General features: G+C 37.1%; 1 protein-coding gene across 2 annotated transcripts; it reads left to right on the top strand.

The window, feature by feature from the left end:
* Positions 1-42,877: 42,877 nt before the first annotated feature.
* EMCN (endomucin) lies at positions 42,878-135,557 on the top strand. 2 transcript variants are annotated; one of them, XM_082653842.1, is made up of 12 exons: positions 42,878-43,083; positions 78,831-78,953; positions 80,545-80,616; positions 92,076-92,186; positions 104,564-104,602; positions 116,456-116,548; positions 116,980-117,033; positions 118,898-118,993; positions 122,488-122,512; positions 123,965-124,026; positions 128,541-128,614; positions 134,704-135,557. In XM_082653842.1, exons 1-11 carry the CDS (start codon positions 43,014-43,016, stop codon positions 128,573-128,575), a joined length of 780 nt encoding a protein of 259 aa, XP_082509968.1. In that variant the 5' UTR covers positions 42,878-43,013; the 3' UTR covers positions 128,576-128,614; positions 134,704-135,557. The 2 variants fall into 2 exon arrangements, with proteins under 2 accessions (XP_082509968.1, XP_082509969.1); XM_082653843.1 differs by lacking the exon at positions 134,704-135,557 and adding an exon at positions 130,828-131,163.
* The last annotated feature ends 8,622 nt before the right edge of the window (positions 135,558-144,179 follow it).

The raw sequence follows: 144,179 nt of genomic DNA, 5'->3' as shown, positions 1-144,179 counted from the left end.
GTACCCTGTGGTACCCTGGGTGGGGCAAGTCTGAAATCATTGCTCCTTGCTTTGCCCCAAAGAGGAACCCTGTCAGCTTACTTCTTTTCACAACAGTTAGCCTGTTGACTTAAAGAACAAGAGAGTCTCTGTGCCATGGTTAGCATAATTAGATCCTCTTACATTAAACAAAATAATAAAAAGGGAATATTTCTATTTCTGAGATTCAGACACTAAACAGAATTGATAATACTTACGGAAGACTTTCTAGGCCCCAGGCATTGAAAAAAATGTGTCGCGATCTCATTAATGATATCACAATTCACCCAGCTGCTCAAACTTGGCAATAATATTCCCAACACAGTACCTTGTAATTGCTCTTTTCTCTGCCTGGAAAGTTCTCTTCCCTGGTATTTGCATGACTTGTTTTCTCACTTCATTCAGATCTCTGCTCAAATAAAACCTTCCTGGAGCAGCTTTGTCTGACCTCTGTATCTAAAGCAGCATCCTGTCATTCTCTATCCCCTTAGCTTGTATCCTTTTTCACCATAGCACTTATCATAGGAGGTGCCCAATAAATATTTTTAAATATATGAATGAATTTTATCCTCATCACAACCCTATGAGGTGAATACTGACATGATCCCTATTTTCAAGGCTTCAAGAGAGTTGAGTAAATTGCCCATTTGAACCAAGTTGTCTGACATCCAAGTATACATTCTTAATCAGCACATATTGGAATGTTCTTTTATTAACTGGATGAAGTCTATTGTCTTAATGTTAAAAACAGGCACTTGAAAGAGCAGAGATGGATAGATAGTAAAATATCATTGACAATGAAATGTCCAGACACATGACAAAATACTAGGGGTATGAGTATGAAGAATGATGTGTACTTCCAAGCTATCAGCGAGCAATTGAAAATACCTTCTTTTATGATAGAGACAAGATGGTTTTATTTTAAGATCTTTACTTACCGACAAAACTGATTGCAGTATGTGCAGGGAGAAATATTTCATTCTTCTCTATCTCTGATAGAAAGTGGAAAGAGGAAACACTGAAAACAGGAAAATACGTGTGATATCTATAGAATAGCAGATACGTAACTCACTGAGCAGCTGAAGAATTAAATCAGAGGTATGTTTTGGCACCTTTTACAGGCGCTACTCACTTCCCTTAGATACTTTTTCTTTTCTTTTCTTTTCTTTTTATCATGCAGGCCTTGGATCTGGATAGAGCCCCTTTTTTGTCCCTATGCCTGACAGTTACAAACTGTCACTAGCAAGGCTCTTTCTGGTTATAGCAGGAAATCATCTGGACATTCAAAGAGCCAAAGAAAAGGGATTCTGGGAATCTAGCACAGGGCTGAGACTGCTGCCCCTGCAGTAGTTCTGAACCTGGTCTGAACCGGGAACATTAGGGACTTACTTGCCAACATGATTATTTCTTTGGTGTAAAACCTACACCTCTGGATAATAAATCAGTTGCACTGAGACCTGAAATTCTTATGCCCTTCCCTTCAGGGACAGTCTGGTCCACTCTCTTTGTCACTGCCTGGGCCAGGTATCTGCCACAAGGAATTGCCCTTTTGTCTGTCATCTATACTCTTATAGGATCTGATTCTATTCTTGTAGAGACTGTCTCTTAAAATAACATTAAGCATCTTCAGATTTTTCAGAAAGTTTTAGAAGGAGATGGAGTAGCCTATAAGTAAAGTTTTAAAAAATTACATTTCAAAGTCTACAGAGTAAATATCCCTGTGTTTTGGGTGGATGACATAATTTGGGGGGGGCTTCAGGTTTCGCTCTAATCATACAGCCACTCAGTATACTAGACCAAGACTCTGTTCCAAGCTCCAACAGAAAAAAGACCTATAATGCTCTCAGTAATCTGGGACCACCCACTTTGCATATCCTAGTATAACTTCAGATAAGACCCGGAGAAGGTCATTGGTTAAATTACATGCTGATGTCTGACCAAAATCAAGGCAAGAGTATTGAAAAGATTTATTTGCTTCTCATGGCCAGACTTCCTTTTTAGTTTCTTTTCTTCACAAAGAGAAAAAGAAAAAAATACTAAAGCAAGCAAACAAAAACAACTCATGGTATTATATTACCTCTTCATAGATATGGAAGATAAGCTAATGAGACCCAAGATACCATATAGGGAACTATAGAATAAATTGAAATAAAAGAAAAAAAACACAAGTATTTAAAAATGTAATTTATTAAGGCTTTCCTGAAATAAAAGACTATTTCAGCCTATATATTTAAGAGGGATACCAAATGCAAGAATTCAAGGGAATTGCTCCCACCTGTTCTTGAGGACTCTAACTGTAAGCGAGATTTAGCCAACCGAGAAATGACTAGAAAAGCCACAGCAAAGAAGTTTGTGGTGATTACTGAATATATTTAACCATAAAACAAAGACTGAAATAAACAGTAAGCTTATGAGGTCAGGTCAAAATGTAAATAATATAATCTGCAGTAATTAGAAAATTAACCAAAGTTAGAAGAGTAAATGTCCTGATCTCTTTAACAAAGAGTGAAGATGCTGAGTATATCTAACAGCACCAAGGTAGGTATACCCATATACCATCATGGGATTCCTGGTGAGCCTATAAAGTATTTTTAAAGCTATAAAAATAAAAAATCTAAAATAATAAAACAGAATAAAATCAGTCATATCAATAAATGTAATTAGACTAAGCTTACACAGTAGCACACACAAAAAAGAGAAAAGACTATTTGGATTACAAAGCAAAATGCTATGCTAAAACAAAAGAGGAAAGTTATGCCAGGTGAATGCTAACAAAAGGAAAGCAAGGTTCCACCCCCCCCTCCAGTATGAGACAAGATGTCATTATGAAAGAAATAGAGAAAGATGTTAAAGACCTTCCTTCTTGTCCAACTCTCCTATGAGCATTGTACCCAGACATTTCACCAGAAAAATCTAACAAATTGTAATATGAATAACAGAATAAATGAAACTATTCTAGTACATTAAAAAAGAATGGAGGAGCTTAACAACACACACGTATTTGTTTATATTTGCAAAATACATTTCTGTAATGCTATCCAAAAAACAATAACATTGAGGGGGAGAATTGCATAACAGGAGGAGACAGGTGTTGAGGTTGAGAGAACTCTTCGTTGTACATCCTTTACTACCAATAGGAGATAAAAATACAATTGGATAAAATTAACGTGGTCCATGGTAGTAGATCTGCTCATTTTGTCAAAGGGCACCTTCACTAGGTTAAAACTAAAGGAAGTTGTATCCTCTTTCAAATCTCAAAAAACCACTGTAGCCTGGGCTTAACTGGTAGGATCAGTCCTGGCAAGGAAGTGAGGAAGAGGAGATGGTGGTCTAAATAGACCAATTCTCTGAGTGCTACTGAGGCTCCAACAGGTGGAGACAACCTCAGTGATGGCTATGCACAAAGCATCCAGACTGTCAGGGTCAAGTGGTCCTGGCAAAGCCCCAGGTAATCAGCAGTGCACTCAGAGTTGACACCATCTAAGTAGGAAGGGGTGAATTTATCATGAAGCTAATAGAGTTTCCGTTTCAGGGACTCTTCCTTATCCAGACTGTACTCAGGGACGATTTCTATGAAGCATTTCTGGCAAATTGCCTGAAGTAAATCTTAAAAGAAAGGGACCTGAATCTCTAATGATTCTGCAACATATTATGATGTGTTTCCTCGTTCAAAATAAGTATTTTCCTCTGTACCTAATTATGTATCTAAAATGTATGATTTTTTATTAAAAAGGACTCAAATTATATAAGATTTAGTCCCACACAAACCTATTATTGCCCCCGCATATAGGCCTGCACTTCACTGATGCCAGAGACCTAGTTTAGGGATCCTCTTTCCTACTACCCTTTTAGACGAGCATAACAGAAAGAGCTCTGGGATCATAGAAAATGTCAAGGTGCAGTGGAGGACAATGTGAGTCCATCTACTGCGGGCTCAGTGATTTCCTGCCCTTGGGACAAGAGGCTCGTCTGTACGCTGACGGCTTTGGGAATGACCACCAGGTGGCCCCAGTGAGGACTCCATAGGCCTCTTGGGTGAGATGGAATTTATGACCCATTAGCAAGCAGCTAAGACAGTAGCGACCCATGGGAGTTTTTGACATATCAAACTGGGCTTCCGGCTGAATCAAACAGGTGGGAGCATTGAGTTTGGGTACTCTGTAATATCAGTTAAAGAATGACATGGGGCCCTGGGCAGGTGGGAATTGGCCATCCTAGTTATATAACTGAAATTCCATTAAGCATGTTAAATTGAATCAAGGTGCCCCCATGATACCTTTCAGCTTACCAAACATATGGAAGGGAAAGTGGGTTTAATGGGATTCCGAACATCCCAGAAATCACTTTTTTATACCAATTTCCTGCCTTTTAAAAATTTCTCATACTGTTTCTCTTTCTTTAAATTCATTATATTTTTCCAACCAGGGCAAACAGTCGCTCTTGTGTAATGATTATTCCAGCCCTCGTCTACGTTTCAGGCCTAAGGATACAAAAAAATGAACCACCTATTCTCATTTCACAGCTGCTATACAATAGCAGAAAGGGTCCTGAACGTGTCATTATTTCAGGGAAAGGAAAATTAATTGAATGAAGAAAGAAAACCATGCACAGTTCAAGTTCGATCAGTGTTTTATGACAGTGTATTCAAGTAGTAGCATAATCATGGCAAGGCTTCCCGCTATTGACTAGTTAATGATAAAGAAGATATGTATCATTTCTACCTACACTTAGCCTTCAAGCAGGAAATATTTTAAAATAATGGAAAGCTTTAGCAAAATAAATATTTAGTCAGTTATTTTTATTGACTGATGGCAGGGCAGGGGGTTAAGAGAAATAGAAAAAGTAATGCCAATTTTATTGTATTTTAAAAATGATTTTTGAGGGATTTGTGAGAAAGGATCATTTTCTCCAAGCTTCTTTTTCAACCCCTGTCTCTCACATTACAGTTGGAGAACTCATAATTCTACCAGGCGGTGAGTATCTGAGGAGGTGGTCAGTCCCTTCTCTGGCCACAGGAAGGGTACCTCTCAGGTTACATCACATGAAGCACAGGCCTCCCTGTCCTGTCACTCCTTTCCCCAATTACTTGGAGAGAAAAGAGTACCACAGGTGGATTCACCAGGTCCCTCCCCTGAATGGATACCCTGAAAGGCCTAGGAAGAGGTTCTAACAGTGTGTCACTTGGTTATATGTTGTTGCCAAACTTGAATATTTTTCCAGATTTCCCAAATAAATTCCCAAACAATCCTATGCATTTACATAGAATTATTATTAATAAGTTATGAATCTGAAACTTTTCTAAACTATCCATAATTAAAAATTGATCAGTTTTAATCATAAAAGCACAACTAATTTATCTTTCAATTTTTTTCTATAGAAAATGGCATTATGAAAACTTTGTCATAGGAAGATATAATCAAAGACTTTTTTGCAGACAAAAAATGTAGGAAAAATATTATAGAAATGTGTTCACTTGTTAACCTTTAAGAATCACGTTAATTTTCCAGATTTCGTGGTGCTTACGGTACTGCACAGCTTTTAAAGCATACAATTTGTTGTAGATTCTTTTCTCATTTTAAATATTTAATTCCATATCTAATTTTGTAGCTGTGAATTTACTTTTTTTTTTTTTTTTTTTTTTTTTTTTTTGCGGTATGCGGGCCTCTCACTGTTGTGGCCTCTCCCGTTGCGGAGCACAGGCTCCGGACACACAGGCTCAGCGGCCATGGCTCACAGGCCCAGCCGCTCCGTGGCATGTGGGATCTTCCTGAACCGGGGCACAAACCCGTGTCCCCTGCATCGGCAGGCAGACTCTCAACCACTGTGCCACCAGGGAAGCCCGAATTTACGTTCTTTTTCTTACAGAGGACTCCCCAAATTGCATATTCTTTATTTTTTTAAAAAAATATCATGCTAATGGTATGATTCTTTTTATTTATTTGTTTATTTATTTATTTATTTTTGGCTGCGTTGGGTCTTTGCTGCTGTGCGTGGGCTTTCTTTAGTTGCAGCGAGCAGGGGCTACTCTTCATTGCGGGGCGCAGGCTTCTCATTGCGGTGGCTTCTCTTGTTATGTAGCATGGGCTCTAGACACACGGGTTTCAGTAGTTGTGGCATGCGGGCTCAGTAGTTGTGGCACACAGGCTTAGTTGCTCTGTGGCATGTGGGAATCTTCCCAGACCAGGGATCGAACCCGTATTCTGTGCATTGGCAAGCGGATTCTTAACTACTGAGCCACAAGGGAAGTCCTGCATATTCTTTAGGTACAACAAAACCTGGATCCACTTGATCAGGAGTGGTTTTGGTTGTGTGGATGGTGATTGCAAGTTAGTGCTCTCTAGTCAGTCTTGGTTCAAATCTTGCCCTTGAAGCTTTCTAGTTATATGACTTTGACATTATTCCTCTACTTCTCTAAGTCTCACCTAAGTTAGAATAATTTTAATGTCTATCTCATTGGATCAATAAGACAATATTAACACATGACACAGTGCATATGAAAGCAGTTGACAGTTGCCAGCACTCCTGTGAATGTTTGAATAGCTGTCATGTAAGTTTCTTAAACTTATAAAGCCCAAACAAAACTCTTCTTTTCTCCCTCAAACTGACTTCTCCCTTTGCCTTGCCCACCTAGTGTTAACAATCATCCAGTTTTTGAGACCAAATACCAAGGAGCTTCATGCTGTACCTCTAGTTCCATCAGTCAACTCTGTTGACTTTACCTTCAAGAAATGACCCTCAATGATCATTTCTCACCACTTCCACCTCCACTGCCCTAATCCAAACCACTAATGTCTCTCTCTGTACTACTGCAGTAGGCTGAAACTGGTCATCGTGCTTCCTGATTTGACTCGTCCCTCCCATCCCAACTCCATTCTCTTAGCTCACTAATGTCACTTCTGTGCCATTAACTGGACACTCTTTTCTTCTTCTGAAGCTATAGCTGCCTCTCTATACTACCCCTAATCAACTCCTTCTACCTACTTCTATCACTCCTTCTATTTACTTCTATAGTATAACACCTATAGATTTCTCGGTCACTTTCACCTTTGTGGGGCATACTGGACATGACTCAGAGTCCACATCTCCAACCCAGTTCTTGAAAACTCAACCTAGAACCTAGTTCTCTATTCCTAGGCCTTTTCCATCCATCCCCCATGCTACACAAACCTCAAACAAAATCATTCTACTTCATGATGACGTTTTACCTTGACTGAATTATCACCTAGAAATGGAAATACTTTTAAGTAATAAATTCCAGTATCATGTTCTGTGACAAAATTGACCATATTTTGTCTCTCACTCCTCCCACTCTTCCTTCTCTCTGACTCCACTGGGTCTTCTAATCCCCACACTCTTGCCTTTTGTCCCAGTCTCTCCATCCCCTGTGAAGTCGCTTTTCTTCCTAATCAGTCTACGTTCCATGACACATCACAGCAACTTTTACTAGAGAGGAGATCGATTATTTTAGAGGGTGGAGGTGTTAGGGCAGTAAAACCATCAGTTTCCTTGTCCTTGCTAGTGAACATTGTTGGAAGAAATCGTATAATCAGGTAGACTGTGGTCACAACAGACTTTCCTCAGTTGGGAAATCATTTTGTGGGTCTCTGATTGTCTACTTTTATAATTCCCCGCAATAATTATTACAAATCTTCAGCATTTCTTTTGGACCGCCTTAACTCCTGCATTCTTTTACTAGTCAATAGTTAACCTTGTCTCGTTCACAAAGAAGGATTAAACAATGGATATCTTTAATTCATTCAACAAATGGTTATTAAGAATCTACTATTTGCTGGGCACTGTTTTAGCCACTCAGATATGTCACTAAATAAATCAGGCAAAGTCCATATTCTCATCTTTAACTTTCCTTTGTTTATCCAAACAAATTCAGAAAATATCCAACAAGTATTTTGAAGTATCTATTTCACGCCAGGATTTTTTCTTGGTGAAAAGAATACAACAGTGAAGAGAATAAGTCAAATAGTCTTTCTTCATAAAGTTTCCATTTAAGTAAGGGGATGGAGAGAAAAAGACGGCAAGAAATAAATAAATTTTAAAATGTATGCACATAAAATGTCAGATGAGACAGGTAAGGGGGGGTAGGAAATGGTAAGACATAGAATGTAAAGTTAATACAATTATTCATTAAGTTCAATAACTTTCAAAATTCACGTGCAGTTTGTAAAGAATGAAAATGGGAGAGCCAAACCTCAGATTCTGTACCCATAAGGAGAGTTGACCTAACCTAATACACAGCTGAAAAATGGGAAGGTTGACTGACCCATCTCTCTTCCCTTCTTTGTCCTTTCTATAAAGCCAACATTGAATAACAACAGTAATGTTCAAAGGTTCTAGACCATCAGTTGTCAGGTTAACAAATATTCCAAAAGTTTTAGATTTGTGTAAATTCTGTGGTCCCTAAAGTTAGCATTGGTCTCACGCACATTACTAAAGCCTCCCCCACCTGGCCATCTGCACCTCCTTCTCCAGCTTTCTAGGCTACCAAGCAAGAGAACACAACCATCTGCCTTCAGCAAGTACACTCAGTTGCCTTACAGACAGAGTTCCATGAATTTCAAACAAAAAAAGAAAGAAATGGAAAGCAATGGACTTAATATGTTTTTCCCAACACCTACTCATCAGTTTCTTCACTAAATGTCCTGAGCATATGTTTATTAGTTGCTGTGTTTCATTGCACTATTATTCCACCTAAAAATAAAATTTTTCTTTAATTGTACATTTCTAAGTTTAAAAACCTGTTATTTCTAGCAGAGTTTTCTATACCTAAAATTATATAGTAGAATTATGTTGATCTTTGGCCTCCTGGAATCCATTCAGCCTTCCCTAACAGTGCCACAGTTTCCCTCTGGGGAACCACTTGCTCCCAACCCTCAGCATATGGCTTATAGTGGAGTTAACTCAAATTCCAGCCTCAGCAGGGACCTGTGGTGCAGACCTGGGCAAATAGAAGCCCAGTAATGGTTTTGGGAAAGTTGCGTGATCCAGGCAGCTCTAGTAAGATCTGTGAGACTTTTACTTTGGCTGCCGAGACAGAATGAACTACTCCATCCAACCAAGTGTTGATAAGATTGAGGTGCAACTAAAGATCTCCTAAACTGCTGAGTGGAATGCAAAATGGTACAACCACTTTAAAGAACTGTCCATTTTTAAGAGAGTCAAACATAAACATATCATAAAACCCAGACATTCCGCTACTAATAATTTACCAAAAAGAAATGAAAATATATATCTTGGCAAGGGCCTCAAAACTAAAAATAATCTAGATGTCTATCAATATGTGAATGGATATCCAAAGTATGATACATGCATTCAGTGGAAAACTACTTGGCAATGAAAAGAACTGACCTACTGATAAATGTAACACACTGAATGTTCAGTGAATAAAAACCAGACAAAAAAGCATACATAGGGTATGACTCAATTTATTTAAAATTCTAGAAAATACAGATTAATCTACAGTGACAAAAACCGTATCAGTTGTTGTCTACAGCGGGGTTTGATGGGAGATATCCATGGCAGAGGGGCAAGTAGAATATTTTGGGGGTTATGAGAATATTTTTTTAATTGATGGTGGTGGTAAGTCACAGCATATGCAACTGCTAGCATTTACTGGATTGTGCACTTTGAATATTTGCAAGTGAGTTTTATGTCAATCAAGTTGGGTTTTTTTAATTTATTTATTTTTGGCTGCATTGGGTCTTCGTTGCCGTGTGTGGGCTTTCTCTAGTTGTGGTGAGCAGGGGCTACTCTTCTTTGCAGTGCACAGGCTTCTCATTGTGGTGGCTTCCCTTGTTGCAGAGCAAGGGCTCCAGGCGCGTGGGCTTCAGTAGTTGCGGCTCGCAGGCTCAGTAGTTGTGGCTCACGGGCTCCAGAGCGCAGGCTCAGTGGTTGTGGCGACAGGCCTAGTTGCTCCGCGGCATGTGGGATCTTCCCGGACCAGTGCTCGAACCCATGCCCCCTGCATTGGCAGGCGGATTCTTAACCACTGTGCCACCAGGGAAGTCCCATGTCAATCAAGTTGGTTTTAAAAATAAAAATTAAATAAATAATAAAGACATTTGAACTCAGTCTGTTTTTTAATCACCATGTGCCAACAATTCTAAATCATTTTTTGTCCATCTAAGTTTTAAACAGTTCCTCCAGTTATGTCATCATCTATGTGAAAGTTAATTCAAAGAGCTCCCAGTTCTACAATTGGCTCCCAACTTTAGGGACTTATTACAGACAATTATTTTGAGAGTAACTTCTCAAACTTTTGAAATAGTTTGGGCTCACTTTGACTACATTTTGATCTGTGATGTACTGGTAAATGCTTAACAAGTGGATCCTTGAAGAAATAACCTCGATTTGATGTACTTCCTTATTTCTTTGGTATTTACTACACCTTCCATGACTAATTTCAACCTGCCAGTGTCATGTCACTGAGCAAGAAATTGGGAAGAGATGCTCACAATAGCCTCTGTGCCAATGTAAGCCTCCACCAGGACAGCACTAGGTTGGATTATCCAGTGTCTGTGGTACTGCCGATCACTACGTTTAAGCATTATACCTGATAAACATGATCACACTGATTATATAATCAAGGATACAGAACTTTAGTTACTTCAGTTCATCATTCCATTTGCAACTTATTAGCTGAATCTTGCAGAGTTTTCTTTTTGGAAATGCTTATTTTTATGTTTTACTTTTCTATCTTTAAATAATACATTAATGTAATTAAAAGTATTAATTAGTTTCCTTTTTATATTATAACATTTAATTAATGTTTCCATTTACATAGTTACATATACAAAGTTCAATTAAAGAACATTTTTACATCTATGATTCTTTTTTTGCATTATTAGAATTTATCTCATTTCATGAAAGTTACTGAAAATAATTTTGTTGTATAGTGGAGCGTGTTAAAAAATCATCCATTCCAAGAGCCCAATATAAGAAATACAACACAGAGTAGATTGATTATATAAGTCTGGAAATGTCAGATATAAGCCAAATATCATTTTAAATGAAGATTCCAAATGTGGACAGAGTTTTCTATAAAAATAAAAACCAGACTTGGTACTAGATGTACTATTTCTAATTTATGCATAATTATTCTTCCACCAAAAAAAATAAACTGGAATGACATTTATTGCTAGTTTCTAATTCATACTGCCATAAAAACTTATTTCGTTTCTATTTTTCAGTTTCTTTTTCAATAAAATAAATACCTTGCAATTGATAATAGCTATCATCTGTTCTGTATTTAAAATTCTAAGCTACAAATGGATGTTATCATTTCTTTTTTAGCCTTGACAAATTTTTGCAAAAAAGGTAAAATGATCTAAGGAACCAAACTAGAAGAGGCGAATTCAGGCTGTGTATCTCAGTCTCTAATGAAGCCATAGACAATTATTTAATCCACAGAATTATCTGAATCTTCCAACATTTTTACAAACTTAAAATGAAGCTGATTCTTAAGTTTTGAAAACTGTTTTTCTGGAATCCAATAACAATAGATAATATAATGTCAGTCACTGTGCTAATCATTTTATCAAAATCACCTCACCTGTTTTATGTAACTCCAAAATTTTTTTGATGTCTCCATTTGTAGATGACGAAAGTGAGTTATGGAAATTTTAAATAACTTGTTCATAGTCAAAATGTTAACTTGTGGAAGCAGAAAGCTAAAACTACTGTCTGTCTAACTTTAAAGCTCAAGTTGACACCAATGATAATAATTCTGGCATTAAATGTTAAAGTGCATAGATAATTTCTATTTCATTTTGACTTGTGTTTATAAACCCAAAAACTTCCTGATAAGAGATTCAAATTTCAGAAATGAAAATTATAATATGAAAAGAAGGTTTGGAGTTTGCTATGATTCTAGCCAAAATTTCCATCCTCCTACAAATATTCTTCTGAATTCAGAAGCAAAAATATTTATAATTACTGTTACTGTTCTTTTCATCTCTGTCCAGGTAATCAGTACATGACAAAAACTTACCTTGAAAGTGTCATTATTTTTTAGGGTAAAGAACAGATCTGTGATGGCCATCAATTCAGAATACCATCACAATGATGAAAAGAATCTAAACCATTCATCTACTCAGTCCATTTTTTTTTTTTTAAGAAAGAAAGAGACATTGAAGATATGTTTTCTTGCTCATGCTAGCAAAGGCTGTGTGCTTCCAATTTGAGTAATGCTCCTAAGTCATTTTTGCAGGTAGATAAGGAAAAGGATGGGGAAGGCAGAGGACCGTGCTTCTGTATAGAATTAATGTGTTTATGTAAAATTTGTGTCACATTTAGGTAGTATTTTTATGCATAAAATCCTTGAACTCAAAGTAATTTTACAGAAAAAGAGTTATATGCATAGAATATCCATTTCAGTGAGTTAAGCACTTCTGAAGACCCTTTCTTCATACAAGAGTGAAAAATACTAGGTATGAGTTGGTGGGCTGCAGTTCTAGTTTATCATTCACTAGCTAGGAGATCTGGGCTAATCCCTTCGCTTCTCTTAGCTTCAGATTTTCATCTGAAAAATGGTGATAATATAGAGTTTTGTGAGCTTAGTGGTCAGCAGAGCACTCCCTAAAGGGCAATAATAATTATAGCGCTTATTCATCATTTCATTGCATGCTATTCTCTGCTCTCCCTCCTCCTAGTATGCTCAATAGTCTACCTCCATGGTTTTGAGATACATGATGAAAATTCCCTATGCTCCCCCCCTCTTCAACTACTATTTAAATCAATTAGTTTCTCCTTATATTAACTCATTTATTTAATATATCCTGATATATCTGCCTTGCCTTATCTATTTTAGATATGCCCTTCAAGCGCACCAGTTTTGTTCATACACTGTTATCATGGTATTGCTATCTATTTACATATTTGTCTCTCCAACTTCACAAAAACTTCTAACAGCAGGTACCGTGCCCTGTTCCATTTTTCCATCTTCATCATTTTAGCACAGCATCTGTTAGCAAATGTTTGATGAATGAGCGTTTCTTTTGCTTCACAGATTGATCACTACTGTATGCTAAGAAGTATTCAAGCACTTCTTTTGATGATCACAGTGAAATGAAGACTAAAAATAATAAGTTTGAACAGTAGGTATATAATAGTATAGTAATAGAGAATATTCTAGTTATCAGAAAATAAATATAAGTTTTAAAATCAGATCAGATCTTTAAATGGCTTCACTGCCAGTGAAGTATATATTTTTCAGCATCCTTCTGTAAAGTCCTCACCAATCCACTCTAAAAATAAAAAAATGCTACATGTCAAATATGATACTGGATTTTAACAGTGAGGATTCTACACTTTACTCATGCATTTTAGTCAACAAATATTTATTGAACTTGCTATGATGAGCGCTTTGTTAGGTGCTGGGGAGCTTATGGTGGGTCAGAAGGAAAGAGTCTCTGCCTGTACAGAGCTCACAGCCCCCTAGGGAAGTGGGGCATATGGACAAGTTACTGATGATTACAACCTGCGGTGAGGGCTATGATGGGCAAGCAGAGGGAGCTGGTACAGCATCAGGAAGGCCACTCCCACCTTCTAGAAGCTCTAGCAGTCACCTCAGTTCACTGTGACACTTGACTCCTCTCCCATTGGGATCTCATTGCTTTTGTAAGTTCCACTTTCAGTCAAATGATCCATTCACTCTGAATTATTTTTTATGAAATTGAAGGCATCTTGGGGGGTTCTCATTTATTTAGATTACTGGTTACTCAGTTATCAACTGAAAAAGTAATGTTCTTTGAACTGAAGATCATCTAACCACTAAATCCAATGTTCATTAGATGAAGCATTTTAAAGCTAACCCTGAATCACTTTTAGGACTAGTGAACTACAAAAATAAGAAACTTCACAAGACAATAAGGAAAAAAAATCCAACCACACTTTTACATAGAATCAGAGAGATTTCCCATTAGAAGTGTTTGCAGCAGACACCCGTCCACCATCTTCCTTTAATTTGATGAGACTTTATCTTCTTAAAGTCTCCTTTGGCATAGAGAGCTCACTCTCGGAAAGGTTAGCATTCCATTTTTGGTTACCTCTACTCATTTTAAAGATTTCATTTTATCACAGAAAAAACATGTTTAACTTCCTCTGAAACTACTAGATAAACAATCTCACCCATCTTTTACATGATAGGCCCTCCTTTACTTACAGGCAGCTGTTATCACTCTGTTAAACCTTTTCTTTAGATGAAAATTTTCAGTTCTTTTTTTCTATGCCCCATGTTACACAGTGTCCCTGATTTATTAATTCAATGCATATTTACTGAGTGCCAGTTTTATTCCAGACCCACAGCTAAGCAGTAGAGATATGGGAGCAGTTAAAATATTCATTGATCTTTCCACTCTTTGTATCTGTCTCTTTTGGGTGAACTTTATTATGGCAATGTATCACTTAAAATATGCTTTGTGTGGTCGTGCCAATGAAAAGAAACGAGGCTGAGATGGATCTATCTACATGAAAAGCCATTTTATACTGTTGCCTACAATTGAATTTGTAATAATTAAAATCTTCTGGGACTTTTTTTTTAATCATACGATGAAATTTTAAGCCACAAATCTTCCCTTTGTTAACACTGAATTTTTTAAACTCAGTGTAAAACTTTTTATTTCTCTGTTAAATTTCATGTGGTCTATTGACGTATCAAAATTGGGTTGCATTTTTATTTAGAACGCAATATGTTAGCTGTTCTTCATAATTTTCAGCATCTAGAATTTTTTAAAATATGCCTCATGCCTTCATTTGTGATGTAGATTAAAATGTATTAAAAGAGGGTCAACAACAGAGCCCTATGGCAAGTCACTAAAGACTTTTTTCCAATAAGCTTTTGAGATAATTTTCAACCAGCAGCACACACATCTACATGTATCATTAAACATTAAGACATCAGAAATACGTGTGTTGAAATATTTGAGATGTGTTGTCAAATACTTTTCTGAAATGATAATCATTTGCAAATTAAATATGATACGTACTTCTGGGAATCACACAGCCTCCTCATGATTACTACTTATTTTTAAGTGTTCATATATCATTGGTGAAAAACCTGTTCTTAAATCGACATTGGATTTGCCTATTTATAGTTTCTGAAATATATATACATATATATTCCCCCTTTGAATACTCAAGTATTTGTACTTTTGTAGTATCCTAGGAATTGCTATATTTCCAATTTTGTAGAATGACAACTGATATTCTACAACTACACCTGCAATTACCTTTGCACCTAGGTTGTGACTCATATGAACTTTTACTCTCTAATTAAGAGAGAGTCACAGAATAGAAAGGAGAAAATTACATGGCTTCTAATGTCAGACAGGGTTAGATCCCCGTTTCAGTGTTTCCTTTAAATATGCGTTATATCTGTGGGTGGCTTAATGACCTTCTCTTAGCCTCGATTTCCTCTTCTGTAAAGGTAATGATACCTCTTAAATTCCTAGGAATGCATGAGATGTGTGTATAAAATTTCACTGGTGATCAAAGCTTTTGAACTCATGTATTTAAGTTACTCATCCCTATACTCCCAGAGTCTGTAAGAGAACATGTAGCACATTTCCCAAAAAGTAATTTTTGAATAAATGTATGGCACTGAGTAGTTACCAATTAACATAGGTTTAATTTCTTCTTCCTCGCCTACTTTGGGCCTAACTAACTTCTTCTTAGCAAAGTTCTACCCTGTACACTTTGAAGATCATTGGCTTTCATGTGGAAAGTAGAGGTACAATAAACTCATGGCCAAGACTAATCCTTCCTTTATGGTCTTTTTTCATATAAAATAGAAAAACAGACATTTTTGTTGTCCTCAGTATATTTCACAAACCCTAACTTATTCGGGATTTTAATATTTTTGTGATGAATTTTCTAGCTGGAATACTTTATATTCTTCCATTGAAATTGTGCTTCTTTCTCCATGATGTTGCATTCTTAGATAACTCCCTCTAGAGCTACACTGATTTCTTTAGAAGTCACCTCCTTTCCCTTATTTAGAGGTTTATTATTTTTTTTTTTCCGGTATGCGGGCCTCTCACTGTGTGGCCTCACCCGTTGCGGAGCACAGGCTCCGGACGGGCAGGCTCAGCGGCCATGGCTCACAGCCGCTCCGCGGCATGTGGGATCCTCCCGGACCGGGGCACGAACCCGCGTCCCCTGCATCGGCAGGCGGACTCTCAACCACTGCACCACCAGGGAAGCCCTGAATAGTCAGAATTTATTTTCTTAGCGATTCCTACCCTTTTTGAATTACCCTCTTCTTTTAAGTTCCTGAACACAGACTCTTGTTTTTTATGAATATTTTGAAGCTGCTTTTCTAAAGGCCAGTGCACACATCAGACCATACCCTGTATGCACCCTTCCTTTGATTGTATGCCAATGTTTATACACCAAAAATCAGCTCTTCTTTTTTTTTTTTTTGCAATGATTTTCAAAGTAGCAATCCCCATAGTTGCTTCCATCACCTTCTAGAAAATGAATCTATTAGTGAGAAGAGTCAATAATGTATCAGGTTTTCTATTTTAAATGGAATGAAGCTTCTAAGACATCTTTATATATAAGGGCTGCAGTATACTTCTGTACCTTTTATATGTTAGTTACACCTCGGTATCCCTGTATTTTAATTGCATTATACAACTTAACCAACTCATCTAATATGTTAGCTTCTAAAATAGCAGTTGCTAGTACTTTTCTGTCCTTTATTTTTCTTTCAAATGCCTTCCAAATGCAAACCACCGCAATAACCTCATGATTTCCCCTACAGTTGAATGCTACAATAACTTGAATGAGACTTGGTTGTGAGCTCTGTGAGATTCTTATCCAAAAATGTCAGCACGAAGATGCTGGGTCAGGCTGAAGTGACACTGACATAGTATGATCCACCCAAATTTCAGGGCTGGCCCTTAGGTGGGGATGAGATGAGCAGCTGAAATTCATTATCTAGTTTTGCTTGTAACAAACCAAGCTAGAGTTCATCTGGTGGGGAAAATACAGCAGCATTATTTCAGACTATAGGTTGAAACTGGAAGTCAGATAGACAGAGAAGAGCCCTCAAGTCTACGACAACAGTAACTACTGCTGAGTAAGGATGGGAAAAGCAGGGGTAAGTACACCTTCTTACACATGCAAGTATGCCACCCTTTCTAATCAGCTCAGCTCCATAAATAAAGCTTTCTTTTCTGGGAACACTTGTGCGCTGTTGGTGGGATTGTAAACTGATGCAGCCACTATGGAAAATAGTGTGGAGGTTTCTCAAAAAATTAAAAATAAAACTACCATATAATCCAGCAATTCTATGTCTGGGAATATATCCAAAGGAAATTAAAACACTAACTTGAAAAGATATCTGCACCCCTATGTTTATAACAGCATTATTTACAGTAGCCAAAACATGGAAACAACCTAAGTGTCCATCAGTAGATGAATGGATAAAGAAGATGTGGCATATATATATATGAATACTATTCACTTTTTTATTTTATTTATTTATTTATTTATTTTTGGCTGCATTGGTTTTTCATTGCTGTTTGCAGGCTTATCTAATCGTGAAGAGCAGGGGCTACTCTTCATTGGGGTGCATGGGCTTCTCATTGCAGTGGTTTCTGTTGTTGCAGAGCACAGGCTCTAGGCACGCGGGCTCCAGTAGCTGTGGCAGGCAGGCTCAGTAGTTGTGGCTCACAGGCTGTAGAGCACAGGCTCAGTAGTTGTGGCACATGGGCTTAGTTCCTCTGCGGCATGTGGGATCTTCCCAGACCGGGGCTCAAACTCATGTCCCTTGCATTGGCAGGTGGATTCTTAACCTCGGTATCCCTGTACCACCAGGGAAGTTGTGGTACATATATACAATGGAATATTACTCAGCCATAAAAAGGAACGAAATTGAGTCATTTGTTGAGACGTGCATGGATCTAGAGACTGTCATACAGAGTGAAGTAAGTCAGAAAGAGAAAAACAAATACCGTATATTAACACATGTATGTGGAACCTAGAAAAATGGTACAGATGAACTGGTTTGCAGGGCAGAATTTGAGACACAGATGTAGAGAACAAATGTATGGACACCAAGTGGGGAAAGCCGCAGTGGGGGTTGGGGATGGGGGTGTGCTGAACTGGGCGATTGGGATTGACATGTATACACTGATATGTATAAAACTGATGACTAATAAGAACCTGCTGTATAAAAAAATTAAATTAAATTAAAAAAAGAATTCTAAACTTTCTTTGGGTTATTTATATGGAAATATGTTAATATAAATGTTTCAGACATTACATGAAATTCCTAAATATCTTATATGTTCTTGTATAATGTTATAAGGCATAATTCTAGTTGTTACTTTAAAATATATATCTCAGAAATAACTAAATTTCCTTGTCAATTGCATTATTATGAACTTTTCATCAAATCTTTAACCGTGGTCATTTTTAAGTCTTTTGTCATTTACAGACAGTTCTGGGTGTACTCTGATGCTTTTGCAAAAATGCTCCTATAAAAGGGTTTCATCTTCAAGGAATTCATGGAAAAGGCTCTGACAAGTACAGGTTTCTGGTAACTGACTATACTGCTGAACTGAATGAATAAACATTTTCAGAACTCTAATGGAAAACTGATGAACTCATAAAAGTGGTAAGAAAAGATCAAGATAAAAAAATTAATTACATGAGACTGAGTGAACTGATGAGGATGATTATAATTTTTATGACTTTCTGTTTGAATAAAAAAAAATGTTAAAAAAATGCATTCCAATATGCATCAGGTGCAGACAAATACTGGTTGATTCCACTTATATGAGGTACCTAGAATAGTCAGTTATAGGTCAAAAAGTACAGTGGTAGATGCCAAGGGGGGGTGGGGTGGAATGGGGAGTTAGTGTTTAAAGGGGACAGAGTTTCACTCTGGGAAGGTGAAAAAGTCAGGTGATGAATGATGGTGAGAGTTGCACAACAATGTGAATGTACCTAATGCCGCTGAACTGTACAGTTAAATATGGTTAAATAGTATGTTTTATATTATGTGACTTTTACCATAATACAAAAATTTAAAAAGAAACCACGTTTTCCTTGTGATGAGAACTGATGATTTACTCTCAACAACTTTCATATATAACATACAGCAGTGTTAATTATATTTATCATGTTGCACATTACATCCCTAGTACTTACTTATAACTGGAAGTTTGTACCTTTTGACTACCTTCATCCAATCCCCCCTCCCCCAGTCCTTCGCCTCTGGCAACCACAAATCTGGTCTCTTTTTCTATAAATTCGTTTGTTTGTTTTTGAAGTATAATTGACCTACAACACTATGTTAGTTTTTGGTACACAACATAGTGATTCAATATTTCTATACATTTCAAAAAGGTCACCACAATATGTCTAGTTATCATCTGTTACCATACAATATTACATTATTATTGACTATACCCCCCACACTCTACATTTCATACCTGTGACTCATTTATTTTGTAACTGAAAATTTATACCTCTTAATCTCCCTCACCTATTTCTTTCTTAGAAATATCTCTCATAGGAAATATCTGTTTACTTATTGAGAAATAGCCATTGGCTCTAAATTCCAATTTATAATGTTTACTTCTTTGAACATAATCTTAATTGAAACATTAAAACATATTTTGCTTTTCTCTTCATTTTTATTCTTGAAGAGAAAATGATGAAAACCTGTGGGCATCATCTTATAGTCAACTTTTAAAACACTTTTCAAAGGCCTGACTCTGTTGCTAATTGTTCTTTAGCATTTATGTCACATGTTGACTTTTGAAATCTTGGTTATGCTATCAAAAATTTGTTCAATAAATCATTTTAGTTATGTGAATACTAATTTTAAATAGGACCACTTTTTTACATTTAAATACTATAGCTTTAATATTATAATAATATTTATTTTACCTTGACATTCATTTGTCCAGGTTTCTGGAGTAAGTCCTCTGTGCTAATTAGATTTTTCCATTTTCTATAGTCCGAAATTGAAGAATTTAAAGAATTTGCATGTGGAGTCACAGGCACTATATTTTTATAATCTTAGTTAACATTTCATTATTCCTACTCACTATTAATAAAGAAGGAAAACAAGCCAGTGAAATTTACACAGTGATCTCCACCGTGAATTAAAGCAGAAGAGAGAATAAATGTGGAGTGAATGCTGAAATACACTTGGGATATCACCTTCCTACGCTGCCCATTAAAGGTGACATAGGCCCAGAAGAATGAGCTCCTCCTGATCAGAGGAAAAAGGAGACAAGATTAGTGTCTGGGTAGATAGTGATTGAATTTTTCAGTCTTCTGGAAAATTAAAGCCTGACCCAAACATACACTTCTGTTTTGTTTCCTTTGAGACAGCCAAGAGTATGAGATAATAATTCCAAGCATTTCAACTACCAAGAGATGCCAAGACTGATGCACTGTTTCCTATTTCATGAGCTCAGGACAGGATGCTCAGCTCATAAACACATTTAGGGAGCTTCATGGGACACAAAATCACTTACACAGCACTATGAGTCGCCATGTTTAATTCCCCTCCAAATTAATTTTTATGACTTCTCAGGGAGTCTTTTCAATTCCCTACACAGGTCATGAAATTTTGATTAAACATTTAATGAGATTCTTTGCATAGATCTTATTTCCCAAGCTTCTTCATTCTACCATGTCTATTCAATTCAGTGGCCCATCCCTAAAATAAACTATTAAAAGAAACTCATTATCCCTTCATAGTTTTAGAGCATACAATTTTGCAGTCTCGGCCTCCATAGTTGTAAGTTTTTTAAAAATATGTTTTTATCTAACGTTCGTTGGGAGCCTACTATGTGCTAGTCACTGTGCTGGAGGGTAAAAAAGAGATAAATAAAAATGGTGCTTTTTTTTTTCTCTCAAATAATTCACAATATATTTGGAGATGTCAAGAAAGGTATTTGCAGTGTGAAGGTGAGATGAACACAAATTGCTATGAAATATCTGGTGCACTGGTACTTTCTGGCACATAATTTTTTTTCAGTATGGTGTGGATACAAATTCACTCAGAAATTAATCTAGATTTAGCTGTTCAAGGCAAACAATAAAATTAGTCACTGCATCTTGACTCTTCTACCAATAAACATGCAGCATATCACATATACAAATATTAAAAAAAACCTTTATATTATTATTATGGTGATAGTTATTAATGTGTGTCTGGTGTCCAATATTTCAAGCGTATACTATAGATTTTGATGTTAAAATAAGGTAAAATAATGATAGAAGAAGAAATTAAAGCATTGTTGATGTAAGAATAGTAAGAACAGAGAACAGAGAATAATGAGGAAGAAGCTACTAACTCTGCCTGAGGCTGAGGAATTAGGCAAGGCTTGACGAGAGAATCACATTTATATTGAGATTCAAAGAGTAGACATATAGATAGACACATAGCTAGCTCGTTAGCTAGATGATTAGATGGATAGATAGATCGATTGATCGATAGATAAAGAGTTTGTGGTCAGGAAGAGATGGGAGAGAGAACACCTTAGTCAGTAAGAAAAGTAAATGTATGAATTTGTTATTAAATATCTTACCATAAAGAAATTCAGATCCAGATGATTTAATTGGTATTTCATACCACACATTTAACGAAGAAATAAAGCAATGTTATCCAAACTCTTTTGGAAAATATAGACGGGAACATATCCAAACTTGTTTAATGAGGCATGCTTAGCTCTATTACCAAAACTTGACAAATACACTAGAAAAACTAGAGTCCATTAAACCTCCATGAACATAGTGACAAAAATCCTTAACAGTAGCAAAAAAAATTCAGCAATATACAAAATAAATAATTCACTATTGAGGGATGCAAGTCAAAAGCAGTCAATGTAATTCACCATATTAAAGAGAATAAAGGGGAAAATACCTAAAAAATGCAGAAAAAGCATTGGACACAATTTAAAACATACTCATCAAAGCTGGAATCAAAGAGAATCTCCTCAATCTGATATAGAGCATCTACAAAAAATACCTGTAACACATATTTAATAGTAAAAAAAAAAAGAACGTTTTCCCATGAAGATTGAAAAAAAAGAGAAAAGTGTCTGCTCTCATCGTTTCATTCAACTTTCTATCGGAGGTCCTAATCAATGCAATAAGTTAAGATAAAGAAACAATAGCCATAACGTTTAAAAGAAAGAGTTAAAACTCTCTTTAACAGGTGCCAAAATTGTTACATACAAAATGTTTAAAACTTAAAAAAAATAAGCTTATAGAACTCAGAAATAATTTTAACAAAGTCACAGGATATAAAGTCAATATACAAAATCAACTGTATTTTTTAAAGCTAGAGGCAATAAATTGGAAAGGAAATTTTAAAAACCCATTTACAGTAACGTAAAAAATATAAAATACTTAGGATTAAATTTAATGAAAGATGATAAACCACTGCACATTGAAAACTATCAAACGTTTATGAGGAAAAGTGGAGAGATGAACCATGGTCAGGAGTTGAAAAACGGTTGTTAAGATAGTAATTCTCTCCATTGATCTACAGATGCAACTCAATCCCAATCAACTCTTTTGTAGAAATTTAACAACTGATTTTAAATTTATGAAAACACAAAGGATCTGGGATAACCAAAATAATTTTTAATAAGAACCAAATCTGGCTTCAAGACTTTCTATCAGGCCACTTTAATCATGCTAGCATGAAAACAAAGTCACCAGTGGAACAGAGTCATTTGTTTTTTTAAAAAGGTGCCCAGGTAATTCAATTGGGATAGAAAAAATCTTTTTAGCAAATTTTGCTGAAACAGCTAGCTAATATATAGAAACACAAACTTAAACACTTGTCTCACACCACACACATACATGCAAATGCAATTCAGATGGATCTTAGACTTAAATGTAAAAGTTAAAACTACTAAGCTTCTTGAAAACAATAAAACGTTATGAACCTGGAGTACGCACAGTTTCTTTCAAGGTGACAAAGAAAGCACTACTGGTAAAAGAAAAAAAATAAATCGTACTACGTTAAAATTAAAACCTTCTGCTTCACCAACCAGCATTAAGAGAAAGAAAAGGGAAGTCCTAGACGGGGAAAAGATATTTTTAGTACATATATCTGATAAAGTCTTGTATCCTGAGTATATAAAAACTTCTATAAACCAACTTGTAAAACAAGTAATTCAATTAAAAAATGAGCAAAATACTTTGTTCCAGTTTTCTATCACTGAGTAATGAGCCACCCCAAGATTAATGACTTGAAACAAAAACTATCATTTATTTTGCTCACAAATCTGCAATTGGAGCACGACTCAGAAGGGATAGCGTATGACTGCTTTATACGGTGAGAGCTCAAATGGCATGAAGACCGAGGGTAACTCAGTGCCTGGCGGTTGGAATGAATTATCTGAAGGCTTACTTATTTGCATATCTGGAAGTTGTTTTTGGATGAAGATTGGTACCTCATCAGGGACTGTTGTGCGTAACACACTGCACGTGTCCTGCCCATGTGGCTGCTTGGCTTCCTCGTAGTGGAGCAGTTGGGTTCCAAGAGTAAGCATCCCAAGAGAATGTGGAAGCTTCAGGTTATTAAGGTCTACTCAGAAACTGGCACTGTTGAGTAAGTGGCATCTGTTGCCTATTATCAGGAGTAGAAGTCTGAACACTTCTGCCCATCGCATCTTGGTATTGAAGTTGCCAAGGAAAATACAAGACAGTCAAACACGTGTATAGAGAAGAGACAGAGCTTGCTTCAGTAGTGGGTGTCTGTTTCCCATAGCCTGTGGGTTCCTCCTTGCATCCCATGCAGGGCAGTGAGCCTGCACACATCCTTCCTGTGCTGCAGCAGAAGGATCCTATACCCTTCTTACAGGTGACAGATATTGCAATGGGGCTGGTCAGGTGCTGTGTGACATGTTTAAGCAGAACAGAGGAGTACACATTGAGTGTCAAACAGGAAAAGATATTTTCACACAAGTTGAAAAGTCCAGCACTGGCTATGAGGAAGAAAGTGTTTGGTGAGGAAGTGTTTTGGTCGCAAGGCCCATTCTTATGTGACTAAGTAGGGGTTGGAAGACTGCAGGCACAAGACTCTTTCCCAAATGTCCCAATGCTTTTTCTGCCATATAAGATTAGTCAAACTGTCACAGAGCCTAGAACAATGAAAGGAGCTATAGAACCTAATGAAAGAAGTGTCAGTGAACCTTGGGACCATGTTTTAAAACTGCCACAGTCTACCTTCTAGCCACAAATTACTAGTATTCCTTTCACAATGGAAATACACTCACCCCCTTCAAAAAACCCTTAAGTACATATCTCATCCATTACTTCATCAGCCTCAATTTTAAAGTCCAGGATTTTGTCATCTAAATGAGATATTGGTGAAGATAAGGTGAATTTGTTTTAACTTCTAAATGTGGTTCATTTCAATATGAAGATCTGTGAACTAAAGAAACAAGTTATCCATCCTGTCCCCCCATTCCCCCGCCATCCAACATATACTGGTGAAAGAGGCAAAGAGTAACTGAGTAACTGCTACAGACACATTCAAAAGGAGGGAAAATTGGAGACACATATCAGTTACCAGTCAGTAGCAAGTTAGAGATCCAGCCGGGCATACGTCATCACTTTCTTGATTAGGGTCAAGTACTGCTCCCTGAAAATGATTTTCTGTAGCTCATGGCTTCATACTTTTTTTTCTACTTAAAAGATTTTATGAAGCATCGCCTTAGATCTTCCTGAGCTCTTAACAATGGATCTTAAGGTATCCCCCTAGATTGAATTTTTTTCTCTGAAATTTTTTCTTACTTTGAGAATTTTCTGCCATCTGGAAAGGCTGGGAATGAGGAACAGTTTTATTTTCAAATCCAGAAAGTACGGGCTTCTTTATATTTAACCAGTCATCCTTAAACTCATCTCTCTCCTCTTGCATTTTATCACAAACAAGAATACATAAGGTGGACCTTTCAATATTCTACCTGGGTATCTCTTTAACTGTATGAGGGCAGACTATGTCCTGCGATATGATGTCTATTTCTGTAAACAAAGTTTTACTATAATACAGACGTGCACATTCATTTATGTATTTTCCATGCTTGTTTTCACACAACAATGGCATAGTTCAGTAGTTTTGACAGAGATTGTACAGCCAGATAGCCTGAAATATTTACTTTCTGGCCCTTTAAGAAAAAGTTTGCTGACCCCTGATAAACTTATCATGGAGTTCGTTTGATAAATTTGGCAAATTTCCTATTTTGCATGTAACCTCAGATGCCAGTATCACCACATATCTCACCAATAAACTACGAGGGTCCCCTTTCCTCCTGCTTCCAGTATTTTCTTCACATAACTTTAAACCTTCACTGCCAGCCTTCTCTTAAGCTTCTGCTTGATGTCTTTAGGATTTTACTAACATCCTTTGGTTTTCTCTCACCATTTAATCACAAAGCCATTGTCACATGCTTTAGTTGTTGTTATAAAGCAACCGAAGTATATTCTAACGTTGCATAGCAAACCATTCTACAGCTAAGTCTCAAAACAAAAACAATCATTTGTTTTGCTCATCAGTCTGCAATCTGAGTAAATCTCAGTGGAGACAGTTTGACTCTGTTCCACTTGGTATCAGCTAAGGCAATTCAAATGGGGCTAGAGGACCCACTTGCAAGATGGTGCACTCACATGATACAAGATGGTGCACTCACATGATACAAGTTGGTGCTGGCTGTCTCTTCTTATCCACGGGGATCTCTCCACAAGGCGGCATGGGTTTTCAAACTGTGTGATGGCTGGGTTTCAAGAGAGAGCATCCCCAGAAAACCAGGTAAGGTAGGCACTGTCTCACTTGTTTTTAAGATGCAGTGACATACACCCCTAGTGGCAGGAATGTCAAGAAAGCGTTGTATGAGAAACATACGTTATGGGCAATATTATTGTGGCTATTTTTATTATTATTATTTTGGAAAATGTATCTGCAACAGATTTCAACAGATCCTTCACAAAAGAAGATAAGATAGATGAGGGGTGAGCACACACAAAAAGAAGTGCTCAACGTCACTTGTCAACAGGGAAATGCATTTCCAGGGTTTCCAGGGAAACCCCAACAAGGCACTATTTCACAGCTACAACCATTTCATGTGACTAAAATTGAAAAGACTGGTAACACCACACTAAACACTTGCAAAGATGTGGAGCGATTGGAACTTTCATATGTTGCTGGTGAGGACATAATATGGTACAACCACTTTGGAAAACTGGCAGTTCCTTAGAAAGTTAATAGGAATTCCACACCTACGTATTCACTCAATAGAAAGAAAACATTGTCCGCAAAAGCCTTGTATAAGCATTTTTATAGCTGCCTTATTTATAAAAGCCAGAATACAAGATACAACCCAACTGTCCATCAGTAGGAGAATGGATGAGTGAGTGCGGTATGTTTGTACAGAGATGAATAAATAAAAAGTAGTTAATTATTGATATGTGCAACAAAGTGAGGTGACTCTCAAAAGCATTATGTTGAGGCAAAGTGTCTAGATACAAAAAAGTACATAATAATACTTAATATATACTATGTAATTAAGAACAAGTAAAACTATCTGTGGTGATAGAAATTAGAGCAGTAGTTGCCTTTGGGGATGAAAATTAATTTGGTATGATGAATATGATATATATCCTGGTCAGAGTGGTAATTGCCTGGGTATATACATTTGTCAAAAGTTATCATGGATTTTTTTGCATGTAAATACCTCATTAAAATAGTTTTAAAACTCCTTGAGTTGTACACATGATTTGTGCATTTTTTCTTTTATGTTCTATTATAGTAAAAAAAAATTTGAAGAAAAATTGAGATAAATCTGTGTTTTTAGGAAAAATGTGTGAAAGGTATGTGTCCTGCCTGTGACCCTCATCACCTCTGCCCCCTCTTTAAGAGCTATGTGGATGCCCCTGAGTTATTCTTGGCAGTTTTATATAATTTGAATTTGCTTTTGAATTCCCAGTCTCTGTGTGATTCCGAACTCTGAACTCTCACATTTTCAACATCAACTACATCTCTTGACATTGAAATCCCAGCTGTCACTAGTGTAGCACTTTTCAAACTTTACGGTGCCCAGGAATCTTGTCAAACTGCAGATTCTGACTCAGGAGGTCTGGAGTGGGATTTGAGGGTCTGTACTTCTAACAAGCTCCTAGGTGATGTTGCAGCTGCTGGTTCAGAGGCTGTCCTTAGAGTGACAAAGCTCTAGTGCACACTGGTGTGGCTTTCCTCTCTGACTCTCACTGCCCTGAGTGGTCTCAGGCAGGAATCCTCCCCAGTTTCTGGCACCATAAATACAAATTATGACACTACTCGCCAGACCACTTCCTAAGCCAGGCTAGCCCCAGGTCCAATACAAGGGAATTATTTAACCACTAACCACATGGAAAGTATGTTAAGTATCTCATTTATCTGGGGATAAATTTTTCCACTTCTGTTAATTTTCCAAATAACTGAAATTTACTCTAATCTACATTAATATTATTTTTGTGCATCTAACTCTTTGTAAAACTCATTACACTTCCCAGAAGTCATATTTGGAGAATACTAAAAATGATTGAATCTTTCATTAGTAACTCAGGGACATTACCAGTCTGAAATTCAGTGATACCGTCTGGAGCTATTGAGATCTGTTTATCCCTACTTAAAAAGGTCCTAGACTGCCATTCTTTCTGGGCTTTTATTTCCAAAAAACTTTTGGAAATAGTTTTTGTTTTCCTCATTCCCCAACCGACTCTCAGCTGTTAGTTCTTAGTATTAGACTTCAGCTTGCCTGCCTCTAGCAGGCATCTTTCTCTCTTCTAATTGCTGTTTTGATTCAATTATAAAAATTAAAATAAATGATCAAGCATTATTCATTTGTTTAAAACAAAATTTAAAAAAGCTCTTAATGAGGCCATAGAATTTCCTCCTGTTGGAAGACGCTGGAGCTTTAGTGTCTAACTTTCACCAATTTGGTAACTTAGAAGCTAATTTTGCCTTCTTTTTATTATGGACTATGTTCTACAACAGTGTTTGTATTTGGTTTATAGACAATGTACAATAGGATCAGCTGTGGGACTGACATAAAATTAAGACTCTAGGGCCCAGCGTTAGAGGTACTCACACTTAGGTCCTGAGTTGGACCCAGGAGTCTGCGTTGAGCAAACACTTTGGAGGCTTCCTGTCTCAAGCAAATTTGAAACCCACCGTTCCTGTGCAAGTGTCACTACTCATCTGAGGATCATTGTGCCTTCTTTAAATTCTCTTTACAGTATCTCTTTTATCTCCCATCTTCTCGATTATAGCTGAGACACTCTTCATGCTGCATTAGAAGACTCGTTTGTCACAATTAGGAAGCTTCTTATCACTTAATGACTCAATCCTTTCCATTTCTTGGGGGCAGAAAATCAGAAGGGAATGTACTAACGTACATATCAGTCCTCCACACCTGATCTGTGACCCTTCAAACTTAAACACTGACTGGGTAGAGCATCTAAGCTGCAAATTCACAGATCTGCCAACAAATACACGTTTTTCCTAGATGAAAAAAACGGATGTAGAACTTAAGGTTTAAACTGAAGCTCCTCTTGTGGATGTGGAAACAATTTCCTCTATTTGAAATACGTATCATGTATCCAACAATTAATAACTCTTGTCTGAATTTTAAGAAGTCCTCCAAAAGTGACTCATCCTTCATTCTTTTCTGTCTAAAGTTGCATGAGACATAAAAGGAAATCCAAGATTTTGTGTAAGGTAGAAAACCAGAGAGAAAAGACATCTCTGAGACCAATTCTGGTGGAAGAAAAGCCCTCTCCTTCTCTGTCTCCCTGTGCCTGTCTCCCAGCAATTGACAGCTGTGGAAGGAAATCACATACTCATGGTCACCACTCTCAACTTTGTTCCTGTATTACCTTAGCACGTTTTAATAAGCACCTGACTCTCCACTCTCTATAACAATTCATTTATTCCACAAATATTTATTGAGCATCTATGAGGCAGGAACTGTGCTAGTTGCTAGGGATACAGGAGCAAAAAAGGAGATTAAAAAGCTCTGCTTTCCTTACTTTTACATCCTAGTGGGAAAGGTAGACAATAAACAAGACAAAAAATTAAGTGTATAGTATGATAGGTAATTATAAGTGCTAAGGAGAAAATAATAAAAAAGGGATGGAGATAAGAAATGTTGGTAGGACAGTTGACATCTTAGTGTGGCCAGGAAAGTCTTCTCTGAGAGGCAAGTTTGGGGTAAATCCTGAAAGATGTGAAGCAACTAGCCACTTGGACATCCGGAGAAAGGGAATCCCAGGCTGAGGAAGTGGTGAGTGCAAAGGTCTTGCACTGAGATCATGGCTGGTGTTTTCATGGAAGGCTGAAGCTGAGTGAACAAGGGAGAGAGGAGTAGGGGAAGATCTCAGACAGGAGACTAGGAGGGACAGAGGCGAATGATATGATGCACAACAGGTCTTAATTCTTGCCCGGTTCTTCATCTGAACCAGACAAGTCATTGGTGGGCTTGAACAGAATGATATGATGTGAATTGAGTTTTAACAGGATCATGCTGCTGCTACGTTGAGAACAGATTGGAGAGAGATGAAGATAGAAGCAGTATGAATGGACTAGAGGTTATTGCAATAACCTAGGCTAGAGATGAAATGATTTCTACTTTTCTATACTGTTATCAAGTTCCCAACATACCCTTTTCCTGCTCACTCTTAGATGATGGTACCATCCACCGGGAAATGTGGAGCAATCCCACGAGAAGTCCCTCACCTTCCCACCATGAACTTATTCATATCTGCAACTGTGGCGAACCTCTCTTCCTTTCTTCTAACCACAATGGAGGAAATTATCTTCTTCTAATAAAAGGTACGTAGTAAAATACACTGAGTGAATACTGGCTCTGGAACTAGATGCTTGAAATATAATTTTGTCTCCTCCACTTCAATTCTCTGTGACTTGGGAAAATTCCCTGTAGTTCTACGCCTCAGTTTCTTCATCTGCAATATGAGGACAATGGTGAAAATCACTTCAACACATCGCGTGAGAACTAGAAAAATAATAATAGTATATTCCTGTCATTGAGAAGGGAGCCTGGCACATAATTAGAGCTCAGTAAAACTTGGTTTCACTTTCCACGCATGCTCTGGAGCCCCTCTTGCCTCTGTCCTTGAAAACGACACCCCAGTGATGAGTCTCCCTTTCTCCTGCAGTTTCAACAGTTTCTTCCCGACAAGATCCTTTTCTTCAGTGATTAAATGTGCTCAGGTCTCCCTTTGGAGTTTGTGGTCTGAGTCTCTGGGATGCCAGAATCCATACTGGAATACGTCAGTCTGGCTGTGGTTGCGATTCATCCAAGTTTAGAAGTGACAGGAGAAGCCAGAAGATCCTGTGGTGCAACTGGTCAGCTTGGCCACCTAAAGGAGCCGAGAGAGAGCCTATTGCGCTTAGGGGCAAGTGACGGGTCAGGCCCAGACAAGGAACCTGTGTTGGTCAGAGCTGTTTAGCTGCCACTGAGGCTGAGCATCTGAGAGGCGGGTGGTGCCAAAGGAATATGAGTCACAAAGTACGTATGGCTGATGCAGCCTCATAGCAGCTCACATTTACCCCTGTTTCTTCAACTCTTTACCAATTTCTTGAAATAGCAGTCTATACACTCTGTCTCTTCTTTACATCCTATTAGCTCTGAAGTTGTTTTCACACTAACCCTAACCGTGTATTCAAATGGCTCCCAGTACAGTCATCAGCGACCTCTATGAGCCAAAATCCAAGTAACGTTTTTCAATCCTTATCTTATTTGACTTGTCAGCATCATTTGCTGCAAATTGATAATCTTCTTCTCTAGTCATTCTCTGCCCTTGCCTGCCAAGACAGGGACTTCTAGATTTCCTCCTATCTTTCGGCTTGCTGCTTTCCTTCTCCTCTACCACGATTCCTTTAGGTGGTAGAGTTCCTCAGGGTTGCATTCCAGATTGTCTTCTCTCCTTTCTCTACTTGCTCTCCCTTGATATCGCATTCATTGCATGGCTTTAATTACCACATATAATCCAGAGCTGCCTCCTATGAAACTATACCTTTGACCCAATCTTCTCTTCTGAGGCCCAACCTAACTTCTGTTTATTTTTATTTGGTGTTTTTATAGACACCTCAAACTTAATCCATACTCAAAATTTAATGCTCAACGTGGGAATCATCCTTGACTCCTATGTCTGTCTGTCTCTCTCTCTGTGTACATATAATCACCATGTCTTGCATATTTTACTTTCAAAATCTTTCTTGAATTCATCTAGCTCAAGCCATTTCTTTCCTAGGTCAAGCCATCTTTTGCCTGTATGAAAACAATGACCTTATCTTTAGTTTCTTCTCATGGGCCACTCCAATCTATTTGCCACACTGCAGTATAAGTGATCTTTCAAAACTATTTCCTAGGCCCTATACCCACCTCCCAGTAGTAATTTCCCTCTCCTCTCTTCTCAGCTGAGCAGAAAAATCTCTAATATGTACTTGCAATCAACATTTCCTGTTTCCCATCTCCTAATCGTAATTGGCCCACTCCAAATGAGTTTCCACCTCCCAGTAATTCCCTCTCTTCTCCAATTCTTCCCAGTTAAACTAAAAAAAATTAAAATTGCTGATATAATTGCAGTCTACATTTTCTCAGGATAGTTCCCAATCTTCTAATCATGCATTAAACCATTCCAAGATGGCTTCCATCCACATTGCCTGCTGAGATATTGCTAAATCCACAGGGGCACTTTAAAGTCCTCATCTTATTTAACCTCATAGCAGCATTCCAGAGTGTGGGTCTCTCCACTTTTCTTGAGATACTCTTCTTTTTTCTCTGTCAAGAGGTTTTAATCTTATATTTTAGAAGTTCCTTTTGTCTTCATAGACTCCTCATCTTTCATCCAACAATCACGTGTTAGAATTACCATAGACCCTTTCTTCCTTTTCAATTTTATCCATTGCATTTATTTTAAAGGACAGTGTATGTATAACATACACTAAATTCACATCTCTAGCTCATGCTTTTTCTCTTATCTTCAGATAGATATATGCATGTGGCTACTTATATCTCATCTTGAATAGCTCAAGAGAACCTAAAACTCAACATCTTCAAAACCAAACTTAGGAGCTCACTCCTGAAACCTTGTGTATTTTTATTGTTCTTTGTCAGTGAATGGCACCACTAGTCTTTGAAGTTTACAAGTCAGAATCTTAGCAACATTTTACTGTCCTCAATTGTTAATTCAGTCCTGCATCAGGTCAGCTCAATATAACCTTCTGCATATCTCCTTAAATAATATTTTCTTTCGCAAGGCATCAGCAGCTCACTCCCCTGCCTAGAATAATTCCCTGAAAACTTTTGACCCTTATGATAAATTTCAATATCCTTATCACGGCAGGCTTTTGCATGACCTGGGTCCTGACGATCTTTCTGATCTCATATTGTATTACCCCCTTCTTGCTCATTTCTCTCTAACCACAATGACCTCTTTTCCTCTGCCTTGAATGCAATAAGGTTTTCAGTTTCTGGGCTTTCACAATTTCCCAACGAGGTCTCTCTTTGCATATCTAAGACTCACTCATCTTCTAGGTCTTGAGTTAATGTCTAGTCCTCAGAGAATTCTAAACGACTAGAATAGAGTTTCTTTGTTATATATTTTCACTGCATAATTTACATTTCTTTTGTAACTCTCATTACATCTTTAATTAAATGATTTTAATAGTTAAATATTTATAATTATGTTTTTATATTTTTTATTAAGTAAGTGCTATGGACTGAATCCCCCCCACCCCACCCCCCCCACACACACACCCCCCCACTCCAATTCATTTGTTTAAGTCTTAAGCCCCAGTGTGATGGTATTTGGAGATAGGGCCTTTGGGAAATAATTAGGTTTAGATAAGGTCATGAGGTTGGGCCCTCATGATGAGATTCATGCCCTTAGAAAAGAGACACCAGAGAGCTGGCTCTTTCTCTCCCACCATGTGAGGACATAGTGAGAAGGAGACCCTCTGCAAGCCAGGAAGAGGGTTCTCACCAGAAACTGAATCAGCAGCATCTTGATTCAGTCTCAAGAACTTCCAGCCTCCACAACTGTGAGAAATAAATTTCTATTGTTTAAACCACCAGTCTGTGGTATTTTATTATGGCCGTTTGAGCAAACTAATACAATAAATCATTAAATATTATTAATTAAATGATTTAAAAATAAGATTTGCATTCACATCTTAGATATCATGAGAGCAGGGACTATATCTGTCTTATTGTTTTATACCTGTTCCCTACACCAGGGATGAGCTCATAATAGGTACTCAATAGATATTTGCTGAACAAATGATGATTTAATCTTTATAAACTGCTGTATCTTATTTGCTTGATTCCAGTTATTCTGAGAATTCCAAAATTGTCCACAAGTCTTGAACTCTAACTAGGTTTTAAGCCCTGGGTTTATTTTTTATTTTATTTTATTTTTTGCGGTACGCGGGCCTCTCACTGTTGTGGCCTCTCCCATCGCGGAGCACAGGCTCCGGACGCACAGGCTCAGCAGCCATGGCTCACAGGCCCAGCCGCTCTGCGGCATGTGGGATCCTCCCGGACCAGGGCACGAACCCATGTCCCCTGCATCGGCAGGCGGACTCTCAACCACTGCGCCACCAGGGAAGCCCCCTGGGTTTATTTTGTGATGCTGAACCTTAATCCATTGCTATTTTAGACCTACCATCTCTTGCTGGAGTTCTGGACAGAGAATAGGAGTATAACCAGAAAAGCACTGGACCAAGAGCAGGGAGGCTTGTTCAGAGCCTGACACTGACCTAGTTAGCTTCTGAGACTTTAGTATGAGTGTTATACCAAATGAGGACCTCACAAGTTTATTAGCATAAACTCATCCAGCTAAATGTTTTTCCTTTACTTCAAAGACTTTGTACAAAAAAATAAATCCAGTCAGTAGTTTTGTAGATTTAGTTATATATGATCTATTCATCTGATCAAGGAATATCTTCCTTCTGGTTTTCTCAGAGAGAACAGAGCCTTTCTTCCACATGATTTTGAGTTGTGTTCTTAGTTAGCATCTGCAGCATAAGTAATCAAGGACAACTGCTCAGAAATATAAGAGGAGTTTAAAGATTTTCTCTCAGGAACCCAGAGCAGGTAAACATTGTTTAGAGACATAAAGGCTTGAGAAGAGTGATCTTTCCAAGTAGATTTGGAGTCAATAGAGGGGAAGTATTATTTGGTCTTTTGGGGAAACAAGAAAACAAAGTTACTGTAGAATTCCCTCACTGAGGCTTAGTGATTATCTATGCAAATTACAATGCTGAATGTAGAGAATGTCTGTTCTGTTCTCTAAAGTATGAAAAGCCAAGACAGCCTCTGTGTGTGTGTGTGTGTGTGTGTGTGTGTGTGTGTGTGTGTGTGTGTGTGTGTTAGAGAGAAAGAGAGAGAGAGAGAATGAAAATGAAAAACAGAGAACTGGTACAGTTTCATGCTACCTGTACAGATTTAGAGACATTTTTCCAGAACCATATTATTTTTTAGTTGAATATTTTAGACATTTTAACGTCCTCCATTTAGCTCCTCCAGGAAGGACAAGAAAAAGATTTTGTGGGAACTGAAGCTTATAAAAAGTGATAGTTATTTTTAAGGAAAAGATATAAGGTATGAAGGCAATTATTCATTTAGAATGAGAGGAAAAAAGCACAACTGATGATGTATTTTAAAAGCCAACAAGTATCACAAAAGTCACAAAAAACACAGTTCTGTAATACTTATTTTCTACATATTTTGGCTTTGTAATATTTGATCACTTCCTCATATGACAAAAATTTTGTAAAATCATTTTCTACAGGGAGAAGAGAAAGATAATCATTCTTTCTCTAGCTGGGTTGAACAAAATTTGTTCTAGGTTACTTATAGTTGAGATGTCTAAACCTGTGACTGCACACATATATACTTGCTACTTCTGCTACTAATCTAAGAAATACTGGCAACGTGATAAATTCTATTTCTCATGATTCTTATCAAAATAGAAAAAAATTACATTGCATTTTTATGTGAATATGTGGCATTTGTTGTTTTCCTGACAGAAGGGAACAAAAGGAACCACATGTTCAGCATGTAATTTGATGCATCTCATGAGTAGAATTATTCACAAACTACCATTTGACTCCATACATTTCAAATATTATTTTGCTTCCACAGTCCACAAAATTCCAGTTCCAAGAGCTATCAAATGCATTCATATCATAATCAGACACATGCCTATCCACGTACAGCGCAAGGCCTGTCAGTGCAGTGACCAGTGAAGACATTCCTGAAAGGCAGTAGTGCGTTGAAGCAACTAGCAACTTAATAATACATAGAAGTGACTGTAAACCACAAAAAATACCTGTCACCAAATCCTAACTAAATTCCCAACTCAATTTCCCCTAAGCCATATCCTCATAATATCCATTCCAATGCTACCCAGCAGAAGAGGAAGGGAGACAAGGGAGAGAGAGACAATAATCCTAACTGATTTCAGCTAAAGCATCTTCCTTTTATAAAGTTTATAGCAAAGACATATAACTACATGAAAACTTTGCTAAGTCCCACCTAGATAACCTTGATATTAGTATATGCAAGTGAAAGTCTCTGAAACATAAGTTTCATTAGCTTTGTGATAAATCTGCTTTTGCCTCGAGGTCTGTCTCTGGTGGAAGTTTCATTCATCAGTGTATGGCGTTTCATGCAGAATGAAGCCTGTGGAAAGGACAGTAGGTGGAGAGGAAGCCTGGCCTCCTGCAGAGTAGAGGTTCCACATGGCCTCTTAAAGGGCCATTAGTCCTGAGCCTCATATTTTGTCTTCTACATCTTTGTCTCTTGGAACATCAAAGGGGAAAAATATGTTTAGTATAGCAGGAGCTTCCATCTTTCATTATTTTCATCATGAAGAAAATCAACCAAAGGAATAGGCACTGCTTTTCCAGTGATGCCCAGGCAGGGCTGTCATAGAGGGAATACGTGGTTGGGCCACAATGGATCAGTATCTAGCGTTCAGTTTTGTAGCCCCAGAAACTCAAACTTGTTGAATCTGGAGAATTAAACCAAGCTAGTTACACTCAAAGAAGCTGGTTGGAGAAAAACACAAATGCTAATTTAGTAATTTAATAGAACATAATTACTGCTAAGGAGCTGAGACATTTGCCCTATGGGTCAATATGTTTTTTGGTTGTTTTTGTTTTTTGTTTTTTCCCAAGAGAATTCTACTTGGGTTGCGAAGGTGTTATTAGAAGATTATTTGGGCAGCACAAAACAAAACATGGTATTATAAACTGATTAGATAGAATGCCCTTCTAATAGAATCACACCTTGGTCACCATGTCTCAAATTTGAGTGTTCACAAAAACACCTCGGCCAAATAGAAAGGAAAAAATCAAAACCACTTTGAATATAACCATTATTTCACGAGTTGGCAGTATTTTACTCTTGTTCTATGAATCAGGATGCAAATATAATGAGATTTAAAAGGGGTTCATGAACAATTATTCAAGGCAGTTTGGAATGTTTGGGATTTAAGAGCTCAGAATCATAAAAACTAAATATGTCTTTCCACATAGCCACTTGAAAAGATCATGACAGGCTTAATTAGCTGTGAGGCTGACAATTAATGGAATTTATATTTTAATTTAAAGCAATAAAAATTCTGTAAAAGTGAGTTTCTGAGATATTGTTGCTGCTTTTTTATTTTTTATTTTTGCAGTATGCGGGCCTCTCACTGTTGTGGCTTCTCCCGTTGCAGAGCACAGGCTCCCGACGCGCAGGCTCAGCGGCCATGGCTCACGGGCCCAGCCGCTCCGCGGCATGTGGGATCTTCCCGGACCGGGGCACGAACCCGTGTCCCCTGCATCGGCAGGGGGACTCTCAACCGCTGCACCACCAGGGAAGCCTGTCAGCCAGTTTTGACAAGAGTCAGGGTGGGATGTATGGAACATCATAATCTGGGAAATCTCTCCACAGGTTAGTAAAATGTTGATCTGGGATACAGCATCCAAGGGGAAACCAAACTGAAACACCAGTAGGTAGAGGCCATTATGAAGGGCATCAACTGGATCCTGGGAGGGAATGACCAAAGAAGATTGGGAACAAAATAGACAAAGAGAGCACACAGCAGTTTCTTGAATCCCCGGGGGAGTAGCCCAGGAGCCATTAGTAAGGTAACTCTTTCACTGAGTTATGTGTGAAGAGTGGTTTATTAAGAGGAATGAACCAGTACAGACACTCCGTTTCTAACTTTAAGTTTATATGTTTCTATGAATACCAGAAAGCTGTGCCTGCAGTTGGCTTTCTTTATTTGGAAAAAAAGAGAAAAAACAACCCAGTTTCTAGAGAATTAACTTCAACTTCCATTTGTCTGGAAGTTTGGAAGGGAGAAGTAAATAAATCCCTCATCATGCTTTTAAATTGTTTCAGATCTAGTCCTGTGAAAGATTCCTCTGAGTATTACGAAATGGCCACAGAGATGAACAATGCAAAAAGGGATTGGGGAAACAGAATGAGAACTAAAATGGGTAGAAAAAAGGAGGAAAATCTGAACAGGTAAATTAGTTAACCTGGATGGAGTATATATGAAGTGAAAGCACTTAGATGCCATGCAGTTATGTCACACTGTTGTATGAACATAACTGTAAAAAACCCCTGGCATAGACTACTCACTCAATTTTTATTAGGTATCATTTGACATAAGAAAAGAATATTTCCCTAAGATACTATTTCTAGCACACCAAAACTAAGACATCGGAGCAGAAATCTTGGACATAGGGTATGTGGTAACAGCTGAGCTAAATGGAAAGTTGAGTAAATAATGAAGTACTTTATATTTGCTTATTTATCAATATTTCTGAGTTCATTTACATATTACAGAATGCCAAGGAAGTAATCATACCTGTGCTTCATTAGATATAATTAAATGAATTATATTCTATCTTATTCCCCAAAAGTGCTTGTAAAAATCTCATTTCCTTATTAATAGGATTAATGGAAAAAACCCTTAAGCTCAGTTTTGTACACAAAAAAACCAATTTATGACAATGATTTCCAAAGCTTCTTAAGGCAGATAAGGATGAGACATGGTGATTGAACTTTTTAACAAGAAGCATAGTCCAACAGGAGAACTGCGTCACAGAGTAATGAGCCCCAGTCATTTCTACGTTTGACATGCAAGCTCATTCACCATTTGTCAAGGGGATTCCTGACAAATGATGATGCTACTAAGAATTTTGTACTAAAGTAACTTTTTTGAATATCTTATCCATGAGCGACTGTGCTTTTACAATTTTCCCATATTTATGCCCTTATATATCGAGACTTAGAGACTGAACCCTATAAGGTTAGGGAGTTAGTGTGAGGTGAGAGCCTTGTCTTTATATGTTGAGGTGTAAAATTATAATGGACCATTGCAGAATGTAAAAGACAGGCTCTTCGGAAACTTCAAAAATCAGCTTACCGTGTCTTCTTTTACCTTGAGCAATAATGAAATAGCACTGGCCCTTGGCCACTGGGAGTTGATTATTAGTAAGTGAGGAAGATATTTTACTGACATAAGTTTGGCCAAATGACTGGGCCCGCCCACTATTGATCCTCGCATCCATTTTGGCTTTGCAGGAGGGGGACTTAATATCTCTAGGACCATGAGCCTGTTTGTCTTCAGCTCTGTTCCCAATACCTTCAGGAGATTCCCCAATTGCCATTTCAGATAGACAAGTAACAAAAGGAATCTGTTAGGTTCTATCTCCACTGAAGAAAGGACCTGATATTTAAAGAAACTTAAATGTGGAACATGGAATAAATTCCTAAAAATAAGATTTGGGAGTCTGTTTAATCTGCTGTCAACAATATTTGGGGACTCTCATCATCGGAATACTTCTTAGGAAACTGGTCAATCACTTTGGAATAATATGGTTTATTTAAAATCTGAACAACCTGAAAGCATACCATGGAACGAAGACAATCTATTTTAGCCTAAACTACAAGGTTAAGGTTTGTCTGTTTTAATATACAATTTTAGAAGACTTTCTGGAATCTCACTTAATTCTCTACACACATTTGAAGTTTCCATGGTGATTATCCCCGTTTTTTCATGGGGAGACCAAGGCATAAAGAGGCCAAGTAATTCAGTTGAGCCATGAAGGACCAAAAGAAAGAGCCAGGATTGAACACAGAGCTCATGCTCTTTGCTAGTTCATGATCCCTTTTTTTTTTGCGGTACACGGGCCTCTCACTGTTGTGGCCTCTCCCGTTGCGGAGCACAGGCTTCGGACGCGCGGGCCGGCATGTGGAATCGTCCCGGACCGGGGCACGAACACGTGTCCCCCGCATCGGCAGGCGGACTCTCAACCACTGCGCCACCAGGGAAGCCCCATGATCACCTTTTGGCCTTCCTACCATTTTAGGTGATTTTATTCAGTGACGCGCTAGGAGAGAGGAAGGAGGCAAGGATGGAAAGGAAGTTTAATTTGGGGCTCAGTAATGGTGCCGGCTGAATAATCTTCTCAGCACCACACAAGTTAAAGTATGCCCATCAGTGTTGGAGTCTTCACTACACAATTTCTTCAGTGTCAAAGATGTCAATTGCAAACCTTGAGATGTGCTGGGAAAGAATTCTGAGATTGCTCTTGCATGACCTCACAACAGCTTATCTCTCAGATTCAACAAGAATACAGAGGACGAATTGTGAAGAAAACAAAAGCAAAAACCTCTTTTCATTTCTCAGATTAGAGTGGTTTAGTTCTCTTCACAGGTTTTCTTTTAATAAAGTGTTCTTAAATCACACACTTCCAAATAATGAAAACATTCAAGTAGGTTAGAATAAAAAATGTTTGTATAAATATTCCCTCAAAATATTAAATTAAACAAAAAGTATCAGGTCAAACAAAAGTTTTGTTTTGTTTTGTTTTATGATAGAGATAATATGTTTTACTCTGAAAATCTTTTTAAGAAAAATAAAAAAATACAAGATAAAAACCATCCACAATTCGCTGCCAGAATATAAACACTGTTAACATTTTCTATTTTAAATACATGTGTATATTCACACATATGTATATATGCATATGTACATACAAATGCATAGATACATGCAATAAAATATCATGAAGGTGTTTCCACATCCATAAAAAATTTTTTAATACTATTTTGTGGCAGAATATTCCATCTTATTCCCCAATAATTAATGTCCTTGACAAGTGTTCATAATAACATAAACTTTAATGAGCATCTTCCTTTTTAGAATAAGTTCCTAAACATATCATTGCAAGTTCAAAGAGTATGGTTCTTTAACATAGATGTATATTGTTTTAGTGTATCAATAACCTTGATGTATATTGTCAGGTCACATCCCCCTGAAAGGTCATACCCCAAGAATAAGACAGTAACTTTCCTTGAACATTAATTAAAACTGGGTATTGTCAGAAAATATACCTAATTATATTGGAAAGGCAAAAAAAAAAATCTGTTATCTCAGTTCTTGAATATCCATGTGTTTAATTTCTACTGAGATAAATATACTTTTCCATTTTGTTGGCCTTCTGTTTCTTCTATGATGTTGTTATTTTCAGGTGCAAAGTCATTGTTTTATTATTGATTAGCAAAAGGTCTTTTCATATGAAGGATATCAAATCTGTATTATGTATTATTTTTTCATGAACTTTTACATTTGCCTTTTCATCTTGTGTGTTGAGCCAAAAATCTTTTAATTCCTATGTAAGAAAAAAGATCAAGTCTTTCTTTTATGTATTCTGCTTTTGGAGTTATGCATAAAATGTCCTCTCTACCCCAGTTATATGCAAATAGTCACCCATGTTATCTTTTAGAATGTTATAATTTTGTTTTTTATGTTTAAATCTTTAACATATAAGAAATTTATTTTGGTATTTGAAGTAGATACCTAACTTTAATTTTTTTTAAGATGGTTAAAAACCTGTCAAAAATCACCTATTAAATAATACATTCTACTCATCACATTTGCTGTATATTAAATTCATCTATATCTAAGCTCGCCACACACACATATGGGCAAATATACCTATGTATATATGTAGATAGCTATATATATTTCTGTGTCTGTACTTTCTATTTTATACCATTGATCTGTCTCTTCTTGCAGTCGCCACTGTTTCAATGAATTCTTTTACCTTAAAGATACCCCTGATCTATTAAGATAAAGCTGACCTACTGTATTACTCCTATTTTTCCTTTTTTTTTTTTTTTTTGCCTAACCATTTAAAAATGCATTTCTCAGATTTTGTTTTTATTTTCTTCATCTACAGGTCTTATCTTTTAAATAGACATAATATTCTATTATCAAGCATTCTTGGAATAGGCATCTAATGTTTTTCACGGAAATGCCTAGCAGTCAGGCATCAGAATCAAAGAAATCAAAATGCTATTGAATTCCTGCAACAATGATTGTGACCAACATCAGGACTGACCATGTGTGCTGAAAACTCCCTAGTTAAAGCAGAGGAAGGAGCAGGAAGTGAGGTAATGTGAGTGGCTCCACTGTGAGTTCATGGCCACACCCCAATTTATTTCTGGAAAGTGCATGTGACATCTATTCACATACATTGCTATCTTTATACTCTCCAGGATATGACAAATAAAGTAACAGCTCCAAAGACAGTCTGTTTTAGAAAATTACTTAGAAGAAAGGGTAAAATTAGGTTTTATACACAAAATAGACACTTAGAGGCTCTTCTGAGACTTGGTATAACTTAGGATAAAACAACCTAGTTTTTGGGGTGTTTTGATCAATCAACTTGCTCTATCCACTCTCGGAATAAGTCCTTCCCTGCACCGCGCAGCAGTGAAATGTATGTCCTCCTTATAAACAGATAAAGGTGTACTTTTGGAATAGTTTTCTTGGCGGAACAGATGAATTAATATTGACCCACTGACACTCTTTTGTCCAGGGGCTTCATGCCTAAAGGTATATAAAGGACGATTGGTTGAGTTTAGACATGTAGTCTGTGGCTGGGGAGAAGTGTAGAATTACTTGGCGCACACACACAGGGATTTTAGTCAGGGCTGAGCCTGCGTTAGCACCATGTTTTAATCAATTGCTATTAACATCAAAGAGATCCTTAATACACAGAGTATCTTGCCTGATTGACATTCTGGTCCAAGACTCCATCTCTCCCTACTTCATTGACTTGTTACAAGGGCATTCCATCCCAGTGCCATTCCCATCACATTTCCTAGAGAAGAGTATCCACAGGGCATTATAAGTATTTTTTCCTTTTCCTTCAACGAATTCCAACAATAAGACCAGGAATGAGCCGTGAGCACTCACGGGTCTTTACTTAATTCTATTAGAAATATCCTGAAAAACCTCCCTGGCCATCAGATAAGAAGTCTTTTCACTTACTCAAGTCAGAGCATGATCTACTTAATAAAGTTTTGCACTTATCTCCAGAAGGTGGTCTTTACTGATCTGGCTTTCAAGTTGGAAAGAGAGAAGAAAAGTTGATTCTTTGTGGATTCTGCTCTCAAATTTAACCCTCAGGCAATTAAAGCCTCTTTATCCAAACCAAGTCGTTGTTTAATAAGGCCCCTTTATAAACACTCCAAAACATGCTTTCAAAACAAAAGTTAGAAAGCCTGTAAGATCCATTCTCAAGAAAGATCTCTTTCTGTTCAAAACCCGTCCTGACCTTTTTGTTGAAGAAGAACAAAATAATGTAGTAACAAAAACACAAGTGGCTGCCAAAGGAAGAGAAAAAAAAAAGTTCCTGTAAGGGACTGAAACAATAAATCTCCTCTCTGCTGAACTCCCAAAGGGAGTGTGTGCATTTCCTCCTGTTCTTTATCAGAGCCCCCGAAATAAGTAGGCATGGGCAGTGGCTGTTCAAGTCCAGCACACCTTTTCCATTTGCTGAGAAGGCCCTGCCAGGCTGGGAGGGAGTTGTCCCTGCCTGACTCTGGAGAGAAGAGCCACTGTGACGAGCCACAGGCACCATGAAACTGCTTCAAGGGACCATACTTTGTCTTCTTCTGTCCAGTCTTTGTAGCGGTTTGGACGACGCAGGTACCCTTTTCTCTTATTGTTCTGACGGTGTGGATCAGAAATCACTAGTGGGCGGCTCTGAGCCTCAGTTTACCTTCAGGGAGCCTCCCCTGAGAAGTAGACGCAGCAGTGCGTTTGCTGAGTTGAGTGTGTGTGCGTGGACGGGGGGATGCGTGGAGAAGGCTCCGCAGAGAGGATGTTTGTTTTCACTGAAGGAAAGTGTTTGCTGCTGCAGCGGCCTTGAAGTGTGTTCCATGGCATCGTAAAGGTACCGGGAATATACAATAGCCTTTTCAGAGAGTAACAATCTGGGGATCAAATGCTGGCTAAAAATGGACTATTTCTCAAAAATGTGCTCTTTTCAGACGTAAGTCTAGAAATAACAAGATTGTCATGTACCGGTGAAAGGCTGTAATCAGAAACATTGCTCTGCAGACGCTGGCCTATATTTGTCCCAACTATCTTTTGGCTCTGATAAATTGAGAGGTTGGATAAAACTGCCTGGGCAAGTGAATCTTAATATCTTGAGGGTGAGGGTGAGAATGGAGGAGAGTCACTTGATTAAAGTTTATGGATGCTTGCTCTAGAAATTAACACAGATCTACACACATACGTACAATATTTTGCATAACATTTCAGGGAATTTATAGACATAAAAACCCTACCCATTGACTGCAGGTTCTGAAACTTAGATAAAGGATATATATGCACCTACATAAGCCCTGACTATATTAATGACCAGTTGCAAGAAATTATTACATTTGGCTTTTAACCCTTCCGGAGGGATTTACTGTAAGCAATTAGATTTAATCAATATTTATTAGGCTCTCACCATGTATTCAGCAGTGCAAGGAATACAAAAATGAGTTAAGACATTGTCCTTGCCCACAGTGGCAAATGCACTATTGGGAGAAATAAGCATGTAAATCTAACATAAGACAGATTTAATAGGTGCGAAAACTAAAGTACAAACTATCATAAAAGAACACGGTTGGGACACATTGATTCTGGCTCTGAGGAGCCCTGGAAAAACCTCAATTCTAATTTTATTGTGCATGTGCTCTTTTCAAACTTCACTGCTTACAAAATTCTATTTGCAGTGATTAGGTAGGAAAAAATAAACACACTCCTTCTTGAACAATATTTATCATTAATTTCTCAAAATATGTTATATAAATTTAGTACAAATGCCCAAACACTGCAAAATCACATACGATTGATTACAATCCATCTGGGACTTTCCAGGGTTAAGCTGAAGTGGGTATAAGACCAGAAAATTTCACTTAGATGAGTTACAAAGTTCTGATTTTTTTTTAATAAAGAATATTTATGAGATGACACAGAAATCAATGCACTAGCTTATAAGTAACTCTTCAGTTTGCATGGGAGAGATAGATAGGAATGGATTACATGTACTTCAGAAAGCAAAGTGGAATAGAATCAATAGAAGTAGCCTACAAAACCTGACCGTAAGGAAGCTGGAAAGGTGAAGGATAACCCAGAGATGACCTGGAAGATTTTTCTATTATGATCATTGTAGGAATAAAACCAGCGTCCTTTAGCTCATTGGTAATGAGCCCAACCTCTCTATTAATAGTGTCTTCTTTCTAATGAACTATTAACCAAAGTAAGATAATTTCTTTTTTTTAATTTAATTTTGTTTATATTTTTATACAGCAGGTTCTTATTAGTTACCCATTTTATACATATTAGTGTATATATGTCAATAGTAAGATAATTTCTTATTTGAGCAGAGACAGCGGTTACATAATGACTATCTCTTTCAACCTCTGCCAGGGAGCCTTTGTTAATTTTAAGGCAAGTGTCTGTAAAATCTACCCCATTTATCCTAGAAAAAGAAGTGCTGGTTCAGGAGCATAAATTGACCATCGGAGTGAGGCCTACAAGGAACTGGAAGAGATTTTCCCATCCACGTGTATGATTTTTTTTGCACCTGGTTCTGCCTGTTTTATGTTTTCCTTCCCAGATACGGTTCAGGAAATGAAGCATTTCCTAAGCTGATTTATTAAGTTCTTTTCCTAACCCCCTGTACCGGAAACACATTGATTTCAAAGCTTTATATGTTCCCCAAGCTTAGAATGCTTAACATATTTCATCAGCAGAGTTGATTATAGGAGTACAGAAGGAGGCATTTCATCTGCCTTAAATTCACAAGTTGTCAAGAAGATCCATGCTTTTTTGCATAGTAATTTATTCCTAAATAATGATCTTTTAGAGAAATTGACTACTTTTCTTTTTCTTTCTGTCTTTTTTGTCAGTTTCAGATTTAAATAAATACAATATAGTTTTTTGTGCTCTTCGTGAAAACCAAGGAAATCTTTCTGCACGGCAGTGAGTGACTTTATTACTTGGTGAGCAGTACAATATTTTACAGTTTCCAATTTGGAAAGCTGTTCTATTGAAATATGTATGGGAGGTTCTTGAAAAGGAACTGTCATTCTTTCCCAAGGTTTTCTAAATTGTATTTAAAACTGAACAGACCCCTGCGTGGCTTTTAAGCTCCTTTGGCTTTTAAGTCTAGACTGATGAGCTTTAGACTGTCAGGACTGAGAAAAGTTAAATGAAGAAGGATTCCAAGAAAAAGGAGGCCCTGGAAGCAATTTACTTTTCAAGTGCCATTTGCTTTTTGAACTTTACATTAATTTAGGAAAGATTAAAATGTTTTAGCCATCTGCAAGCAGGAACACACGTCACTTTATTGGTGTCTGAAGAAGAATTTAATTGCTTGTTGAAATTCATTTGTTAGGGATTGAACATTCAGTGTCATGGAAAAAAAAAATGGATTGAACACCCTCTAAGACAAACACTATGCTAGACGCTGTAGGTTTATAGCGATCACTGTGACTCAGCCCTTGTCCTAGAAGTGGTGGGGAGAGAGGAGCGCCAAATAATTACAAGTTTGATTCTATCGTAAGTCTTAAGTGGTAAATAAAGAATGCTGTGGAGAATTCACAACTAGCTTAGTTTTGGGTGTAGGAACATCAGAAAAGCCTTCATATAAAAGTGGAAATTATGATAAACTTTGAAACTTGAGAAACAGGTTGGATGGATGGAATTTCTTGAATAGGAACTTCAAAACATCAGTATGTTCCAGTCTAGAAATGTAAGGAGGTCACAGATTGGACAGAGTTTAAGTGTTGGAAATATAGCCTCAGGATATGTTGAATACCAGGATGAGTAATATTGACTCAGGTAGTTAATTACATTGGATTCTCTAAATGTGTTTGAGCATGGGAATTATCTGATTGGGACCATAAACTGAGAAGATTAATCTGTCAACAGGGTATACATTAGACTATTGCAGTCAGGAGAGAGAAAAGCTAAAGAAAATGGTTCAAGTGTTATTTCAAGTCTGAAAGTCTGTCAATAAAATGAAAAGAAGGGTCTAGGGAAGAGCTTTAAAGAAGTAGGAAGTTTGTGACGCCGTATTATTGACTGGCTATGAGAGAGATAGTGACTGAGGTGTAGCGTGTTATTTGAATAACAGAAGTAGGGAAATGGATTGGGACCAGACGTATGGAAAGATAGGAGGAGATGGTTTCGGGAGAAAGTGATGAACTTGATTTTGGACATGGTGAGTTCGAAGTCTTAATAAGATATTCAAATAGAGATGTCCAATGGTAGGTTAAAATCGTCTGGTTGGTAGGTGGAATGCCCCTGGAGGTGATGGTGGGGGATGAGTGTTCTTTACACTTGTCTGCCAAGAGATTTTAGTCCTGTCCTACTCACTGGAAGATTAGTAACATAGCGAGGCAATTTATTTCTCTGCTGGACGCCCATATTTGTAACTCTCTTATGGCCTTTATTTTCCAACTTTATCTTAGTTATTTGTGTGCATATCTTATCCCCTGTACCAGACTATAAGCACCATGAAAGTAAGGGTCATATTTATTATAGTCTGGATAGTAACAGTTCTAAACACATAATAAGGATATAATAAGCTGAATGAATGCATAAATGAATGATATAGTTGCCTATCCATTTTTAATTTCTTCCTCTGATAATCACTTTTTGTTTACTACCTTATCCTTGTGAAAGAGTTGTGGACAGGTATGAATCACAGAACATAACATGAAAACAAGTGGAGTATTTTGATCCCTGGCTATGAAAGCGCAAGCCAAATACATGGAAAGGGGCTTCTTATCAAAGTAAGTCAATTCCCAAACTCCAGCAGAGGAGAAGATGTTAGGGGTAGGTGGACAACCTAGTACCAGGTGACAGTAATTTACAGCAAACCTGGACGAATAAACTACTCTGACTATAATCATTGGGAGGAAGAATATCTAAATAAAATTGATTCTACTTCTCCTTTTTTGGGTATCAAATACTTTATGTAATATCTTCTATGGCTATAAATATTCAAGGAGAAACCTTATTACCAACCAATTTCTCAAAAATACAAAATGCCTTTTTTTCTAAAAGCAAAGTTCACATAAGAGAAGTTGGAAAAAAATTAAATAAATATCGTACATCATTAACTCATGTGTTATTTTAAGTAACATATGTGTTGCTTCAGAGCAGATTATCTTACTTGTTACTTCCTCTTAGCTTAGTCACTATCAATAGATCTTACCTGAAGTGGGTGATCTATTATAGAAAGAGTGAATGAGTGTGGAAACAAATTCAATGGGAAAAGTTTCCAAGCCTTTTATTTGGCATACTTTCCTTACTACTCTTTTTTTCTTCAATGATCTTTAAAAGTAGAAGTGATCATTCTAGAATTCTTATTTTTAAGAGACATAACAGTTGTCACTGGCAAATTGGCAATTTTATCTTGCTGATTGTAATTATTCAGATGTTGAGAAAAAAAGATGAACGTCTGAACGTTTCAAAAAGCTTCTAATTTACTGGATAGTTGCCCATCCTTTCCTTTTCATTGATGACATTATATTTCAAGCTTCAGGTAAATATTTTAACTTGTAAATAATTATCTAGTCCAAGTTCCTTATATTCTTTTTTTCTTAGTCATCACTTTCCAACTTCCTCTTTACCTCTGAGAACAATCTGAGATGTGTTTTTCTAAACCTTGAATGTCAAAGCAGGAATTGACTCTAAACGACATTCCATTCCATTCCCGTGTAGTAAATGTCTCCATTCCTGTTAGTGAATTCCTGTGGGTCATTATAGCTCTGTCAGGTTAGGCTAATAATGCCTGTTGAGTGTTAAAAGAAGTTCTTTTAGTTAACAAGTAAGATCCTTTTTCCTTTTCTACTGTTGCACACAATATCAACAGTAGCATGGGAAAGATTAGTGGTGTCAATCACATCTAGAAGGGCCACTATATGATTCCCAAAGTTTGGCAACCATAAAAAAAATAGTTTTCTAAACTTGAATAGAGGTTTTGTGTCTTGTAGAATGACATATCAGTAGAGGTAATCATAACTAGTCTCTATATAGAAGCAGCCACCTACATCCTCTCTGGATGCCTTTAATCTAACCATTGCTATGGCAACATCTCAGGTGTAGCTTGACAGTATCTTGTCTCACGTGAATGAGTATCTCTTGCTTTCCTGTCTCCTGTTGTTCTCATACTAAGGCATGCTTCACCTACAGAAACCCACCTGGCACTGTTGTGTATCTGAGCTAGAAGTGCAGGAGCCTTAGCACTCTATGAGACAGGCTTTGCCCAAAAGAAGAAAGGGGCCAGTGAATAAATGCTTTCCTCTTCTATTGCTGCTCCATTTTCACTATTTTAGTTCTCTACTCCTTTTCTTGACATCACTTTCCTTTACAAACTGCATACAAACCCTTGTCTCAGGCTCTGCTTTTTGGAGAAATTCAGGATTGATTATTTTCTGATGGGAACATTTTGGTTTGGATGATAATATATACATTATACCAGAGTTTCTCTGATATTCTAATTGATATTCACTACCTTTCTTCCTCTTCATTTCAAGAAAAAATTCGATAAAGCTTTTGTTGAATAAGTTAAACAATATTCTAAGCAGGTCCTTTCCTAAGGCAATCATTTGTCTGTATAGAGTCAATAAGGAACTATATTGTGAGTTTGGTAGTCAAAAATGTCAATGTCATTGATTCTATTCTTAGTGTGCTGCTCATCTGAAATGTAAACTGATTTTTATTCTGTTTAATCAGTCATATTCTGGCCTAAACCTAAATTAGTTGTGTCAAAAAACAGAGAATGGAGACTTCCCTGGTGGTCCAGTGGTTAAGACTTCCACTGCACTTCCACTGCAGGGAGTGTGTGTTCTATCCCCGGCTGGGGAACTAAGATCCTGCAAGCTGCAAGATGCGGCCAAAAAAAAAGAAAAAAAGAAAAATGGAGATCACAACTAGGTCTGGTCCAAGTTAACCAAGATATGTATTGTTACAACATCTACTGACATCTACCATTTGTTGTACCTGGCACTTTACACACATTACTTCCATCACAACATTTCAAGGCCAGCTTTGTCATTCCCATTTTACTGATTAGGACACCGAGGCTTGGAGATAGTGTAAAGTTATCCTAGAGTGATAGTGCTTAAAATCAAATCAGAGAATATTATTCTTCAAAATCTTCCCTTCTAGCTTGCTATCTTCCAATGCAGTACAACTGCAATAAGTTGAGTTTTTCTGATCAAAAGAATAAGGGTAGAGACGTTCCACTTGAGTCGTTTGGAAGCACTGCTGCCTCTCATAGCCCCTTCAGCACCTCTAAACTGCAAACTAAGACCACAGTGCTATGAATGAATTTCTACTTAGTGCTAATTAGCCACTTAATATCCTGGATTCAATTAATTATTAGGGGATGGGTTAAAGGAGTTGTAGGCATTTCCCTACCTACTCACTGTTATGTTGGTTGGAAAAAAATAATGTTCTTGGCTCTGATACAAATGTCAGTGCAGCTAATATGGGACTTAGAAGAGAAGGAAAGAAGCAAAGAGGAAATAACTATTAGTGAAATAATTACTTAGTGTCACATCTATAATTCTTCTGGAGCCAGACTGTCTGGGTTCAAATTCCAGCTCTGCCACTTACTATCTATATGAACTCGGGCAAGTTACTTAACCTTCAGCTTTCTCAGCTATAAAATAGGGATAAGTACAGTCTCACCTCATAGGGATATTGGGAGGATCGTGTGAGGTAATACACAAAAACACTGAGAATAGTGTCCAGTATACAATGACTCTATGTTTTGCTGAGTTTGGGAACTCAGAATCCTACAGATTATAATATCCAATTCCTTAGACAAACTACTTTATTGCCAAGTTGATTCCAATCTGGAATCAGCAAATATTTAAATAATTACAATGTTCATTCTCACAAAGAGAAAAACCAGCACATAATTTTTCACAATAGAATTGAAGTAGGAATGAAATACGATTGCCAGTTATGTTCTTAATCATAATATATACAGGCACAATTTGACATATACAGACTGGTATATTATCTAAGATGCTTTTCAGATTTGTAAGTTATTTAACTCACCGTATAAACTACTCACTCAAATTAATAAGCAAAATTGTACTTGTGTTTAACGAAAATTCTAACTTTTTAGTCTGAGAATAGTCAACATCCTCAAATATTATTTCTTATCTTAAAGTATTGAGCATTGCTTACTCTTAGAGGTGGGATAGGTTAGTGGAAGGAACTTTGTTCTTAATGTGAGAACCAACCAACTTTGGATCCAGCTTCTTAGTATGCTGAAGCCAGCCAAGACACTAAATGCTTGTTACCCTCAGTTTCTTTATCTAAAAATGAGAAAAATGATAATTGTTGACACAATATTGGTATTAAATAATTGGAAAACCTATTTTAGATGCTCTGTAAGTCATAAATCACTATTAAAATTTAGTTATTAATATGCAACCTAACATTTAACTCACGGAATCAACAGATGAAGAGGAATGTACTTCATAATTTGAGAATTTTTCTTTACTGTCTGGGCCTTTAACTGCCAATCCATCATTGCTCTTTTAGCCATGTACCTTTACATATTTTTTTATGGCTGCTACACACTCAAATTGCTATGTGTTGAAATTATGCCCAAGTTAAAAAAAACACACACACAAAACACAGAATATCATTTGTATCACACATTGAACTTATTTTTTTTCCCCACATCTTTATTGGAGTATAAATGCTTTACAATGTTGTGTTAGTTTCTGCTGTACAAAAAAGTGAATCAGCTGTATGTATATATATATATCCCCATATCCCCTCCCTCTTGAGCCTCCCTCCCACCCTCCCTATCCCACCCCCCTAGGTCTTCACAAAGCATCGAGTTGATCTCCTTGTGTTACGCAGCAGCTTCCCACTAGCTATCTATTTCACGTTTGATAGTGTATATATGTCCATGCCACTCTCTCACTTCATCCCAGCTTCCCCTTCCCCCCAAACTTATTTTTAACTGAAGTGGGAAAAGGAACGATTTGTGTGTGTGTGTGTGTGTGTATGTGTGGTATGAACTGTGAAATTGTCCTCCTAGGGCATTCAGCAAGTATGAGGACATAAATGCTGAACTCTCACACACTTTCCCTAGGGAAGAGAGGCCACTCCTGCATTTGTCAGCTCAAGGCTATTCTGACAACTCCTCTGTCCAACAGTGAGACATCCCCCAGTTATCTCTCCCCCGCAAATCCAATTTTAAAAAGTGAGAATTACCTTTTTAAATGCACATAATTAACTAATTTAAAGGTTTATTAATGGTAATTGCATTATTGGGATTAAGATATTTAAATTATGTGAATCTATAAACTTTTTTTTTTCTTTTTCATTTTCTGAAGGCCTCATTTGTTGGGTGCAAGTTTTATATCAATTAATGTTTAAAACTCTATAGATTTGCAAAGTAGAAGAAAAATAACAATGTTGTCAATCATTTAAAAAACCCTTATTAGAGTCCATTACAACCTAACTAAACATAAATCTCTTGGAAGCAAGGACAATGTCTAATTGATCATTGTTTTCCCCATGACCTATCTTTGAACACATAGGGGATGCTTACCAACTGGCTCTTGCTTTAATTTGGAGAACTGTATTTCTTCAAAAGTCAGCAGAGTTGAAAATACCCAAGGCATTCCTGGCTTTGTTTTCAGTGACTTGAGGACAATATATATATATATATATATATATATATATATATATATATATATAATTTATTTATTTATTTAGCTAGCAGTACATGGGCCTTTCACTGTTGTGGCCTCTCCCGCTGCGGAGCACAGGCTCCGGATGCGCAGGCTCAGCGGCCATGGCTTATGGGCCCAGCCGCTCCGCGGCACGTGGGATCTTCCCGGACCGGGGCACGAACCCGTGTCCCCTGCATCGGCAGGCGGACTCTCGACCACTGTGCCACCAGGGAAGCCCACAATAGTTATTTTTATCCTTGGCCTGGGTTGTGGAGAAGCTGTGAGTGTCATTTTAGGATACTCTCTTCATTGGCTGAACTTATTTGATTTCCTTTATGAACTTGACCTACTGTCTTATATTTGTATGAATAACAGAAAATGCCTGCCTTTCGTTTACATCAACTGTCCAAATCACACCAGAATGGTGTGATTATCTGAAGGCAAGTATTGAATCATTCCTGTGTCTTGCTCACAAGAAAAAAATTGGTATCCTTTTATTCTAGGCACCATTCATCAGGTAATCCTGAATCATTTAGCTCAGAATAATCCTTACCGCCACTAGAACAAAATGTAAAATTATGGAAATTCAAGACACGCTGATTACAGAAGTCACCTCTCTGTTTCTGAAGTCTTGGTTCAGAAGGTCAAATAAATAACTTTATCCTATCTAATCCTGTTCAGAAGTAAAGGTATCCAATAATTCAATTATTCCCAGATTTTTAAATTGTCACTGATCAATAAATAATCAAAATGCCATCTGGGCAGTTGACATGGGATGAACAGCTTTTTCCTTTGTTAAATAAAAACACAAAAGTCCTACAACGCATATACCATTTTACGATCGTATTACATAAAAGAAAACCTGCTGTAGCTCCTTCCACATATTTGGAATATAAGATGTTCTCTTCCCTCCTTTTCTCATTGAGCTCTGGCTGGTGTCACAGACCAACGCTGTGCACCTGTGCGGGGCGCGCCGTCCTCTGAGCCAAGACCCTTTGGCTTTCGTCACCAGCAGCCGCAAGCTTGCTGTGTGACTGAGCTAAGCAATTTTTTTTTTTTAACCTCTCAAGACTTTCAGTTCTCCATCTATAACATGATGTGGTTTGACTAATCGATATTGACGTTTTCTCCTGGATCTACAATTGTATGATCTTCCTGTAGTGAGCAATTTCTGTACATTTCGCCTCAAGTTATCTTGCTTCATTTTCATTCTGTGATTCCTAAATATGTTCATTCCGGAGCAAGATGTTCAATTCTGTTACCTAATGTTTACCTCCTTTGGGAATTTTCAGATAGGGCTGTTAGAACGGATCTTCTTTGCATGTGAAAAAGCCAATTCTCTGCCGTGAGCAACATTTCTCAGAGTACGTACCAATGAAAGATCTTTTTTCCATTTTTCTACATGGCATTATTTGTATTTGGCTTGGCTGAGGGAGGGGTAGAAAAAAGGACTGAGAGAGAGAGAAGGAAATTTTCTGACGTCAGAAAAAGATTGAGAGGAAAAATGAGGTTAAAAGAGATGGAGAAAGTGATGGAGGCTGATAGAGAGGCAGAGGCTCTCTGAAGGGGCTGGGATGGAGAAAGGTCAAGAATGAGAAGTGGAGGAAGGCTGATAGAGAGATGGGGAGACATTCTTTTTTTTAACATCTTTATTGGAGTATAATTGCTTTACAATGGTGTGTTATTTTCTGCTGTATAACAAAGTGAATGAGCTATACGTATACATATGTTCCTATATCTCCTCCCTCTTGCTCTCCCTCCCACCCTCCCTATCCCAGCTCTCTAGGTGGTCTCAAAGCACCAAGCTGATCTCCCTGTGCTATGCGGCTGCTTCCCACTAGCTATCTATTTTACATTTGGTAGTGTATATATGTCCATGCCACTCTCTCACTTCGTCCCAGCTTACCCTTCCCCCTCCTGTGTCCTCAAGTCCATTCTCTACTTCTGGGTCTTTATTACTGTCCTGCCCCTAGGTTCTTCAGAGCCAATTTTTTTTTTTTTTTTTTTAGATTCCATATATATGTGTTAGCATACGGTATTTGTCTTTCTCTTTCTGACTTACTGCAGTCTGTATAACAGAATCTAGGTCCATCCACCTCACTACAAATAGATGGGGAGACATTCTAAATGCTCTAATGATTTGGGAGGAGCTTTCCCCATCGGCCCTCTAGCCACTTTTACAGATCCAATAACTTGTAGATTTCTTTCTTATCATTAAATCTCTTGCCAGTTCATTCCTCCATCCATTGCTTTGGCTGAATGCTGAATTTTTCAAAGCACTTTCACTGATCAAATATCTCATTTAATCCTTGACATTAGCCAGGGGATTGGCCAAGCTGGTGTTATCTGTGCTCATTATCAGAGGAGGAAAGCCCAAGGACTCGCACTTAGTGACTCAAAGCAGTAGCCCTCAGTGTTAGAATATCTATTAAAATATTTTTTCCCAGTGATCTCCAGGCCACTCCCTTTCAGTAAAACACAGAAAACTATTTTTCCAGCAGTTACTGCAGATAATTTTTATACACTTGTACATTGAAATACCCTCTGAGAAATCCTAGACTAGACTCAAGTTTGTGACTAGTCCTCTGAGCTCTTTTCACTGTCCCATACCTGCAAGATAACCAGAGGTGTCTGGAGGTGTTTATCTTTCAGAAAAGTGCTAGGGTGTAGTGCCTTCAGGGAAAATTTTGGTATTAATTCAGTATAACCTAATTTCTTCTTTTCTTTTTTACTTACACTAGTTTAGGATAATAGGAAACTTGATTTGGTCAAGACAAATATTAGTGGAAACGTTGAAATCTTCCTAGTCACATAGGCTTAAATTCCAGCTTTTTTTGACCATCTCTTTATAAAGGAGAGTCTTTACTCCCTACTCATTGTAAGATCTTATGGACTGCTTTCCATTCTGCTATTAGCCTCCCTTCTGTTTTCATTAATACCAAAAGACCAGGAGCCTCTGCTGTGTAGGCTGCTCAAGAAAATTAGCCACCTTGAATAAAGGATTGATTAGGGAAACAGCTATAGTAGTCCTATCAAAGTTTCAAGTGGGGTCAGAATGTGTTTGCTAATCCAAACACAAGTATTTCTGGTTCCCAGAGAACTGTTAAGAGCCAGAGGAATTTGAGAAGGTAGGGAGGATTAAATGATTAGCATTTGAGCATGAAGAGAAATGGAGAAGCGGTGAAGTTATGAATCTGGGCAATATATACAGGAAAACCTCCAGTATTAGAAAATGACAAACAAATCTGTAAACTGGTCATTACCCTGCTATTTCTTAATAAACCAGGATAAGATAAGTTTTAGAAAGAAGTCAACAGCCTCTCTTCCAGAGTTTTACAAACTAGAAACCTCTGATATCTAACTGGCAGAAGTGTGTTGTTTGGCCACACAATGTTTTATGACTACAAGCTACTATTTAAAAATCAGCAAGTTTCACAAAACAACAACGGCGACAGAGAAAGAAAGAGAAAATCTTATTTTCAGCTCTTTTGGCAACTCTGGGTTTCATATTTCCTCACAGCAGCACTCGGTTAAACCTGAGTAATAAGTGCCCCCTTTAAATTGGGGATGCTCTCATTCCTACAAAAGTATGTGCACTTCCACCCAATCTGACTCTCTCATTTGCTGCTTTGCAGATGTGGGCATAGGGTTAATCCCTTCACCTGTAGGATTTCATCTAAGCATTATGTGTGCAATTTGCAAAGCTATCACCATGTGCATGGTGGTTCAATAGATTTTTGAAAGGACAGGGTTCTGGGACAATTTTCTACAACTAACTAGGCTTGCCAGCTCAATCTCAGCATTTTAAAGACATTCCAGTCACCATTTTCTTTTTTATTTTTCTTAAAGATTAATGCTTTTATTACAATATGCTATAAATAATTAACTTAGCCATGATTAGTACTCTTGTTTCACAGTCTTGAGAAAGCATAAAACTTAGAAAATAATTTAAAGAATTTAGAAACAACAAATCATAGCACACGATTAAAATGTTACTTTATTTTTCTTTCCCATCACCTCTTTACAATTTATTTGGTGAACATAAACTTCCTGCCCTTAATAAAAATATTGAAGCTCCATGACTTTTTTGCTTACTCTTAAGAAATGGACAGTTCTGTGGACAACAAAATTTGCAGAGGCTATCAATTTAAAATTAGAATATATGTAGTGGGAAGCAGCCGCATAGCACAGGGAGATCAGCTCGGTGCTTTGTGACCGCCTGGAGGGGTGGGATAGGGAGGGTGGGAGGGAGGGAGACGCAAGCGGGAAGAGATATGGGAACATATGTATATATATAACTGATTCATTTTGTTGTGAAGCTGAAACTAACATACCATTGTAAAGCAATTATACTCCAATAAAGATGTTAAAAAATAAAATAAAATAAAATAAAATTAGAATATATGATACAAAAATCATAACTGAAAATTCTCTCCTGTAGCTCATGCCTGTGTCAGATGGAATTCTACAAGTGGCTTCTTTACAAGCTCTCTATTTTCTCGTTCCCTATTCCCTCTCCAGCCCCTTTCTGACCACTCCACATTGGAAGCAGGGTAAGAGAGGAATGAGACAGTTGAATGAAACTTATTACTTGACCTGGCACCATACGTAGTGCCCAGAGCCTGGAAGATGGTTAAAACCAATAACCAAATGGTGCATTTTCATGGGTTCCACAAAGGTGTGCTTTTGGACCTGTCTCCCCATGCAGCAACTTGGTTCATGAGGATGGATCCTAGTCTGGGAGTTCAGTGGTTACTCCTTCCAAAGCACCGGTAATCCTGTGTTATCTCAGAGCTTCTTGATGCTAAAGTGTCCAACTCTCCACACAGTCCCAAGGAACAGGACTCAAAACAGCCCACTCTTTCATTCTCACTCTTCATTTGGTCCACAGGAAACAGTCTTATATCCCTATCTCTAACACTCCTTGCTCAGGTAGGCTTATTCTCAACATAGTAATAACCTTCCTGGTCCTACACCAAAGCAGCTAGGCAGCAATCCTTCATTCTTTTGATTTCCCTGGGGTAAATCAGATCCAAGGCCTCTATGCCTTTCAGCTGTAGGGACCACATAGTAAGGTAGGTTTGAATTGCAGGGGGACAGACGAGCCTGGCTCCTTAGGGGTGAAGGAAGTTGGAATGGGATTCAAAAGAGGTATTTGGCAAAGACGACCTCTACTCAAATAATATCTATGTATCTCTGCACACTTTTATTCTTTTTATGTTATACAGTGGGTAAAGAGATTCAAGGGTCCACAGACAGGTTTTGGATATTTTATCTGAAATTCTGCATACAATGATTTATCCCACCCCTTTGTAATTTTACCTATTTTGGTACCTGATTAAAACTTTAATGTTCACATATTGTGCCAGATGTCTTACACCAACATTTCCTTTGAAACAGCTAAAGACCTGGATGTGTATTTTCTCTGAATTTATTGTAATCATGCTATAAACCAATATTATAATTAGAACAGTGAAATTTCTGTATGCTTAGAAATGAAGATATTCATTTATAAAAAACCTATGGATATAGAAAAAAGAATCATGATAGAAATTAGAACAATATTTTGAAGATGAAGGGAAATAAAATATTTTATAAGAGCATATGTATGATACAGCTAAACCAGTAATTAGAAGAAACTTTATAGTCTTAAATGCACACATTAGAAAGAAAATAATTTTTAAAAGGCTAAAGTAAACCCACATAAAGTATAAGGGAGAAAATAATAATAAAAGCAAAGTTAATGAAATAGAAAAGAAATATATAATGCAAAGAATTCGTGTGTATATTAATAAGATTGCTAAACCTCTGCCAATACTAATCAAGCAAAAGGAGAAAAGAAGCAAATCAATAAAAATGAAAAATACAGGATCATCTGAACACATGCAGGGAACACACTTTTAAGAATTCAACATTTCTTCTTGATAAAAACATTTAGGAAACAAGACTATAGGGGATTTTCTTAATCTGATAGGGTACCTTCAAAAACTACAGCAATCATTATACATAATGGAGAAATGTTAGCTTTCGCTTGACAATGAGAATGAAACAACCTTGCCCAGCAATGCTACTTTTATAAAACACTGTACTAAATATGCTAGCTAGTTCAGTAAAACAAGAAAAATAGATAAAAAGTAATTAGAAAGGAAAAATAAAAGCTGCTTATATCTGAATCACTTTGCTGTATACCTGAAACTAATATAACGTTGTAAATCAACTGTATTTCAATACATAAATAAATAACTCTCTTTTGTAAATCATCCTTTCAAGTAAAAATGGTATTCTGCAGAAAAAAACAGAAAGTTCACTTTGTAACTCAAGCTGCATAGGTGCTTTTCCTCGAGACACCATTGTACTTGTTATGCTGCAGAAGTGTCTCATGAATACTTCTTGTTTTGTCACAGATAACAATAAAAAAGTGCATTCAAATAATATTTAATAACTTTTACTGTCATTAAAGAGATCCTAAGTGAAAAAAGAGAAAACCTTAAGAAATACCACGAAAAGTCATGGAGAGAAATGTCGACAGCCTTCAGAAGCATTTTGTGACAAGAACAATCTTGTTTTAGCAAATAAATCTCTATTGTCATTAATCATACACTATTTGCAAGTTCCCCATTTCCCTCACATCTCTGGAACAAATCCCTTATGAATAGGGAAGATACTGTGTACTTTTTAAAGTTTTAATTTAGCTATTATTGATTTCCTCCCAGTCTCATTCTGTTATTCTCTTACTGCAGGTTGTCATTCACCTTTACTTTCTTAGGGTCAGAAGCCTTTCATGTAAGACTTGCCTTTGCTCAGGTTTGTCCTCTTGCATTGAGGTAGCCTTTTGTAAGATGTTTCTACCTGGGATTATCTAGTAGTCAGAGGCATTCATCATATTTAATTTGAGTAGTTGATTTGTAAATCTGCCCCACTAGACTGAAGGCTGACCCTTATGTTAGTGTACCTCAAGATCTCTGGTCTCCACCAGGTCCTTACTGTGAGGCTAGGACCTGTCTTCTGAAGTCTAGATTGAAGCTTGCTTTGTATGCTTCTTGGTGTTTCAGATAGGCTGTCATGAGAAGGAGCCGTGTTTAATCCTCCTTAGGACTTTAATTTCATTCAGATTCGACTTTCTCCTATCTCCATCTAACTCAGGGTAAGAGAAGTACTTTAAAAAATTTTTACCATTTTTAAAAACTGTTAAAACATTTATTAAAAGTACTTATAAGCAAAGCCATGTGCTTTGTTTTCTATAAAATTGTTTCAACAAAGTGGCACATCTGACTTTATAATTTAACAATAATGCCATATTTGCTTATTAATTGAGATTTTACAAAGTACTTTTACATACATTATCTCTACAAAACCCTAAAATGCAGGCAAACTGGTATATGTTAACTATTTTCAATTTATAAATAGAGTTTTAAATACTTAAGGGAGTTTAATTAACCAAATATATAAATGGGATTAAATGTTAAAGAGACCCTAAGTGATTGCTAAACTTTCTACATTAATAAGTAGAATAATAACATTTGTAAATTGAACTTAAAAACTTGAGAGAAATAGACTTTTTATTACATGAATTTAAAAAAAACCTGAATATTAACTTCAAAACTAAATTAATCTCTATAAAACCTTTTCTGCACACAAAATATTTACTTGGGGACATTAAAAAAAAAGTAAAAACACATTTAACAACTTGAAGAATATACTTGCAAAACATATATTAAATATCAGTATCATAAATATAAGATATATAAGTGAATTATTTGGACTCATAAGGGAAATAAATAATTAATTTTATGCCATCACCTAGCACAGTCCTAGAACATAGTAGGCATTCAGTTATCATCTGTGTTAGTTGAATGAAAAGGGACTCATTAAATGTTCAATTCTGTGATTTAAGAATTGCATATTTAGAAATTCTAAGGAGAGGATAGTCACTGTAGATGCAACTAATAAATAAGGATTCATGCAGATAGTACAGCTTCAGTTGAACTTTAAAGACAAAAATTATCCATGTTCTATAAAAGTTTTATTAAATAAAGAAGAGGGAGGAACAACACGAACAAAGCTACAGAGTAGGAAATAAAAACGCCATGTTTAAGGGATAGAAAACCAGATTATCTATTGGGGAGCAATGGGAAATTTGAGTGGGTAGATTCAGATTTTAAACAAAACTTTGAAGTTTCTTCCAGAATACAAAAATTTATTTTTTAAAATTGAATGATCTTTGTACTTGAAAGTAATCTAACAAATTGTAAGTAATGTGGTAGCCAGTCTCCAAGATGGCCTCCAATGATCCTTTCCTCTTGGTATTTAAGCACTTGGGTGGGCCATTCTCACACTTACTTAGGACTGAATTGTGTGAGTCCTGGAAGTCAGTGGAAGTGATGTGTGATTTCCAAACCTAGGTAGTAAAAGACACATGGCTTCTACTGAGGTCTCTCAGATTGCTCTCTCTGAGGGAAGCCAGCCATCGTGTTATGTTGTGAGAACAGTCAGGCAGAGAGACCCAGTGGAAAATAACTGAGACCTTCCACTGACAGCCAGCACCAACTTGCCAGCAAGGGGAGTGAGCCACCTTGTAAATGGATTTTCCAGACCCATCAAGCCCTGAGCTGACTGCAGAAACTGTGAGAGACAATAAATGATTATTGTTTTAAGACACATGCTTAGGAATAATTTGTTGTGCAGCAATAGATAGCTAATGCAAGTGTCATCACATAAAATTTGAAATACATTTGAGTTTTTGACACTCAGATGAACAGAACGAACATCCTGTATCAAGGGAATTTTTCTAGATTGCAAGGTAAATTCTTTTCTCTTAAACTATATCCACAGTAAATATTCGATTAATATTGGCAACATCCTTGCCTATTAAATTCATAAAGTTGAGAGCTTTAATTTACCATTGAAGAACTGGTGTAGATAGAACTAGAATGATGCTTTATTACCTTTTTTGTGATACTATATTACTACTACCAACACTAATAAATTTTATAAGCATATAGTTTTTTCTGTTCTTCCAACATAGATAATTAAAAAGTTACACATTCTAATTATGGAAGTTATCATGTTATTTTCATGGCAGATATATTTTACTAATTAATTTGGTTTATAGTTATCATTTGCATTTCATGATGTGCTTACATGAGAATTAATTTGTTAGTGAACTGTATTTGTCCATTTATTTTCTCTGCACATTAGTAAAATAATTACCGAATTTTTTCATCTAATGAAACAAAAAGGTGAAATTTTAGGGTGAAATTTTTAACTTTCATTCACGTATTGGGAAATTAAGTTAAGGAGACAAACAATATTAAAGAAACAAATTTGGAAAGGATTAAATTAGTTTCAGATATTATTTCCTCAGATTAAAGAGTAAGTCATTCCAACTCCTTTTTCTTCTCCTCCTGGAATTCAATTTACCTCTTTACTCATGTAAGTTTCTGTTCTTTGACAATTTTGCTCCTATTTGTTTAAACTGCAGAGATGTAAGTTGAATTCATGTTCTAATAAAAATCTAACCACTACTGAGCAAAATAACAATAGTTACTTCTTAGTTGTATAGCACGATCTCGTCACACAGTTCCATTTGCAAGTATAATTTTATAAAATATATTTTATAATATGATAAGTATCATATTAATTATTCATTTCTTGCTTGGGGTTTCCTTTGCCTTTACACCTTTTTCTGATGTATTTATTTTTACCCTGTTTTACTAAATTTGCACATTTTTTGCATTTGCTCTTTTGTTGTTTATATTTATTCCTACTAAACTTCGTCCTGTAAATGAATAATAATTTAATTATTTTTATATTGCAAATTTCCTAACTATTATCCAAGATATTAAAAATGCAGCTCAACACACTCTCCTTTAAAAACCTGATTTAGATTCTAACTGGATTATTTTAGGTCATATGGCCCCTTTTTTTTATACAGTTGATCCTTGAACAACATGGGTTTGAACTGTGTGGGTCCACTTATATGTGGATTTTTTTAAATAGTAAATACTACAGTACTATGCAATTGGAGGTTGGTTGAATCCATGGATGCAAAACCTCAAATACAGAGGATAAGGAAGAATTGTGGAGAAGGAGGGCAGACTATAAATTATGTGTAGACTGCACAGAGGGTCAGCACCCCTAGCCCCCATGTTGTTCAAGGATCAACTGTATAACATTTTCTCCACATAGGTATTTGAGACATTAGATAATTATTGATCACCTATTCAGCCCTTAGTTTCTACCTGTATTATCAGTCCCTTAAACAATACTAAGCTTTGGGCTGCTTTGACCCTGATTGTTAAAGAAAGATGGGAATAACGCATAGTGGTATGAGATGAAAAGGGAAGGATAAAAATGGAGTTTGGGCTGACGTTCTGTCATATGGAGAAGCTAAAATTTAGGACATTACAAGGTACTTTAAAACTTACTGAGTGGGGACTTCCCTGGTGGTGTAGTGGTTAAGAAACCGCCAGCCAATGCAGGGGACATGGGTTCAAGCCCTGGTCCAGGAAGATCCCACATGCCACGGAGTAACTAAACCCATGTGCCACAACTACCTAGCCTGTGCCCTAGAGCCTGTGAGCCACAACTACTGAGCCCACAAGCCACAACAACTGAAGCCCACGCACCTAGAGCTCCATGAGAAGAGAAGCCACTGCAACAAGAGAAGCCACTGCAATGAGAAGCCCGCAGACTGCAATGAAGAGTAGCCCCTGCTCGCCACAACTAGAGAAAGCCCATGCGCAGCAACGAAGACCCAACACAGCCAAAAATAAATAAATATTTTTTTTAAAAAAAGACTTACTGAGTGGCCTTAAAAGGCCCTCACCTAAAGCAGTATTTCCAGGGTGTGTAATGGGTACAACTGGTTGTACTTGAGATAATTTTAGGCATAAATGGAATTAAACAACATTGACTCAAATCTCTATGATTCTTACAGTTATACAAGTGTATGTTTGGTGTTCTGTCTTACTGTGCTGTAACACTCATTAATTTCACTTTTCAACATAGGGAGAGCAGGACTCTAGCATGGAACCATCATAGTCAATGATATCTTTATAGAATATGAATTTTGTCGTAGTATTTATTTATTTGCAGTACGTGGGCCTCTCACTGTTGTGGCCTCTCCCGTTTCGGAGCACAGGCTCTCGACGGGCAGGCTCAGCGGCCATGGCTCACGGGCCCAGCCGCTCCGCGGCATGTGAGATCTTCCCAGACCAGGGCACGAACCCGTGTCCCCTGCATCGGCAGGCGGACTCTCAACCACTGCGCCACCAGGGAAGCCCCATAGTATTTATTTTTATAGTTAATTTTTTAAGTGAATTGATTTTATGAAAAAGAGTAAGGAACCAATAGCAGATAGAGAATATGAATAAGCTCATAAAACTTGTACAGGAGTGAATGAAATTTTGGACACACTTTACTAGAGATTAAACCTTAGGAGGCTGCTATAACCAAATATGGTGTTTCCTTTTGCCAGCTTTTCTTTTCTCACTAGGAAGTTGCTAAAATGCACAAGAGTTTTAAAGACACTTTTATAGTTGGTAAGTGACTCTTCTGAATTTTAACAAACATATTTCACTTCAACCTTTATCACCCAGGAGAATAGGAAGTGTAATGCTTTCAAATGTTACAGAAGTCTCACTAGAAATAAGAAAAATGCGCAAAACATAGAAAATTCCCCATAAATTCTTCCCAGATTTTAAAATGACCCATATATCAGAAAAAAATCATAAATCCAAGTTTATGCAGCATTCAACACTGTTGAGTTCACAAAAAAAGCAGAGAAATGTTTACAAATAGTAGTAAAGCATAAAGGAATAATGATTCAGCAACAAATTTAAACTCAGAAATTTTATTTCAGTATGAAGTTTCAATAGTAGATCATACGTTCAATATAAATTCAACCCAAGTTTGTATTTTCTATTTTTAGTTTAAAGTGATAGATTAATTAAAATAGTTTGAAGATTCTGGCTATTCCGGTAAAACTTATATTTAGCATATAATAAACAGTTAATAAACACCTATTGTCAAGGACTAGTAATGGGAGATACACAGATACATGTTAATGCTATCAGAATTGCTTGAAAATTGATTATTCTGGTATATTTTACATAATGATTCTAAACTAATAAAAATGTTTAGTTATCACTAATCAGTAGAGAAATGCAAACCAAAACTACAATGAGTTATCACCTCACACCTGTCAGAATGGCCATCGTAAAAAATCTACAAACAATAAATGCTGGAGAGGGTGTGTGGAGAAAAGGGAACCCTCTTGCACTGTTGGTAGGAATGTAAATTGATACAGCCACTATGGAGAACAGTATGGAGGTTCCTTAAAAAACTAAAAATAGGGGCTTCCCTGGTGGCGCAGTGGTTGAGAGTCCGCCTGCCGATGCAGGGGACACAGGTTCATGCCCCGGTCTGGGAAGATCCCACATGCCGCGGAGTGGCTGGACCCGTGAGCCATGGCCACTGAGCCTGCGCGTCCGGACCCTGTGTCCCGCAACGGGAGAGGCCACAACAGTGAGAGGCCCGCGTACCGCAAAAAACAACAACAACAAAAAACTAAAAATAGAACTACCACACGACTCAGCAATCCCACTATTGGGCATATACCCTGAGAAAACCATAATTCAAAAAGAGTCATGTACCACAATGATCATTGAAGCACTATTTACAATAGCCAGGACATGGAAGCAGCCTAAGTGTCCATTGACAGATGAATGGATAAAGAAGATGTGGCACATATATACAATGGAATATTACTCAGCCATAAAAGGAAACGAAATTGAGTTATTTGTAGTGAGGTGGATGGACCTAGAGTCTGTCCTACAGAGTGAAGTAAGTCAGAAAGAGAAAAACAAATACCCTATGCTAACACATATATATGGAATCTAAAAGAAAAAAAAAAAAGGTCCTCATGAACCTAGGGGCGGGAAGGGAATAAAGACCCAGACATAGAGAATGGACTTGAGGCCACGGAAGGGGGAAGGGTAAGCTGGGATGAAATGAGAGAGTAGCATTGACATATATACACTACCAAATGTAAAACAGATAGCTAGTGGGAAGCAGCCGCATAGCACAGGGAGATCAGCTAGGTGCTTTGTGACCACCTAGAGGGGTGGGATAGGGAGGGTGGGAGGATACGCAAGAGGGAGGGGTTATGAGGATATATGTATATGTATAGCTGATTCACTTTGTTATAAAGCAGAAACTAACACACCATTGTAAAGCAATTATACTCCAATAAAGACGTTAAAAAAAATGTTTAGTTATACAGAGCACCATGCTTCTTAGGCATACTGGATAAAAGAAACTAAGTATGTATCAATAATAATGTAAGATTACATCTGTTGGTTTTCTCTCATTAATATTGCTGTTAGGAAAGTAAATTTAATTGTTCTGGCATGAATTCATCTTCAAAACCAGAAAAAACAGTTTACAAATAAATGTCAACTGCGATCTAATGGTAACCTTCTCACTTAGAAAACAACTTTATTACTTAATAATGGTGGTATCTCAGATTTAAGTAATTATCGCTGCTGCATTGAAGTGCTTGTCCTATAGCTCCGTAGTCTATTTGTTCTGATTATCCATCCTGCCATATTTGTGAAGCAAACAATTTATAGCCAACTCTGGAATAATTTGCTATAGAGCAAATTTACAATTTCTTCTGCAGCAAGCACATAACTGTGACTCAGCCAATTTGATTCTGAGTCTGGTAAACAGCATTTAATAAAATAAAAATAATTTTATATAATTCAGATAGCTCCTGGCTATCTCCAACTTTAATGTAAAAACATGTTCAGATTATAGACTTACTTGCTGCTCTGGGAAAAAGCCCAGTGCAGCCCATTTCTTCAAATCTTTCGTGGTGGAGGGAGGATTGAGTTCTCATGTTCACCTTTCTTTCCACCTTCTTGCATCCTTCAAATTTTGTACTCCACTTGGCTTCTTGTGACATTTTCTTTAACTTTGCACTGGCAACAACCAAAATGTAGTTCTCCTTTCTTTCCTGCATGCCCAGAAAGATCCACTTAACTGAAGTCTTGCTGGGTATTTGCGGACTGCATGTGGAATAGGTGACTTTACCGAAGGAAGGGAGGTTTTACAACAGAGTGGTGCAAAGTTAAGAATGTGTTTTAGATATCTCCGTTCTTGAAAGTCTTTTGGATGCTTTACCTTCTTTCTTGGTCTATTCTCTCTCCTCCTCCCCCATATCTTCTCCTCTCTTACCCTCAAGGGTAAAAAATAACAGATCATTTCCATTTTCTTGGGCAGAACAATTCAGTTCTCTCTAGCTCTTTCTCTTACATTTCTTATAGTTTTGGACATCCTTTTGAATTTCCAAAATCACTCTGACAAGTGTACACCTGACTGTTTGCTCTTAGATAAGAACAAATTTTCCATCCTAGTCATCATCTTGGCATTTGGGAAGGGATTTTGGAATGGTTCTTTCTTCTAGTTAAATTTGAATGATATTATGCGAGAGGGCACTACTTTTAAATGATGAGGCAAATTTGAGTTGATTGAGAAATAAAAGTATACAGTCATCCTTCTCTTTAAATATGGATTTCCTGATTTCTTCCATTGTCAGCAGAGCTGAATGTATCAGAAAGATACTTTCCAACCAGGCTTTGAAAACATATTCTGTAAACATGTCTGTTGCCTACTATTAAATAACAAAAATCTGTTGCAATGTTCAGTGTAAGCGCTTTCTTTTTCCAAAGGCTGCATCTGTCCCACAACACGCAGAGTTATTTTTAAATGTGTTAGATTTAATTAACCCATCACAAGTGACTCTTCGATGGCATCCTAAAGGTATGTTCAAAATATTTTTAATTTGGAAAATATACCATATAAAAGCTAGTCTCCAAAATCAGAAAGTAGACACCATGACTTCTTCTCTGTTCTTATATAAATACATGATAGGCTTCTACTGGGCATGTGGTTCCATCTGAGCAAAACTGAGCAGTTTTTCCATCTCCAGTGTGGAGAAACCGATTCACAGAAAGAAAAAGTATGCTTTTATGCTAGCACTTAGAGCCAGCACATATTGGAAACAAAGAGCTATAAATCCCCTTCTCTGTAAGTCGCTGCTTGTTTGTTTCTAATTAAAAAGTATGAGTCATGGGTGTTTAAAGACTGACCCTAATTATTTGCAGGGAATGGATAAGACAAGATATCAAATTCTGGCTCAGTTTGTGATGCTATATAAAGTCATCAGCCAAATAAACAAAATTGTACTGTTATTGACATACTAAGATGCACAAAGGAGTGGTCCCCCAATGTTTTGAAGATAAGTACCTCATTTACATGGAAACTGTGAACCCCTTTCCAGTAAGATAATAATTGCACCCACTAATTGAGAAGACAGAATGCTGCTAAATATTTAGCAATTTTTAAACATTTGTATTTCATTAATCACAATAGAAACTATATAAATTTTAAAATGGTAGCGTATATGTGTGAATCATTTTTTTTCAATATGCAGACAATATTTACTTTGAATATAGATTCAGCGATCCCTGGTTGAAACTCTGTAGATCCCAATTGTACCATGCCCACCACATGGTAGCAACCATGGACCTATGGAACAGCAACATGGAAAACCTCTTTCTTCTACTACATGAAACTGACTTTCATGTTTTCTTTATTCTATCCTGGAATCTTTCTGTTCCATTATTATAATCACAGTTTCTTAAAAGAAATGGTATAAGGATATCAGAAAAAGATAATACTAAAAATAATTTATAAAATCTGGCAAAGTTGTTGTCAAATTTAGGATGTAATTGGAAGAATCAGGTTTTGATTTAGGGAGGAGCTTACGTTTTATTTAGAAAGACTTTACTAGCTTGAACTTACTGTGTTGGACATGGCTCTGTAAATAGTTAATCAAGTATTTAGGGACAGTATAAGCAAGAAACATCAATTTGTCTGACCTATTGGTAGAGCTCTAAAATGTATCTCATGTCATCGACTTTTTTTTTTTTTTTTTTTTTTTGGTACGCGGGACTCTCACTGTTGTGGCCTCTCCCGTTGCGGAGCACAGGCTCCGGACGCGCAGGCTCAGCGGCCATGGCTCACGGGCCCAGCCGCTCCGCGGCATGTGGGATCTTCCCAGACTGGGGCCCAAACCCATGTCCCCTGCATCGGCAGGCGGACTCTCAACCACTGCGCCACCAAGGAAGCCCGTCATCGACTTTTTAATCAGGATAAATTCAAGTGTAACCTAGATGTTAGCTGCATCTCTCAAGCTTTTATATATATTAATGTTTTGCTCTGCACAGAAACCCTATGTTTCTATAATTTTAAAAACAGAGGCTAAAGAGATTAAGTAATTTGCATAAGGTCACATAGCTGGTAAATTGTGGAGACCTGCAGTCACCTACGTCCTACACTACACTGCCCCCTTTTTTATTCTGTGCTAAGATATTTTTTTCATTTATTTAGTGTCTTTTCTTGCATTCACAGGAGACCCTGAATATATATGCTAAAAATAATTTGATGCAAATGAAATAAAGAAGGCAAAATAGTTCTTTGATGTGATCAATGTAAATTAATTGGTGATTTTGCTGTAAAAGTGAGACTGAACAATAATATATTCACTATATCACTGTTGCTTTACCCCAAAACAAGAAAGGAAAAAAAAAATTTTTTTATCATTTCCCTAAATCCAGAACTAACAAATAAAGGACACTGAAAAAAATCATGTCTTAGAAAGCCCTTCATAAATTTTCTGAGTCATATGATATTACAATAAAAGTTGACTTTCTTACTTTAAAATTTTTTAATAAAGTTGTTTCGCACTAATATTCTATTGATGAACAAGATAAGATATAACTTTGAGTGAAGAGATTTTGCTCTGTTTTATTTAATAATCCCCGATGGATGATGTGACTGGTCAACAAAAACAAAAAAAACGGAGGTACTACTGATGACAAATGCTTTTTACTTTCAGTAATTTACCTTAATTAGTTTCATTTGTTTTCATAATTATTAGCAACAATATGAGAAAAACAATTGTGCTCTAAAGTACTCTAAATAATACCGAATAGTAGCACAGAAATACTGCAACCACAAACGTGACATTGCAGTTCTAAGACTAGCCAATGTAGAGGAAAATCACATGAAAGATGGGATTAGAACATCTGAGTGTAAACAAGGCTCTAACATCTTCCGCTGCTGCAGAAGATAATTGTAACTGTGACTCTTGGCAAGTCACAATCAGACCTCAGTTTCTTCATCTATGAAATGAAGATAACAGTATTGTCTGTTCTACTGTTCTATGAAATTGTTAAAATCAAATGATGTCAGTGAAAGCAATTATTGTTACACATGTTTGCATTCTTGGAATGTCTGTCATTTATAAAGTTTTTTGTCACTTCAAATAATTCTTTTTAGGGCAAGAAAAGATTGTCTTTGACTTTTCAGAAGATAGAAATAACATTTTGTCCTTTTATTTTACCCCTTAATAACTGAAATTACCATCTTTCAACAAATTAAAAAGCATTTAAAATCAGTTAGAGAGTTTTTCTTTACACTTAGAGAAGACAAAAATAGAGTAGATGAGGTGATAAATATGACATCTCAAAGTCAGCCAAATATCATTTTCTACCTTCAAATGCAATACTGTAGACTTTTGTACAAACTCAGCTGTCACTCATTAAGTGTAGACATGAACACACACACACACACAGACCTACAGATACACATTGCTGAGAAGGAGCTGTCTAGCTTATTGTATATGAGCTCTATTCATTCACGTAGATGCTAGTTTACCTATAATAAAATATTTCATCATTTGTTCTGCTATGTAAAAGAAAAGTTTCGGGCTTCCCTGGTGGCGCAGTGGTTGAGAGTCCGCCTGCCGATGCAAGGGACACGGGTTCGTGCCCCGGTCCAGGAGGATCCCACATGCCACGGAGCGGCTGGGCCTGTGAGCCATGGCCACTGAGCCTGCGCGTCCAGAGCCTGTGCCCCGCAGCGGGAGAGGCCACAACAGTGAGAGGCCCGCGTACCGCAAAAAAAAAAAAAAAAAAAGTTTCAACACAAAGTATTCCAAATACCTATTCCAAACTTTGTCTTCCACATTTTCTCTATTTCTGGGTAGACTAACACCCTAAAGGGAAATAGATTTTGTCCAGGTAACATTATCAGATTGCAAATAAACATAATCATTTTCTCCCTTGTAATACAGAATGCCTTTTGGGGCTTAGATTTCTCCCAGGTGATGAGTTTATAACTCTATAAAGCCTTTGTATATAACTGCTAAAGTACAAGCCTCCTTCTTGGTATGTAGAAATGCAACTTATGCTCAATTATTTGCCATAATGGATATTTACATTGTAATTTAATCTTACAGGTAATATAATTTTACAGTTGAAGAGATTTTGTTCAACAGACACTTTTCATAGAGAGGAAACTGAGGCCCAAAGTGGTGAAGTGGCTCACACAGTTACATAATTAGTTGATGTCACAATTGCCAAGGCTGTGTGTCCTTCCACCTCCCGTGGTGTCATTTCATATGTGTCAATCACTCTTCTAATGTCACTGCTGGTGGAAAGTGTCTAGTGAGACCTTCCCTGTTCCTGAAGAAATGCCAGGAGAGCCTGTAGTGAAGACCCAGGATTTCAAGTGGCGACATTCTAAGCTCAGAGGAAAGCTGGGGGCGCCATTAGAGAGAGAAGAGGACCACCTCCTCCTCCGTTATCACTGCCCCTGTGTGGAGCCCAGACAAGGGACAGAGCAGTGCTGTTCCTCCCAGGACTGAGAGGGCCCTTGATTGATCCCCTTCCTGAGACAAGCCCAAGAGACTTGCTTGTAAGGTTTGCTGGTGCCGACAAGAACCTGCAAAGCCTAAGCATCTTGTTTCCTGGGAAGATGCTTTTTGAGCCACAGAATCACAGCTCCTCTCTGGGGTCAGAGCAGAGCATGGTAGGAGGGGTATGGGGGTGGTTGATCTAAGAGCCCAGGAGTATGGCCAGGTCACTCCTCTCCCCTAATACTCTCACTCCTATAAATATTAAATATAACCTTTGCTTTTCTATACCTCAAAGAGCTGAAACTTTCCAAACCTGATACAGTATACAAAAAGTCCCCTTATAATAGAGTCCACAATCTCAAATATCTTATTATGCAACCTGAGTTTTAAAGAATCACAATTATTTTGTGAAGGAAAAATACCTGCATTGCCCCATAATTTCAAACCTGACACGTGGGTGAGTGGAGGAAACTTGCCTTGGGAGGCTCCACCTGTGTGTCAGCCAGAACACCTTGGATTCTCAGGTCCATTTTGCAGATATTGTTGTTTTCTGTTTAAGAAACTCGCCAATGTACTGCTGCCTTCCCATTCTCCCCAGAGGGGCCAGGTGGCTGAGACACCTGTCCATGCTTGAGCCTGCCAGGCCTGGCACTCCTTCCCCACCTCACAGATGGCTGGCAACCCGAGGAGATTCGTCTTTAAGGCATAGCTCTCTCCCACTTACCTGCAGATTTTCCTCTCTGTGAGAGATGAGATCTCCTTCTTTTTATTTTTATTTTTTTAACATCTTTATTGGAGTATAATTGCTTTACAATGTTGCATTAGTTTCTGCTGTATAACGAAGTGAATCAGCTATACGTATACATATATCCCCAGATCCCTTCCCTCTTGCATCTCCCTCCCACCCTCCCTATCCCACCCCTCTAGGCGGTCACAAAACACCAAGCTGATCTCCCTGTGCTATGCGGCTGCTTCCCACTAGCTATCTGTTTTACATTTGGTAGTGTATATATGTCCATGCCACTCTCTCACTTCGTCCCAGCTTACCCTTCCCCCTCCCCGTGTCCTCAAGTCCATTCTCTACATCTTCGTCTTTATTCTAACTTATCCCCCAAATTCATTCCACCTAGGAAAGGTAAGCATTCTAAAACCTTTTGTGCTCACTACAGTATTTTGTTAGCCTTAATCGAAAAAGTAAACTTCAAATCCTTTTTTTTTTTTTGAGTTGCCACTAGCTCTGATGTTTTCATTGAAAATTAAATTTTTCTGTTTTCCTCTCCCCAAAGATTCTATTTTTAAGTGTCTAATATCCCCAAGGCCCCATTTCAGGCCTTATGTTATATAGCCTCTGTTTTATTTGGCACTATTGTCTTTGCCCTTCTCTTTGAATATCCTTTCTTCTTTTTCTACCATGAAGCATGATTTTTCTTTCCTTCTTGTGCTCATTTATCTGATTCCTTTTGAAATCTGTTCCACGGAGAAAATGATTCTCATTATCCTAGACACATAGAGAGACATCACCTTACTTTGATTTCACTCGTATAGGATGAGCTATGCATAGCATTAATTATACAGCACCATTTTCCTATGGCACCTTAGCATAACCTTATAGGTGTTTCATGCATGTAGAGCTTGAGTATCAAAATAAAGTCTAAGATCCTCTAGGAAAAACATATTTTTAATTTTTGCTTAGGTCTTATTGAAATAGATGCTTAGTAAACGTTTATTGAGGTAGGTTACTCATTGGCTAGTAGTTTACTTATACATTTCATATAAGGTATCATGAAATTTTTAGATCAATGCAAGTAGAAGTCATCAGGAATACATCATCACGTAATAATTGTTGTTTCCTTTGAATTGAGGAAAAAAATTAACTTCATTTAATTTGGTTGGCAATGAACCAAAGTGGCCTGTGCTGTATAAAAGAGCAAGGACCACCATTAATGGAAAAGCGTGTTGCTATGACACTGATAGTCAAAAGGAGTTGGTGCCTGGTCTTTCACAAAGGCTCTCTTTTGATGGGAATATAGAAAGGGTATCCTATTTCCTTTATTTATTTTTATTATATTACTATAGAAATATATTTTACTTATATATAAATTTTGTATATTATACTATGTAATTAACATTTTAATATATTTTTAATGGGTGAGGGAAAATTGAAATTTTCCACTTAAACTTTGCTAATTCTTTGCTACTTCTTTTCTGACAAAGAAGATATAGGGTATATGTTGAACAAAAATTATAATGCTAGCAACTACTGACAAAGTACTACGAAAAAGGACCTTCTCACTATTTATGATACCCCAATTTGTGCACTGCCATCACATACAAACGTTAAGAAGTGGATCTCTATTCACTATAAGCCATGATGCATAGGGGAGAAGCAACCACAAATGACAACTGAAAATTGACAATTACTTTATTTCAAGATAAAATCTGTATAAAGTTCCTAAAAGCCTAAGGGGTGGCATATATGGGAGGTGGCACTGCATGAAGACAATATGAAATAGTAGAAATAGTATGTTGTAAGCTATTGAAATATAAAATTAGCTACTTTACCATCAATTCCATAGAGCAGTTGATCTAAGTGATGAGATTATTACCTAATAATGGTACTTTGAAGGTTTATAAGACCATTTAGTAGTTAGCATTTTGAATTTACTGTAATTATATATTTCTAAAGAAACCGTTCTTCTGTTTCCTTAAAGAACTTAAAACCTTCTTCTGAAATTGTGTTTATGGTTAAAACTAGCAAAGTAAATATTTTCAAAGGGAAACTTCAGCACTGTCTCTGCCACAATTGCATTCCACATACCCAAATGGTAGAATTAGAAAAAAAAAATCAACTTTTTACTAATTGGTGCTATGATCTTTTGAAACTACCTTAAACTCATACATTTTCTGAGCTATAAAATGTAGGACTTCTATTACATTAAGATCTTTTTGAAAAGTTCTTTCCAGATCTCAAGTTCTAGAATTCTAAGTTACTGTCATTCGGTGTTTGTGTTGATCTAGAAGAAGCAAGATCAATCTTCTTTAGTAGTGGATTTTCAGTGGACTTTAGAAACAGAATTGGTAGGGAAAAAGAAAGCTAGAGAAGCAATTGCTCCTTATGAGGATGGATGAAATTCTAACTCTTAGAGACTATTCGTGAGTTACCTCTAAATGTAATTACAAAGCATGTCTGAGAAGATTGGAGTCGATGACTTGATCATTTGAAAACAGGAGAAAGTATGAATCTTGGTTTCTAGCCATAAACTGAATTCTCAAAGTTCTTATGATTTTTATAATTAAAATAGTTATTTTATTAAAATCCCAATAATGCTTCATCCTTTCATAGCGTAGGAAACTGGTGCTATGGCATCCCTTGTGCTCTCTCAGTTGGAGTGTATGGATATAGGGTAGAGTCAGGATGAAATGCCATCTGTTTCTCCCCAAAGCAGCACTATCTGGTTTGGCACAAGCAAAGCTGTGAGGCACAGGTCTCCTTGTTAAATTATTCTTTAATCACTTTGGAGATAAAGAGAGGGGAAATGCTACCTCACAGTGTCCTATGAAAACACTTCAGAATTAACCATTTTCCTCAATGGTTTATTATGAGATCAAATCAGACCTAGAAGAGATTTACAGATAATACAGTAAAAGCATAATTGATGGTTACTTGAATCCTGGTCAATAAAACCTTCAACAGTGGTAGTTACAGGGAATAATTCTTTTCCACCGTATGAGGAGAGAAAGTTTCTATTTGCAGCATTTTTTTAAACTCAGTAAATCTCTATTTTTATTTTTCAATTATAAATAGTTTTAAAAGATTGGAAATATTTTAAAGCTTTCAGTCTACTATGGAAAAATTTTATATGTGTGTTTATGTATAGGTACACGACAGTATGAATGCTTGTTATTAAAAAAGAAAAAAACAGTGAGGTGTTTTGTCTGTTTCCTCATCCTAGGCACGTAGAGGTAAAACATCGGTGCATCTAGTCACTTCCACATTTTTGATATCACACTCCGTCAAAGGCAGAAAGCAGGTGGGGCAGGGGTATGTGGCTTGGCATGGAGCCACCTTCCCATGGCCAGATGTGTGACGCTTCAGGGTATCTTCTCCGGAGTCAAAGGTGTCTGGATTCAAATTCCAACTGTATTACTTCCTATAATATGGACAAGTTGCTTACCATTTTTGATCCTCTTCTGTAAAATGGTGATCTAAGCGTATAAACATTGTAGGGTCTTAGAATTAAATGATATAATCCATGGGAAGTATTCACATACTACCTGGAGCAGAGTGACGCTCAGTATTCTTAGGGGTTGTTTGTCAGTCCTTGCCAAAAGAGGGAATACTCTCTGCTGAACAATCTGAAGAACTAGTAATGGAGACATTGATGAGTGCTAATGGATTAAGGTTTTACTCAGGGAAATCCGTGGCCAAATGTGTAGAAGGGCGGTAAGAAGGAGAAGCCTTACAGCACATTCCAACCTGACCACATAAGTAGCTAGAAATGTGTCTTGTTGTAGTTTGCCTCAAGTCATTGTATGGATGAGAACTCACTGATCTCACATGATGACTTCAAGAGGGCCGACCACATTGGTAAACATAAAAATGGCGGCTTTCAATTCTGTTCCACTGGTATCTTCTCATTCTCTGCCCCACTTATTTCCCCATTGTGTTTCCTACGGTTGAATTTCCATTTGGTCACTTCCTATGGCTCCCCACAGACTCGTAGATAAAGTCCTAAGTCTCTGGCTTGGTGTTCAAAGTCCTTTACAATCTGGTCTCCAGAATTTTACCAGACACATCCACCATGTCCTGTCGTAGTACACAGCAATCCAGCCAAACAGAGCTCTTTGCAGTGCCCTCAGATATGTCTCACTCTCCCACTTCAGACATTTACTCATGCTCTTTCCTCTTCCTGTGTCACCGTATTACTCACTCTTCAAGCTCCAGCTCCTATGTCAACTCTCTCATGAAGTATTCCTTGCTCATGCCAGCAGGGTGGTCATTTTTTTTTTTTTTTTAATTTTGCTGTACGTGGGCCTCTCACTGTTGTGGCCTCTCCCGTTGCGGAGCACAGGCTCCGGACGCGCAGGCTCAGCGGCCACGGCTCACGGGCCCAGCCACTCGGCGACATGTGGGATCTTTCCGGACCGGGGCACGAACCCATGTCCCCTGCATCGGCAGGCGGACTCCCAACCACTGCGCCACCAGGGAAGCCCAGGGTGATCATTTTTTATCTTATAAATTCTTGCCCTAACTTTTTCTTGTCTCACAGTTTTCACATTTTTAGCTGGAATCACAGTAAGAGATACATTTTGCATTAACACACATTTCATTCTCAAACACACACACACACACACACACACACAATGCTAAACAAAAGCTTCATGAAACAATACTTACCCTCATTATTTGCAGTATTAATCTAATATTGCCTCTTTTCTCTTTCATTTGGGAAAAAAAAAGCTCTGGCTGCAATGTATTAAATAGACTTAAATTACTCTTTAATTGTATCATAACCTGAAGTTTGAAAAACACTGGTCTACACAACTCATACAGAATATTCTATTATTTACTGTGTATAGGCATTATGTTCCCTACCAGATTAAAAGCTACTCAAGGGTGATACGATGTGGTGCAGTATCTAATCATGCTTTTCATATTAGTTCCCCAATAAGTATGTGTGGAAGCAAAAAAGGAAAGAAAAAAGTAAGGGAGGGAGGAAAGAAATATGAAAAATATCTCTGGAGTTGTTGATTATACTCAGAAATTAAGGTTGTTGCTATTTAGCAAGTCAACAGAGAGAGATCATTCAAGTTATTTACTGGTGAAATTTCCAGTCCATGGGGTATATGCCTCTTCAAATAACTTCTTCAATCTCAGTTTAAACTTAGAAATTAATGTTACCTCATGGACTCTAGGACAGAAAGAAAAATAGTGAGAACAAAATGACTAATAGAGAAAAGGTAACCTCATACACGCTGTGCTCCTTTTCTCTGCTGAGTATTGAGGGGAAGGAGAGGATGGGAGTAAGACCAAGGGTGTGAAGTGTTTCTCCAGAGGTGAAAAAAGCTTTTGACTTGATTTCGGTAAAGCCCTTGAAAAAGCTGTTCTGTCATTCCTGTATGTGCGGAACACATCGGTATGTGCTGCATACATCAAGCAATTTCTGTGAGCTGTCTGTAAACAAAGTCAGCGCTAAGCATAAACACTCCCAAGGCCCTCAAGTCTATAAAATAAAACAGGAAGTACACTCTATCTCATGACATCTCAAATATTGCTTTTCAATGACTTGAAAGATTTTTGGGTTTTTTTCTCAGATTCAAAGAGGAAAATTTTGGATGAAATTTAAATTTGAGAAGTCATACAAATGACATACAATTACTGTAATGACATACTCAGTTTGACTGGGATCTGAACATGAGTCTTTGTTATTCAAAGTCCATTCTCTCAACTACCTGTTGTACTGACTCTGTATACAACTGACCCTTAAATAGCATGAGTTTGTACTGCGTGGGTCCACTTATACACAGATTTTTTTCAATAGTAAATACTACAGTGCTAAAATCTGAAGTTGTTTGAATCTTTGGATGCAGAGAAACCTCGGATAGGAAGGGCCACATATAAGTTATACTTGGATTTTTCTATCGCATGGAAGGTAGACGCCCCTAACCCCCAAGTTGTTAAAGGGTCAACTGTTCTGTATACAAAGTAACAACATAAAAATAGTGCTTTCCATGAACAGGAATATTTTTTCCACATCCTTTGTAAACATTTGTTTGCTGTTTTTTGATCTGCAACATAACAGTAAGTATACAGAGACAAGTCCAACAAATGCAGGATTAAAAAAGTATATAAATGCCAATAAGTTACAATAATATTATATGAAACAAATCTTTCCATAGATCACTGAGAATTAAATCCTACATACTTCACTTTTAAAAAATAATATTGCAGTGGAAGTTTTAAGAATTATTGTAAGATATTGGCTTTCTATTGCCAAAAAATAATTATTAAAAATAAACATAGGGCTTCCCTGGTGGCACAGTGGTTGAGAACCCGCCTGCCGATGCAGGGGACACGGGTTCGTACCCCGGTCCGGGAAGATCCCACATGCCGCGGAGCGGCTGGGCCCGTGAGCCATGGCCGCTGAGCCTGCGCGTCTGGAGCCTGTGCTCCGCAACGGGAGATGCCACAACAGTGACAGGCCCGCGTACTGAAAAAATATATATATACATATATATATGTATATATATATATATATAAAAATATACATAACAATGTATTGTCTTCACTTCTGTGCCTTTGAGAGAAATAAGTCATTTGAAAAGGCAGATTTATGGTGGCTCTATTCCCAAGAATGTAGGCTTGTTGCAATTGTTGAATTTCTTTAAAATTTATTTTCTCTTTAGAATATATATGTAGTATATGGAGAGAGAGAGAGAGAGAAATGCTATGTACCAAAAAGAGATGCACTAATACTGAGATTTTAGTATTTAGTAACTTTAACATGCTCTAAAACATTCAGTAAAATACCCACTGCCCAGAGAGTGCCTATTTAATTATTTCATCGGACAATGTTAGTTTAGTTGGATTAAAAATATTGTTAAGCTTCAAACTCATACATTTATTCCTCACTAGTTTTGTCAGATATTATTTTGTTTCAGAACCACAGACTGATTCTGCCAACCATCTTAAAAATTCACGCCATTGGTGAGAAGCAGATGGAGTTCGTGAATGAATACAGAAATCAAGGCTGAATTCATTACAATTAGAAAATTAATTCCAAAACCATACCCGATGCAGTAGTATACATACAGTTTACTTTGTTTAAATATACTAGGCTGTTGATTGGCAAAATAAATGTAAATTTTAATGCAACTGCTTTAACACAATTTACTTTTTTCCAAAGTCAAAGATACAGCCACTCCTGTATTATCATCAACTTCTGCAACAAAAACATCTGTACCAACATCAAACACAACGTCATCACCAAATGTTGCAGAGAAATCAACAGTTGAAATATCTGCTAAAGGTAGGATTAACTCTTCATGACACTTACTTTAACAAATTAAATTAGTAGCACCCATATAAATTAATCATAGGAAAATAATTTGGGAATCTCATATCTGTGTTATGAAGGTCTAGGTTATTTCACTATTTTGAAACTCATGTGTTATTTTGGGTTGAATACAGAACCGTGAGATCACAGTGGGCTTCTTCGATGATATCGCTTTGGGTCACTTCCTGTTTGGGAATGATCCTATTGTGATGGTTACATATACAAAGTTTATTTTTAGAGAAGAAAAAATTGTCATTTCTCAGTCATAAAAATATCTGTCTAAATATTCCAGTTCCCCACTTAAGCAGCACAGCTCACAAGGTGAAACTGTATTAATAACAGAGCTGCTTGTATATTTTGGAGATTAATCCTTTGTCAGTTGCTTCCTTTGTCAGTTGCTTTGTTTGCATAGCACAGGGAGATCAGCTGGATGCTTTGTGACAATTTAGAGGAGTGGGATAGCAAGGGTGGGAGGGAGGCTCACGAGGGAGAGGATATGGGGATGTATGTATACATATAGCTGATTCACTTTGTTGTACAGCAGAAACTAAACACAACATTGTAAATCAATTATACTCCAATAAAGATATAAAAAAAATAAAGTACTAGGTAAACTGTGCAGAGCCAAATATCTCCTCCCCCAAACACAGCATGTGTATATATAAGAACCAAGATTTTATGAATGTCACATAGTAAAAATAGAACCCTTGCCCTAATCACAAAAGGACATTCTAACATGTTTTAAGAGAAAAGGGAATGCTACCATGAGTAGCAAATCAGTAAGTTGTGTTCACTACTTAAAGCAGATCTTTATCCTTTTGTTGGTCCCCCTGTCCTGTATGAGTGCCATCTTATCTGAAACAACATTTACTACACGCTCACTCTATGCCAGGAATTATTCTTCATATGACGAAGATTAAAAAGATGACTAAGGGCCAGTCGGAGCATGCGGCAACTGCGGGGAGTGGGGGGAGGGGCATGGGAAAACAGAGGTGACTAAGGGTTAGGTACTGCCCTCAGAAGCCTAGGAGAGGGCTTTGTACAGAGTGGGAAATCAATGAATTGTATCATAAATGAAAAAAATTAATTAATTACAGGAGTTTGCAAGTTCCTTTAGTATTTATGTGTATTGGAAGTTTCAAAGCCACAACTAAATCAACAAAATGAAATCTTATTTTGGGGAAAAAAGGCACATTACTCCTAGGTCCTATTGACCAGGTAATTTTTCCCACTGGGAAAAATAAAATGATTTTAAATAATTCACTTTTAAAGAGACCTAAGTAACAATCTGCAGTAGAAATTTGCTTTTGGGACCTCTCATACAAAAGTGTGTGTGTGTGTGTGTGTGTGTGTGTGTGTGTGTATTTATCGGGCCACCCAAGCATTCAGTACTTACATTCCTCACCTTGGACAAAAGAAGCTGGAAAATGGAAAAATAAAGATAGACAAAGGTTTACCCAGTACCTATAGAAGGATTTTAATTCACCTTCAGATTTGACTTACTTTTCTTTACTCCATGACAGGTGAGATGAAATTGTAATTAATAATAATGTCATCTATCTAGGAGCTACCAGCAAGGAACCCTTAGAAACATCTCTGCTGTCAACACTGTCTTCAGTAACCACAGCAGTTAATGGTGAGTAATGTATCTGCTTTGCCACCATTTTTCTTTTATGTATGTCGTCACATACCATACCATAATAGTCACCCTTCTAAAGTATTCAATGAAGTGGGCTTTAGCACATTCTCAAGCTTCTGCACACATCTGGGACATTTTCATCACCCCCCAAAGAAACCCTACATCTATTACCAATCACTCCCCCACCCTTCCTCTAACCCCTGGCAACCACTACTTTCTGTTTCTATAAATTTACCTATTCTAGAAATTTCATATAAATGGAATCATATGATATATGATCTTTTGTGTCTGGCTTCTTTCACTTAGCATAATGTTCTTAGATTCATCCATGCTATAACATGTATCTGTAGTTTATTTTTTTCTATTACTGAATGATATTTCATTGTGTAGACAGACCACATTTTGTTTACCTGTTTATTAGTTGATGGACATTTGGGTTGTTTCTACTTTTTTGCCTATTGTAAATAATGATGCTAAGAACAATTATGTACATGTTTTTGTGTGGCCATGTGTTTTCATTTCTCTTGGGTATTCTCAAAAATTAATGAACAGAAACCTCAGTATTTTAAATAGAGTTGATGGGCCAGAAGAGGGAGCTCTCACACCCTGAGACAATAGCAGAGCCCAACAGGAAGCAGAGACTCTCCTTTCCTGGCAAGGACTCAATCAATGAAAAGTCAGGGACTCTTTGTTTACTATCGCCCTCCCCACTTCCTTTTCCCCTCTATAAAAATTTCTTCTTCCCTTGCCATGTGGGAACTTACACATGACTTGCCATGGTTGCAGACCCTGAATTGCAATTCTCTTCTGATCCCAAGTAAGTGCATCTTGGCTGGAGAAATATCTGTCTGTCCGTCGGCTTCAGGTCAACAGTGAATACCTTGAAGTGGAATTGTGGAGTCACATGGTAACTCTATGTTTAACTTTTTGAGGAACTGATTTCCAAAGCAGCTTCACTATATTACATTCCCACCAGAAAGGTATAAGGGTACCTTCTCTGCACTGATGAGTCTGTCTCCAGTAAAAGGAAAATTTATATCCTGCCTTTAGGCAGAAAAGGGAGGCATTTTTATGCATTTGCTACTTCTTAATTGCATTCAGTTTAAAATAATTTTATATCAAAGATGCATATTTTGGGGTGACATATTCTGGTTTCCTATAGTAGTTTATGCTGTGGATCAAATCAGAGAAATACTTGCTCAACTCAAGATCACAAAGATTTAGACCAACGTTTTCTTCTAAGAAGTTGACACTTTCAGCTTTTAAAGTCTTTGATATAGTGTGAGTTAGATGTCCAGCTTCATTCTTTTGCATGTAGTCATCCAGTTGTCCTAACACCATTTGTTGAAAAGACTATTCTTTTCCCATTTGAATTATGGTAGAACCCTTGATAAAAGTCAGTTGGCCATAAAGGTATGTTTTTACTCCTGGACTTTCAATTCTAATCCATTTATCTATATATCTGTTCTTATGCTAGAATCATACAGTCTTGGTTATCATAGCTTTGCATTAAGTTTTGAAATTGGGAAATGTGAATCCTCCAACTTTTTCTTCTTTTTCTAGATTGTTTTGACTATTCTGGGTCACTTGAATTTCCATGTGAATTTTAGGATAAACTTGTCCTAACTTTCTGCAAAAAGTCAGCTGGGATTGTGATAGGGATTGCATTGAATCTATAGATCAGTTTGGGAAGTACTGCCATCTTCACAGCTGTAAGTCTTCCAAATCATGAATACAGGATGCCTTTATTTAGGTCTTCTTTAATATCCTTTGATAATGTTTATAGTTTTCAGTGCAGAAGACATTCACTTCTTTTGTTCAATTTATTCCTAATATTTTATTCACTTTATTGCTACTGTAAATGGAATCATTTTCCTCAATTTTGTTTTTGGATTGTTCATTCCTACTGTATAGAAATACAATTTATTTTCATATACTGATATTATATCCTTCCACCTTGTTGAACTCATTTATTGGTTCAAGTTGTGTGTGTGTGTGGTGTGTGTATTCCTTAGTATTTTCTATATATAAGATTCATCTGCAAGTGGAGACAGTTTTACTTCCTCCTTTCCAATATGGATGTCTTTTATTTTCTTGCCTATTTGCCCTGACTAGAACTTCCAGTTCAATATTGAATAGAAGTGGTGAGAGAGGGCTCCTTTTCTTGTTCCCAATCTTAGGGGAATGCTTTCAGTATGTCACCATTAAGTATGATATTATTGTAGGTTTTTCAGAGATGCCCTTAATCAGGTTGAGGAAGTCCTCTTATATTACTAGTTTGCTGAGTGTTTTCATCATGCAAAAGTGTTAGATTTTGTTAAATACCGTTCTTAGTGTATTAAGATTATTCTGTGGTTTTTAATCCCTTATTTTATTAATATGGTATATGACATTGATTTTCATATGTGGGACCCATCTTGCATTCCTGTGGTAAATCCCACCTGGTGATGGTATATCATGCCTTTTATATGTTGCTAGATTTGTTATCAATTATTTTGTTAAGAATTTTCATGTCTGTATTCATAAGAGATATAAGTTTGTAGTTTTCTTCTGTTGTCTTCGTCTGATTTTGGTATCGGGTTAATAATAGCCCCATAGGATGCACTGTAAAGTGTTTTCGTCTCTACTAATTTTTGGAAAAATTTGTAAACAACTGATAGTAAATATTCTTTAAATGTTTGGTAGAAGGTACCAGTGAAAATCTGGGATTTTCTCTGTGGAAAGCTTTTGATTACTAATTCAATCTCTTTACTTGGTATAGGCCTTTTCAGATTTTCTAGTTCTTCTTGACTCAGTTTTGGTAGTTGATGCAACTGGGGTGTTAAAGTCTTCTATTATTATTGTGTTATTGTCAATTCTCCCTTTATTTTTGTTAATATTTGCCTTATATATGTAGGTGCTGCTATGTTGGATGCATGTATATTTACAATTATTTGATCTTGTGGGTTGATCCCTTGATCATTAGATAATGTCTTTCTTCATCTCTTGTTGCAGTCTTATTTTAAAGTCTATTTTGAGTAACTCAAAGTGGAGTAAATACTGCCAGAAGTTTACGTTCAAGAGTTCAGAATGCTACTCCCACTGGAAGGGCTGGGTCCTGGCAAGCTGCCCTCTGCCTGACTTCCTAGAATGCTCTGGATGGTGCATTTTTCTGACCAACAGTCAGAATTAATTACTTTTTCAATTGCTAAAATGTGGGGGCCAGAGCTGTGTAGACTTAGATGAAAGGGAGGAAAATATTTCGATTTTGCAACTCCAGCCTGAATGGGCAATATTGCACATTGCTCAGCTTGATTTGTTTGTTAATTCAGTTAAGCTCAACAGCCCACCTACAGGGGTTTGGTTAAATAAATTATAATACATGGATTTAAAAAGAAGTAAGTAGCTCTAAAATATACCATCATAAAAATGTGTCTAAGGTATGAAGTGTTTAATGCACTTTGAGCAATCATACCCCAATAAAGTGGTTTTTTAAAAATAAATTTAAAAAAAAGTCTAAATTGTCTGTTATGAGTACTGCTACCCCAGCTTTCTTTTCATTTTCATTTGCATGGAATACCTTTTTCCATCCTCTCACATTCAGTCTATGTGTGTCTTTAGATCTGAAGTGAGTCTCCTGTAGGCAGTGTATATATGGGTCTTGTTTCTCGTTTTGTTTTGTTTTTTTAATCCGTTCAGCCACTCTATGTCTTTTGACTGGAACAGTTAATTCACTTACATTTAAGGTAATTATTGATAGGTATATATTTATTTTCATTTTGTTAATTGTTTTCTGGTTGTTTTGTACTTCTTTTCTGTTCCTTTCTTCTTTTGCTCTATTCCCTTATGATTTGATGACAATCTTTAGTGTTATGTTTGGATTTCTTTCTCTTTTTTGTGTGTCTCTATTATAGATTTTTGGTTTGTGATTATCATGAGATTTATATATAATTCTCTCTCTCTTTCTCTCTCTCTATATATGTTTAATGTTTTTGACATCAACTTTTACATCTTTTTGTTTTCGGTATCCCTTAAATACTTATTGTTGATCTAGATGATTTTACTGCCTTGTCTTTTAACTTTCCTACTAGTTTTACGTGGTTGATCTACTACATTTACTGTATGTTTGCTTTTACCAATGAGATTTCTACTTTCATATTTCTAGTTGTGGTCTTTTCTACTTCACTTAGGGAAATCCCTTTAACATTTCCTGTAGAGCTGGTTTAGTGGTGCTGAACTCTTTTAGCCTTTGCTTGCCTGTAAAACTCTTTATCTCTTCTTCAAATCTGAATGATATGTTTTCCAGTTAGATTATTCTTGGTTGTAGGTTTTTTCCTTTCATTACCTTGAATGTATCATGCCACTCCCTTCCGGCTTACAAAGATTCTGCTGAAAATGCAGCTCATAGTCTTATGGGAGTTCTCTTGTATGTAACTAGTTGCTTTTCTCTTGGTGCTTTTAAGATTCTCTTCTTATCTTTAATATTTGTCATTTTAATTATGTTTCTTGCTGTAAACCACTTTAGGTTCATCTTGTCTGGAACTCTCTGTACTTTCCAGAAATAGATGCATGTTTCCTTTCCCAGCTTCGGGGAGTTTTCAGCTATTATTTCTTCAAATATGTTCTCTGCTTCTTTCTCTCTTTCTTCTCCTTCTAGGACCCCTTATAATGTGAATGTTAGTATGCTTGATCTTATCCCAGAGGTCTCTTAAACTGTCACCATCTTTTAAAATTCTTTTTTTCTTTTTTGTTCAGCTTGGGTGATTTTTCACTCCTCAGTCTCCAGTTCACTGATCGTTCCTCTGTATCATCTAATCTCCTGTTGATTCCTTCTACTGTATTTTTTATTTCAGTTATTGTATTCTTCAGCTCCATTTGATTCTTTTTATATATTCTAACTCTTTATTAACTTCTCAACGTGATCATTCATTCTTCTCCCAAGTTCACTGAGCATTTTCATGATCATTACCTTGACCTCTTCATCATGTAGATTACTTATCTCCACTTCACTTAGTTCTTCTTCTTGGGTTTTTTCTTGTTCCTTCATTTGGAACATATTCTTTTGTCTCTTCATTTTGCCTATCTCTGTACATTTATTTCTATGTCTTAGGTAGGTTGGTTATGTTTTCCAATCTTTGAGAAGTGGCCTTATGTAGGAGACATCCCATGGGGCTCAGCAGCCCACATCTTTCTGGTCACCAGAGCTGTATGCTCTAGGGGTGCCCCCTGTGCTGACTGTGTGGGCCCTTCTGTTGTGGTGGAACCAACTACTGCGGGCACACTGGTAGGCAGGGCTGGCCCCAGGCCAGTTGGCTGCCAAGCTGTGACTCATACGGTGACTGCCAGCCCACGGGTAGGTAGGGCCAGGATCTGTAATGGCTGGCTGTGTGACCCAGCAGGTCCCGGAGCTGGTGCCTTCCTGCTGGTAGATAGGACCAGGTCCCAGTGTGGCTGCTGTGCAACCTGGGGAGTCCTAGGGCTGGTGACAGCCTGTTGGCAGGTGGGGTGGGGACCCGGAGCAGCTGGTTGCAGAGCCCCAGATCTCTAGGGAGTGGTGCCTGCCTGCTGGTGGGTGGGTAAGTCCCTGGCACTTCAAGGCTGGAGGGAGGTTTCCAAAATTGTACTTGTCATCGCCAACATCCTCACGGTAGAACAAGCTCCCCAGAATGTTTGCTGCCAGCATCTATGTTCCCAAGGGGAATCCGCGTGGCTTCCTCTCTCTCTGTGAGGCTCTCCAAGATCAGCAAATGAATCTGACGCAGGCTCCTTTCAAATTACTGCCTCTGGACTGGAACTCGGAGCATGTGAAACTTTGCGTGAGCCCTTTAAGAGTGGGGTCTCTGTTTCCTATAGCCCTCTGGCTCTCCCATTACACAAGCCCTGCAGGCCTTCAAAGCCAGGTGTTCTGGGCACTCATTTTCCTGGGAGTGTAGGACATGCAGGTAGCGGGTCCCAATGTAGAATTCAGACCCCTCGCTCCTTGGGGAGAGCCTCTGGAATTGTGATAATCCTCCCGTTTGTGTGTCACCTATCTGTGGGTGTGGGTCTTCACGATACTACATCTCTACCCCTCCTACCTGTCCTGTTGTGGTTCCTTCTTTGTATCTTTAGTTGTGGAAAATCTTTTCTGCTAGTCTTCAGGTGACTTTCATAGACAGTTTTCCTGTAAATAGTTGTAATTTTGCTGTACCTGTGGGCAGAGTTAGCTCAGCGTCTTCCTACCCCATCATCTTGCCCACACCTCAGGATATATTATCATTTTTTAAAGATTATTTTAAAATTGTTTAAAAACCGAAAAACTGAGTTTCAGAGAGCTTACATGACAACAAAAAAGCACAAAATTCATAATAACAATTTGGAATTTGAACGTTGGCTCTTTAATTTTAAATTTTTCTCTCTATTGAACTAATTCATAATCAACTATTACTTAATGAGTATTACTATTTTAATCTCAACTATTTAGACTTCACTATTTAATAGTGAGCCCCTCAGGTTTTAACAGTGCTTATATAGCACTTTTCTTTCCTACACAAAATAGTCACAGAATTCTGTAACTTTTTGCCTTTCTTTTCCCTTTTCGGTGCATGTTCTGGTTCTTTCCCTGCTTTTAGGCTATATTTTGGGTGAGACTGCCAGCCTGCTATGAATGGTTATTTCTTTTAGGTTGCTCCTTTAAGTGGAAAACACATACACACATACATAAACACACACAACCAACTTGTTAGCATTGTGTTTTAAAAAGAGTAAATAAGTCCAAGTGAAAGGTGATATTCTTGAGCATAGTATAGAAACATTATTAGCACATGAATTTCACAATAACACAAGATCTTGTTATTTCTGCCTACTGTGTTGTTCATCTTACTTTCAGTGTGGTCAGACAATGTCTGATTTTAGGACCCTCATAATTAATGCAATTAGTTGTTGTCTAAAATTGTTTGTAATTAGCAGAAACGTTTCTCATAAAATCTTTTGCCAAAGTCCAAAATGTGAATATATCAGACAAACAGAAGTTGAACCGCCCAGTTTGAAGCAGTGTGGTGGTATGTGCAGGGTGGACGGCCAGCCATTTCTCTCTCTTACCGCCAAGCCTGTGAGGCTTCCCTACTGGACCCTCAGGACTTTAATAGTACAGTTAAAATTTACTGAAATAAGTCATTATTCTGTTTAGTTAAATTCTATTCATAGTAAAATAAGTAATGAATGTGTTCTACAACTGGAAAACAAACAAAGCAATTCTTTTGCACCCTCCATCTAAGCTGGGAATAACCTCATCTGTAATGGTTAATTACAGTTTTTCCAAAGGGGCAGCTCAAATGTTTGAGAAGCTTTTAATGTCCCCATAAGCACTGTTGCTGATTTTTCCTATGTAAGAATTTATGGGTAAATAGGATCAACTGATATGAGAAAATAAAGAAGAAGCTCCTACCAATATTTGCTCTGGCTCCAAGAAACAATGTTAAAATAGATCTTAAGGAAATAGAAAGTCAACATCTATTTGTTAGTGAAGTCTCCAAGAAAGAACGAAGGGATTAAAACATTACTACATTGCTCCGAGGGCACCAAATACCTCAACCCACTTGATTTGGGGGGTATATAATGCAAAAAGCCACTCTAAGTACAGATGTAAGTTTATTCATGACCTAGGATCAGTCCCAAGTTCCTATATGAGCTTACCTTGGTAAATTGGGTTAGAGAATTGATAAATCTGGAGACACCTAAACACCTTATTAGGCCAGGCCTCAACAGCAGGGAGCTCTCAGCAGTCTGCTGGGGCCTACTTTCCTGGGGTCATACTACACGGTACTTGATGGTTTTGCAAGAGGTAGGATATTGCTAAACACCCAATTCCAAGGGACCCTTAATGCCTACCTTAATCTACCCTCTAAATAATATGGAAAAGAAAAAGGAAATTTAAATCTATATAGAAATAAAACTTTCCCCTCTTCTTGTCTCCCACTGAAAGCTATAGTCCTACTTTACGTACATTCCTTCACCAGCACCATTTTGTGCTTCTCCAGAATCTCTGGGGACACCGGGATGGTCTGGTTGCATGATCTGAGCTCCTCTTCCTCAGGAGTGAGTACTGGAGAGAACGACGTCTTACGTTCTCTTTGAATTGTTCAGGTATTTGGCCGACATTCCTTCACATCTTTTTCCCTTGGGTTTAGCATTTTAACTTATTTACATTCTGAGGTATTGCTTTTCACTCCAATGGAGGCGTTCAGAAGAATCTGAGCAAAACCTCAAGCAGCTTCTTTTCCGTTCTTTGCCCCTGCTTTGACACATCTTCCTAGGTTCGTTGGTATAAACATTTAGGCCCTTCACAGTGTTTCTGTGGGCTCTTTAATATTACCTCAGAAGTCACTTAGATGAATCAGGATATTAAATAATTTTACCCCAGACTACCCTCATTGCTATGGGTACATAATTTCTATGAAGCACTAGCCCATAGAATGATGCCTGAAAATGGAGCTACTTGGGCAATTGTTTTAGAAAATACTACCCTCAGAGGGTTTTACAATGCACAATAACATCTGTAACAATTCTCAGTAATCCTAACACAAAGACATTCATTTGATGTTTTTTCAGAAACTATGCGGCTCCAAATAATTTGACTATCAAAGTGTTTTTTAACATAAACAAAGTAACATACCAAAGTACTAGTATTCTATAGCATATGTTTTAGTAAATGTTGATTTCGTCAAAAAGTCACTTATCCCATATTCTATTTCTGAAGACAAAGTGACCACACAAGAAGCTTTTGTTACGCATATTGGACAAAACAATACTGTAAGTCAAATTATGTAATTTCAAAGGAATAAAGCTGCTTAATCCCCTTTGCTTCGCAATTTAACTCCATAAATCCTCCCTTCCAAGTCAGTCCATTGTAAACACACCTTAAATTCCTAATATAATTAAAGTTCACATTTGTTGCTTACTTCCAAAAATTTAACCTCCCAAAACATACAACATGAATCTCACATTGATAATACCAAGACAAATTATAAAACAGCCCATATTCCTCATTCTGCTTAGTTCTAGCCAATGGTTCTAACTTAGGGCTCTGGTTGGAGTCAAAGTCTCTTCTCTGCATTTACACTGTGGTATCGATGAGACTTTCTCAAGCATCTCTTCTGTTTGATTCTTTATTTCAAGTTCAATATGGTTTAAAAATTCCTCATATTTTGTCTTTCATACATTCCACCTGTATCAAATTCTAAGACTTAAAAGAACATAAATTTCAAAAACACAAGTCCTAAAGGTAAAGCCACTATTATCTTGATGCTGTGATTTAAATTAGTATTGCTCAAGCAAAATAATGTTTGTCAAATCTAATACATATATTATTACCTAGACTTAACAGTGTGAGTCACACCTGTAGACCACTGCTGATATATAGTGTTTTCTGGGGGAAAATGGCCAGACAGAAAAACTGAAAGAGAGCAAACCGTATAAGTTTAAAGAACAGCTTTGAGATTGGTTTCCTTTTGCTCTGAGGTGTCAATCACTTCTTGGCAGAAGTCCAGAATCTACTACCTGTGAACCTGAAGTGCAATTGGGAACATTTTCCCAAGAAGATGTTAATATAAGACTATGATTCTCATATTTTAATAAATGTAGGTTACTCATTTTCTTTTCTTCTGAGATTAGGATTTGAAATATTTAGTACACCAGTAAAGTTTGAAAGTTTATGCCTGTGGCAGCATTAGTCTCCACATTTTTCATTCTTTTCACTTTTCATTCAATACATCTTTCATTCTATTCTATTTTCATAGTCCACCATGAATATTTCTAAATATTTGGATCACTTTCAAAACATTCCTGTCTCCTTCCATGGCCTAATTGACATGTGTAATTGACAACCTGTCCTGAATTGAGTGTGGGCTCTAATTCTATTCTCATTTGTGAAGTATATTCCACATTAATAATAAGCAATTCTCTAAATAAAATTTTGGGGGTTGTACCCCCAGCTACTCCATTATTCTCCTTTTCTCTTTGTATTTTCGTAAACTGGCAGCTCCTCGCATCTTCCTTAGCTATACATTCTATTTTTTCCCATCACCGACACTGTTGAGTCTGCTTTATACAAGGGAATTCTTTAGCCCATCAGGATAGCTTTTTCATGGTTTCCAATTTTAGCTCAGAAGAATTCTTCTCTGAAGATTTCTGAAGAAGAACTCCTGTTCTGATGTTTTCAAAGCATATGTTCTTGGAGTTCCAGTGAGAAGCAAGATCTTTATCCCCACGTTCCTTCATCCTCAAGTGTTGAGTTTCTGTAACTTTCCCACTTCCATACTATTACAAAGATCAATTTCTGCTTTCCTTACATAATAAGACATTTCTTTTCTTCCTCAAGTATTTCCCTCTCAATTTAATCAAGATTCCTCTGAAGTTGGTGACCATTTTCACTCATTCCTTCTCATATGCAGTGTTAATCCTATAGCCTCTATTCAAATTTATTCACTTTCTTTAGCATATCAATTTCTAAAGCCTTTTTGTCTGAAGACATATTTACCCACTGTCTATGAGGTCTTCCTGCAAACTATAAACTTCTCCAGCATGAATCTCTCAAGTGCACTAAGAATTTGCATTGCACTATAGATGCTTATTGCCATAGAATGAAAGCTGATTGGCACTTCTGGAAGGCACCAGCAGTTCAGGCTTCCAGACCTCTTTGTGGGAGGAGTCTATTAAACTGTCTTCCCCCCATCTCCAGCCAACATCATATCTAGCTAACACTAAGCGTGCACTAACCAGCATGCCTATCTTTTCTTTACTAACTCAATGTTCCCCATGCTAGACTTCGAAAAGACTGAAGGTCATCAATCATTTTGTTTTATAATATTTGTGCAAATATAGACTATTTAAAGTAATCTTATTCCAATGCTATTTTTGAAAACTCAGCTTATTTTTTCTTTGTTGCTGAATTTCCTTTTTGCCCCCCCCCAAAATGAACTAAATATAATTAAAAGTTTATTCTGTTTACTTCTTGTTATCTCTCTCCTCCCTGCTATTCCACCTACCTGAAAATTCTCTCCTAGACAGCATGGGAATCATACTACCACTTTCAACTACTACTGCTGCCTTACCAACCCCTTTCTAGGGTAGCTGAGCAACTAAGTTTTACATCAGAAACGTTTGGCTCTCTGTGACTGTGGGGAAATTATATAACTTTTCAGAATCATACGTAAAATTATGATCATAATTACTACTTAATTCATAGAATTACTGTTATGATCAAGTGAAATAACCTATATCAGACATGTAGGAGAGTCTAATGTCCCTCCACTTTTAAAAATGTAGTTAACTGACTCACCAAAAGACAGACATCAAAACACTGGATTTCTAGATCTTGATCAGAAGACTTTAAGTAACTAATCTTCAAGTTGTAACTGGATGTTTATATTAATATTAATGATATGATCTAGTGATTGTTTACACCCCTGATGGCTACTCATTCTTTTTTACATAATTAGGATCTACAGCCAAAGGTGTCACGAAGACTGCGTTCATCACTACAAGAACAACAGTGATAAATCTTCCACTTCCAAATGCTACTTCAACATTACAAAGTCCCCAATCCAAGAGTAAGTACAAGAATTTGTGCTGAAATGTTAAACTAGTATATTGGATAGAACTAAACTCAGAATGTTTTCCAGCCCACAGCTACCAAAGAACAATGCCTTACTTATATTCTCTCCTAGTCTCTACCAAATGGGACAACCATTTAGCGACTTTGCTTTGTACAGTGATACTCTATCCCTCCATAGCCACAAATGAGTGGATGCCAAGGAGGATCAGTCCAAGCCTGAGCAATAATCTATGATATCACCTGGCACAAAAAGGTGAGCTTGGCCAAAAAATTAGACAACTTTGATGAAATGGAAAAATTCTTAGAAACAAATTGCTAAAACTGCCTCAAGAAGATAGGAAGACTGAAAAGACCTAAAGCAATTTAAGATTCTGCATTAGAAAGTTAAAAATGGGCCCATGGAGAAAACTCCAAGCAGGATGGCATCAAGTGTGGATTCTATCAAAATATTCACAAAAGAAGTAATACTAATTCTTCTCAAACTCTTTCATGATGTAGAGGAAACATCGCACAGATAATTATCTGAGACCAGTATTACCCTAACACCAAAGATAGAAAAGAATGAAAAGAAAACACAAATAAAGAAAGCTACAGACCAATATCCATCATGAACACAGATACAAATATCCTTAATAAAATATTACAAAAAAATCTGTAACATATGAAAAGTGATATAAAGAATGAACAAATGGAATTTATCCAGGAATGCAAGGTTGGTTTAACATATGAAAATCAAGTAATGTAATACACCATATTAGTAGACTCAGTAAATGCAGAAAAAGTATTTGACAAAATATAACACCCACTCATAATTAAAACTCAATTAAATATAAATAAAATGGAACTTCCTCAAACTGGTAAAGGATATCTATGAAAAATATATAGCAAACATCATACTTAATAGTGAAAGACTTAATACTTTACTCTTAAGATCTGGAACAAAACAAAGATTCCACTCTCCCCAATTCTATTCAAAATTATAACTAGAGGTTCTAGACAGTGCAATAAGCTGATAGATAGGTAGATAGATAGATAGATAGAAAGGGACAGATAGAATCATTCATCCAGATTGGAAAGGAGGAAATAAATGTGTTTTTCTCAGTAGACTGCATCATTATCTATGTAGAAAACCCAAAGATTTCACAGTAAAGCTACTAGAACTAATAAAGAGTATTCTATACCAGAGGATCCAAGATATGCACAAATAAATCATATTTCTTTACGTTAGCAATGGCAATCCAAAAAATAAGGAAACAATTCCATTCATAATAGCATCAGAAAGAATAAAGTATTTAAGAGTAAATTTAACGATAGAAATGTAAGATTTGTACACTGAACTATAAAACACTTCTGTGAGAAATTAAATATATAAATGGAAATTTCTGATTTGGTGAACATGTGAAGATTTGAGGAGAGTGGTGCACTAGGAGAGGACATGGAAGCTCCACATCCTTTCTCCATACCTTGTCCTGTGCATCTCTTCCATCTGGCTGTCCCTGAGTTATATCCTTTTATCATAAGCCAGTGATCTAATGAGGTAATGGAATGAATTATCAAGAAAGATTTGTCCCCATCAGTAGGGCTAGTGAGTACCAGAATTAACAACTGGGCATATCTGATTCCTTGCCCTGTGTTCTCTTCTTTATTGCACACTGCCACCTCCCTGAGTTTTTTGTCTTAAGGCAGATAGTCATATGAGTATAACTGAACTAAGTAAGACTAGTCAGTGGTACCTGGCACATCAGCTGGAGGGGCTCTAGTGGGTGTCTGGGACCCTAAAAAGGACACATCATGGGGTCAGTTTCCAGGCAAGAGGAGCAAAAGAACTAAGGGACCCCCAAAGCCAAAGCAGAGCTGAGCCTATTCTGATCACATGCTCTGGACATTCACATTGTGGAGCCTGGTATCAGAGCACATATGGGAGATGTGGCAGGTGTGAGCCAGCAGGCCAGACACAGCAGAGCAGGGAGCAAAAGGCAATATATGCATTTTTAATGTAATGCACACACAATTTAAATAATACATTTATTTTAGTATTATGTGAAAAGACCACTTGTTAGTTTTAGTGATTCAGACAAGCCCACTAAGGATCAAAAAAGAAAATTTTTCATTAGTACAATTACATCTGGTACTTGAGCAAAGAAATCAGATTTTAAAACATTACTGCCGGTGGGAAAGTGCTAGTGAGATGCAAAAATGACATCATTTTGATTCTGACTTTAGCCACACAAAGCCATTTCAAGGGTTCACAAGAAAGATGGAATCGCGGGGGAAAGAAAAGTAGAATGTGAGTGTGTTGCTTCTGTATGTTTAAAATTTTTTTAAAGCCAATGATGAATGTTTTGAACATTTGCTTCCTTAGGTTTTATACTGTAATAACCTACCGTCAATTTTCGTAACAAATATATTTGTTTCTAAGTATATAACCATCAACAAAGACAGAAATAGAAAAAATTAAATGCAAACAGAAATACTTTACCTAACCATATATAAAATTGTTAAAAAAGCACACAAAAAGAATCCAAGTACTTTAAACAACATAGTCTTAACTGCATACCCTCCTCAGTAGAACAGATAAAGGGGGGGAGAGAAAAGGAAAACACTGCAGAGAAATCCTGAAATTCACTTGATGAGTTTGTTTTATTGAAATGAATATAGCGAATCTAAATACTTGGTACTACAAGATTGAAAAAACATATAGATGTGTTCTCAATGTGAAAAGGGGAGATACAAATACAGAATGGGGGAAGGAAAAAAACCACTGCATTATCATATTGAAACCAAAGGCATCAGCATAACCTCATGATTAAAATTCAAATACGTATTTAACATTGCAAAGAATAAATAAATAAATAAACAAACAAACATTACATGTTTATGGATTGGAAGACTTGATATTTTAAGACGGCGGTTGCTTCCAAGTTGATCAATAATTGATAAATTAGTCAGTGCAATTCCTATTAGAATACCAGCAGGTTTTTTGCATAGAAATTGATAAATCAATCCTAAAATATATATGGAAATGAAAAGGACCTTGAATAGTCAAAACACTTTTGAAAAAGAACAACAAGATTGGAAGACTCAAACACAGCCAATTTCAAAATTTACTCTAAAGCTATAGTAATCAAAACAGGGTGTGATTAATGTGTTAAGAATAGCATGATTCATAATGGTCAAACACTGAAAACAATCCAAATGTCCATTAAGTGGCGAAATAGAATATCTCATTTGATTTTCCATTTGGAATTCATCTGTAATATTCCAAAACATGGGATATCCATATAATAGAATACTATTCAGCAATTTAAAGGAACAAAATCCTGATACATTCTGTAATAGCATGAATCTGAAAAACATCATACAGTGAAAGAAGTCTTTCTCAAAATACAACGTATATGATTCCGTTTCTGTGAAATATCCAGAAAGGATATTTTTATAGGGACAGAAAGCAGATAAGTGGCTGTCTACACCTGGAGATGGGCCTGGGGATTGACTGCAGAAAGATCCAAGGAAGTTTTTTGTGTTGACGAAAAGGTTCTAAAACTGTAGCATAGTGATGGTCACACAACCCTATACATTTACTAAATATTATTGGGTTGTGTACTTAAAATGAGTGCATTAAGTGGTGAGTTTCCAAAGAAAGATTTGTTTAAAAAGAAAGAGAATGTTGATCTAGGCCAATAAAATTCCCTTCTGGGTAATCTGAACTAGAAAACCCAAAGAAACCAAAAAGTCAGAGGAACTGTAGTAGCAAGGTTTTAGTAGAGTGAGTCTGAGACAGCCACGGTGATTGGTGTGTATGCCTGCGGCATAAGGAAGCAGGTATTATGAGTAAGCAGAGTTGGTAGAAGAAGAATGGAGAGAGACTATGTGCGGAAATAGAGACCCCACGAGCAAGATTAAGTTGTTCAGGCGAGACAGAGAGAGTAGCAGTTCTGAGAGATCCCCTGATTCCTGACAGTTTTCCAGTTCCAGTCCACATGTATCTTCACAACAAGGACTTCCCTTACTCTGGCCTCTGTGACTGGAAGTAATCTGTACTTTTAGTCAAACTATCCTGAGTAGAAAAGCTAGCAATCTTCTGTAAGAGCCTTATCAGATCCCGTTCATTATAAATACAGGATGTACTGTTGGCAAACACGTAGTCCTTAAGAAAAAGCAGCTACAGGTGACTCACAGTCTCCAAGTCTCTTCTTGGGAGACCTCTAGGGTAGAATGACACAGCAAGTGGGGACTGTGGACGCCCAAGGCCCACTGTTGTCTAGAAACACATCGAGAACCTCCATTTCCCCCCTTTTTTATTGTAATCATCTTAGGCACGGCATAAAAAAGGTTATCTAGAAAAAGTTGAATTGCACACCATAATTGTAAACTAATCATTCTATTTAATTAGTCACCACGTAAAGGAACTTAAAGAAGAGGGTAATTTTTCCTTCATAAGAACATTTTTTTGTGGTAGTGTTTTGGGCTCTGATGAGTAGAACCTATTTTGTAGGCAATATATGTCTGAAAAGTACCTTTGGCAAACCAAAACCTCATCCATCTCATAATATGACTGCACCCAAGACAAACAAGAGTAAAAGTGAATACACATCTGCAAAATGTGTAGCAGTTGAGGATTAAACTCAAATAATTTGTACTTTGCCCTGACACCCACCCAGGCAGTGCCTGATGTGGAAAATGTCATTCAAGAACCATGGTTTATTAAAATTAGCACTTAGAAGTCTGTGGTCAATCCCATGGGTCACTTGAGGTTCCTAATTCTGCCTTGATTCATGCAATAAAATGCCCTCTGCATCTCAGTTCTGGAGACTCCTGTATTTACTTAGCTTCTAAACACAGTCTGAAGTGGCTTTCTTCCAAGTAGTTTAAAAAATACACCCACAAAATCATTTCTTGAAAAATGAAACACCCTGGAAAGCAAGGTAATGAAAGAAGGGTACTTACTGCTTCCCGTTGCATTTGCCATTTGATTAACCAATTCTATGCTAAGTCCTTTAGAAATTTTGTTATAAAACTCATTCTTTGGGCAGCCATCCTCCCTAGATCTCTCTCATTCCTCAAGGTGCTCCCTGCTAAGCATGGACTCCACTTGATATAATGAGTTTGCACACATTTCCATCGGCGCCTGACGAGACCAGGAGTCTGCCCAGATTCCTGGTTAGCAGGGCAATGCTCCCTTTCCATCTCCACCACTCACACACACAAGCATTCAAAATTAGTGGAACCAAGACAGAGAAACAGAAGGAGAACAAAACAATCTATAGGCACGGGAAGGTTGAACACCTCTTAAACATATGGGCAATGGGTCCTCGCAGAGTGACTCTCAGATAAAGGCACTGTGGGTACATTATCTCAAATGCAGGCTTGTTTTAGAGTAGAGAAGAGCTATTGAGGTCTGTTGCTTTACCCCCTAGAAAGGTGGAATGTAGATCAAAAAAGCATGTTCTCCAAACATTTCTAATCGTTTCCCATTCTCTTAAAGTTGTGTGTATTTCTCCTGTTTTATTCTTTTATTCTGCCTGTAGAAGACAAATTTCTAGACTACTAGGATTTTTAAGATAGAAATCCTTATTAATTCAGTGATCTGACTTTATAAAGAAACGCGGGCCCTTTGGATTAATTAGTAAATTAATTTATTCACTAAAAATCTTTTGGAGAGCATCGGTGACCTGACATGCCCCCTAGCTTCTGGAAATTGCTAGTAATTCTCTGCATTCCTTGGCTTAGAGATACATCACTCTAATCTCTGCCTCTGTCTTCACATTGTCTTTTTCCCTGTGTGCCTACATACGGCCTTCCCTTCTCTGTCTCCTCTTCTGTCTGTGTCTTCTTTTTTTATAGAGACAATTTCTTGGGATTTTGGGCCCACCCCAATCTGGAATGATTTCATCTCAAGACCCATAATTACACTGGCAAAGATCCTTTTTCTAATAAGGCTGTATTCACCGGTTCTAGGTACACATATCTTTCCAAGGAAGTCAGGGGGAGGGGGATGTCACCATTTAACCTACTCCAGACCATGTCCTGAATTTACCCTTGTTACGCCTAGATTTCAACATCCATGCATTTGTCACTGTCCATTGGTAGGGCTACCTCATTGGGCACTGAGGAGTGATTCAAAGAAATGTCAATCACAGGAGTCCCCATCCTCCAGTATCTAAACTGTGGGAAAATTGGACGTAAAACTCTGTTGTAAAATTACAAATCTTCTCTTCCTGAGTTCCCTGTTTCTGCCAGTGGCTTAAAAATGTGGCATCCTCTCTGACTCTTTTCATTTCCTTTGCATACCTGATGGTTTCTGAAGAGAGAAGAGAAAAGTAGAAGGAGGATGGAGGGGAGAAAGCAAAATAGATGCTTTTCTTGCTGGAAACTTAGTCATTCAGATATCTATAACCAGATTTGAAAGCAGGTATAGTTCACACTGTAAGAGATTGACAGGGAAGGAGAGACCATTGCTCTTTCTCTCTTTGGTGGATTTTATCTTAGATGAGGAGAGAATGTGGAATAAGGTTATAGGTAGAAGACAAATTGAGATGGGCAAATGTCAGGACATAACTCTACTAAGGCAAGTGCGTGGATAAAAATACTTCTCAGGCTTTTGCCACTTAGAGCTTCTGCTACCACAGCATATACAATATTACAGACTGGAAATCTGAAGGGAAAAATCTGACTTTTGTTAAGTAAAAACGAGTAACATTTATAAGTAATCAGTAGGTTATTTAGTCAGAGTTAATAACATTTATATGTAACAAATAGTTTATCGTATATGTTTCCTTTTTGCATAATTTATCCTAGTTTAGTATGGAGTTTGTTTAACACAAAAATCACATATAATTGTAGTAATCAAGTAGCCACTTCAGATATACTACTGGTTGAACATGAGGATGGCCTCTGCCCCAGCCTGTGCTTTCCAAGGCACCACAACCTTCTTAAAATAAAAAAAAAAGGGATCTACAATCATGCCAAGAGGAAGTTAGCTTATGGGTTACAAACAATGATTCTGAAATCAGATAGCTTAGGTTCCAATAAAAGCACAACCATTTATTTGGACTGTGGCCTTTGGTAAGCTCCTTAACTTCTCAGTTTCCTCATCTGTAAAGTGGTTGTAATAAGACTACACCCTTACGGGATTCATGTGAAGATTAAAAGAGGTAAAATTATATAAAGCTTAAAACAGTGTCTGGAAAGTAAATAATACATTTTAGCTATTCTTTTATTAATGATAATCCTTATAAAAGCCAGGCAAAGTTGGTGTTTATGATACCAGTTTCACAAATAAGGAAGCAGGTTCAGAAAGACTAAATGACTTGGCCAAGGTTAAATTAAAAGATGAAATTCAGACCCTGTTTTTCTCGCCTCAAATCCCATAAAAGTCACTATACCACACTTGTTCTCATTACAACTGTTTCACACAAGGTAGCTAAAGGAATGAGACAACAACTAGCTTTTAATTGGGTGCATCATATGCTTGACAAGTAGAAGTTCAATCAATATGAGAGACTGACGGACTGATAGGCTGGTTGAATATAAACCTGTGATTCTCACCAGGGTGGTTCTCTTGCTGTCACCAGATTTATTCCCGACTGTGGTATTTGTTCATGCTGCCCTTCTCATCTGTATGGTCCTTCTTTCATCCCCTTGTCCTTCCTTCACTTGCTTATTCAAATTCTACACAACTATCAAGAGCCTCTGCAAGATGCTACCTCAATACTTCCCACAACTTAATGAGTGTTGCCAGATATGCGTACCATCTGCACTATTATTTAGTACTTTCTTTCAATTGATGCACTTTTTATTCTTAAATTTGTTTGAAAAGTAAACCATCATAAATGAAAAACCAGTTTGACTTGGCATAAACAGAAGCTAGAAAGTCACTATGATGTAAGCAAAATAAAACAAAATTCTAGTTAGATTTTGTTGCTTGCCAAAGGCTCTGAGTTTGAGGCTTGCTTGTCCTTGTTTAAGAAAATAAATCAAATCCTTACCTGGAAGGGGAGATACCAGGATCATGAAGGTGGTTTTCCCCCGTCAAGGCTTATCCATAGCACTCTGGATGTGCTGTGCTGACCCCTGTGATTTTTCCAAATGTGGAAAACTCCACTGAATAATTTGTGATTGTTGGGGACTGCATTCTTCCCGCTGTGGGGTGAAAAAAAAATGATATAAGCACATGCTACATATTAATGACATATTTGCATCAAATTGAAATTTTGAAACTTCGTCATTGAAACAAACAAAAAAGCTGAAAAGAAAATAACTTTCTCATTTAGTGTTTCAATCTTATTTAATGTCACTTTCCAGTACTGCCTCATAGAATCTCTCTTACAATGCTATGCATCTCATGCTTTGGAAAACACTAATTTATCTGATCACCTATCCGCATTAGTTCTCTTGTGAATGTCACCATTTATCTATGACATTTATTTGGGAACTTAATTACAATGTTTCTTACATGATATTTAATAAGTTTGTATCATTTCATGTGGGCTGATAAAGGAGGAATACTCAGGATAACAAGGTCTTAGTCACAAGTCACAGATTAGCCAAACCAGAACTCATCTCATGTACAGTGGCTCAGTCAATACTTTGTTTGGAAGGGCGGCGTGGAAATAAGAAGGAAAATCTGAATTGGTCCTAGTAAATTATTTTTAAGCAAATCAGAAAAGAATTATGTATGGGAATGGCTGTATATATTTTTTCTCCTGGGCCTGTTAATGATAAATCATGTTCTGTGTGTAATTATATACAGCTATATATAGCTGTAAATATAATGGCCTTCATAAGATAAGAATATTTAGCAAAGTTACTTGTTGTAGTATTGCTTATTATTTCTGTTTTAAAAGCTGATAGTTTAAGCAAAGTTTAGCTTTGGATTAAATTGTGGATTAAAGTTTAGCATTTCAACGTTCATTTGCATTTCATAAGACTTCAGTTTCATATTAGAGACAAACTCAACCAAGAAATTTTAAGTTGCCAGCCACCCTGATTAAGGATTTGGTTTTTACTAAACATCTAAGTTTGAGACTAGGTTACACACTTATTTGCTATTTGACTTCACCTACTTCCTTTTCTTAAAAACACATTTGCATTATGAAATTTATAAATAAAAAAAAAACAAGAATAATACTTTAGCCATATTCCATAGCATTCCTCTCTATTAAGATTTTATATCCACAGAACTGAATCCAAATTTGAAAATAGTATGCCATATGAAAACACTTTATTATCTTCAGAATAATACATCCTTTATTTTAGGATAAAAAGCTATATATATTCCAGTATTGATTAAATATTTAAGATTTACAGAATTTTGTCCTCCGAATAATAACATATTCATTCATATATAAAATTCTGGACCTATTAAGATTCAGTAAAAGGATTTTGAATTTTTTTTAAATAAATTTATTTATTTTCTCTTTGGCCGCGTTTGGGTCTTTGTTGCTGCGTGCGGGCTTTTCTCTGTTTGCAGCGAGCAGGGTCTACTCTTCGTTGCTGGGAGTGGGCTTCTCTTGTTGCGGAGCACCGGCTCTAGGTGTGTGGGCTTCAGTAGTTGTGGCACACAGGCTCAGTAGTTGTGGCTCGCAGGCTCTAGAGAGCAGGCTCAGTGGTGCACCGGCTTAGTTACTCTGCAGCATGTGGGATCTTCCTGGACCAGGGTTTGAACCCATGTCCCCTGCATTGGCAGGCGGATTCTTAACCACTGCACCACCAGGGAAGCCCAGATTTTGAATTGTTATATGTTATTTTTTTAATATTCAGCTACATCTTTAAGGCATAGTTATTTTTCTTTTGTGTAATATGTCCCTCTAAAATCATTATGCATTTTTTAAAACATCTTTATTGGAGTATAATTGCTTTACAATGGCGAGTTAGTTTCTGCTGTATAACAAAGTGAATCAGCTATACGTATACATATATCCCCATATCCCCTCCCTCTTGCGTCTCCCTCCCAGCCTCCCTATCCCACCCCTCTAGGTGGTCACAAAGCACTGAACTGATCTCCCTGTGCTATGCAGCTGCTTCCCATTAGCTATCTATTTTACAACCAGTACTGTATATATGTCCATGCCACTCTCTCACTTGGTCCCAGCTTACCATTCCCCCTCCCTGTGTCCCCAAGTCCATTCTCTCATTATGCATTTTTGAAGGATGAAAAAAATGCAAAAAAGGATAGTCAGAAGGTTTTGTCTGATATGAGTTTAAAAATTTTTCATTCTCTGTAAAGTCTATCAGCAAGAAGGTTATGACCTGATATTAAAAGCAGGAGGAACAAAAGGTTTGGATTTCATTTGTATTCTAATCCTCTGGCAGCTGATAAATATTTTAACTGCAACTTTCAAGTACAACATTATGCCATGTTCAAAAGTATTTTAACTAGTTATCAAAAGTAGGAATTAATTACATAAGCTTTCCACTCAGAACAGTTTAGTGGAAGGAAAAGCTGTCTCTTTGAGTAAAAGAGAATGGACCTTAGAGCCAACAGACCTGAATTATAATCACGGTCCTCCCTTTGAGAAAGCAGTTTCACTGCTTTCAACAATATTTGCAGATCTGCAAAATGGAAATAATAACGTCTTTCTTGTAGACATCAGAAATTAATATATGGAACTGATCATAAGAGTTACTTGAAAAATAGTAGCTATAATTATCCAAGCAGGAATATTAAGTAAGGCATTCATTTTCTCTTAAAAATTGAATTCAAAGAGGTAGAACTAGGTTTATTATTATTACTTTCTACTGTTATTCGTTCATTCCTTATATTTTTACCAGAGACCTGGTAGTAGGCTCTGCAATTACGGCTCTGAGTAAAACAAGAAATCTTTTTCCTCCTGGAGTTACATTCTAACTAACAGCAAGCATATTTTTAAAGAATCAATGTCCCTGGAGTGATAAAAGTACTGTTGAGCAGATGAGGCAGAGTGGTGGACTAGAGTGGAGGGAAATGAGGCTTGTGCCCCTGGGAGACAATTGTACCATGCTTTGATCTAAGATGGTGAGGGCGGAGGTGGGTTTGAGGATGCTAGTCAAGAGTTATGAATGCATAAAGAAGATGTGGTATACAGATACGATGGAATATTACTCAGCCATAAAAAAGAATGAAATAATGCCATTTGCAGCAACATGGATGGACCTAGAGATTATCATGCTAAGTGAAGTAAGTGAGACAGGGAAAGTCTAATATTATACTATTGCTTATATGTGGAATCTAAAACAAAAAGATACAGATGAACTTATTTACAGGAATAGACCCACAGACGTAGAGAACAAACTTATGGCTACCAAAGGGGAAGTGAGGGAGATAAATTAGGAGTTTGGGATTAACATATACATATTACTGTATGTAAAATAGACAACCAACAGGGACTTACTATATAGCACAGGGAATTATACTCAATATTTTGTAATAACATATAAGGGGAAAAAATCTGAAAAAGAATAAAAAGAATATATATATATATATAAAATATATATATATATAAACTGAATTACTATCACTGTGCTGTACATCTGATATTAACACAACATTATAAATCAACTATACTTCAGTAAAAAAGAGTTCTGTTTCAGGCATGTTAAATTTGAGATGATGATGAGACAGTCAAGTGAAAATACAAAGGAAGCAAGTGAATATTTTTAAACTATCATTATTGGGCTTCTATTTGTTTCAATTTTTTTCTATATTTTTTCATTTGGCAATCTTGGTTCATGGTGCAAACACTCCAAGTTGTTGAAGTGATCTTTGATTATAATTCTCAGGTGATTTTATTTGTAGAAGCTCTTCTGAGATATATTTACTTTAGAGGAATTCCCTAAGTTTCAGAGGAATCTGTCTGAACCATTCTGAATCTTCCTCAGGTCAGGAGATGCACAATAGCTTAGTAGGAATACGACACATGGCAGTGCCACTCATGAAGTACCTACCAAAGTTTTGTAGTTGTCTGGGTTATCTAGGCATATTCAAGATGTGGGGTTGTACTAGGTGCTCCAAAAGAGGATTCAGCAAAATACAGCTCACAGGCCAATCCAGACCCACACCTGTTTTTGTAAATAAGGTTTAATGGGAATACAGCCATACATATTCTTTAGGTATTATGTATAGCTGCATTCACACTACAATGGCAAAGCTGAATAGTCACTAGAGACTTATGACCCACAAAGCTTAAAATACTATTTGGCCCTTTAAGAAAAAGTTGGCTGACCCCTGCTCTGAAGTTTCTTCTAATCAGGAAGCCTCTTGATTTTATGATTTGATGAAAGTAAATCGGAAATGAGCTAAGATCTATATCTATTTACCACCTGAAATAATTGTGAGAGTACATTTGATATTCAACATTTAATTTTAGCAATTTTCTTTTCTTTCCTCTAAAGCTGAGATTCAGAGTTCAATCAAAGCCACAGAAACAACAGGTAAGTTAATTTTCTTTCTCTGAAAATATTCCCGGGTAAAATCCCAAGAAAGAGACAAAGTAGATCAATCAGTCTGAGGACAGAGTGAAATAGCACAAAGGAAAACATTACATGGCAACTAAAATATTTAGGAAATCTTGTGTTAAAAAAATGCAGTCCCGGAGAATACACAATGATGTGCCTCACTGCTCTGGGGCTGGGATGAGTGGAACCAGTTCTGGTAAATGCATAAAGCCTGTGGAATTTTCCTCTGCTCAGAACCTACTGTTCCTGGTCTGTTTCTGTGGTCAGCTTGCCCTCTCTCAGAAGTATAGAGTGTGTGTTTGCTGTCTTCTCTACTTTCTAACAAAGCCTGGTCCTGGCATCCGAAGAGATGATGTTATAAACCACAGTTAACAGCCTAAAATGTTATCACTTAAAGAAGTGCTCATGCTTTGCCATCCTTAGTTTTAAACTGAATAAATTCTGGATGATGGAGCAACAGAAATTGAAAAAGATTATTGGGCAGAGGAAAATGATGATGTTAAATCTTCCTATTGTTTTGAAATTATAATTGTTTGGGGGATTTTTACCTTCCTACATCCTACCTGGTACTTATATACATGACAAATCTCTTAGGTTCTCAATAATAACCACCTTTGGTATATATAAAATGAGAAATACATGAAGTAAACTTGTAAGATCATGTAACTTTTTAAAAAATTGGAAAAATAAAGGCTTGAAAATTATGAGCGACTCTGATAACATTTTCACAGCAAATGTCCTAAATAATCATCATAGTTTACCTTCAAAGAATTAGAAATGAAAATTATTATGCTTTTAACTTTTCATCATTTATCTTCTACATAATACATCAAATGAATAAAGAAGTTATTTTTATATTGTTAACTCTATTTCACCTTATCGCCATATTTTTTTATTCTTATTTCCATCTACATAGTCTAGAAATGCAACAGAAAAAACATTGGGAAAAGCAAAGCAAAACAAAGCATAAATATAGTACATCCAGGCAAAGAGGGTAGCTTTACATCGGCTGATGCTTTGCACTGTTCTGGAGAAGTCCTGTCCGCCCGCTTCATGGATTGGTTATCAAGGAGAAGTTACAGATGAAAGACAATTGGGAAGCTGACAAAGTGTCAGCTCGTTTTAAGGGGAGACTGAAGCATCTTTTATTTTGTTTAAAATAATGGTATCAACACAATGCCAACTTTAGCTATAATTGATTTTTAAATGTAATAAAAAGCCCATTTAGACTTTAATTTTGAATTATAGAAACTAATGCTCCTAAAACAATTAATAGACAAACCACTGATTTGAATAGCAGACTAGAAGGAAATGAGGCTGATTCTATCAGCTGTAGAAAAGTCAGTCTCAAACTTCAGATGTATGTTTGGGCTGAAGACTAAATCCAGATACACTCAAAAAATTCACAAATATTCACCCAAATGATCAAGGAGAGGCATCCTCCTTAAAATAATTAGCATTTCTCTTTTAGGTAAAGTTGAGGTAGACTTCTTGACCACAGAATTATTAGTACTGCTTCCTTCCATAAATATGAGTTAAATATACATTTAATGTTTGACTAGAACATACTGAGTTCTCATGTTTGATATTTTCTTTCAGATTATGCATCTGACTTTAATTTTCTTGAAAAATTATGTTTTTACCACTCTCTTCAAAAACTATTTTTAAGGATCTAGAAATTGTTGATTGTTTTATGTAGGATCTTTTTTTGGAATTCAGGATAAGTAAGGCAACTATATATAAAATGTGAATTATAAGCAACTATACATAGATATGACATTCAATTTTATGTAATAAAGATTAAAGAAAGATAGTCATAGTTAGATGGAAATGATCAGTCAAAGTCAGAAGACATGTCCATTTATTCCACTCAACAGAGCAAAGGTAGTATGAATGGACAACTGAGTTTAACAATGCTAAGCATGAGGAATTCATGCCCAATATCTAAAGCATGTGCGAAAGTCAAACTTCACCTGACCACTGAAACATACCTGGAGAGACTCCAAATTTTGTATAATCCCCTGTCAAATATACAGAATGGTATATTCAACCAATCACCACTAACTGAGGCATTCAATAAATATTTGTTCTGTTCCATCACACATAGCACTAGCTAAGAGTTTGAGTGTTACATGGAGCCTGCCATTAAGGGTTACTAAAGACTAGTCAATATTATAAATAACTATAATCACTCCAGCAGTCATGTAGGTATAAAGTGATGTGTCATAGATGAGCCTCAGATAACCTTATGCTAAGATCAGAGAAGGAAGAGAGTTTTTTCCCTTTAGCTGTTGTTGTGGTATACATTGGGTGGGAAAAAGCAGTCTAAGAAAGATGAGGAAGGGGTTCATGAAAAAAGCGACCTTCTAGCTGCCAGATTTTTCTACCTACTCATTTTTTTAGCTCTGAATTCAGAGCTAATGAGGAGATAGAAAGACCCACTAAAAAGTGATGAAAAACTGTTTATTCCCCAGAGAAAGATGCAGCCATCATGCGGCCATTACAACAATTTAAAGCAATGATAGAATTCACTTTTCTTTAGCCTTATCATTTTCTCACAGACAGGCAGAGCTAATAATTTGTCCTTGAAAATGAACCTCTTGATTTCTTTGATAAGAGACCTCAGCTCCAGAGAAAAATGGAACAATATGCCTCAGAGTATTGGGAAAGGAATAAACCATCTGCCCTTAACTTTCTGAAAATATAACTATATTTGTCAGGGTTTTCCAGAGAAACAGAACAAAAAGAATATATATATATATATATATATATATATATATATATATATATATATGTATGTATTTGTATATATGCATGGAAATCTCTAAAGAGGTTGATTATGAAGAATTGGCTCATGCATTACAGAGTCTGAGAAGTCCTAAGATCTCAGTTGGCAAACTAGAGGCCTGGAAAGGTAGGAGAATGGATGGTATAGTTCTAGTCCGTCCAAAGGGCTGAGGGCCAGGAGAGCAAATGGTGTAAGTTCCAGTCTGAAAGCTGGCAAGCTCAAGACTCAAGAAGAGTCGATATCTCAGTTCAAAGGCAAAGGAAACACTGATATCCCAGCTCAAGGCAATCCGGCAGAAAGAGTTCTTCTTACTCCATGGAGCCTTTCTGTTCTATACAGACCTTCAACTGATTGGATCAGAGCTACCCTAATGGAGGGTAATCTATTTCACTCAGTCTACTGATCTGAATGTTAATCTCATCCAAAAACACATTCACAGGCACACCCAGAATAATGCTTGACCAAATATCTGAGAACCCCATGGCCAAGTCTAGTTGACACATAAAACTACTCACCACAACAACATTCTCATAGTCACCAGCACAGCTTGTGAAAGTTCTCATTGTACCCATCTTCTTGACTTTCTCAACTGTGTTTCAGGACCTCAATTGTATTGTAGACATTAATTTTGATGGAAAATCAGAAGCCAGTACAGGCAAAAGTCCCATCAAAACTGACTACTGGCCTTTGGAAAGGAGGATGCTCTGTCTTGGTTCATTCATTATGCTTGACATCTTATGTAATGCCTGGGATTGGTTACTCATCTCTCAGAATTCATATAATGTGAAGCATGAATTATTTTTATACAGAGGATTACTTACCTGAATGTTTGAACTTTGAATGACAGAATCTTTGTTCAGGTAGAACTTTGTTCGGGTAGAACTATTGACAGATACTATTGTTCAGGTAGAACGCACTCAAACTAGAAATATACCCATAGCGAAGTGATATCCAGAGTTGTTTCTGTTAACTTGGAAATTTTATGCTGTTTGAAAATTAGTTGAGAATAAAATAACTCAGTTATGGAATGAAAAATATACCAATATTTATGTGATAGGGTCTGGCATAAACTTCCACTTAGGAAATTGTATGAATCTATAAATCTAGGTATGGCTATGTGGGTTCTTCTCTAGTTCAGGGATCTGATAACGCTCTAAGAAGTGCTCGGCTCTGTTCTTGTGGCTCTCTAGTCTACACTGAAAGGTCATAAAAACTCACAGTCTCAACTGATTAGCTAGCCAACACTCACTTTAAGAACCAACACATTTCAATGATATTGCTAAGGGTGTGAGCTCTTCCAATGAGCTCTACAATGTGTTTTATTTAATACACTAGGAATAATTCTGTCTGCTTGTATGTATATGCAGAGTCTGGTTTGGCCTATTGAAGGAAGGAGGTGTTTAGTTTACCTTGGTAGGAAGAATACCTTCTCAATTGGAGCCGAAATTGAAATAGATAACATTTCATGTAACAAAAATAAGAGGCATGCACTTATAACTCATTCCGACTGAGGAGCAGAAGCTTAGGCAGCACAGAATTGTGGTTGACAGAACAGAGTCTAGAGTTTGCATTCAAACCCCAGCTCTGTGTGACTTTGAGCAAATTATTTACACTCTCTGGGCTTCAGTTTCCACTTTATGAAATGAAAATATTATGAATACAATAGTGAGTGTAAAACTCTTAGAACAATGCCTGGCATGCAGTGTCCCATAACTTGAAAATAAAGTCCTTTTTAACATTTTCATGTCCGTGTTTTGGATTGCTTACGCTCACGTTCTCAGAAAGCATATGGCACAGGAAGAGTTACACATTGAAAAGCTTCTCAGTGTTTTCAGGTCGTACTATCCAAATTGTGAATTTCAGGTAAGATGATGTATATATTTTGGGAGAGAGATGAGAACATTCTAAAACTTTCAGAATGCTGAGAAAAAAATTTCACTGGTCTCATTGATAATGATACCATTAACAAGTAAGATGAACTCAACTCACTTGAAACCTGTTGGTTGCACGGCATAATGGAAAGGAAACAGATAGGGTTTTGAGTCATACTTGGCTTATGTCTTAGCCCTTCTGCTTATTGCCAGACATGTTACCTTACCTCTCTGAGCCACAGTATCTCTCATCTTTAAAGCACATAATAAAAATGTTTAAGAATAAGGTGAGTTAGCACATATGGAAGTAATTAGCAGTGCCCCATTCATTCTTTGTGCATTGTATATAATTTTCTGGAAATTAATAACTATTTATATTAAGTCACAAAAGAAAAATATGCCCTCCTTCTTCAACGTATATTTCTACAGAGTTACCTAAAGTAAACAAATCTCTAGTCACAGTTATTACTGGGTTAGAGGATGCTATTACTTCTGGTTAGTTATGCTGATGGCCCAAAGCAAAGTGAAAGCACTTTGAGATAAAAATTGTTTTTGCAGAGCTTGAAGTGTACAACTAGGTCAGAAAGTTCAGGTCTGATGAGAGCAGAAATTAATTTTTCTCATGTGAAGGCAGAAAAGTTTCCTTTTGTCATTTTGCTCATTAAGTAGATGAGGGGATCCCGTTAAAAGTGAAAATGCAGACTAGCTATGACAAAATCTGAATTGAAAGGAACCCTGACAAGAATCTAAATCTTAAAGCTAGAAGAGACCTCAGGGATCATACCAGCATATTCCCCTCCCAAAACAGAGAATGGGACCAACCATACTCATAGCATTTACTGACTGGGCCGCTGATGTGCCACTTACGTATATAATAGACCATTTTCCACTCTGATAATGAAAGCCTAGAGTAAACCATGCTCCCTTTCCCTGAGTGTCAGGATGCTCAGAACCAATTCTTATGGCCAACGCCAGCAACCGTATTGATGCTTGGTATTAACTCTTAGAAGGAGCTTATTTGTTTCTTCCAGTTTCCTTTGTTCTGATTTCTCATTTTTATTTTATTTATCTTATGGCCTATATCATTGCTTAAGCACCTCTAATTCTTTCTGTTGAGAATTAATTTATAAGTAAAATTCAATTAACAATAACATGGTATCTCTTATTTTAATCCTTGACGTACTGTTTGTTTTTTTCACATCAATCAACTTTGTGCTGTTCACCTTCCCTGTGGGAGCTCCTTAAATGAAATAACTCTCTCATGTACTCTGTTGTATTTCCTTCAGCATCTACTGTTGGACCCAGAGTAGGTGTCTATTTTTTTCTATTACTTCAGAATGAATGAAAAAAATTAATGAGAATGATTTTAAATAAGTACCCATCCTAATATTAAGGCAAAAAAGGAAAACACATGAATTCACTTCCTCCTCAACAATAGTTGCGTCTGCTGCCAAAAAATTTGTTTGTCCATTCAGCAAAACTTATGGTCGCTACTTGTACACACTGCTCTAGCGCTTGGGAAATATCAGTAAGCAAAATAAAGATTCTTGCCCTCGAGGATCTTATATTCTAGTATAAGTATAGACAAACTATAATCAATACACGTATTAATTAACCAAATTAGAAAGCAAGGTGGGAGGTGATAAGTGCTATGAGAAAGAGAAGATGTAGAACAGTGTAGAAGGGAGGGATTATGGGTGCCAGAGAGGTGGAGACCATTTTCAGTATTGAAAAAGTGGTCAAGATAAGTCATAAAAAAGGTTTGAGAAAATACAAGAAGGAAGTGAGCCACCTAATACGTGGGGGAAGAGCATCTAAACAGAGCTACAACTTGAGGAGAGGACTGGTGTGTTAAATAAACAGGGCAGGGAGAAAGGCAGGGGATATACCAGGCAGATTACCTAAGATTTGGTGGGTTATTTCAAGGACTGTGATTTTTTCTGTAAGTGGAATGGAAAAACACTGAGGATTTTAAACAGAGGGGTGACATGATCTGACTCATGTTTTATAAGTATAACTCTGATTGCTGAGGAGAGACTGTCAAATGAAGCAAGATTATCTTTTGCAAATTTTTGAGGACAGAAATGATGGTAGCTTGGACCAGTGTGGTCACAGGGTCATAGGGTGGCATGCAATCTCCAAATTCCAAATATATTTTGGAGGTGGAGCCTATAGACATTCTTGACGATTGCATTTGGAATAGTATAGAAAGAGATGAATCAAAAATAACTCTGAGGCTTTTGGCCTGAGCAACTGGAAGGAATATCTGCCATCAGCTAAGATAGAAAGGCTGCAGATAGAGCAGAAATTCAAGTTTGGACATGTTGAGTTTCAGATTTTTATTATTTGCCATGATTATGAATCTGAAATTTAGGAAAGAGGTCTAGGCTGGAAGCATAAATTAGGAGATCATTTGCACTGATATTCTAGTTTAACCTTGAAATTGACTGAAATCACCAATGAAATTAGTGTAGTTAGACATGAGGACAAAGGACTGCATTCTGGGGCCCTCCAAGACTGAGTCAGAAAGAAGAGACAAAACCAGCCAAGGAGACTGAGAAGAATAAGACATAAGGTAGGAGAAAACCCAGCAGTGTGTGCTCTGCTGGAGCCACATGGAGAAAAGGTGTTAAGGAGGAGGGAATGAGTTATTGTGACAAGTGCTGGAAAGTTCTTTTTAAAAGTGAGACATGAATCCATCAAATTGCAGTTAGAGACCAGTTCCAATTATTTATAAATAATGAGAAAAATGAATAAGCATTCCGTTCAATTGAATTTAGTCCCTCAAACACATATCAAATGCGTACATATCAAAAAGAAGAACAGGAAACATGGTGAAATGAAAACAGAACACACAGTTTTATTTTCTTTCTCACACTAGAATATTTTATCCTCTACTGCCTCTCACACTTTTTCTCCTGTTAATATCTGTGTATGGTATGCCTTAAGGAAGGTTTGAGAAGGCCATCAGGGACTCCTCCAGCTCAAGTCCCTCCTCAGGGAAACCCATGGTTCCCAGGAGCAGACCTGCTTTCATATACTTGCCAGGCTCAATCACTGGCTGGGAGCAGCCCGCAGGAGGTATGGCATCAGCACAAACACAGTGATGGAATTCAGAGAGCAGGTGGGGAACCTCGGTCAATTACACTGTAGTTCGCCTTCCATGAGGTGCATTCTCATAACCACCAGAGGTACCCTGGGACATCAATAAGGTCTTCTGTCTTTAAAACTTCCAATGATTTACCTAGTAATTGGTTTACAGCAAGAGCCAAATGTGTTCCACTGTCAGATGGCAATAGGGTAAATTTGGTTTTTTTTTTTAACATTTTACTTTATATTGGAGTATAGCCAATTAACAATGTTGTGATAGTTTCAGGTGCACAGCAAAGGGACTCAGCCATACATATACATGTATCCATTCTCTCCCAAACTCCCCTCCCATCCAGGCTGCCACATAACATTGAGCAGAGTTCCCTGTGCCATACAGTAGGCCCTTGCTGGTTATCCATCTTAAATATAGCAGTGTGTACATGTCAATCCCAAACTCACTGACTATCCCTTTCCCCCATTTTCCCCCCGGTAACCATAAGTTCGTTCTCTAAGTCTGTGAATCTGTTTCTGTTTTGTAAATAAGTTCATTTGTATCATTTCTTTTTAGATTCCGCATATAAGGGATATCACAATATTTCTCTTTCTCTGTCTGACTTACTTCACTCAGTATGAGAATCTCTAGGTCCCTCCATGTTGCTGTGAATGGCGTTGTTTTCATTCTTTTTAATGGCTGAGTAATATTCTTTTGTGTGTGTGTGTGTGTGTGTGTGTGTGTGTGTGTGTGTGTGTGTATATATATATATATATATATACACCCCACATCTTCTTTATGTATTCCTCTATCGAGGGGGATTTAGGTTTCTTCCATGTCTTGGCTATTGTAAACAGTGCTGCAATGAACACTGGGGTGCATGTATCCTTTTGGACTATGTTTTTCTCCAGATATATGCCCAAGAGTGGGATTGCATGGTCACATAGTAGCTCTATTTTTAGTTTTTTAAGAAACCTCCATACTGTTCTCCATAGTGGCTGCACCAATTTACACTCCCACCATCAGTGTAGGAGGGTTCCCTTCTCTCCACACCCTCTCCAGCATTTATTGTTTGTGGACTTTTTGATGATAGTCATTCTAACTGGTGTGAAGTGATACCTCATTGTAGTTTTGATTTGCATTTCTCTAATAATTAGTGGTGTTGACCATCTTTTCATGTGCCTTTTGGCCATCTGTATGTCTTCTTTGGAGAACTGTCTGTTTAGGTCTGCCCACTTTTTGATTGGGTTGTTTGTTTTGAGGATATTAAGCCTCATGAGCTGTTTGTAAATTTTGGAGACTAATCCATCGGGTAAATTTGGGTACACATTATTACAATAGACTTGGTTCTTCAAGTCTCTTTATTACAACAGACTTTATTCTGAGGTCTCTGCCTCAAACAGCCTGCTCCAATTTCTGGCCTGAAGTTTGCAAACTAAATTTAAGTCATAACATACCATATCTGCAATTCAATAATCATTACAATCACCAAAAGTCAAGGTCTAAGAGCAAACTGATGTCATCTAAGAACACCATATACTCCAGTTTCTCCAGTTCCTGACTAGAGCAAGGAAGCTTCTGAAAACATGTAAGTGTCTGAAGAGTCATATAGCTTTACACTTAGAATACCTGAGAAAATTAGATAAATTGACTTTGGTGAAAGACACAACTCTGTAGGTGCCTATCACAATATAACAATAGGATATTATTATAAAATAATATATTAATATAATATAAATTAACATAATTTTATAGTAATTATATATATTATAAACATATCAGTATCAACACTTCTAAGCAATTTAAATTTATTTTTACTCATTTAATTTTCACAACACTATGATGTAGAAAAATTATAATCACCATTTGTAGATGTGGAAACTCAGACACAAAGAGTTTAAGTGCCTTGCCTAAGATTCCACAGCAAATAAGTGCTAGAGTCAGATTTGAGCCCGCGTACTCAGCCTTCAGAATCATGCTCTCAACCATCCACTGTACCTCTCCTGTACCTCCTCTGCCGATGCCGCTTTAGTAGAACGTGGCATAATACAGTCTCAGTGAAATCCACAGAAATCATAAGCTCTGAACATACCATGGCTCCATCTTAATTGCAGGAAGAATTACATTAAACTCACAATTTATGAATTCAGCCAAGACCTGTAATTTCATCAATATGATCATGCTAATGGACAGGGTTTCTCAAACTGTAAGTTAATTCCCATTAGCGGGTCATGACTACTATTTTTTAAAATGAAGTAAAACACCAGAAATCATTCAATGTAATAGAGGTGAAGTGTGTGTATGTGTGTGTATGTGTGTGTGTGTGTGTGTGCTGGTTTCAGAAATGATTTATTAACTAAAGTTTGTGGTTAAAAGAAAAAAAAATAAGTCTTTGTTCAAGGAGCCAACAAATCCTCTTTTAAGAAGGGTTAATTCTATTGCCTCCCTGTGGATCACTAGCAATAATGGCACTGGACAGTCAACACGTTTTAACCTTTTAAGGAGGAAAGCTTGGAGTTTCATCTGAACCAGATAGATTATACTCAGAACTGTAGCCGCCACTTAGCCTGTCTATGAGAAGGTAATAAGGTAGAACGTGGAGTCTTGAAAATTAACCCTTGGGAAATCCCAGGGGAATTAATGCCATTGGTTATTTAATCAGCCATCTCATTCTCTACCAACGCAACCAAAAGACCATTCATCCTCACTAGAACACTTGACACTGGAAAAAGCAACTAAGTACCGAGGTTTGAGCTAGTTCCCACTCTTGTATTTAAGATTCCTTTTTCTGCCTGCTCAGTGCACGAGCCTGACATTTTTCTTTGTTCTTACGGGCATATATCTAGCTTCCTCCCACAGATCTCTTGCCTGGCAAGAACAGAGTCTTAACATTATTCTCCCCCCACAAATGTCAAAAATGCATAAGCATGCAGCGCGTGCTGGGCTGTGGGTGACAAAGAGAGAAAGATACAAGGCAGTCATAGGCAATATCAATTTCTTTCATGCAATTATGCATGGCCTTCACACTCCTAAGGGGGCCATAATTGTAAGAGGTGCCTCTTAGTTTATCCAAGCAGTCAGCTACATCTTACTGCATACCCACTGTGGTGAGAGCTTCGTGTGGTGGATGGTGGGAATTACAGCCCTCACACTCCAGGAGCTTGCAATTCAGTGTAGAGACAAGGCAAACAGGTGTGATTAAAAGATATTACTTCATATTTCAAGAAAAAGAGAATTATTTTTCAAAAAATGTTCAAAATACAAATTACATTTTATTACAGATTCACAAGAATAAACGTTGTACACTTATAAAACATATAATTATCTATGTTTCCTTGAAATTTATTGAGATTTATGAGTTTTGAATAATAAATTTTTATTTATTATTTTTTTGTTTTAGTCCTTCTGACTAAAGATGGCAAATGTTGACTTATGCAAACAAATAATAATAATCAATTTAAAATTAACATTTGCCGTGGTAAAAAGAGCATGGACAGTGGTCGAAATGCATCCAAGCAGCAGTTACTCTAGAAAAGGCCTACAACTGTAAACCACTGCTGAGATAAAAATGAAGGGATCTTCTATTATTTTTTTCCCCAGTTCTTCCAACCAAAGTCTCAACTGCAATCTTTCCCTTTGACCACTAAGAAACATTATAAAATCTGAAGTCCTGTGTATTTATGTCCATTTTAAGTATTTATAGTGAAAAGAATCACTATCACTCAAAGTTGTAATATCTAGACTGTGATTAATGCTTCTGCATTGATTTGCATTCTTATGGGATGCAGAACTTCATGCAGTAGGTGATACAGTCTGTAGCCTAAGATGAGAAACTTGCTCACGTTTTTTTGGCCAGTTCTTGAAGGTATACTACTAACACCCAAGTTTTCTCATTCCAAATTTAATCATCTCTACAGGAGGAGATAGAATGAACTCATGATTTAATGTATAACTGTATGCATCCCATTATTCAACAATAAGCAGTTTTTTACAGATCATCAGAAATGCAAATTGTTTGAATCTGCAAAGAAATCCAGTAAGAAGAGCAAATACTATCATCTGACGCTACATTTATCATTTTCCTACAGTTAACACTCTACAACCAGATGTGTCACCTACCAGAATCCCTACATTATCCTCAATATCAGTAACAATTCTGGAAAACATCTCCCAGTCTCAAGGTATGACTTGTGTGTGTATGAGTGGAAGCTTGCTTCGCCTGACCCCTCCTCACCAAGAAAACCTCACCCATTTAAAAAACAGCTTATTGAGGTATAAGTTATACACAACAAAACTACACATCCTCAAACAAGGGAGGGGACACGAGGAAACTTTTGGAGGTGATGACTCTGTCTAGTACCTTGATTGTGGGGATGGTTTCATGGGTATATGCATGTGTCCAAACTCATCAGATTATATACATTAACTCCCTACCAATCTTGAGTCATGAAACAGAACTCTTTCAGAATGAGATAAAATGTTTTCACTCCAAGACTCATACCTATAAATCACAGAGGCTTACCTAAACGGGGAGTGGGGGAGGTGGGGGGAGGATTGTGAGAATTGGCACACATTAACCAAAGGTGACCTTTTTTCTTTCTTAAAATAATAGGCACTGAGAACGCAAAAAATGCAAGCTCTTCTTCAACCAGCCCCTCTTATTCCAGTGAGTAATACGTGCATCTTCATTCAAGGCAGTAGAACTGCAGAAAGTTTGAATGTTACCCATAAGGGAAGGGATTCAACTATAGACAGCCTTTTCTCAACTTTACTGAACCTGCAATCCCATTATAATCCTATATAATTGCTACCTGCTTTGAAAGTTTCCTCCCATTGAGTCTGGTTTTAATAAATACACTTTGGGGATTTTTTTTTTTTCTTACCTTAGTGCTAAGCAGCTACCACCAGGGGTCAAGGTGAATTGATGGGACTAATCTCTGATAAGCCAAAGTGCATGGGCAGAGATTCCATAAAAGTGAATTTTCACCTTTACAAAACTTTATCTTAATGTTAAAAATGGCCTTTTCAGAAAAGTTCCATTTTAGCAAAAACATATATATGTCAGCCACTGTTTATGCTAGGACTGAATAGAGAATATTCATTAATTTCCCTGAAAATTAAGAATAAGATGAATATATATGAAGCTGTGATAATAAAAGATTATCTTAGGTTTAGGTAAAGTCATTCCATTCAATAAGTCAGTATTGCATTTATTGAGCTGCTGATTCATGCCATCTTCATTTTGGGAGGCACTAATGATCTCATGTAAGGTCTAATATGAACCCAGCAGAACTTACTTAAAACAAATATTTAACCATAACAGTGAAGTGTAACCCACCCTACAAATGAATCTCCTAGCTATTCTCAATCCCCCGGTAAATATAAGGAGTACATATGCCAGCAGATGAGAACACCTAACTAAATAGTAACTATAACATCTATATCTCTACTTATATCCCTATGACAGCTTTTTCCTTTCTTCACTCTTGTTTTAACCTGGGAAATGACTGTCAGAAAAGAAGGCAGATGCTAAAACAAACAAACAAACAGCAAAGACCTTCTTTTAATGAGAACAGCAAAAACTCACCCTAGTTTACTGTAGCAACACCACTCCCCCAAGCAGACATTCACAAATACACACATGCTTATCTTTCTTGGACCATATTGTTCCACCATGATATCCATCTATATCCACTTATGTTATTGTATGCCTTTTTAGTCCTAAGGTATTTTTACAGAAAGATATTAGTGATTTTTTTTTTAAGAAGCCAGCTTTATGACTAGAGCATTTCCACTAGAACCAGTAGAGGATATATATTTCTTTTTCTTCCAGTTTTATTGAGATATAATTGACATACAGCACTGCATAAGTTTTAGGTGTACAGCATAATGATTTGACTTACATACATCATGAAACTTATCACAATAAGTTAGTGAACATCCATCACCTCATATGGATACAAAATTAAAGAAATAGAAAAATGTTTTTTCTTGTGATGAGAACTCTGGGGACTTGCTCTCTTAACAACTTTCATATGTAACATACAACAGAGTTAATTCTATTTATCATGTTATACATTAAAACCCTAGTGCTTATTTATCTTATAATTGGAAGTTTGTGCCTTCTGAATGCCTTCATCCAAGCTATGTATTAGTAACTTCACTATAAACTAGTAAAGAATATAAAGTGTGAATATGGTTCTGACCATAGGGGACAGCTTCTTCCTGGCCAGTCTCCCACCTCCTCATTCCTTCAGTCACCAGGAAAGTGGGAACTGTCTTCCTTAGGTTTGGAGTTTTATTTCAGAAAGGCTACAAGACTGACATCAAGTGGATACATCAGAAATGACAACTAGGGCAAAACCCAGGAATCAGATAATTATCTTCTTTGCTTAAAAAAAAAAATCTTCTTTTAAATAAAATGATGTTTAAAGAAGAAAGGAAGCATACATGCTTTTCCTCAGTTCATGAATGATTTGTTGTGAAATTCAATAGCCACTCTAACTGACAATGTCTCCAATACTTTTTAGGTATCATTTTGCCTGTGGTTATTGCTTTGATTGCAATAACACTTTCAGTCTTTGCTTTGGTGGGTTTGTATCGAATGTGCTGGAAGACAGACCCAGGTAGGTAACAGTGTTTTGTTTCATTTTGTTTTCCTAAAAGGAGAATAAACATGCTTAGTCTAAACTTGAACTTAAACTCTAAAGAGGAGAGAGGCATTATACACAGAAACGAACTGCTGTATTGCTTGATCACAGAGGTAGAGGGAAAGGGGCAGAGAAATCCACTGAATGCCGGTGAAGGTAAGGAGTAGAAATTAGCTACTGATGGCAAATAATATTGAATATGGACACATTTTTTTAAAATGAAAAAGCCCTGGTTTTGTGGGTGGTCAGGGGAATACGGTAGTAAAGAAGGCATAAAGTGACATGCGTTAACTATAGCGAAGATCTGTTCCATTTCCGTATAACAGAAAATAAAGGGAAGTATCGCTAAGAATTTCACTTTGGGACCCATAATTTCAAGAAGAGTGTTTTGTGACTTACTTCCCTCCTGGGAGGCACAGCTGCCTTCCTATGAAGGTGTCTTCCACAACTGTGTGTTCTGCTAATTGAATCAGTTCCTCAGGATTGGACACTATTGCAATTTTTAGAGGGATTCTAGTCCAACAATTCTTTATTATCCTCCTTAATCTCTCCATTAGCTTTGGAAAGTCTTTCTTCTTTCATTGAAAATGACGCTGCCTTCTTTTACATCCTCACTCTTTTTCTTCTTTTTGCTGCTTCATCTTCTTCTCCCTGCCTCTTGAATATTTATGATTCCCATAATGGCATTACATTTTAAAGTCTTTTTTTAAATAAACTTTTAAACCTTAGGATAGATTTAGATTTACAGAAAAGTTGTGAAGATAGGTAGAGAGTTCCCATCTACCCTTATGATTAATATCTTACGTTAGTATGGTATATTTGTCACAATTAATTGACCAAAATTGATACATTATTAACTAAAGTCCCGATTTTATTGAGATTTCTTTTGGTCTTTATTCAGTCTTTTTTCTGTTCCAGGAACTTGAGGTCTCTTTTTATTTCATGCTTCCTCTGAATCCCCCTCCAGTTCCTGGGAACTCACCTATGTTATCTTAAACTTCAATCTATCTTTCCATTTCAGACACCTTCCTGGTTGTATAATGCAGTGCCATGTATTCTGCTTCATCCATGTTATTCCTTCTCTTGGAATGTTCAGCCCACTGCTTAACTTTTATAACACACCTTAACTTTTATAACACACCTAATCTCCATCTTATCCATTAGAATCTAGCTTAAAAACAAACTTAATCCATATTTTTTCGACACCCCATCTCTTTAAGCAGAGTGGAGTGTTCTATTACTTCTAATTCCATAGAATTTAATGATAGCATTCATCACACTATAATATAGTTACTTCTCTATAAGCCTGCTTCCCCTGAAAGTCAAACATCTTATTCTGTCTAGGCTGCTGTAACAAAAATGCCATAGATTGGGTGGCTTAAACAACAAACATCTATTTCTCACAGCTCCCGAGGCTGACAAGTTCAACCAACACACCATCAGATTTGATGTCTGATGAGCGCACTCTTCCTGGTTTTCAGATCTGCCTGTGTCTTCTTGTGGCAGAGGGGACAAGAGAATTCTCTGGGGTCTCTTTTATAAGGGCACTAAGCCATTCCTAAGGACTCTGCCCTCATGACCTAATCACTTTCCAAAGGCCCAGCATCCTAATACCATCACATTGGGCATTAAGATTTAACATATGAATTTTGAGGGGACACAAACATTCAGTCCATAACTTCAGGCAACCCCTCCAAGTCACAAACTACGTATGACTCACATGGCATTGTGCATAATAACTAGCAGAGAGAGCCTTATGATACGCTTGTTGAGTTAAATTTTGTAATTTTCAGTAAAATAGAACCTTCCCTTTCCTCACTTTAATTCTAAACAGTTCACTAACAGAACTCTACCTAAGTCTCATATACTGTTAAAAAGTAAAAATGAATCATTTTTATGAGCCACGCTCTTCTTTGTTTACCCCATGGACAATGTGCCCCCAGGACACTAATGAATGCTGTTCCTGAGGCCAATCGCTGACTGTGCAGGGCGCGGACAGTTTGGCGCCTGAGCAAGACAGTGCAAGGGAAAGTAATGATATGAAAACAGCAGTGTTCATTTTAGCTCTTGCTGTAAAATAAGAAGAAAACAAATCAACGTCTTTCCCTCTGGGAGTTAGTGAATAAACTTCTTAATAAAGTCTGAAATATGTTTCTTCACTCAGTTTCCAGAGGGGAAATAGCATTTTTATAAATCAGTTTAATTTCTCTAAGTTTCTAAACCACCAATCCTATCTTTTATGGGAACTCAACCAATCTAGTTGAAGCCAGTGGGTGTTGAGTATACAGGATAGGGGAAAAAAACTGTGGGCTAAATCCATCAGTAAAAATACCCTGTAGTGAAAAACTGCTTTGCTTAGGAAGATTTGCAAATAAGTTATTTGAAAAGTTGACACTTTCTATTAAAGGGGACTTTATAGGTGAACTGGATTGTTGTTAAAACCCTACTGATGGTAGGGAAGATGAAGTTAGAGCTAGTTGGTGAGCAGCATACCGTGCCATGAATTAAATTCTAGGGATTAAGATTCATGTTGGAGTAACTTAGTCAAGGTGACAGAAATAGCAGTAGCCAAAATTTTTGTGGAGATCAACGTCTTTATAAAACAATGATGGTCAAAGTCAAGAGAATGATATTCAAAAGGCATATCCTGATATGAGCTACCTTAGAGATGAAAAGAAATCCAAGAGATGGGAGCCGAGCCATGGAATAAAATCACAGCAAAATCCGGAATAAAGCAAGGCCCTTAAGTGATTACATTAAATATTCTGCCTAATAGGCCACAGACCAATGCAAGGTTTGACCAGCATGATCTGCTCCCGAGAGGCCATGCTCTTGTGCAGAATGAATCACTCTGCGTTCTCACGAGCCCGGCTTGCTTTCTACCGACCCTCGTGGAACAGCCCGGCAAAGCGGACAGAAGATGAGTTACAGTTAGTAGGCTCAGTGACGTTTTGTAGGGCACTTCTGAGAAGCTGAATCCGTGGGCTTCAGATGCAATTAGAAGCAATAGCAGCATCGTGGCTCACCACAAATACAGAGATTTAGGTCCCCAGAGAGAGCAACATACAAAGAAAAGCCAAAAATTCAATTCTTTGTTTTAAGAAGGTAATTCAATACTCTGAGAAGCATTTGTTTCCAGAGATACTGAAACCTTTTTTGGTGTCTGTGGGATGTACAATAATGGATAATAGTTCCACACAGTGATACGAAACTATAAGATTAAAATTAGTCCAGAGCTAAGTTCAGTGGAGTTGACCTAGTTGAGACTATACCATGAATGGATTAGCTGTGACTGAGGAATGAGTAGTCACCACGTCTGAGGAAATGGTCAGTGGGGCGGGGAATGGGGCGAGAGACTGAAAAGTTAAAAATTGGCTTTAGAGACATCTTTGAGCAGAAAGTGGCAGGGGTCTCAGGTTTTTTGCAGCTAAGCTCCGCACAGCTCTAATAACAATTCCCTCCTCTCCTAGGCACACCTGAAAATGGAAATGACCAGTAAGTAATGCTGCATCATTGTTTTCTTCTAGAAGCTCTGACCCTGTCATTTATATAGAGGAAAGTATTGATCCTCTATTCATACTTCTTCGGGTTTTTCAAGCATTTTGCAGAAGGCATAGTATATGGGGTTTGGCTACCTATTTGTCAGAGAGCTCTCAAGTATGAGAAATTCCAACAACTGGCTCTTAAGCTTGGGTAAAGTGGTAAAATCAGAAATCAAAAGTTGCCAAAAAAATCATAGAAAAACATAGCTAGAGTTTTAAAATAGTTTTCCCATTGAAATTTTCAATATGCTTCTCACAATTAGGGAAAAATCATGCCTGCACCTTAAGACAGCTCTGAGTGGCTTTACTTTAACAACAGATGGTTATTTTGCTTCGACTTTACTAAAACAAACAAAGCAGTTGTTAGCAATCCTACCAACTGTTACAATCAAGGTGCTGCAAAGAGACAAACTATTTTAATGTCAAAACCAAATTCTGTGGTTAAGTTTTCTGTGTTGACCTGACTTTGTAGCCCTTTTTGTGGGTGTTTTTGTATATTCATTGGGATGTGAACTTTAAGAATAATGTCCCAGGCTTCCCTGGTGGCGCAGCGGTTGAGAGTCCACCTGCCAATGGGGACACGGGTTCGTGCCCTGGTCCGGGAAGATCCCACATGCCGCAGAGTGGCTGGGCCCGTGAGCCATGGCCGCTGAGCCTGTGCATCTGGAGCCTGTGCTCCGCAACGGCAGAGGCCACAACAGTGAGAGGCCCGCGTACTGGAAAAAAAGAATAATGTCCCTACACCACCTACCATTCTTAATTAAAAGTAGAGGTTCTTGAGATATCCAAGGAGAGGAATTGGGGTTTGAAACTATTTTGAGTCTGAGAAGGGATAGGTGGGAACTCTTGTTGAAATAGACAGTTCAGACACTATACTGCAGTATCCACGACCTCATGAAAAGGAATTACCCAGAACTCAGATCAGTCCAAAAGGTTTGGAAACATTTCTATGTCTTCCCCTCACAATTAGGAAGTGGAAGCATGTGCAACATGGACCTCATGACAGGTGGGGTTTTTTTTTTTTTTTTCGGCTGTGCCACTCGGCATGAGGGATGTTAGTTCTCCCACCAGGGATCGAACCTGTGCCCCCTGCATTGGGATCGCGGAGTCTTAACCACTGGACTGCCAGGGAAGTCCCTACGTGACCCATCTTGATGTTTAATTTAGCTGATGATCATCACCATAACAGAATAACAGAGATTTATTGGCTTGATTCCAGAAATGAAAGTGCTATAAAAGTATATGTGTCTGTACATGAAGAAACACAAGTTTTGCCGTAGAAACACACAAAAATATATATGCACGTGTATATTCTTCTTTCTGTTTGTATCATGTTTCCTTTCCTTCACAGATATGTAATGCTAATTACTGTGGCGCTAACTTAATGTTTTCTGTTTCCAAATAGACCTCAGTCCGATAAAGAGAGTGTGAAGCTTCTCACCGTTAAGACAATTTCTCATGAGTCTGGTAAGCTCCCAGATTGTCGATTAGATGAAAAATGGTTATTTCAAAATCTAACTTGGATTTTGTTCATGTGAACATAACCAAAAAGCATAACTTCTCTAGAAAAACTCAATCATTAACTCCCAAGAAATACAAAATTCTCCTATGAAGAAAAGATGAGCCCTAGAAATATCATTTTTGGTAAGATTATTAGACTCTCTGGCTTTTGGAGGTTGCATGCAGATGTGTTCTCAAGAATGGGTGGTGACTAGAGGCATTTTCTATTCTGCAGTAGTGGCAGAAAAAACACTAAGTATGCCGCAGGGTTTTTTTAAAAGTATTGCTGTTGTTTTGTTTCATTTTTGGTAATGGCTGTGTACAGTCAACTGGAACTAGGATTCATCAGTTAAAATGTATATCATATTTTATATCACTTCAAATACTTTAATTGAGCTTCTCAGTAAGGACAAAACAGTTTCCTACTGATAAAATTTACATTTCTTTTTTCTAGTCTCTTAGGTTTTGATTTTGTTTGGTTTGCAATCTAAAAAGATTTTCAAAATACAGATATGATTTGTATGAATTATATTTGTATCGAAAGCAATGAAAAATGAGATGCTAGATAGTTTTTAAAAATTAAAAAAACACAGATTACATTTTTGTTTTGAGTAAACAAAATATTTAAAACATCAATATGACCAAAAAAATAAAAAGTATATAAATAAAAAGTAATTATGAGTTTTATGAAACAACCTATGTGGCTCTAATTTAAATATCAAGTTACATCAAGACATTTACTATATTCAGTCCCCCCAATTTTACCTATACAAAATACTCCCACAATACATATGTTATGTGAAGTGAGAGCTATCAGATGATAAACATTATAAATATGTGGCAAAAACGATTTTGTAAAACAAAAGGCTATAAATATAGTCCCAATTGAAGAGCAAGATATCAAAGGCTGAATAAGGTCCCCATTTCAGGTAGGAGATTCTAACTAGAACAAATTACAACAGATAAACAAAAGAGGTTGAAAAGCAAGGGCACCCAAAATCTGCAGCGACATGGCCAAATCCCTCATGGGAGCCATTTTCTCTTAAGAGAGACTTTCATTCTTGTATCTCTTACGCATTTCTTTATTCCCACACTGTTCTCTTGAAGGTAACCATATGAATGAATGAAAGAGTAAAATTCCTCCACAGGATAATTGGAAACCACTCACCAGTTTCTCCTGGCTGTTTACCAGCCTTGACTAAGTAGCTGAGCCTATTCTACTTGGTCAAGGAAAACCTCCAGGCAAGGAGACTAAACGTGGACCAGTCCTGAGTAAGGTTATGAAGGACCCGGAGTGCGACTACACCATTTATCAAGAAAAGCTCTCAGAATCTGCCTGTGACTTGTGAGCAGCATGACAACCTGTAATTTCATGCACGCTCCTTTATCCCCTCGGGATTTAAACCGAACACTCGGCAGCTTCTGGGGGTCTCCAAGCTGTGGACCAGAAGCCTCCGTATAGGAGCCCTTGGCTCTCCTGGTGAGGAGGGGCCTGAGATCAGGACCACCTGCTCTGCTACCTGTGTCTACCAGGGAAATGACAAGTGACACCAGAATCGCGGCTTTCAGGAGGGGAAATCCACAGAGAAACCTTGTGTTTCTTGGTTGCTAATTTGCTTTCTGATTCTTCTTCAAGGCCCAAGGATAATTCTGTGTAAGCTACTATCTCCCACCGTCATACTAACTGCAATAATAAGTGGGTAGATCACGGTGGGATAGTTAAGAAGACCCTGAACTACCCAAAGTTCCTTTTCTTCATAAGTAGCTTTTCAGGTCATAGGTCTAAGGAGGAAATATTACTATGGAAATAATAAGATCTAGTCTCTGGTACTTTTATTTCTGCCAACCTCAAGTTAGGAAGCACACTTCTTTTAAGAAAATAATCTCTCAAAAGTCAACCTAGCTGATTATAGAAAATATTTGGTAATAGGGGAAAACTAAAACGGGTGACTCTGAGTTGATTTCAGTAGCCTAGAACTGATAATCTAAAACAATGCCCTCCAAATTCTCTTTGTACTACCACAGTTTTTATTAAAGTCTGTCCACCATTAACAGGATTTGATGGTTCCTGAAACACCTGCAAACAAATCTCTTTCTACCTTCTTTCAAAACTTATTCAAACATGCTTTCGTTATAAAATTATGCTCACCACACTCAATAGAAATTACATTATTATAATTATTTTCACTTAAATCTCTCTTCCCTAATAGTGACATCATTCTAAAATATAACTAGAATAGTCTGAAATGATTAGGTTTTATGTAAGTTCACAGGTTTAGCCTAAATTTCCACTATCTCCTATATAAAAATTTTTAAATAGTTAAAAAATACAGAAAAAGAATTTGATAGAATATGTGACTATTCACCACTCAGAACTGATGATTGTTATATATTTCATATTATGTGCTACATGGCCTAAGGGACATAGTATTAATTAATGCACCAATGTGGGTAACAACATGAAATTTGAGATTCAATGGTCTTAAGAATTCATTGGATTGGTCAGTATGTCAATTTATAAACTCTGGTCTTATATCTCAAAATCAATTTTGCCATTTTAGAGGTCAATATATCATGTTTCCAAGGAAACAGAGCTCTGCAGCAACTCACCTTCAGGGGAATGCCAGTGGATACTAAATTTTCTGGGTTTCTACAAGCCTCTATGTGTAATGGTTATTGTTCTGAGTATTTTCTCTGGATAAGACAGTTCCTTGCCTCAAGTCCTCCTCCTCTAATTGGCCATGGTGTTCATCCATCCACACTTCCTGCTTCTTCTAAATATGTTCTTTGTCAAGCAGGGTTCTTCCGTTGAAAATGTGGCCCATAATGTTTAAAATTTGATTATTTCAATTGGGAGCTTTCTTTAATGTAAAAGAGAAAGCCTACTAGGGTATACACAAGAACGTGCTTTCAGAAAAAAATGAGCACCAAACATAGCAGATCACGGAGTCCTTTATGAGAACATATAAGATGCCACTCAGGTTTAGTAAGAAGTCTTGCCAAGTTAAACATCCTCATGATTTACTACAAAATATACATGTGACATGATGCATTTTCAAGATGATTCCCACTTACACCACTCCTCAGAAAGTTAATGTACATTATCTCATTTTTAACATGTAAGGCTATACAAATATGAAGAAAATTGCCTAAATTAAGGAATACATGATTCCACAAAAGAAAGAAAATACTGTATCACTGAATTTAATTTCAAAGCATCACTTGGTTTTGAACTATTTGGAGGAAGAAAAAGCAGATCTGAATCCATTTATAATTTATAATTTATAATTTTCCTTTGCTTAGAAAACTCTGATAAGTTTTAATTACTTAAGATTAAGTTCCAACACTTTAGCACGTCTACAAGGCCTTTCATGATGTGCCAGATTTCACTTGCTCAAATTTTGAACCACTTAATAACATGTACTTCCCAGATGTCACTCATCTCCTATCCTCTGTGTTCCTCACTGAGCTCAAGCTCTTTTGAAGGGGGAGACAGCACCTTGGTCTCCTTTGTCACTCCCACCTCCCCTCATACGCATTGTTGTTACTTGAATCTACATGAAAGACACAGGTAATGTGAAATGCTTTGAACACAAATCCAAGAGCAAGTAAAAATGCTTGGGGGCTTCCCTGGTGACGCAGTGGTTAAGAATCCGCCTGCCAATGCAGGGGACACGGGTTCGAGCCCTGGGCCGGGAAGATCCCACATGCTGCGGAGCAACTAAGCCCATGTGCCACAACTACTGAGCCCGCGCACCTACAGCCCGTGCTCTGCAACAAGAGAAGCCACCGCAGTGAGAAGCCTGAGCACCACAATGAAGAGTAGCCCCTGCTCGCTGCAACTAGAGAAAGCCCCCGTGCAGCAACGAAGACCCAATGCAGCCAAAAATAAATTAAATAAATAAATTAAAAAAAAAATGCTTGGAGCCTCTCAGCTCCCCATCATCCTAAGTTAATATTTATCTTTATATTGATGATGGAATAACATGGTTATTTTGAGCAATGTTCCCTGTGCTGCTTTGTACGTCACCAAAATATTCACGTTGGCCTATAAATTCATTTTCACAAAACTCTCACTGAATTATTTAAACAAAGGACCCTAGAATGTTTTCCTGATAAAATGGCATTTTAAATATATATGTAGTTTTGCTCAGGCACAGCCAGCTTATGGAACAAGCAAAATTCAATAACTTATTCCCTAGGGCGCCTCTCTTGCTATCACCTCCCAACTCACACCCCCTATCTGCAGGGAGTGAGTTAGCATTGCTCTTCTAGGGTAAAAATAAACAATGGCCGAATAAAGCTCATAAATCTTGGTGAACAATTTCCAGGCAATACCAAGAGGTAAGTTGTGGCTCTAATGACGTTCTTGAAGGGAAATTGGACTTTCCTTGAAAAACAGAAAACAAGCCAAGAAACTTGTATTTTCATCGTTATTCACCCTCTGAACTTATAGATCAAAGCATATCTTCTGCTTTTAGGTGAGCACTCTGCACAAGGAAAAACCAAGAACTGACAGCTTGATGAATCCTCTCCACACCTGGGCAATAAATATGTAAGTTCCCTAATTCCACTCACTGAGATACTCATTAATATCTGTTTTGTTAGCCTGCTGCAGCTCAGATTATTTTTAAAGACTTTTATAACCTGAAAAGTTAATAGCTTGTGTCAGTTAAACCATCATTTTCTATTTGTCTAAAAACAAACTCTAAGAACATTTGCCAGAGAAATAAATGTCTTGGGGGCTGTAGAAGATTCTTCCAGTTGCCCTGCCTACCTCAGGAATGATACAATTCCTCCTTTCTGCCTGTTGGTAATGTTTCCTCGTAGATGCAGTTTGCCTCTGCCTGGGTCAGCATATATATACTTAACAGTGGCAGTTACACAGGATTCTATTGCTAAGGAAGATTTGCAGGACCCAAAATGACAGTAAAAAAAAAAAAAATAGTATATGACATAGGAGCTGCATTAAGGTAAGAATGCGCATCACAGCCAAAGGTTGGCTCAGGGAGAGGGGTCCAGAGATGCCAGGTGGGAGGTCCAATTGTCCTCCCTCAGTAAGAACCATACCCAGGTGTACTTTCTCTCTGGAGCCAGGAACCATGGATGTGTGCACAAAGTACCTCAAACAAGGTGATCCAAAATGCACTCTCAGCTGGGGTTTCTTATACAGTAAGTCCCCTACATATGAACCTTCAAGTTGCGAACTTTCAAAGATGGCGAACATGCATTCCATCAACGTCAGGCATGAGTGAAATTGCACTCTGTCTCCTATTGCTAACGACCCTTCAGCTCTACCATCTCCCACCTCCTCTCCCTCCTCCAGTCAGTAACTCTTCTTGCCTGTTGACTCGATGCCAGCCCCTGTATGCCAGCTGTTGTACTCCTGTACTTTTCAAAGTACCATACTGTAAGAGTAAAAAGGTTTCCTTCATTTTTTGTTTTTTTAATGTATTATTTGTGTGAAAAGTATTATAAACCTATGACAGTACAGTACTATACAGCTGATTGTGTTAGTTGGGTACCTAGGCTAACTTTGTTGGACTTACGAACAAATTGGACTTACGAGCACACTCTTGGAACAGAACTCGTTAGTATACAGGGAACTTACAGAACCCAGATGGTCATGTAGGCACATTCTTGCTGTATAACTAGATGAGCGACAGAGCCCTCCATGTGTCTCAATGAGACCAGATGCAAGGTGATCAATCTCATTACATTAATTGTTAATCAATGAATAGTTGAAGCCTCTCAGAACTATGATTACAAGCAACTGCTATTCTGTGCGTTCCATTCTTTGACCAGGAGTCAGTGCAATGCAGGTACATGTCTTATTTCAGTAAAACAACTCAGCCCGATTTCAGGCCTGCTGGAATTAACCTTTCCAGCTTAGCATGGGACCGTCTTTTGCTTTTCTAGAATTGGGTAAGAAAAGTTTCTTTTGACTTATTTTTCACAAGCAGCATTGATTAAGTGCCCTCACAATTAGGGTTTGATCATTTTTAGAACCTGCAGAGAAATTTACCCTTTAGCAACTAATAGTAAAAAAGCAAAAGAACAGATAAATAGGTGTATGCCCAGAATTGGCCTAAACACAATGGTAGTCACTCTGGGTAGCGTCCGGGGGGAATATCATTGTTATGCCCACTACCTATGTCTACTTCCCAGCACAAAGACAGTGCTGTTATGGATACTCAGCCAGTGTTTATTGAATAAATGATGCCAGCCATGCTTCTCTGGCCAGGAGCAGGAGATGTAAACAAAGGAGTGTCATCCAGACATGCATCAGTGTCAGAATTTCATCCTTCTCTAGCCAGCAAGGGGTGGGTTAGGATGAGAGGAATCTGGGCCTTTGCCTATCCTTTTGCAATGCACTCTTTCAGATGCAAGATTCAAGAACCTGAGAAGTGTGAGAAATTTGTGGAGACGTGGTCCAGCCCTCTCTAGTATATGGCAAGCTTCCTTCCGTACAAGCTATGGTTTCTTTGCAATCCTGTGGCTAGTAAAAGGATGCCTTCCAGATAGTTAAAATGCTCAAATCTTAGTGACTAATTGTCCAGTTTGGAGGAAGAAGAAGTCTTCTGTTCAGTTGGGAAGAGAAAGAAAGAAGAGTCTCTATGCAGGAGACAGTCTCTATACAGAAGAAAAGGAAGAGTACTGACCCAAACAAGCTCAACAAAATGAATTATTATCCAACTCCCATTCCTTTCAATTTTTGTACTTGAAAAAATGTTCCTAGCCTCTAATCTCATGTCTTTTGATTTGCAGAGGTAAATAGCTTCTGTTGCCTTTCTGAGTAATTGTGGAATTACATAACAATGTTCTGAAGAGTAAAGATGAAAGTAATGGGAAGAAACATATTTGAAATTGGTCAGTTCTATTGTCTATTTGTCTTACTCTTTTTCAATATATTTCTATTAGCAACCATTGTACTTTAAATGTAGTAACCGCTGAGTAATTGCTTCCTCCTAGAAATCAGATATCACCTAGAAATAAGATATCAACTCAGAAATTCAGGATAAATAAGAATGCATTTATCAGAACTAGAAGTTGAGAAAAGAAATTGAGAAGTCTTTGGATTGGTATGCAACCGCAAACACTGATACGGACACATTCACTCATGTTAAAATTTTTCACCTCAGGATAAATTTCTAGATGTATTTAATGCCTGCTGCTTCGTATAATGATCATCTATTTTGTGCTGAATGTTACATTTAATGGAATTCCAAAATACCTTTAATCTATGACCCTTGCCCTCTCTGCAAAGCTTTGTCTAGTGAGAAAATGAAATCGCACATAAGAAATAAGAAAATAGAGAAAAAAGTTAAAAAGCTATATGGGCATGATTGATACAACTGATCAATTCAATCTAGTTCTAAAATCTCTTACGACTTTTATGTCAACAAGTGGAAGGTTGACAGGAGTTTCAAAAAATATTATCCTTCACTGCAGATTTACTGCTATATTTAGGGACCATAATTTATTTAGAATAAGAAAATGATTATTTTAGTTTAAGCTTTCCCTGTATAATTCATTTTCCTCCCAGCGACTAGCTGATACCTCCCTCAAAATGGCTGTTAGTGCAAAAGTAACTTGTGGTAAGTTTTGAAGGCCGCTGGAATCAATGATTAGAGATACATTAGCTGTATGTACTTCTACACATATTTGTGCTCACTTATAATGCAAATATGCTCTGTTATCTTCTTCTGAGATTAATTATTTTATGACAAAGTGACAAGGAATTGATCTGCTGTTACATAGGACTTCTGCTAAGGCCAGAATTTTTATGCCAAAATGTAGAGCAGGAAAGCACATCCTTTTCTTACTGATGCCAACAAATGGTCTGAACAAATTGGTTAATAATGAGTGTGAAGGGACATTAGCTAATAATATCTATATGGGGAAAATATATAAAAAGCTAAATGTAAAAAAAAGTAGAAGAAAAATTTGTTAGGTTGTATTATGTGTCTGATTAAGAATTTTCAGACCAGGAAACAATATAACACAATGGAAATAATAGGAATTCTGCTATATCATGACTTAAAATTTCCAAACATAAAAATTATGTTTGTCATAAATGTGAGACCAATTCATTAATATTTTAAATATACAAAGACAGTTATACAAATCATAAATTTTTTAAATGAGCAAAGGCCAGGAACAGGCAATTCACAGAGGAGGAAATAAAAATGGTAATATAAAATTATAGAAGAGTTCCTGTACTATTACTAATCAAAAATGGAATTAAGACCAAAAAAATTATAACCTTCAAGTACTTGAGTTTTTCTTTTCCTAATTTCTAAAAATCATACTGGTGAAGCAAATAGTATCATATGCTGCATTTGACAGTATAAATTGGATTAACTGGATTAATCTTTCCAAAGAGCAGTTTGGTAATATTCACTAAGAGACTTAAAATATTCACATTTGTCACCTAGTAACTTCACTTTTAGGAAATTTTCAAAAGGAAATTATTTGAAATGTGATTAAAGATTAATATACAAAGAATGGTAGCAAACATTTAGAAACAGCATGTCCAGTGGTATGGAAATTTCAGATAAATTAGGTATAATCCAATCAATGACATTATACAACTAGCAAAAGTGATTATCAAGACAATTTTTAAATTGCATGTAGACATGTCCAAGATATATCTTAAATGAGGGAAAAAACAATTTTAGAACTGAAAAGAAAGTCTTTTGATTGTTCTGAGAGCAATCCTGTGCTTTAGAAGGGAGGAGACCTACTGCCACCTGGCCACTCCCTCTCCAGTAGGTCTCCTGTCCGTTCTGTTCCAAGCCACCTGCCAGTTTAAGAAGTGAGGGGAGTTTCAGATCAACGAAGAACCAAGGGGCAGCAAGACCAATAACTTGTATGAAAGTCTCATCCCACAGATCCTCAACAAAGTGGAATGTTACCCATTTCTATTTTTCTTGCAGATGCAATTCACTGTACTTCTGTAATTTTCTAAATGATATCCTTGATAATCTAAAAGCATCTTTGTGAACTTCCAGAAAAGCTTAACATGTTCTTCAATTATTTTTCTTACATTTTAAAATGAAGAATGAGGGCTAAAAAGAAAACATCACAAGTAAAGCAAGATTTATTTTCTGATCCTAGTCTATGGCCTTCAACAAATTTCTTTATAATGCTTTGCAGTAGGTTCCACATCTATAAAACCAGGATAGAATGACCTTTTCTCCTAGAACCATTGTGCTTCTTTGCTTATAAAGTGTTGTCAATATGATTAAAGAATCTATCATGGGGGCTTCCCTGGTGGCGCAGTGGTTGAGAGTCCGCCTGCCGATGCAGGGGACACGGGTTCGTGCCCCGGTCCGGGAAGATCCCACATGCCGCGGAGCGGCTGGGCCCGTGAGACATGGCCGCTGAGCCTGCGCGTCCGGAGCCTGTGCTCCGCAATGGGAGAGACCACAGCAGTGAGAGGCCCGCGTACCAAAAAAAAAAAGAAAGAAAGAAAAGCCCTGCTTTACAGTCCTTTCCACAGACTAAGACTTGACCTGGATCCTGTGTCCACTCTCTGGTCTTCCAACTGTCCCGCAAGACACAGTAACCAGTGTCCGGCTCCCGCACTGCAAGGCAGCAATGCAACCATCCCTAGCAAAGGTCCTGCCTCACCGATCATGCCATGAGGGAGCAAGATGCAGGTCTCCACGCTGGTCCACTGCCCACCCTCACCCCCACCATATCATCCTCCTCCCAGACTCCAGCAAACCACCAGCACTGCCATCAGCAGCACGACAGCACCTACCCTGCCATGCCGGACATGTGCCCCTTTCCCAATTAAAGCACAGAAGCTTCCATCTCCTGCTGTTTTGGGGCGCCAATACAGAAAGTTCTTTCTGTACCGCAAACAAGAAAACCCAAAGTAATAAACCAAAGCCCTGACTCTCCTTTCTGTGAAGGAGAAGTGCAGAGTTGCCTGTTCACTCTTCTCCCTGATAAGTACACGGAAGCAAAGCATGAAAGTTGCCAATCAATTTCTTAATTACTCACATTGTTACCCCAAGCAACAGACCTCGAACGATGTCGCGTTAGTGATAGGGTGCGGTGAAGTGCTTTCATCAGAAGAGGAATACGATGAGATTTGTGCTTGAGACACATCACTGAGTGTTCAGTGTGGAAGATTAATTCAACAGGAGTAAGACTGGCAGCGGAGAGGTCAGAGGGCTATTTCAGTATTCCCTGGGAAAAGAACAAGGGCTTCACCAGGTCTGCAGATACAGTAGGGATACAGAGGAAGAGGCAGAATAGAAAAGAATTGTCTGGAAGGTGACATTCTCCAGAGGTAGGGATTGTGTGAATGTAGGCATTGGGGAAGGAGAACTATTAGGGATATAGATTATGCCCACACATCAAGCATGAGTGCCTGGATGGATCATGAAGGTAAGAGCAAAGATTGGAATTACGGAGCGAGAGGGAATAGGTTTGGGAGGCAGTCTAGTGGGTTTCCTTTCAGACTTGTTGAGGTTGAAGTGCTTATGAGACATTCCAGTGACTCTACTGGGTGGAAAAATTCAGCTGGTCGCTAACATTTCTTACCAAGAGATGGTGTCCCCCAGCATCTCTACGTCTTCACTTTCTTAGAATCTGACCTTTTTTGTTTCCCCCTTTCCCACCCCACAGGCTTACTCTTCAGCTTCTGTGCTCCACGGTTAGAAAGGGAGAAAGCCCTGTGGATTCAATCCTGACCTCCAATCCTGCTCGCCAGTGTGCACCTGTCCCAATAAAGTGATGTCCAGATGACACGCAATAATCTAAGAGAATCGGAAACCATCCTGGGCCTTTCCTGTCCTTTAAGATGTGAAAAAACACATTACACATTCCTAGGGGAGGGAATTTTAGGAGGGGCATCTGTGAGCAGGTAACCTGACAGCCCAGGCAGGTGCCTTCACTGATGAAATGACTGTCCCTTGAGTTTAAAGTTTTCAGAACTAACATTTCTTATCCACGGAGACTTTCCTACTTTCTCAGTGTTCTTTTATTACCTAACGTTTGTATTTATTGTTTTCTACTATGTTAATGCAGGGAAAATTTGCAAGTGTATTATTAAATATTGGGTCAAAATCCTGCCATGCCACTTTGTACATAAAGATATTTTATTCATACTTACATGTGTTACTTTTCATGAATAATTGCTGTACTCAACACACTAAAAATATGATAATATGACTGTGAAAATGGCAATGATATTGTCTTCCCATAATTATGAGTATTTTTGGATTGATTATTAGACTATGAGAACTCACTAATGAAAGGCATCTAATAAGTGAGAAAGGGACAAAGGATTCACGTTATCAGACCCTGTTCAAGGGAAGTCAATTTACCATTTCTTTGGTCTTTCTCTTTGTAATTCACACTATGTGACAAGGATGTAAGGGCATTTATGACACTGTACTGCATTCATTATGAAGATAACAGTACTGTGATTTTTCATAATCGATTTGATTGACACTATCTCTGTGCATTTTTATTTTCTTTTAGAAATGTACTGATTTGTTCTAGCAATCATTCTTAAATCTCCAGTTTGTAGAAACCAACATTTCATAAATACATAATTGTGATATTATTTTTCAGTGTATCACTTTCCTAAAAATACCATATGATTATAGCTGCCGCTCCATCAGGGTCAAATTCTTCTGTTGAAGGCTGAATGATAAACCTTGACCACTCCTTGGACACAAGGGATCAAGACATCATGATGGCTGAAGTTCTGTGGAAAGTTCTGGAACAAAAACGCTGCCAGGGGCAGCTCTTTAACTTTTATGATTGCCTAAGCTGATTTCGGTGCTAAATTATCCTAGTGATACAAGGACAATGTAGTAGAGACAGAGGGTACATTTAAAACTACCTTTTACAATTTATTTTGTTGCAGTGTATTTTAAAATGTTCAGCGTTGAGGATTATGTGAATAATCACTTTGGTTTTTGCTCCCTGATGTCTGCACGACTTCTAATCAAGGACACCAAACAAGAATACTTATATTTTTTTACTGGTGCCTCTTTATGTTTCTTTGAGAAGAAAAATGGGGAATAAAAAAGAAAAAGAACAACAGGGTATAGAAAAAGGCTAGGATCTCCAGTACCTACACTTTCCCTTGAGGGATGCTTTGCCCATGCTTAACTCTAACCTAGAAGTCTTTAAATGGGTGCAGCAGTGGCTAGAGCATGCCAACCATGGAGCATTTGTCTTCGAAAGAAAAATATTCCAACACCCCCAGAATGCTTTACAGAGCAAAAGCATTGTTACACAGAATGTAGTAAAGATACAAACTCTTCTGCAATTTAAATTACTACAAGTGATATGCTATTTTGACTTCTAGAAAAACCATTTTCTTGACCTTAATAAATATTGTTCGAAGGGAGTTTATAAGGATCAGGAAGAAGGAAAGCTTTTTAAACATAATGAAAGAATGAAATTCACTCTAGTTCAAGAATTATACATAAGGAATATGCTTTATACTTACAACTATAGCATTAAATCTTTAAAAAGTCAAAGTGATAAGAGGATTGAGATATTTGCAGAGATATTCATGGCATTTTGTAAAGTCAATCTCAAAGGTAATGTCTGCATTTTTATAAGTCAACTTGAATGTCTGTTGAAATAAGGCACTTGGTTTTCAAGCCAAAATTATCATTAATCAGATGTTTTTTTAATTATCTGATTTAGATGATTTACTTTTTTTTGAAGCCCCCCCACCCCACCCTCGCCCCTACTATTTTTATGCCTGATTTCTTATAAGTTTTTTATTCTGATATACAGTTCAAATGTCACTGCAGCCAAGGGAAAAATGTATTTAGATCAAAGGCAAACCTTTCTGTGTGTTTGTTCTGCATGACAATATGAATATAATTTAAGTCTATCAATAGTCAAAACATAAACAAGAGCTAATTAACTGTTGTCATCTAAGAATAATCGGATGTTGTTGTCTGACACACTGGCTGTGATCAGTCAGCAGAGAAAGATTTCTAAATTCCCCTTGCTGAGCTGAAATATTCCCTTACATATCTGACAAATCTGTATCTTATTTCTTGTCTACCTGCCAAACTTAAGTTCTTGAGGATCAACTTAGGACACCGACAAACCTTCAACAATGAGCAGGCTAGCTCTTCCGCCTGATTTTTCTCCATCGAGAATTTATGGGGTTTTAAAAAGAAAAGTCCTTTAAAAGCTGTTTTTTGAGTGGTAGTCTCAAGACTGTGAATTTGTTAATTATTGCCTAATATTGAAGATATCCGTCATTGTGATTAATTAACTAATAAGTACCTTGAACTGAGAATATGTCATGGATTATCTACAGAACTTCTGGTCAAAATTTCCCCACAAACACAAACAAGACTTCTCATGTTCCTTTAAATGAGTATACTTTGTCTTTTCTTCAAGGGGATTTATCCTATGGGCCTGAACACCTTTTTCTTGTTCTGGATACTTTTTAAAGGAAAAACAGTTTTGATAAATAATGAAAAAACCTCTATCTTGTTCATCAATATTACATTCCTGAACTTAAAGTCAGAATTCTACCAAAGTGATTACGGATAATATCATTGGTTAGTGACACTGTGTCTGAGGCACTGTTTCCAGGCACTGTGCTAAAACCTTCACATCTGTCATCTCAGTTAATAAGAAAACAATGATAAGATACAACTTCTAATATTACATTATATTTGTTTTATTATTTTTCTCAGCAGCAGCATATTCATTTTAGATATATGGAAACCAAGACAGAAAATTAAATAACTTACCCAAGGTGGTACAACTAGTAAGCAGTAAAAATTTGGATTCCAACCTAAACCCCAAATCCCTGCTCTTCATCACTATATTACTTAGTCTTTCTAATCTCAGTTTACCTATATATATAAAAACGGGCTAACAATTATGCTCCTGGCTATAGTTAGTGGTAAAAGGACCACTTTACCATCCCATTATAAACAAAGGTGACAAAGTCATGCATTAATCCTATGAAATCTCCAAAAAACCTACCAAAATTAATAAATTAATTTGTAATAGTTGAAGAATATAAGATCAATATACAGAATCAACTGGTTTCTTTTATTTAGTAACCAAAAAATGAAAATTAAAAAAATATATATACCATTTACAATTATGCCAGTATATATAAAATTCTGAGGGATAAATTTTACAAGATATGTTCACTCCCTGTACACTTAAAAACTGTCAAACTTCTAAGAGAAATTAAAGAATACTAAATCATGCATTAAAAGACTCAGTATTATTAAGATGTCAGTTCTATTCGAATTGATCTACAGATTTATTACATTTTCATGCCAAATTTAATTTTCTTCTCTGTAGAAATTGTTAAGATGATTCCAATGTTTATATGGAAATAGAATGGACTTAGAATAGCTAAAACATTTTCTTAAAAGCCTAAATTTGGAGGACTCACAATACTGGATTTAAAAACTTACTTTAAATCAAGACAGTTCAGAACTGACCTAAGAATAGAATTTAATCAATGAAATAAAATAGAGATTACAGAAAGAATCAAATGTATGCTTTTCTCCTATAGACACATGAATATATGGTCAACTGATTTTTGACAAGGGTGCCACAATAATTCAATGGGGAAAGGACAGTCCTCTCAACAAATTGTTCTGGAACTCACGTGATGAAAAAGCAAAGCTCAACGCTTACCTCATACCACACACAAAACTGACTCTAAAGTGTCATAACCTTAAACGTTAAATCCAGATCTGTAACATTTGCCTTCTTTAATGTCAGTAAAGATTTCCTAGATAAGGCCCCAAAGGCCAAAATTAAAGACAACATCAGTCGAACTTTAAACTAAAAATTCTGCTCTCCAAATGAGCGTTAATAAACTGAAAATGCAAAGCCAAAGGATAGGAGAAAATATTTACATTATATATATCTGACATGGCTTAGATCTAGGACATGTAAGGAGCTCAAAAAGCTTAAAAATAAGAAGTCAATCCACTGAAAAACAGAAAAAAATTAGAAAAGACAATTCACTAAAGGGGATATATGATTTTCTGATAAGCACATGAAAAGACACTCAATATCAGTTATTCATCAGGAAAATGCAAATTTAAAACTACAATGAGATACCACTACATATCCACAGGAGTGGCTAAAATTATAAAGGCCAACAATGCCAAGTGTTGATGGAAATATGGATAAACTAGAACTCTCATACATTGCTAGTGGGAATGTAAAATCATTCAACAATTTGAAAAACAATTTAGCAGATTCTTCCTGGGATAAAATTTAAAAAGTTAAATATATACTTCTTATATGACACACCATCTCCACTCATATGTATTTACCCAAGACAAATGAAAACACATGTCATGGCTATACAAAGACCTGTAACCAAAGGTTCATATTAGCTTTATTCATAATAGCCAAATATTACTAAACAAATTGTGGTATAGTCACACAATGGAATACCACTCAGAAATAAAATAGAAAAAAACTACTAATACACCCAACAAAATGAACCTAAAAAACATTATGCATTATGCTGCAAAAAAGAAGCCACACATAGTGGAATGCATATTTTATGACTTCATTTATATGAAGCACTAGGAAAGAAATCAGCCCAGTGGCTGTCTTGAGCCAGGATATAAGGGGAATGCCAAGAGAGAGGGAATTTTTTGAGTTGATAGAAATTTCTGTAGTTTGATTATGGCATTGATTACAGAGGTGTACATATTTGCCAAAACTCATGCTGTAGACTTAAAATGGGTATATTTTTATATGTAAAATATACCTTAATAAAATTGACTTTAAAGGTATTTTTAATAATTAGTGATGTTGAGCATCTTTTCATGTGCTTTTTGGCCATCTGTATGTCTTCTTTGGAGAAATGTCTGTTTAGATCTTCTGCCCATTTATAGATTGGGTTGTTTTTGTTTTTTTTGATATTGAGCTGCATGACCTGTTTGTATATTTTGGAGATTAGCCCATTGTCAGTTGCATCGTTTGCAAATATTTTCTCCCATTCTGTGAGTTGTTTATGATTTCCTTTGCTGTGCAAAAGCTTTTACGTTTGATTAGATTTTGAGCACCCTTCTCTAGTATCAGGTATTTGTGATATCTCTGTATGCCCTTGCTCACAAACATAAACCAAGCCTCTGTGTGTGTGTGTGTGTGTGTGTGTGTGTGTGTGTGTGTGTGTGTGTGAGATAAACTCTGATAAAGGACAGAGTGTCTTTGGCATGCTGGCAACATATTATTAGAGAGCTTCTCCTGCTGCTGTTACAGTACAGTATAATAATGCTGTGTGCATTTAAATTATAAATGTAAGTACAGTACATTATTTATAGCATTTTGCTTGGAACTAAAACTAAAGCAAATGAAAGCATTTAAAACAAAAACTGTCAGCCACTACATTGCTGTTCCCATTGGATTGCCATTTAATGATCTCAAAGAGCTTACATGAGTTGATAGATTGGAGGAGGCACAGATGAGGTTTTCGCGGGATTTGCAGTGAAACCCACTTATTTGCTGAGTGCGGTACCACTGTTTGTGATATGTGTGCTACAAGAGGCAGGTTTTAACTAATTAGTTTTAATAATTAGTTCTATTAGTTAAGAACCATGATTCAGAAAAGTACTGAACTTCACTTTGACATCCGCGACAGATGAGCCCAGTCTCAACTCTGTCTTGTTGTTGGGATATGGCCACTCCCTGGGATTGCCATGAATTTTTATTTCAAAAGAAGACTAGTTCCTCTAAAATCCTGCTAGCTGAGCTTCCCACTCTGTGGAGGTTCAGAATGTGGAGTATAGAAATGAAGTTGAACTGTCTGGATAGAGAAATGTGGGAAGTTTTCAAAGGTTGAAGTTTTTAAAAATGTGTGTGGGAAGGGAATAGAAATTGAAATCATCTATTAATACCACATTCTAATAGTTATCAACATCATCATCATCATTCTCAATAAAGTTTTATTACCTCCTACTAGCCCAGGGTATTGTTTCAGACACAGCAGTAACCAAAAGACACCATAAGTGATAATTCCCTCTAGGAGCTTATTATATAGAAGATAATACATATAGTTTAAGAGGAGGGCTCTTTGTGACTTACTGCTAACATGGGCAAGTGAGGTGAAGTGATTAAATGGAAAACTAAATGTTATAGGGCATTGCTTGTTCTCCAAGCTGTGTGCACTGGGCACAGAGCACAGGCATGGAATAAACGATGAGCTCTGAGTTAGCGATGAGCTAGGTTCCATCAGTTTTCCTCTCAATTCTGAGATGGTGATATTAAGGTTTTGAGAAGATTAAGTAAAATAATGCATGCAAATCATTTAGCACAATGACTAGCATATAAACCAAGCATGAAAAACAATGACTTCAAAACAAAACCAAATTAAATGTAGCAGAGGGCTGATACAGACAGTTAAGTATACAAGTTTCGAGCATAAATAGAAGCCACATCCTGGAAAAGTTCTGCCTCTCTTTCTATAGGTGCTAAAGAAACTCTACATGTATTTCAGCCAAGTAGAAGCTTATGGAGGCAAGAAATAGTTAAAGGATGATGCCGCAGCAGATCTTTTTTGTTTTGCTTTTAAATTAATGTTAATGCAGAAAGGAAGGAAAAGGGCAGAGTCAAAAATATTTCCAAAAGAATATGTGTGATTTTGATGCTGAGAATAGCTCCTTTGAGTGGCACAATTTAATGCCACGGGATTATATTTCCTTCTCTCAGTCTATTTTAGGGGATAGTTTGGGCCAAAGATCAAGAAAGACTCCCTTCTCCTTGCTGAACCCAATTAATTAATAAGGTACTTTACTAAAGCAGTGAAAGGGTCACACTCTTAAGATACAAACATTCATCTAAAGATTTCCAGAAAAGATCCCTTTATTTGCTACTCAACTCAGTATTAATTAATAATCAACAATTACCCACACTGGATTTTCAGACTTCAGCCACAAGAGTCTCTCTCCTGAATTGTTTCAAAGGCCTGAGATTTTCTGTGACTCACCCCACTCTATCCCCATTTTAAAAGGCATGGATTTTTAAAAATTGATTCATCCAGGATCAAGGTCGACAGATCACTGGATCTGTCCTTTGAGGTAACCTGCCAGCTTCTTTTATCCCAAGATGATGAACAGCAATAATAACCAATTACAATTTATACTGTCCAATTATGGGCATTGGGAAGCAGGTTTCCATTATTCTGTAAAAGACATTGCAAAGTTTCATGTAGGCAAAAATCCTCATGAAAGTGCAAGCTATGACAACTTAAGCACATCTTGTACTGTGTCATCTTATACATAAACTTGCCATAATAACCTTGTGGGTGGGTTGGGTTGCTATTATCAATTTTCCCCTTTTTATATATACGGAAACATATGGTTGGCTCCCAGCAAAATAATTTATTACTAACGAATATGCAGACTGTTTATAAGTGGCCAAGAAAGCTTTGGCTATAATCCAGGTCTTCTGACTTCTAGTTCAAAGCCATTTCCATCAGAGAAGCTGAAATTTATCTTTCCCTAGACTTGAAAGATCAGTTAGCCTACTGACCTTGCCCGGAATGTAATCGTGACTGCTAGATTACCAAAACTGTCATTATTGTCAACAAGAAGTTATTCAGCCAAAGACTTAAAAAGAAAATTCTCTTAACACCTTAGCTTCATGAAGAAAAAAAAGAATTTAATAGGTACTTATTTGGAGACACTTATTATCAGAATGTTTTGGGCTAACAGAATGATTAAAGCTTACATATTCACTGATATCTAAGCAAATTATATCACTAGACTCACAATCCTATGACAACTTTTCTATAGTCTAAAGCAATGCTATTCAATAGAAATGTAATGTGAGCCACATATGTAATTTAAAATTTTCTAGTAGTCACATCAAAAATAGAAACAGATGAAATTAATTATTTCAGTATACGTATACATTAACTATGAAAGAAATACGTTCTTTTTTCAAAACTAAGTCTTTGAAATCAGTTGTGCATTTTACACTTACAGCCCATCTCAATTCAGACTTGCCCACATTTCAAATGTTCAATAGCTACCATGTTTCAAGACTACCATATTGGACAGCATACGTCCACGGAGTCTAGGACCCCCAATCCTGATATCTAGTAACTCTAATACCCAAAACTACAAAGAGGGAGCAGGAAGACAGAAAAATACTTTAAAATATCAAATAGTTCAGAACCAGTGCTTAGTGATAGAATCAAATACTTGTCAAGCTATACAATTAATTCTTCAAAATAAAGTGTTGTCTATATGATTTTTATAAAGGAAAACTGTGTTAAATTATAAATCAGTTGTCCTACTAGATACTCCCATTCTCCAGTTTTCTTCTCAAAAAAGACTACAACTAGGTTTTTAAATCTAATATATTGCACGTGGACCCAGCAGATATTTCCGCTTGGTATCAATAGTGAGATAACTATTAGGAATATAGTTAGAGATAAGGTAAGATCATTTTCAATTTTATCAACCACTCAGCATGTTGCAAATTGGTAAAGAGGAACCACCTGTGAACCAACAGGGGCTTATCATTCTCTATCTCTTACACTATAATGTTTCCTTGAGGCATTCACTCATCTGCGTATTCTGTATTCGATTAGTTGTATCTACCTTGAATCTGTGACTCTTTTGTCAGGACATAAACACGATTAGGCAAAGCAAAAAATCTTCCCCAGTCATTATCACTTTGGTTTATGGTCCACCACCCTTCTGAATCTAGTACTGTCCATGAATTCTAGGTGAAAGTTATCCTCAGTGATCCATGGGTAACTGCATTTTCAAAACCCTTCCAGTTATTTTCCACCCTCTTATTTCGATCACAATTAACTACACGCAAATCCCTGACTATTCCAGACTCTAGGTATTACTACCTTCCCCAGAAATGCTCTTCCTCTTAGACCGCCATCCTCCATAACTCTTAGACTTTATAGCTTTCTCTAAAGACCCACAACAGAATTCACTGTCACTCCTTCTGTGTCTCATTGTACATTTTATATAACTCTATTATATCTCACAATTGATTGCAATGATTTTAATATAAAAATATATTTGTATATTTAACCTGTGTTCTTTGTATTTACATAGCCACTTCCAAATCCTCATTCCCATGGGGCTGGAAAGAATTCT

This window comes from Grampus griseus (assembly GCF_964374135.1).
Source record: "Grampus griseus genome assembly, chromosome: 4".
Taxonomy (NCBI): domain Eukaryota; kingdom Metazoa; phylum Chordata; class Mammalia; order Artiodactyla; family Delphinidae; genus Grampus; species Grampus griseus.
The sequence above is the reverse complement of the archived record's forward strand: the minus strand, read 5'-3'. Positions and strand labels throughout refer to the sequence as shown.

Bases quoted from the DNA above. Each gene is read 5' to 3' on its own strand.
- EMCN (XM_082653842.1), top strand. From the start codon at position 43,014: ATGAAACTGCTTCAAGGGACCATACTTTGTCTTCTTCTGTCCAGTCTT. The intron at 104,603-116,455 runs GTAAGTTAATTT...ATTTTCCTACAG, and splicing joins CAAAGCCACAGAAACAACAG to TTAACACTCTACAACCAGAT. The intron at 116,549-116,979 runs GTATGACTTGTG...TTAAAATAATAG, and splicing joins AAACATCTCCCAGTCTCAAG to GCACTGAGAACGCAAAAAAT.